The 120451-nt window shown below is 37.4% G+C and overlaps 2 protein-coding genes across 7 annotated transcripts; both read right to left on the bottom strand.

Annotated features, from left to right (window-relative positions):
• Positions 1–14781: 14781 nt before the first annotated feature.
• Positions 14782–113065, bottom strand: LOC105185916 (CBP80/20-dependent translation initiation factor). 6 transcript variants are annotated; one of them, XM_025301774.1, is made up of 10 exons: positions 112979–113065; positions 112311–112367; positions 105232–105316; positions 105037–105136; positions 57767–57998; positions 57407–57638; positions 56430–56548; positions 50045–50188; positions 49539–49667; positions 14782–15162 (listed from the first exon to the last, which is right to left on the bottom strand). In XM_025301774.1, exons 1-10 carry the CDS (start codon positions 113048–113050, stop codon positions 14929–14931), a joined length of 1404 nt encoding a protein of 467 aa, XP_025157559.1. In that variant the 5' UTR covers positions 113051–113065; the 3' UTR covers positions 14782–14928. The 6 variants fall into 6 exon arrangements, with proteins under 6 accessions (XP_025157559.1, XP_025157563.1, XP_025157561.1 ...); XM_025301778.1 differs by lacking the exons at positions 112311–112367; positions 112979–113065 and adding an exon at positions 110045–110258 and having other exon boundaries at positions 14929–15162; XM_025301776.1 differs by lacking the exons at positions 112311–112367; positions 112979–113065 and adding an exon at positions 109937–110258 and having other exon boundaries at positions 14929–15162.
• LOC112589252 (uncharacterized) lies at positions 39074–43490 on the bottom strand. Its single transcript, XM_025301780.1, has 2 exons — positions 42339–43490; positions 39074–42244 (listed from the first exon to the last, which is right to left on the bottom strand). Exon 2 carries the CDS (start codon positions 42204–42206, stop codon positions 41568–41570), a length of 639 nt encoding a protein of 212 aa, XP_025157565.1. The 5' UTR covers positions 42207–42244; positions 42339–43490; the 3' UTR covers positions 39074–41567.
• Positions 113066–120451: the final 7386 nt, after the last annotated feature.

A 120451-nucleotide genomic window follows, 5' to 3' on the forward strand; every position in this document is an offset into this window, starting at 1 on the left:
TTTGATAGAAGTATTTTTTAAAGAAATGTTTCAGATAAAGTTTATTTGTATCTTTCCGTAGAATCTAAATATATAACATTTTGTAGGTCTCATTTGAAATTACGAAATTACCCTCCACTCCTTTTCAGAGGAAAGCGGGGGCGGATTTTTGTTTATATAGTTAGAAAGACCTCTTGGATACATAAAACTTTGTCATGAGCAATTTTTTATACAACAAATATTTTTAGAGTTTCTGGGTTATCCCGCTTTACATGGGCTACTTTGTATGTCATCACGATATAATTGGAACATATATACAGAGCGTCATAGACCACCCATATCACCCACTTTTTTTATAAACGCGATATTTTAGGGAAAAATGTTTCAGATAGAATTTGTATGGTTTCAAAGAGGACATATAACAACTATATCATGTTGTTTACATATGGGACCACTTTCGAGATATTCACTGATCGTTACTTTTCTTAAATAGAAATTCTAATTTTTTATTATATCATTTTTTTCTACGAATTAATTTTAACAACTTTTGCCTGAAACTTTTCTATTTGCCTAATATTTTTTTAGATATTTAAGAAAAACTCCGTAACTTTTTCAATATTTAACTTATGATATCTCGCTAACTGTTTGTCGGGAGAAAAAATAGTACTAGACTTTTTTATTCTATTTGGTCTCAAGAATATATTGTTACAATAATGCCCTAACTTTTGTTAATTTATGGGATACTTTTGAGAATTTCAAAGTCATCAAATTAACAAAAGTCAGGGCGCTATTATAACAATACCCAGCAAATACAATATTACATGTAACGTGCATGTTAGTTGTAATTTCCTACTCAACAATATAACTGTTATACAAGGTGCACGATTTATCTGAAGACATTGAAATATCTCGAGAACTATGCATTGGATAAAAAAAAGTGTTTAATGAAAGTTGTTAGTCTCGAAGGGGGACATCCAATGATACCAAACTCGACCTCCCACCCCACCCCCTGGGGGTGGGGGTTGGGGGCAACTTTGAAATCTGAAATGGAAACCTCCATTTTTTATTACAGATACGGATTCTACGCCACAAAATACGTAAATTTTGTCCGAAACTTTTTTTTTTATTTGTGATAGATGGCGCTGTAACCGCAAAAAATTATATTTTCCGCAATTCTCCAGAAATGATCATTGGATTGAGAAATAAAAAATACCTGTTCAATATTTTTAAAGAACATAATAAAAGTTATCCCCCCCATCCTCTCGGGGTAGGGTGGGTGATAACGTTCAAATCTCAAGTTGGGACTCACATTTTTCATTACAGAATTAGATTGTACGTGAAATTTTTATTGAAACAATTTTTTTCATTCGTGATAGATAGCGTTGAATTTTTCCGAGAAACTACTTTTAATATTACACAGGAACAACGACGAGGACGTAGTAGTTTTATGTTCCCTTCGGGTGCTTATTTAATGTGAGTCCCCTTGCCTCTCACTGTTCAATTAATTATAGAGTAAGTGTTCGAAATTTTTACCTTCAACTTCAATACACTTATTGATCCTTTTTTCAAATGACTGTACACAGGATAGAAGCATGTCTGCGGGAGTTTCAGCGCAAGCGTTTCTTATGCGTTCTACCATGTTTTCACGAGTTGTTGGCACTTGTTGATAAACCTTATCTTTTAGGTAACCCCACAGAAAGAAATCCGGCGATGTCAAATCAGGCGATCTAGCAGGCCAATTAATCGGGCCACCTCTACCGATCCAACGTTACCACCCACCCTACACCGAGAGGATGGGGGAGGGAATAACTTTTATTGTGTTCTTTAAAAATATTGAACAGGTATTTTTTATTTCTCAATCCAATGATCATTTCTGGAGAATTGCGGAAAATATAATTTTTTGCGATTACAGCGCCATCTATCACGAATAAAAAAAAAGTTTCGGACAAAATTTACGTATTTTGTGGCATAGAATCCGTATCTGCAATAAAAAATGGGGGTTTTCATTTAAGATTTCAAAGTTACCCCCAACCCCCACCTCCAGGGGGTGGGGTGGGAGGTCGAGTTTGGTATCATTGGATATCCCCCTTCGAGACCAACAACTTTCATTAACCACTTTTTTTTATCCAATGCATAGTTCTCGAGATATTTCAATGGCTTCAGATAAATCGTGCACCCTGTATACATAGATATATAGTGTATACAGTGCCTATCAAAGGTTCCTGGTCATCTAAATAATTTTTGAGTAGTTTGAAATGTAGGATTCAAATTTATATGGATACAATGGGAGCACAATGTCTATTATTTAAACACAAAAACACCCACCTCACACCCCCGGGGTCGGGGGCAGGAGGGAGCCAAAAAATCTTAAATGGCATGTGGGCTTGAGTGAGGACCCGTTCGAAACGGCTTTCCGAGACGAAAACAACGCGAGGTCATCGAGATCTCTACGATTTTTTTTCGCAGAGTTATGATCATTTGAACATTTCTATTAAGATTTTGCGATAGCGAGGGCCCATGGAGACAACAGAAGAAAGATAAGGCTTCACGCCGGCACACGTGTTCCTGAGTGTGTGTGTGTGTGTGTGTGTGTGTGTGTCAACAAAGATAAGGACCCCATGATCCGTGAGTCTCGTAGTATTTAACGACTCCAAACCCTCTTTGTTGTGTGTGTGTGTGTGTGTGTGTGCGCGTGCGTGCGTGCGTGCGTGCGTGCGTGCGTGCGTGCGTGCGTGCGTGTATATGCGAGTCCGGCCAATCAAGGCAAGACCGCTTGCGTGTCTGGCCAACTAAGGAAAGACCGAGATGGGAACACTGGTATATGTGAAGGAATAGAAACACTAATTATTTTACCAAATGTTCAAATTGATGTCCTTCGACAACTTGGCAGTGTCCTAAGCGAACATAAAACGTATCGATAACGTTAGTTAAGAAATCGGGTGTGATTGAATTTGAAACGTTCACACACACTCACACACACACATGCACGCAACAAAGAGAGTTTAGAGTCGTTAAATACTACGAGACTGACAAATCGTGGGGTCCTTATCTTTGTTGACACACATACACACATACCCACACTCACGCACGCACACACACACACACAGGAACGTGCGTGCATGCGTGAAGTTTTATCTTTTTTCTGTTGTTGCCATGGGCCCTCGCTATCGCAAAATCTCAATAGAAATGTTCAAATAATCATACCTCTGCGAGAAAAGTCGTAGAGACCTCGGCGAGCTCGCGTTATTTTCGTCTCGGAAAGCCCTTTCGAACGAGCCCTCACTCAACCCCACATGCCATTTAAGATTTTTGGCTCCCCCTCCGCCCGTCCCCCGGGGGTGTGAAGGTGGGTGTGTTTGTGGTTAAATAATAAACTTTGTGATCCCATTGTATCCCTATAAATTTGAATCCTACATTTCAAACCATTCAAAAATTATTTAGATGGCCCGGAACTTTTGGTAGGCACCGTATATACATATACATAGATATATAGATATATTTATACATATATATATATATATAAATTTCTGTCTCAAACTTTATAGCATTAATTTTTTTAATTAAAAGCTGTGTCAATTTTTAAATTAACTAATTGTATCGATCAAATAAAAAGATATTGATATATGCATTTATTTATAAGTATCTTCTATCGATTATTTCTAAAATTCCATCCAAGATATTGATTAAGAGCCGACGACAATATAATCGAAGATTACAGATTGCGTGAAAAGTTCGCGGAGCGAAACTGAAATAAAGAATACCTAATTCTAAAAATGATTTTATTCTTCAATATAGTCTCCATTAACTTCAATACACTTGGCTCAATGGCTCTCCAATAATTTTATTCCATCGCGGAAGTGTGTTTCTGGAAGGTCTGCGAAATAAGCCTCTACGGCTGCTATAGCTTCTTCATTCAACAAAAAATGCTTTACACGGAGAAATTGTTTCAGGTTTCGGAACAGATAGAAGTCGCTGGGTGCCAAATCTGGCGAATACGTTGGATGATCAAGCAATTTGTACTTCAATTCATTGATTTTAGACATTGACAAAACACTTTTGTAAGCAGGTGCGTTGTCTTAGTGAAAAATGATTTGTTTGTGCTGCAAACCAGATCTTTTCTCACGAATTTTTGCGTCCAATTGATCCAAAAGGTTACAATAATATTCAGAGTTAATTGTTTTACCATTTTCCAGATAGTCAATTAACAAAATCCCTTTAGCATCCCAAAAAACTGATGCCAAAATCTTTTTTACCGATCTTTCATGCTTTGTTTGCTTTGCAGCTGAACATCCAGCTTCAGTCCACTGTAAACGTTCCTGTTTCAATTTAGGATCATGGTGATAGATTCAAGTCTCATCCATAGTTATAAAACGACGCACAAAATCGGTTTTATTCTTCTTAAAACGATCCAAATGACGCTGAGAAATTTGCTTTGGAGCGAGTTTTTGTAGAATTGTTAACGTATGCAGCACCACTTTTCCAAACACCCTTTTCATTTGTAATCTTTTATGTAAAATATACCATACCCGTTCATCTGAAATGCTTATGGTATGAGCAATTTCACGCGTAGTCACACTTGGATCTTCAAAAACAATAACATGTATTTGCTCAATGATTTCTGGTGTTGATCCGCTTTTTGGACGTCTACTGCGTGGATCATTTTCAATGCTTGTAGGACCACGTTGAAACTCAAGTGCTCATTTACAAACCGTTGTTTTTGAAGCAGCAGTTTTCCCTAACACATTTACCATCTCGGAATGAATTTCCATTGCCTTTAAACCTTCTTTAACAAAGAACTCAATCACTGCACGCTGTTTCAAATTTTTCATTGCAAACAAATATACTGACACGTCAATTTCAATTGGCTTGTAAACACAGAAAGAATTGACAGTTGGAAATGAAACCTAACCTAGGTTCATGTGAAGAGTGATTCTATATAACCGACTACAATTTATAATTCTACTGTTTACTTATAGATGCCGCTCAGTGAACTTTTCACGCAACCTGTATATATACACCCCGCAACAAAATTAGCGCAACAAAAATTTATATCAAAATTTCACTCAATTTGAAATAATCGTAACTTTGCGAAAACTTATCGTATTTGGAAAATTCTTTTTTAATTTTAAAGGGTAAAGCCTCTATTTTAAGGAACTTTCATCAGATTATGATTCTGCCCTCCTCCCCTCCTGCCATCTCTTCAAAAGTAAGGACGTGTTTTGTTTCCAAAAATTTGCATAGTTTGACGCGCTTGACGGGGTGCAATGATTTTTTCTCGCAAACTTGATTAAATTTATCATAAAATATGAACTGTTCTCTAGAAATTAAAAAAAAATTGAAGTCTCTACGATTTTTTTTTTGGCAAAGTTACGACGTATCAAAGTTACCTATGCATTTATTCCTGTTACCGCCAGCATTAGCATCACCCAATGCACACGAGGAAGTTGCTGGTCGGATTTTGTGCATCGTGTGTATGTGTACGTGTGTGTGCGTGCATGTGCGCGCGCGCGCATGTGTGTGTGTGTGTAGGTGGGTGACGTGTTTGACGGAAAAAATGAAACAATATTGCACGAAGAAATGGAGGTTTGCACTTAATAGTGTGTATTACGTCCTCGACTTCTAATTACTTCCTGAAGACGCTCGTTCATATTGATGCAGGATCTGGTTGCATCCTAAGGAATTTCGTGCCATATGCGTGTAATGCTATTTCCAGTTGTTGAAGAATAGTTGGCGGTCTCTCTAAGTTTTGCAGCCTTCTTCCCATCATATCCCACACATGTTCGATGGTACTTAAATCCGGACTTATTGCTGGATGTGATAGCACCTCGAGGTTGTTTTCCTCCAGAAAGTCAAGTATAATTCTGGCAGTGTGTGGGCGAGCATTAAGATGAAATTGCGCCCCATTTCATGACGCATCGGAATGACATGAGGACGCAAAATTTCCTTCACCTAGCGTTCCGCTGTCATTCCAGGAGGTGGTATGGTGACAAGATTTGTGCGTCCATGCATCGATATTCCACCCGATACCATGATGGAGCTACCACCAAACGCTTGAACAGGCTGAATGCAATTCTGTTCAAAACGGTGTCCATTACGACGCCAAACACGAATCCTTCTATCGCAATTGAATATTCAAAATCGTGATTCATCAGTGAATAACACGTTATTCCATTGTCTCGCAGTCCAATTCAAATGATTGCATGCATATTGTAAACGAGCACGTCTATGAGCCACAGTTAACACTCGAGCACGAGCCCGTGATCTCAGGTTTGCATCGTGCAAACGCCTCCTGACTGTTTGCACACTAATTCGTCTATGCGGGAGAACTTCAATTGCAATTTGTCGCGCTGATCTTGACGGATTTCGGATTGTTTCATTGACGAGGAGATGATCTTCTCTAGCTGATGTTACTCGTCTTCGACCTTGTCCTCTCCTCCGACGAAAATTGCCAGACTCGTGTTCAGTTGTAATGTTTTTTGACACATTGATCTTGTCTTGTTGTAGATGATAACAGTTCAAAACCACATATCACAACGTTTCTTTGAGCTAATACTGTTTACATTTTCAAGACAAGCACTACAACTCTGTGTAAACTTATTCCAGTTTCATTCAGAAAACAGTAGAATAAAGTCATAACAATGCCTTTTCTGAATGAAAATCAAGTTGCGCAAGTTATTGCACTTTTGGAAGAAGGATTGAGCCAAAGTCATATTGCAAGGAAAATAGGTGTTAATCGGTTTTCCTTTTCTCGAGTTTGGGCTCGTCATCAAGAGACTGGCAAACAGTCAAGAGGCGTTTGCACGATGCAAACCTGAGATCACGGGCTCGTGCTCGAGTGCCAATGTTAACTGTGGCTCATAGACGTGCTCGTTTACAATATGCACGCAATCATTTGAATTGGACTGCGAGACAATGGAATAACGTGTTATTCACTGATGAATCATGATTTTGAGTATTCAATTGCGATAGAAGGATTCGTGTTTGGCGTCGTAATGGACACCGTTTTGAACGGAATTGCATTCAACCTGTTCGAGCGTTTGGTGGTAGCTCCATCATGGTATGGGGTGGAATATCGACGCATGGACGTACAAATCTTGTCACCATACCACCTCCTGGAATGACAGCGGAACGCTAGGTGAAGGAAATTTTGCGTCCTCATGTCATTCCGATGCGTCGTGAAATGGGGCGCAATATCATCTTAATGACAATGCTCGCCCACACACTGCCAGAATTATACTTGACTTTTTGGAGGAAAACAACCTCGAGGTGCTATCACACCCAGCAATAAGTTCGGATTTAAATCCCATCGAACATGTGTGGGATATGATGGGAAGAAGGCTGCAAAATTTAGAGAGACCGCCAACTACTCTTCAACAACTGGAAATAGCATTACAACGCATATGGCACGAAATTCCTTAGGATGCAACCAGATCCTGCATCAATATGAACGAGCGTCTTCAGGAAGTAATTAGAAGTCGAGGACGTAATACACACTATTAAGTGCAAACCTCCATTTCTTCGTGCAATATTGTTTCATTTTTTCCGTCAAACGCGTCACCCACCTACACACACACACACATGCGCGCGCGCGCGCGCACACGCACGCACACACACGTACACATATACACGATGCACAAAATCCGACCAGCAACCTCCTCGTGTGTATTGGGTGATGCTAATGCTGGCGGTAACAGGAATAAATGCATAGGTAACTTTGATACGTCGTAACTTTGCCAAAAAAAAACGTAGAGACTTCAATTTTTTTAATTTGTAGAGAACAGTTCATATTTTATGATAAATTTAATCAAGTTTGCGAGAAAGAATCATTGCACCCCGTCAAGCGCGTCAAACTATGCAAATTTTTGGAAACAAAACACGTCCTTACTTTTGAAGAAATGGCGGAAGGGGAGGAGGGCAGAATCAAAATTTAATGAAAGTTCCTTAAAATAGAGACTTTACCCTTTAAAATTAAAAAAGAATTTTCCAATACGAATTTTCCAAATACGATAAGTTTTCGCAAAGTTACGATTATTTCAAATTGAGTGAAATTTTGATATAAATTTTTGTTGCGCTAATTTTGTTGCGAAGTGTATATATAGTTTCTTTTCTAGTTTTCGACATAATTAGCTGGAAAGTTTCCAAATGAATACCCTATATATCAACCTATATATCAACCTATATATCAACTACTAATATATATATTAGGTGTACAAATGAATAATCCAAATTATTTTAAGCAGTTATGAAATCAATTTAAATTGAATAGATTTTCCCGCTCTTTTGTGGTTATGCAATGTTGACATATAGCTATTAAAAAGAACATATAGTTTGGCGAAAGGCCCAACATAACCTTCAAAAGTATTCAGTTCAGTACAGTCGAAAATGGCAACGAATAAGATGCATATCCGACACTGCATTCTTTATGAATTTCAACAAGGAAAAAATGCTGCAAGAGCGTGCGAATCGATTTGTTCCTTTCTCGGCGAAGGTGTTATATCATACGATGTGTGCGCATTTTGGTTTAAACGGTTTAAAAGCGGTAATTTCAGTCTAATCGACAAACAATGCCCTGGTGGCCCTCCGAAATGCAATAATGATGATTTGGAACAACTGCTCGCTGAGAATTCGGCACAAACACAAAAAGAGCTTGCAGAACAGTTGGGAGTAACGCAGCAAACGATTTCCAAACGCCTACATGAGACGGGAAAGATCCAGAAAGAAGGAAAATGGGTTCCGCATGAACTCACTGAAACCAACAAAAATCAACAAGTGGCAGTGTGTCTTTCTTTTCTCAATAAGCAGCGTCGAAAGCAGCTTTCTTGTGGAAAATCGTTACGGGCGGAAGAAATGGATACTCTGTGACAATCCGAAACGCATAAAGTCATAGGTAAATCCCGGCGAATCATCAAAATCGATCGCAAAACCCGAGTCGCTTCGGAAAGAAGGTTCTTCTCTGCATTTAATGGGATATCAAGGGCGTGCTTTATTATGAGTTGTTGGAACCGGGTGAAACAGTTACTGCGGACTACTACCAACGTCAATTAATCTGCTTGAGTCAAGAATTGGAATGAAAACGCCCGTATACTGGCAAAGGAGAACGTCCAGTGAAATTGTTGCATGACAACGCCAGGCCACACATTGCTTCCAATACAAAAGACACCATAATGAGTCTTGGTTGGGACGTCTTGCAGCACCCGGCGTATTCACCAGACATTGCTCCATCCGATTATCACTTGTTCCGGTCGATGCAACATGCCTTGTCCGATATGCACTTCCAATCAGTGGATGAGATCCGAAAATGGCTTAACGACTTTATCGTGTCCAAAGACGTAACATTCATCAGCTGCCTGAAAGATGACTTAAAGTTATAGAAAGCAACGGCGAATACTTTGATTGAACAATTTAATTTACTTTCTTTTAAAATAAACCTTGAATATAGCTGAAAAAATTGAATTATTCATTTGTACACCTAATATATATGGTATGTATATACACATAGACAACATATGGTATGTATATACACATACACATAGAGATAATTGTATTAAAATTAAAAAAATATTTGTTCGAATACGACTATGATTACATTTATTCAAATTAAGCAGCTAACTTCTAATGAAATACAGAGGTTCTGAATGTAAACTTTTTTCTTGAATTTAGAAAATATCGCTTAAGCAATAATTGCTTAATTTAAGTAAATGTATTCACAGTCGTATTCGAAGAAATATTTGTTTAATTTTAATATAATTTTTCTCAGTGTATATATAATTATATTATGTAAAAATAATATACAGAGTGTTTGATAGCTGATCATGCAGATGAAAGTTGGAGATAGATTGGGTGTAGCCGAGAAGAAAAGTCATGTACCATAATGTCAAATTGGCAATAGTTATCGAGTTATTAATTAAAACATGTGAGCCAACGAGCGCGTAGAGAGCGGAGGGCGACCGCAGTAAGCACATAGACATTTGATACAGGCGGAGTCAGCGAGTGACGGTAGGCGAGCGCGCGCGGCGAGGGGCAATGTAAACAACAAGAGGCGAACGCGCGCTCGTTGGCTCACATGTTTTAATTAATAACTCGATAACTATTGCCAATTTGACATTATGGTACATGACTTTTCTTCTCGGCTACACCCAATCTATCTCCAACTTTCGTCTGCATGATCAGCTATCAAACACCCTGTATATACAGTGTGTCTCAGAACTTTGGGACACGAGCTCCGTAGGGACATAGAACTAAGTGAGAGGAACAAGAAAGTCTTCTATCATAATGTGAAAATCGTAATAGTTTTTTAATTATAACAGCGCAAAGTTAGGCATTTTCCACGCCCAGCGCGGCCTATAGACGCTCCGCGGCAAACTATGTGCGTATTACTGAGTAATAACGCGTTCCGCGCTGACTGTCGCAATAGCGTTTTGGCGCTTTGACGCCGCGCGACGGTTAGCGCGAGCCGCGTTATCGCTCAGTCCCTACGCACACAGCTTGCCGCGGAGCGTCTGTAGGCCACGCTGGGCGTCGAAAACGCCTAACTTTGCGCTGCTATAATTAAATACTATTATGATTTTCACATTATGGCTGAAGACCTTTTTGTTCCTCTCACTTAGCTCTATATCTCTACTGAGCCTATGTGTCAAAGTTCTGAGACACTCTGTATACAGCGTGAAGAAAAAACTACGGGACCCCTGAAAATTTCGAAAAATATACACTTTATAAAAAAATGTTTCAGACAAAAGTTGTAGCGTTGAAAAGGATCTATTTACCGATCTTAACAAACTGACATTCGATGGCATCATCAAGGTCAGGACAAGGTCATCACGGATTTTTTAAATGGAACTCCCAATTTTTTATTACATATTCTTATAGCCCCTCTTCAGGCCTTTCCAAAGCACTGTAGTTTTATAAAATTTGAATAAGCTGTTCCGAAATTATCGAGTTTTTTAAGTAAGATATGTAGCCAACTAAGGCAAAATCGGAGGATGATCCGGCCAACTAAGGCAAGGTCGTAGGATCATCCAACTAAGGCAAGATCGGAGGATGATCCAGCCAACTCGTAAAAATAATTGCGCGACTAACTTCCAGGCGTTGGCTCCTATTGGTTTGTCTTAATTTCGTTTATTGATTTATTTCAGTTATTTATTTATTTGAACTATTCTGCTGTTCGATGTTTATTTCTTCCATTTATTCATTTAATACTCATTACAGTGAATCGCAACCTCGACTGAAATTCCTCTATTTTTTTGAAAATTATTAAGTAACAGTTTGAAGCTAGTTGTAAGCTGACTTAATTGCACTTCATTCCGTGCTCATTATTATTCTTCAGCACTGTCTTTAGAATAACTTTGAATTGATCCAAATATTAATTTAGTCGATTAGACTAAATCTTACCACTTCTGCTTGTCAATATGGCAAGTCTTTCAGAACGAGAACGCATATCTCTTTTGATGATGAGAGGATGGGATGATCGACTAAAGTCGTACAATGATGTGAGGCGGCTTTTTAATGAAACTTTTCGTAATCAGGGTAATGCCATTTCAAAATCTACCATTGAAAGAACGATAAGGCGTTTTTAGGAAACTGGAAGTGTGAAAAATCATGCAATACCAGGTAGGCCAATATCAGCAACAAGTGTAGAGAAATCATTAGATGTTCCACAATCCTTTATCGAAAATCCGCATGATTCGACCCGCAAAGTAGGACAGCAACATGAAATAGATCAAATGTCTGTGCTTAAAATATTGAAAATGAATAAATTTCATCCTTATAAGGTCCATCTTGTACAAGAGCTAAATGAAGATGATTTTGATAGGCGCATTGAATTTTGTGATTTGATAATGGAAAAAATAGCCGAAGATCCTAACTATCTATCAAATGTGTTTTCAGATGAGGCAACATTTCAGTTAAATGGCCACGTTAATCGACACAGTTGTAGATTTTGGTCAGATACAAATCTTCACTGGATTGAAGAAACACACACGCAGTATCTACAAAAAGTGAATGTTAGCGTAGGCATTTTGAATAATATTCTTATAGGTTCACTCTTTATTGACGGAAATCTAACAGCGATAAAATATGAGAATATGCTAAGAAACGAAATAGTTCCAGCGATACAAGCAATGGATACAATCATGGATGACAACTTCGAGCATACATGGTTCCAACAAGATGGTGCCCCCCCACATTACGGAAGGGACGTCCGTAATTATCTGGACACAGTGTTTCCTCATCGATGGATAAGTAGAAGAGGACCTATAGAATGGCCTCCTCGATCACCCGATTTATCACCTAACGATTACTTCCTGTGGGACCATTTAAAAGATAGTTTACAAAACGAAACCACAAAATATGGATGACTTACGAAATCGAATTCTTGATGAAGCTGCTCTCATCCCTGCTGACTACATTCAAAAAGCCGTTTCATCTTCTTACGATAGATTAGCTTATTGTCAAACTGTTGATGGCGGACGTTTTGAACAATTACTTTAAACCTTTCCAGTATTGCCTTAGTTGGCCGGACATCTCCCGACCTTGCCTTAGTTGGCCGGATCATCCTACGATCTTGCCTTAGTTGGCTGGATTATCCTCCGATCTTGTCTTAGTTGGCCGGATCATCCTACGATCTTGCTTTAGTTGGCCGGATCATCCTACGATCTTGCCTTAGTTGGCCGGATCATCCTCCGATCTTGCCTTAGTTGGCTGGATCATCCTCCGATCTTGCCTTAGTTGGCCGGATCATCCTACGATCTTGCCTTAGTTGCCCGGATCATCTTACGATCTTGCCTTAGTTGGCTGGATCATCCTCCGATCTTACCTCAGTTGGGCGGATCATCCTACGATTTTGCCTTAATTGGCTGGATCATCCTCCGATCTTGCCTTAGTTGGCTAGATATCTTACTATAAAAAACTCGATAACTTCGGAACAGCTTATTCAAAGTGGATAAAGTCATAGTGCTTTGAAAAGGTCTGAAGAAGGGCTATAAGAATAGGTAATAAAAAATTGGGGGTTCGATTTAAAAAATCCGAGGTGACTTTGTCCTGACCTTGATGACGCCACCCTAGACCAAATTGTTAAGATCGGTAAATAGATCTTTTTCAACGCTGTAACTTTTGTCTGAAACATTTTTTTATAAAGTGTACATTTTTCGAAATTTTCAGGGGTCCCTGTATTTTTTCTTCACCCTGTATATAATATAATTTTTTTTTATTTTGTTAATCTTAGTTTATTTTAATATTATTTCAGGAAATTATAGAATTCATTCGCTTCTAAATATTTTTTGCATGTAAGAAAATTAAGAATTTAAAAGCTTATATATAATATGCTATATATAACAGATATAAACGATTATCTTCTTTAGTCTTCTATTGGTAAATGTACGAAGTTCTTGAGAAATAGCCGCGGTGCATTATAGTTTTACGATGCGTCAATTAAAAATTTTCCACAACGGACGTGTATATAAGAAATATACAATGCGATGTATCGACGTCATTGTGGGTGCAGGCCTAGTTTTCGAGTTCGCAGCACCGATTACTCAAGGTAAATCCTCTCTTGAGCCTTCGCTGATTGAATGATGGTTCCAAGGTCGTCGGTGGGTGGGCTGCTCTGTCTGCTAATAAAGCGGACTTTATTATTCCATGTTGATGCACATATTAAAAGCCAGACGATGAGTGTGCAATTGACATAACCGTCTTGCGGCATTTCCCGATATCATTTCCTATCGATTTCTTCTTTTTCAAACGTAGATATTTTTTAATTGAACGAAGACAAACGAAAATCCTTAACATGTTCTATCAAAATCTGTTACATTTAATTCAGTGAACAATAATAGGTAACAAATAGAAAGAAATTAATATACCTAACACACTCGAAACAAATAGTACTCGATCAATATACGAGTCTAAAAAATGTTGAAATAAACGTGAAAAGTATGCTTGAGCAAAGTAGAATTTATTTTAACGGTTGTATTATTTGATATATTTATTATTCATAATTATATTATAATTACTTAGGCAGCACAAAATATTATGAAATCCTAAATATGCTTAGAATATTTTAGGCATGTACAAAATGATTCTAGAACATCTTGTTTTATCTAGATATTCCAATACATATATTTACTATTTATTTTAAGATTGAGATCAGTGTTTTAATTTCTTGACGTAATTTTACAGATATTTTCGTAACTTAATATGTATGCGTCTTAATCAGACATGACGATAAATCAGTTTAGACGATAAATCGAGATTCAAGAATCGATGTTATATAATTTCGTAAGCGAGTAACAAAGGTGTGCGCGTGACGACCAACGACGTGAATTTGTGTTATGACTCAGAGAGAAATCACATTTACCATTCGGTCACTGGGCAGTCTTTTCTCGCCCTTGACACAATTCGGCAGAAGTGGTTTTTGGAAAAGGCAATCTTACGTGTTGTTTTGCGTCACTTTTATTCGTATAACTATATATTTATTTCAGAAATATGAAATTTTTTTATCTTGTCTCCATGATAAATCCATGAAACTTGACTTGTTGACATTAACAGATTATTTTTGTCAAAATTCCTTGATTTCAACATTTATCGCAAATTCTTTCGATTTATATAAAAGGAACTTGTTTATTTTTACTGCATACATAATTTTTGAATAAAAATTTCGTTAAGAAAAACAAGATCATCCCAAACTTATATGCTCAAATTATTCATGATTAATAAAAAAAAGTGAATAACACAAAACAATCACTATTTTTGTACTTTTGCATCGTATTTTATATGTTATTATTATATTAGTATTAAAACGATTTCAGAGTATTGATTCGTTCAGTAAACTGTATTTTTGTCGAAGAAACATTAAATCCTGTACAAAGAGCCAAAATACATGTATATTCTCGCGTAAATCCACTTACATGTTCTTTGGGAAAGACGGACGGAAAAACCGCAAGTATTAGATATTTGCAGTTATTTAGAATTTGAGTTGGGGTAATAGTAAACCACCGCTGGTGCCGGTAGTTGCCAATGAGCAGCATGGAGTTCAATCAGTTGCAGAAGCGTCTTTTTAACCGAAGGCAGTATTGTCGTTTCTTCTGCTAAAAAAGCATCGCGCACACTCCCAAGCAGTTGCTGTAGTTGTACTGGCAACTCTGCATCCAAGTCCTTACCGATACACATGAGGATGAAGAATAAGCAATTCGTCTACGGGACACAAATATCCATTAAAATTATAAACAAGTTTTAATAGAAAAAAAATAAAAATACAAAAATAATAAAAATAGATAAAATAAAATTATTTACGAAAAGTTACACCTTATATATAGAAGCTGGAGTCACATCTGTCTTGATCACATAAGGTCGCATGTAGTTCTTAAGATATATCGCTTTAAAATGTTGCATTTTGTAATTGATTATATTCATTTGTTTATCATTATTATCAAACATATCCTTATTATTTTTTTTGTTTGTATTTCTTATGCTTACATGAGCTAGTTTTTGTGAGTATGTTATATAATGAACAGATTAGAATACCAAAAAAAAATATAATCTCCAATAAATTCTCTAGTATCTTTAATAGAGAGATCTCTAATATCTCTAATATCTCTAATAAATTTGATTTTGTAACGATTATCTTTCTGAATAATATTTAAAAAATTTTTGTAGTTGCTCATTGTTTCTTAAAAACTGATTAACAAATAAATCATGTTATTATGTAAAAAAGTGATTTGATCTCTGTTCTACCAAAAGGTTTTATATATTATGTATTATGTATTGTCAATTAATTGTGTAAAAATTACATACTATCAAAATATTCTTCGAATTTTTTATCATACTAAATTAATAAATATATTAAAATAATAAATTCTGTAAAAATTAATAAGGCCCCTATATAAAATTTAAGTTTAAATATATGTAACGAAATTAGTAAAGAAATATTTCAATAATAAAAATTATTTAAATTTAAACCTTACGTAAGGATTTTTGTTTGTTTTCTCAGAATCTTTACATGATAGATGATTTTACTAAGGCAAAAGATTCGAATATTTTTTGATAGGTTATTTGTATAGGTTGTTTGTAAATTGAATATTAGTAGTAACATATTTGAAGAAACTAGCGCATATAAATAAAAAGAAATATAAATGAAAAAGAATAGCATGCAATATATTTGCAGTGACAGTAGCGAAGAATAATTAATAATACTAATTCAAAATAGTTTTCAATATCATTTAATGTAAAATTATATAACTTTAATATAATATATCTCAGGAATTGCATGTTACTTCCATGTAATTCAAAGTATAGATGATTTTTGATTCTATTCTATACAATATATATCAAAATCGAAATAATTCGTTAGTTATAAGTTCTATAAATAATTACCGAAGAACGAAAACAAAAGGCAATGCCTAAAATATTATAAGAATAGTACTTTGATTTTGATTTAATTTTGACTATGGAATATTGGTTTACTGATGTACTGATATACTGATTATACAGGGTGTTTCTAAAGTCCGACCCCACCCCTGGATTTCAGAAACGGCTTTAAATATGGAAAAATGTTTCAGACAAAAGTTGTATGGTTTCAAAGAGGACATATACATACAACAACTATATCATTTTGTTTACAGATGGCACCGCTTTCAAGATATTCACTGATCATTAATTTTTTTAACCCATTAACGCCCAAAAGTCCTAAAATATTAGCCTTACTTTGCAATTGTATTTTATGTAGAGAAACATATTATATAAGGTTGGAATAGCATTTCCTTATGTTTTCGGGGTCGTTCTATAAGATTCCGGCATCAGAATTTTTTTAGATTCACAATAAAATCCAATATGGTGGAATTTTTGGAGAAAGGTCGTGAAAAATCAACAATTTTACTTCTTATAAGTTTGATTTCGTATCAAAAACGTTACTTTGATACAGATACAAGTGTCACATGTTGTCTCAAAAATGTTGAACTTTCAAAATATGCATTGGTGAAAATATGAAATCAAGATGGCTGCCTCAAAATGGCGGTTTGAGCGAAAAAACTTAAAAATAATGTATTTTTAGAATAACTTCGCAGAATCCTAGTATTTAGCATCAATTTAGTATCCAGGGTACTGATTTTAGATTATTTGCTGACAACTAATTCATATTAGAGAATTTCAAAATGGCGGATCCAAGATGGCGATTAAAAAGCAGGAATAATCGTGAAAATTTCCAGATTTTCATGAATTTTCTTCTATTATTTTCATATTCATAAATTCGAGATGTACACACGCACATATACAGGGTGGGTAATTATAAACTTACAAACTTTATAAAATACATAAAAAACATCGAGATAAGTACAACGGGCAAAAAGAAATAGAAATCGACTACGTAAAGTTTTGAAAAAAATATGCTAAATGAATGAGCGAATAAACGCTCAGTGGGCATGCGTTGTGGGCATCGCAGGTATGCTACTCCGTACTGCTTGGGCCGGATTGGCAGGTAACAACAGCGGACCGGCGCGCGCTGTTCTTGCCTGTCAATCCGATTCGGCGGTTGAGTAGCAGGCCCGCGATATCCGACCACTGCGCATTTATTCGCTCATTTATTTAATAATTGTTCTCAAAACTTTATGTAGTCAATTCCAATTTTTTCCCGTCCGTTGTATTTATCTCGATGTTTTTGTAAAGTTTATAAGTTTATAATTACCCACCTTGTATATGTGCGTATGTACGTCTCGGAAATAATTTATGAATATGAAAATAATAGAAGAAAATTCATGAAAATCTGGAAATTTTCATAATTATTCGTGTCTTTTAGTCGCCATCTTGGATCCGCCATTTTGAAATTCTCTAATATGAATTAATAGTCAGCAAATAATCTAAAATCAGTATCCTGGATATTAAATTGATGCTAAATACTAGGATTTTGCGAAGTTATTCTAAAAATACATAATTTTCTAAGATTTTTTGCTCAAACCGCCACTTTGAGGCAGCCATCCTGAATTCACATTTTCACCAATGCATACCTTGAAAGTTCAACATTTTTGAGACAATATGTGATACTTGTATCTGTATCAAAGTAACGTTTTTGATACGAAATCAAACTTATAAGAAATAAAATTGTCGATTTTTCACGACTTTTTCTCAAAAATTCCGCCATATTGGATTTTATTGTGAATCTAAACGAATACTGATGTCGGAATCTTGTAGAACGACTCCGAAAACATAAGGAAATGCTATTCCAACCTTATATAATATATTTCTCTACATAAAATACAGTTGCAAAGTAAGGCTAATATTTTAGGACTTTTGGACGTTAATGGATTAAATGGAAACCCCAATTTTTTATTATATCATCTCTTTCTACCAATTAGCTTTGATAATCTTTGTTTGAAACATTTTTTTGTTTGCCTAATATTTTTTGAAATATTTATGCAAAACTTGATAAATTTTTATAATAATTAACTTACTATATCTCGCTATTTGTTGGAAGAGAAAATAGTACTAGATTCTTTTACTTTATTTGATTTCAAAAATATATTATTACAATAGTGCCCTGACTTTTGTTAATTTGATAATTTTGAAATTTTCAAAAATCGATGAGTTAACAAAAGTTAGGCACTATTGTAACAATATATTCTTGAGACGAAATAGAATAAAAAAGTCTTGTAATATTTTTTCTTCCGACAAATACCGATATATCGTAAGTTAAATCCCATACAGCACCGGACATCCAATGGATGTACGTTTCACGTCCAATTTATGTCCGTATGTCTGATTTACGTCTGTGGACATAAATTGGACGTAACAAGGATGTCCTTATTGGACATGGGACCTGTAGGATGTCCGATGTACGTCCATCGGACGTCCATGTCCGAAGTTGTGAGAAACATATGTCCTATGGACATCTTTTGTAAAATAATGGACATATAACGGACGTCCAATAGACGTCCGTGTGCTATCTGGGATATATATACTACACAAATATATATAATATACAAATATATATAAAATACAGTAACACTTCCAAAAAATCGATTTTTTAAATATTTTTCAAAAGATTGATATTTTAGAAGTATGCTTCTAAAAGGGTTTCATGAAATTCAAAGTATTTCTCGAGATATATGAAGTTTAATTAAAGCGAACGCATGGCGTTGAAACGCGTACTTAGCCGGCCGCCCGTTGGCAGCCCGAAATGATCATTATTATTCCTCTTAGACCTTTTAGCTGCATGTGTTTGGTTATATAATATAAATTCCCAGCAAATACTGATAAATAAAAGTTAGATTGCCGTGATATAACAAATGTAACATGTAATATAACGTTGATATTGCAAGCACATACTTGTTAGTTGTAATTTCCTACTCATAAAAGTTGCAATTGTATAACAGAAATATAACGTTATATAACATAGATATATAACATATACAGTCGTGGACAAAATTAAGTGGATATCATAAATAACGAAAGGTTAATTTAATTTAACTATCCAGATAACCAAACCTGTGCGAGCAGATTTCGAGCAAAGCCTGTTATCATAGTTTGATGGCAAATAGGCAACAAATTTAACACAGAATCTGTTATATTAAATTATGCCACCAATCTGCGGTCAAATATGCGCCAGATTCTACTGTCGGATATTTAACAGCAAATTTGTAGCAAAAACCGCGCAAGACTTGCAGTAATTTGACGGCAGATTGGCGGTAGAAACCGAGCAAACTCTGCGCACAGACTATGCGCGTAGTTTGGCAGCAGGACCTGCGCGGTTTCTGCCAAAAATCTGCTCGCACGGCCTATCACGTAGGTCTTGTCGACAAAACACGAGCCTAATGAGGACACAGATGGCTATGGTTTTGATGTGGGGATCTGATCGAAATTGGCGTCAATCTGCGCGCATTCTGCTAGTATTTTGCTTACCGGGTAATAATGTCAAAAAATCAAACTTTTATTGCTTATTTAAATTAACGAAGTATAATTTGACAAAATATAAAGAAAAACCAATTGTAACAAATAATATATTAGGTGTACAACTTTGCTTCCGCCGTTTTTTTCCGAAATTCGAGGCTTTATTGTAAAAAACTGGTTATACTGTTGTATCCGACCCACAAGGTTTGTGGCAGCGTCCGTTGTCCGCGAGCCTTAGGCATCTGATGCTGATTTTGACATCTGAGCGAGGATTGTCCTGACGACGGAAAATCGATAAGAAGTAAACACCAAGAACAGCTGACAGAGAGTCTCTGGCAAGCTGTCATCAAAGACAGACACGAGAATTCAGAATTATTAAAATAGAGAATTATTCTTGTTTAAAGCGTGAGCGAGTTATGCTGTAAATATTAAAGCTTCTTAATCGTTACGCGGGTGTTTTCATTTACTCGAGTGCAAACGCGAGTGCGAGAGTGAGCGCAACATTTTCAAAATGTTGAAACTTTAATATTTACAGCACAACTCGCTCACGCTTTAAACAAGAATAATTCTCTATTTTAATAATTCTGAATTCTCGCGTCTGTCTTCGATGACAGCTTGCCAGAGACTCTCTGTCAGTTGTTCTTGTTGTTTACTTCTTATCGATTTTCCGTCGTCAGGACAATCCTCGCTCAGATGTCAAAATCAGTATCAGATGCCTAAGGCTCGCGGACAACGGACGCTGCCACAAACCTTGTGGGTCGGATACAACAATACATTTATGATTCAAAATATTGTCCATCGCTGGCCACTACTTCTCCCACCTTTCGGGTAGCGTACGAATCCCGCATTGAAAAAACTGGTCATCTTTTGAAGCGATCCACGAATCGATCCAATTTCTTAGTTCTTCATAAGACCGGAAGTGCTGGTCAACCACGCCGTGTACCATTGATCGAAACAAGTGATAGTCAGAGGGAGCAACGTCTGGAGAATACGGCGGGTGGGGTAGGACTTCCCATTTCAACGTTTCCAAGTATGTCTTGACTACTTTCGCAACATGGGCTCGAGCATTGACATGCTGCAAAATCACTTTATCGTGTCTCTCGTTGTATTGCGGCCGTTTGTCTTTCAATGCTTGGCTCAAACGCATTAATTCCATTCGATAACGTTCGCCTGTGATTATTTCAGTCGGTTTTAACAGCTCATAATACACTATGCCGAGCTGATCCTACCAAATACAGAGCATGACATTGGAGCTGTGAATATTCGGTTTGGCCGTCGACGTGGAAGCATAGCCGGGATATGCCCATGATTTTCTGCGCTTGGGGTTATCATAATGAACCCATTTTTCGTCCCCAATCACAATGCGATGCAGAAATCCCTTCTGTCTTTGCCTTTCAAGCAACTGTTCACTAGCAAACAAACGCCGTTCAACATCTCTCGGTTTCAACTCGTACGGCACCCAATTTCCTTGCTTCTGAATCATTTCCATGCCTTTGAGGCGTTTTGAAATTGCTTGTTGAGTCACTCCCAATGATCGTGCCAATTCTTCTTGACTTTGACACGAGTCTTCATTAAGTAATGCCTCCAATTCTACATCTTCGAAAACCTTCTCTCTTCCACCGCTATATCAGTCTTCGAGGTGAAAATCACCGTTCTTGAAACGTTGAAACCACTCATGACACGTTCTTTCACTAATAGCGGCCTCACCATAAGTATTTGAGAGCATTCGATGAGCCTCAGCCGCAGATTTCTTCATATTGAAGCAGAAAATTAAAACCTCCCACAAATGACGAGAATTTGGCTCGTAAACTGACATTTTCAATCGAGAATTACTTTATGATTCAGACACAAATCGATTAATGTTTCTATGGGGTTATGTTGACAGATGCCCAAGTTTATTGCATGACGTCTATGATCTATTTATTTCAACCACTACTTACCGCTAAAGCCATCTATAGGAAAACGGCGGAAGCAAAGTTGTACACCTAATATTAGAATTTTTATTGATTAATGATAATAACATAAAACTGCACATGGTCAAAATTAAGTGGATACTATACAAAGTAAGCATTAATACTTCATATTGTAGCTTTTTGCTTTCATTACTGCTTGTAATACGTCGTAGCATATTTTCAACAAGTTTTTCCAAATAATGTTTATCAATTCTTTGAAATTTTAGTTGCAATTCATTTAGAAACTCTTCTTTATTACTGCGTTTTTCTAATGGAATCTCTGCATCCAGTAAACTCCATAAATTTTCGATTAGGTTAAGGTCCGGACTTTGTGGAGGCCATTCAAGAACTTCTATTTTACAATTCTGGAAAAATTGTTTCGTTTTCTTTGCTGTGTACATTTACTGTGTACTGTTTACGTTTTCTTTACTGTGTGCTTTGGTTCAACAATGTTTAATGACGTTGTCGATAGGTTACGTTAAGTTTCTCTCACAATTATTCTGTCATTGTATGCATTTGTGTTACGTCTCCGTCCCCGACCATGTACATTTTTGACAGTATTATGTTATAAATATTTTGTATAAATTTTATGAACTACGCTTTTCGAAACTATATATTTTTCTGCTATTTACGATAACTTAGCTTATTTTTACAGTCTGAAATAATCAGATTTTGCAGATGAACAGAAAACTTTTCTTTGCTTAAACATGTCTGTTTATTAACTTTGATCATACTGGTACAAAGATCAACGTACACCGAGGACGCAATAACATAACATATTAGGTAAAGCTCAACGTTTGTTTATATTGTTCCACTTTGAATATAAAATTTTCTGTTTGTCCACTTAATTTTGTCCAAGGTCTAAATGCTAATCATATGAATAAATATATGTAAACAGTTACAGAAACACTGTTTTTACAATTACGAGTATACATACTAAATTAATATTCTTTCATGTCAACAAGAATATTTTACGTTCAAAATTTAAAATTTATTTACAAGATTGGAATTAAATAGAGGATTTGCCAAAATTTATGCAGTGTCCACTTAATTTTGTCGACGACTGTATATATATGTATATAATTCAAATATAATATTTGTTACATGACGGTGCTCAGAAGCTACGCGCGAAGGAAGAATGCAATGCAGATTAAAAAGTGATGAAGGAGATGATGCTGCAATTGCTATGGGAGAATCAAGTTACGGCCCTGGAATAGATTCCCTATGCTAAGCTAAAATATTCGATTGATTTCTGTTAAATAATTCATACTAAAACTTTAAATGCGTTTTTTTCGAAATTACTCTTTCTCAACTGGCGGCATCCATAACTAGAACAATTTTCGACCGATTGACTTCCGATTTTAACAGTAGCTTCACAAAATGAATAGTTTCTGTTATACGCAAAGGTTTTTGGTTATTCTTCTCAATTTCGGAGAACAAAATATTTAAGAAGCCAAATTTTAGGAAAATTTTGAATTTGTGCCTTCAAACCGCTGCTAATAGTTAAACAAGCGGGCTTCTATCCCACTTTTTAAAATGAATTTTCAAAAACCGGACCTTTTTTACTGAAATCTTTTTGAACCTGACCTTTTTAATGAAATCTTTTTGAACCTGACCTTTTTAATGAAATCTTTTGGAACCTAACCTTTTTAATGAAATTTTTTTGCACCTGACCTTTTTAATGAAATCTTTTCGAACCTGACCTTTTTAATGAAATATTATAATTAATAACTCCCCCCGATTTATTGATACCCCCTATTGATATACCCACTCTTTATCGATACCCTCCCTCCTCCCCAGAATTGTTTGATTCTATAGGCAAGATGGCGGGCGACCGTGACGTCACGCACATGTCCGGAGAAAAACGTGCCGGGATGTAGGTAGGCTCGAACCTGGGGGCCCGGCGGTTGCTATCCGAATGCTCGAAACCTTCTAGACCACCGTTCGCCTATTGCTAGTAGACGTTACGTTTACGGGTAAGATGGCGGCCGTGACGTCACGCACATGTCCAGAGAAAAACGGGCCGGGTGTGTTGCTGGACTCGAACCTGGGTCCTGCGGCTACTATCGAACGCTCCAACCTCCTAGACCACCGTCGCCTATTGTTAATAGACGTCACGTTTACGGGTAAGATGACGACCGTGACGTCACGCATACGTCAAAAAAACAAACGGCGGCGGTGTAGGTAGGGTCGAACCTGGGCTCCGCGATTACTATCGAACGTCTATCGGACGTCTCTCGAACGTCTCTCGAACGTCTATCGGACGTCTCTCGAACGTCTCTCGAACGTCTATCGGACGTCTATCGAACGTCTAATAATCATCATACTGCAAATAAAGAACTGTATTTTTATCAAACACAATTATCATATAAAATCCTAAGAGGTGAAAGGGGATAAGCGTGTTGGAAGAAACATCTGAAATTACATTTGAAATAATGTTTTATTGAGCGTCGTACAATTCTCTCCAAGACCATCAATTGAAAATGTTTAGTACGTTCTGTAAGGCACAATTTTTCATATGATTATTACATCGAAAAGTATTATTCAATTCTTGCAGAGAAGGCATGTCATCGTAATCGGTGTCCACGGTCCTAATGATCACGTTGCTTCTCACATTGTCATCCAGAAGATGTAACAACCATTCCCGCTTCTCATGCCCCTTTACATACATAAGTTGAGATGCGACATGTTCAAGCTCGCCATAAATATCACCCACCACAGCTGTAGTAATCAAATGTTCAGCTCTGCAGTATTTGACGGTTCCATCTTCCCATCGTAATCCATGATGATTAGCCGTTAACCAGTGGGCTCTCGATTTGTCTGATCTTGTGAGCAGATGCCATGGCATACTCGTGAAGATGTAGTGTGAAAAAATAGTTCTATTATTCAGTATCGCCGCTTCTTTTACAATAAATCTCTTTCCAACCATGTACCCTTGTAGATCCACAAAAGTCGGCACATCCATGGTGAAATATTCTTCGACACGTCCGGGAGAGAAATGTTGTTTATAGCACTTTGTTGCATGTATTATTCTTTTCTCGTACATACTTTCTGATGTTAGTTAAGTTTGCGCACCATGTTGGTTAGCGGGCTGTATTCAATTACACGATCATGCAGGATGAGACAATATGCGGTAGTATTCGCCGATATATTCTCCTTACACTCAAATTCTATACGCACATCAACAGTTGCACTCTTGGTGGAGTCATTTTTACACGAGCAATCAATGACATCGAAAGAACCTAGCCGCCGAAAGTCGGTAATTTCTAACCATACCTCAGCACTGTCGCATCCATAATATGATTTACGAAAACGTCTATACATATCGTAAAGTACGGTGTATTTATTTTTTCAAAGTCCAAATTCATGTCGTCGTACGGATAACACTCTAAATTCAGATAGAGCTTCACGTTGATCAATTTGCAATCATCGAAACGAGTTATATTTTCCGACATGACATTCTTCCGACCAGTCTGCAGCGCAAAGATAACGTATCGAGGTTTCCCCCTAACTAGTAGCAGTTTTGACGGTCCACAGGTGTTTGGTCGTGCTTTACAACAGAGGAAATTCATACAGATCCCACGAACGGAAACTCAAACTTAAGTATCGTCCGTTCTCCAAAGTTTTCATGGAAATTTTATTGATATCATTCAAGATTACGTGAGGCATTGTATCTTGAATAGCTCGATCTTAGGATCCAACGCTGAAGTTCCTAGTAGACTGTTATTGTCGCTGCGCGATCGTAATAGAATCAATTCGTGACGCGCGTTGATCACTATAGGCTTCTAGTCTTCACAGAATCCTAGCAACACGCTGAGTGTTGCACGCAAAAGTTGAAGTATCCGGGGAAATAGTGCTAGTCGTCTCTCACGCGGCATTTTTCATGATAATAATTTTGTCTGAAGATATCAATACATAGTTTTTGAGCGTTGAAGTTATTCCCACGTTTCTGTTACGATCAATCTCCACACCATCTAGTTCATAACGGATTCCATCAAACATGAATGCAACGCAATTATATCCTAACGTTACAGTCGCACCATCGACTGCAACTTGTTTCGTCACCTTCCCTCGACATAGAGATAACTCTCGCATGGCAATATGTATAAATCCTGCTGCTGTAAGGGTATTCGTATCTCGTCGCTATATCCAAACGTTGTGTTAGCGTATGGATTGTACGTATGTGTCTCAATCTTGACGATGCGCTCGTCAAAGACCGGTTCACTTCCAATGTTCAAAATGTCAATCATCTTTCTCAATCGTTTCGTACGATGAATCCTAGAGATTTCAAAAATTCAACGTTCAACGCGCTGAGTTATTTTCGAGCGAGGGATTTTGTACTGTTAATCGCGCGTCTCGTAAAAAGTATATTTCCAGCTTGTTTCACCTGTTCCACTTGATTCACTACAAGCATTTCATAGATTACGTTTATTATCGTCGCCATCGTACGTGCAATCTAACGGTAATCTCTTCCTCTCGAAAATCGAGCGATTGTCCTTCTTGATCAATTACACGCACCGTTAAATCTGTAATGCTCCGTGCGATGATTGGAAGGTAAATGACATGTGTCGGTGTTTCCGATATCTTATATCCTAGTGGCACCTTAGGCGAGAATTCATGTATCGTATGTATACGCATACTATTACTGTACGCACCACTGACAACGCTGCATTCTATACGAATGATATTCACATTGATAATCTTAATCGGTGCGTCCTATTCGTACCATCGGTGCAGTTCTAATATACGACTCGATGAGAATCCCAAAAGCGAGCCAATGTTGTTTGGTTTGTTAAAATTTATTCTATAATCACATTTTATTTCACTCTTCATCGTATTATTATTGGCACGAATTATTATAGGATATTCATTCTCGTCATCTCTATATGGATTATTTTTAGAACGCACTGCTTTTGGAGAATGTGAAATTGCACGTTTTAGATATTCGTATATGGCACGCAATTCGTACGATCCTTCAGGAATCGTAATTTCTTCATCGTTAGCACCATAGTAAAATTTATTATTCGACGAATTTACGTTTGGTATTGTATTGTATGCTTCGAAATCCGTTAAACCAAGCTCGTAATCACCATCGCTCAAATATATAGCGGGAAAGTAGCTCACCGTAAGAGTGCTACTATTGCCAGTCAACGTAAGCGTTAGCGACATGTTTGCAAACTTCCGAACAAATACTGACTGCTGTTAGTGGAATGTCATCATCATCATATAATTGATCATCTACTGTTTGGAAAAACTGCAAGCACAATTGTCCGCAAATGCTCTGGTTGTAATGTTGATAAGACGTGCGATTGTACACAATTTTCACTACATCTCTCTCAAGATATCGAATCAATTCCTTGGGCAGTTGAAGATTACCAAAACTATAAAAATATACTGCGCGATTTCCCCTTTTCGCATACGCCACCCAGTGAGTACCTGGTCCCTCTGTGTCGTTTAAATTTACAATACCACTCTCGTTTTGACGTACTCCATCTATCGGTAAGGCGTCACGGCATGAAAACACCTCGAAATAAAGATATACGCACACGCCTCGCTAGTCTTTCCGACTGTACATTAGTCAATACACCCGTGGGTAATTTTAGCATCTCTTTGACGTTTTTTTTTCTGCAGCGCCTTTCCCGCGCTTGTACGGAGCAAGATAAATTCCGCGACCTTTCATAGCGCGACCTTCCATAGCGCGATGATGACGTTTTAATTCTTCGTTGCGTGGCGTTGCGTGGCTTTGCCATCATTCATCGCTTTTGCGACACCCGCCGCTCCACCGACTAGTGAACCGAGAACTCCCAGTAATGGTAGAACTGGTAAAATACCACCCCGTTTTGCTACTGGAAGTGCTCGTTTTCGGATTTCTTTCTTGGACGACTTCTTTTTCTTCGTGCCCATGCCCATGCCGATTTTCGTTTTGGTTTTCATAGCAGCCCAAACGACTGCAGCAGCAGCTTTCTCGCCTAGAGTTGATTCTTTCGAAGTTATGCGTTTCCGCGCTTTCACAGCGAGAATCTCATCCGCCACGTGCCGATCGGTGAGATTGTTGCTACGCGAATAGGCTATATCGTGCTCACGACACGCTGCGTCCAATGAATTAATGCCTTGGTCACCTCTGGCCAATCGTTTTACCAAGCGAGTTCCAGGACCACAAAATTGATATACGGAAATGTGTAGTTCGATAGGAAGTGCATTTATCGCGCGATTCAATAGACCATTGCTGACTTTGACTTTTGTCGACGACATTCACTACAGTCCCTGATCAGCGGTGCTAGACCGTCGATATGCGTTTGCTGCCACGGACGATTGTAATGTTCCAAACACCGACGATACTGCTGAACCTCTGGATCGACTCTTAAATGTTCCGGGAGTCTATCCTGCAAATCGTCAATATACTTTGCAAATTCGCGTAACAGAACAATCTTCGGTATATATTTCAGTTGTTCGGAAATTAGCTCTGGAATATCATGAGTATCTGTTAACAGGAGCAACATTTTCAAACCATGAAAGAAGGAGGGAGTACTAGGTGGCGACGGGACGCCGTGCGTTCGGGACCTGCATCTCATTTTTCGTTCCGAGGAGAGAAAAATATCGAGAGCGCGGTAGTCGCTAGACCGGGAATCGAACCCGGGTGTTTCCAAGATCGACACGCTTATATATATAATTAAATCAGCGTCACATTTAAATTAAATGGCAACAATCTGTTAACGAAATCAATTTTGCGACTCACGGGAGAAACATGCGGTTCGTGAAGCAACCGATGTCGATATGCATGACAAATTTTGACAATAGAACGGAATCAATGCTTGAGCAAGAGGCGCGTAGGCATGGAACATGCTTCCGAACACCATACGCGGCATCATATGCGGTCCCTCGAATTGCGGCAAGACAAACATTCTCATCAGCTTGTTGGAAAGTCCGCACGGACTTCTACGTTTCGAGAACTTGTACGTGTACTCGAAATCATTGCAACAACCTAAATATCGCTACTTGGAAAATCTGCTGAAATCGATAGATGAAATTGGATACTTTATATTCTCCAATAACAGCGATGTGATTCCAAGCGCCCAAAAATTCCATTTTTATCTTTGATGACGTTGCATGTGACAAACAAGATACGATAAGAAAATACTTTGCAATAAGTCGTCATTCGAGCGTTGACTGTTTCTATCTCTGTCAGACGTACGCAAAAATACTCAAGCATCTTATACGGGACAATACAAATTTTCTGATTCTCTTTAAACAGGATGGTACCAACTTGAAACATGTGTACAACGATCATGTGAACACTGACATGTCATATGAGGATTTCAGTGCATTGTGTTGCAAATGTTGGGATGATAAATGTGGTTTCACAGTGATTGATAAGGACAGCTCAATGACCGACGGACGATACAGGAAAGGATTTAACGACTTTGCTGTGCTGTGAGATGCACAATCGTCATTGTAACCTCAACGTGGTAACATCTTCAACATCCACAAGACAAACATATCAATGATGAATAGTAGCGTGAAGATCATGGATCGTGAAAAGGTAGCGGAAAAGATTGCGAAAACGAGCGAATCAACCCGCAAGAAGTATCGCTTTGAAAACCGGTAGAATGGTGGAAAATGCTGCATTGGAAAGACACTTTAAACCTATTATTGAACCTCTCAAGCAAATCGCGGGAAGCAGCGCTAATGTGGAAAGTAATGTTGATGTTAAAACTGAGCCACTATCAATGAGTACAAGCGAAGAAACAAAGAGTGTAATATTGAAACCCGAAAAAAAGATAAAGCGTAAGGCAAAACTTTCACCAGTCGCATTGACTACATCGAAACGGAAACTATTAAACGATCCTCTGATAGTTCCTACATCGACGGGAGCTCTACAATATGAGGAACTACATGGAATGTCACATAAACCTTCACCGATCGACAATCTACTCACTGATGATGATGATGATGATGAGAATGTTTCCGAAACCTCCGATAAACCGGTAATGACATCCGTTAGACGTCAGTTGCGAACGTACAAAGGACAACAAACTTCACGTGACCATTTTGGTCCGTTGGGTCAAAAATATATAGGAGCTGTGCTAAGTAGTGGAAAAGATAACACTATAGATTATGTTTACAGCGTACGTCTTAGTAACGATGGAGCGATGCTCGGTGATAAACGTATCGATGTGGACAGAGACGATAATATAATCATAGGCGAAACAGAATACATTGGAACACCCGGTCTTTAAGAGCTAATATTCAAAAGAATCCCCGACGATTCTGTGTACGTCGAAGCTGATATGCAAAAATACAAAAATATACTATTGGCGACAAATACTCACAGACGAGGGTACCTCCCGCAAAATCCTATACTCGGTAACAAGGGACACAAATATAAACATATAATCGCGCCCTTAGTATCAGATACGTCGAGCAATAAAGTGGGAGGAAAAGGTTTATATGCATCGCAAACTATGATGACCTTAAATGACAGCAATATCGATTACGTGCATTGGGATGATCCCAACGAGCTGGTGGATCGTCTGCGATTGCTTGACGCTTCGCGCCAAGCTGGCAACAACTCGCACGAGCACGAAATTTTATCGATTATCGAAGAATTCCGCGAAGCTGGTCTCATTATAAATTAAGCAGCGTAGCATTGATACAAGTCTGTCAGTCGGTACAACTTACTCCGAAATGTCGTTGAATAAGTTTGGAGTGTCGCGAGAAAACAATGGTGCGAAAACTGATCGAGCGCATCAATGGAATGAACATGTTGAAAATTACATACATGAAAATGCCCTTTGTTTAAACGCTGCCAAAGTTTTTGACGTAAAGTCGCGCAAGATAAAACATGTAGCGCAACCTGAAGCCGACAGTGATGTTGCAACTAAACGATACGTGGAAGAATGTGTTGAAGGTGTGAGATATCATTTAAACAACGTTACAACCAAACGATATGTACATGAAAATGCCCTTTGTCTAATCGCCAATAGTAAAGGTTTTGATGGCAAATATTTCGATACAAAAATGCACGCGATACATAATGTACCGCGGCCGGAAGCCTTCAATGACGCTGCGCACAAATATTATGCGGATGAGAATATAAAGTCTGTAAAACTTCTGTTGCATGAGAGTAACGTTGAGAAGAAGCAGTATATTGATGACCCAGATAGCACATAGATATCCATTGAGCATCCATCGAACGTACGTTTATGGACATTGGAATGTCCGATGGACGTTCGATTAAAGTTCATCAGACATTCGATGGATGTCCATTCGAAGTAGGTTTATAACTCCGCTGTATGTCCATAGAATGTCCATCTTGGACGTACCTTGAACGTTCCATGGACATGAAATGGACGTACATAAGACATTCCAATTTCCATAAGCGAACATCCACGGAATGTCCAAATCATGTTCCATGATTAAAATTTTAATTAGTTTTATAGGCTTAATATACTTATTGGTACTTATTAAAAATATTTTGAGACGTAAGTTAATTTATAAAATTAACTTTATATTTATTAATTAATTGAAATAAGTTGAATAATGATGGAAACATATAAAAATGCTGAAAATGACCGGCATATATATATCGTATATAATTATCGGCATATAATTATCGTATATATACTTGAAGTATTTTTTAAGTGTATATGTGCATAAAGTGTGATATAAGATTAAAAATACAATGAAATAAAATACTAAATAAAACTTTTTCCGTATAATTATGATTTCGTAAATATACGTACATATTCTAATTCTTAATTGTAGCTTATTTACGATGTATCTTAATGTATTATAATATTTTAATATATTATAACAGTAAATATAATATTAATATGCTATACACGAAACAAACATATTCTTATAAAACTTTTAATTTGGTATCAGTACGCGTGAAGACGTCAAAAATAATGGATGTACTATTTATTAATATTTAACTCAAAAAACAACCAAGTTAAACTCAATAAGAACTGGAACGTAAAACAAGAGCTTAAAAATTTCACAGATTTTTCGATTCTTACAGTTGTCTTTGAACATTCAATCTTTTTTGTTCCGCATCACACCTTTCTTTCGCCCTTTTCAGCCAGTTTTGTATTGCCTCTTCGATATCTTTTTCGTGAAGGTAGCGTTTACCTTTTCGCTTGCAGCTATAACAGAAATCGATATATATTTATCTACTTAACATTAATTTTAAACAGGTTTGAAAGACAAGTATATAATAATTATTAAAAACGTACCGATTAATAACTGTGATAGCTTTAATATTTGGAATATACGTTTATTTTTTTACCCAGCCAACTATATTTAGCAGCTAGTTCATTGGTAAGAATTTGACTCAAGACGCGTTTCACAAATTCGTAAGCACTCTTTCCTTCAACTTTTGAAGCGTGTAAAACATTTTTGAATTATAAAGCAGCAGTCTAGAATTATTTATGAAATAAATGAAATAAATATAACAGCTGTACATATACATTATATTTACCGATGTATTAAAATTTTCATCAATTTTCAAGAAATTTTCCACGTCTTCCTCCAATTGCTTCTCATTTTTAAGCTAATAGAATATGAATTATAGAACTACCTACAGAATTTTATGTTCGTTTACACATGTAAAGCATTTAATACTATAAAATACATATAATTACATCATAGAAATAATGAGCAAGAAAAATGTGCTTAGTTCATAACCTAAAAAGAAATCTAAAACCTATCAAAAGAAATGTACTTACGGTATCTGATTTTTTGTTTCTAGATATTTTCCATATCACACACAACATTCAGAAGAATATCATTTGCACTAATTAATTTATGTGTGTAAAGAACACACTATGTCAGCGGAAAAGTTGTAAGCGCTTAACGCCGGCCGGCACTAGATAAGGCTTGGAGGCTATCGAAAACAAATGAACCATCGTATGTTCTTGCTTAAAGCGGGAAGCACAAACTCTTGCACTCTTGCACTCGGTCTTCACAGTCAGTAGCCTGCTACGAGCTTTACAGAAAAAACCAAGCATACGCAGAGGTGCTTCCCGGTGAATGTGCACAACTTAACAGTTTTAAATGAAACAACAGCAAAAAATTATTAATTTTTTATTAATTTCTCGTAATTACTGTTATAAAAAATCCCACTTTTCATTCATGAAAGTTGTTAAGTGGCATATTGAAACGAATATAACGGTTTTTGAAATATTCAGTTTGAAATGTTCAATTCAAGATGATTTTTTACGGATTTATAGCATTCCGAAATTAAAAAATTAACAAACTGATGTTCTAACAGATCAGTCAAAAAAAAATTCGAATTAAAATTTTCAAAAATTTTTGTATTCGTCGTATCATATAAGTATTATGAAGATACAATTAATGGATAAATATATGAGGATTTGTGCTGAAGAACATATAAAAATTGAACATCCTCTGTTTAGGATATATTTCAATATACAGGGTGCCCCATTTAAACTGACAAATTGTAATATCTCGAAAATACATGTCGGATCAAAAAAAGTGGGTAACGAAATTTGTTCGTTTCGAAGGGGGACATTCAATGATATCAAACTCGACCTCCCACACCACTCCCGGGGAGTAGGGGTGGGGGGCAACTTTGAAATCTTAAATAGGAACCCCCATTTTTTATTGCAGATTCGGATTCTGCGCCACAAAATACGTAAGTTTCGTTCGAAACTCTTTTTTTATTCGTGATAGATGGCGCTGTAATCGCAAAAGATTAGATTTTCTGCAATTCTCCAGAAATGATCATTGGATTGAAAAATAAAAAAATACCTGTTCAATATTTTTAAAAATACTTTTAAAAAACATAATAACAGTTATTCCCCCCCATCCCCTCGGGGTAGGGTGTGTGGTAACGTTCAAATCTCAAATGAGAATCCACATTTTTCATTGCAGAATTAGATTTTACGTGAAGTTTTTATGGAAACAATTTTTTTCATTCGTGATAGCGTTGAATTTTTCCGAGAAACTACTTTTAGAGTTACCCAGGAACAACGACAAGGACGTAGTAGCTTTCAATTTTTTCTTGCACAGTTACATAATCCATGATGCAAAGAATGAAGAAGAGAATGATAGTGGCATGGAACACTCTTCAAAAATTGATTAAGTACCTCTCCTGATTAGAAAGGTAAGTGTCTAATAATGATCGTCTCTTAAGTTCTATTGGCGCGGACGATGGAGAGATGCCACTAACAAGTTAATTATGCAAAATCACCCCGATGGTGAGAAGCGAGGGAACTCACCTAAAACAAACACCCCGAAGGGAACAGAAAGCTACTACGTCCTCGTCGTTGTTCCTGGGTAACGCTAAAAGTAGTTTCTCGGAAAAATTCAACGCTATCTATCACAAATGAAAAAAATTGTTTCCATAAAAACTTCACGTAAAATCTAATTCTGCAATGAAAAATGTGGGTTCTCATTTGAGATTTGAACGTTACCATCCACCCTACCCCGAGGGGATGGGGGGGAGGAATAACTGTTATTATGTTTTTTAAAAGTATTTTTAAAAATATTGAACAGGTATTTTTTTATTTTTCAATCCAATGATCATTTCTGGAGAATTGCAGAAAATCTAATTTTTTGCGATTACAGCGCCATCTATCACGAATAAAAAAAGAGTTTCGAACGAAACTTACGTATTTTGTGGCGCAGAATCCGAATCTGCAATAAAAAATGGGGGTTCCCATTTAATATTTCAAAGTTGCCCCCTACCCCCACCCCCCGGGAGTGGGGTGGGAGGTCGAGTTTGATATCATTGAATGTCCCCCTTCGAAACGAACAAATTTCATTACCCACTTTTTTGATCCAACATGTATTTTCGAGGTATTACGATTTGTCAGGTTAAATGGGACACCCTGTATATCTAAGAATGGATGTCCATGTGATGTCCAGTTCAGGATATCCTTTTTATATCCAGTAATTGATATTCGATGTATGTCCATTTTTAGTCCATGGACATATGGACCTAAAATGGTCATCCCAAGGACATTCTGTGCTATCTGGGGAGAATATAAATGCTGTAAAGCTTCTACTGCATGAGAGTAACGTTGAGACGAAGCAGTATGTAGATGAGAATGTTAAAAAATTGAAGGATTGGCTGGAAGACTACCGGAATAAAAACATACAGAGCATAAATAGCATTCATGAGAACATAGAACAAATTTTAGACTGGACACGTTCAGAGATAAAGCAAACAAGGAAAATATAAAAGTAGAATATTAGTTAAATTGACATATAGTATCGACATAAACAGGAGATGGATTATCACGAGCTGCAATGGTGAAGCAATCGTCAAAATTTAACAAAAAGAAGAAAAGTTCAGGGAAGCAACTCATCGATACTATTTTTGCCGGTGTAAAGCGACAAAGCCTCACGCATGATAGGAAAACGACTCGGCGAGTAACAAGGAAAAATGAGAAGAAACATTCCGAAAAACAACAACTAATGAAAGAATTACACACTCCAGCGAGACGAAATTTTCCTCGTAGACGCGTCATAGTGCGTGGATACGATGATCTTTAGCAGGCCGATATGGTGGAAATGCGTCCTTACTCGCGATTCAATGGAGGCCACCATTACATACTCACCATTATCGATGTACTGAGCAAGCACGCATGGGCCGTGCCGTTAAAGAACAAAAGCGGAAAGGAGATAGCTGAGGCATTCGCAAAGATAATTCGAGCGGATGGAAGATGCCCGAAGAACTTGCAAACTGATCAGGGAAAGGAGATTTACAATACAGAGTTGCAGAGACTTGTGAAGAAACACGGTGTCAATCATTATTCGACTTATTCAGTAATGAAGGCATCTGTTGTGGAGCGATTCAACCGTACATTAAAGAACGATATGTGGAAAATGTTTACGTTCAACGGAACTTACAAATGGATTGACTCATTACCGCGTCTCGTCGCTGAATACAACACGCGAAAATATCGAACTATCGGCATGCGTCCTATCGATGTGACTTCTGCGAATGCTAATAAGCTCTTAAACACAGTCTACAGTAACATAAAGATTGCAGCGCCTGCGAAATTCAAAGTGGGTGATTTGGTACGTGTCAGCAAATTCAAAACTATCTTTGAAAAAGTCTATACACCGAATTGGACAACCGAAGTGTTTAAAATCGTCAAAGTGCAGACAACTAATCCTGCAACTTACCTACTCGCAGACTCGCGCGGAAAATCTATCGCCGGGGGTTTCTACGAACACGAACTACATAATGTCGCCAATCCAGATGTACACAGTCTGTCCCAGATACGATGAGACTGGTTCCATCAAAGTTCTTAGCGCAGCGACATCTATGAGTGAATGATGGTAGGTGAATGTTCTACCCTTCATCTATTTAACCTCAAAATTTGAGCGAATTAGGTTGATATTTCACTGTGGTTTGACATTTTATGTAAAGTCACTTTGTGTACGTCGGTCGAAAAACCAACATGGAACAAAGAGCAAATCTTAAATTCTATTTTAAATTGGGTAAAAGTGGTGCAGAAACGTACGAAACGCTAAAAAATGTGTACGCGGATGAATGCATGTCCCGTGCACAGGTTTTCTGTTGGTTTGGCCGATTCCGTGACGGTCGTGAGGACCTTGCAGATGATGACCGAGCACCGCCTCCAAAAACCACTCGCAATGAAGAAAACATCGAGAAAGTCAAAGAAATTCTTCGAAGCGACCGCTGTGTGTCTGCGAGACTCATCGAAGAGAAAACTAGGATACCGAAAAGCACAGTCTATCGAATTTTGACCGAAGATTTAGGCAAACAGAAGGTCTGTGCGCGCTTCGTGCCACACACTCTGACAGACGACCAAAAAGATTGGAGAGTTCAGCATTGCAAAGACATGTTAAAAATATCTCGAAGGAATCCGGCAAGCATGTCAGCCATTGTAACTGGTGATGAAACATGGTGTTTTCAATACGAGCCAAAAACAAAACGTCAGAGTGCGGCATGGAAGCCAGAAGAGCCAAAAGAGAAAAAATTACGCTTTCAGAAGAGCAAAATCAAGACAATGCTGACCGTTTTCTTCGATTCAAAGGGAATTGTTCACAGTGAATTCGTCCCAGAAGGTCAGACGCTGAACGCAGAATATTATCTGGGAGTTCTACAACGATTGTGGGCCAGAATTCGACGAGTTCGACCGGAATATCGAGAGCCAGGCAGTTGGTTTTTGTTGCACGATAATGTACCATCGCACAAAGCCATCATGGTACGTGAATTCTTGATCAAAAAGGCATCATTGTTATCGATCATCCACCGTATTCACCTGATTTGGCTCCGTGCGACTTCTGGCTATTTCCCAAACTTTGGCGATGAAAGGAAATCGTTTCGATACCATCCCGGTTATCCAAAAGACTTCGACCGCCATACTAAAGGTCATTACAGCCGATGAGTATAAAAAATGTTTCGAAAAATTTGTTGAACGTTTCCAGCGCTGTATTGACTCAGAAGTAGACTATTTTGAATAAACAAGAATAAAAAATCAAAATAATAAACGCGTATTTTTTTTAGACCAGTCTCATTGGATCTGGGACAGACTGTGTATACTTAGTAGAAAAGGTGTTGCGCAGGCAAGGTGACAAAGTAAAAGGTTTTTCAATAAGGGCGGGTCGATGTTGCAATGGAATAAAACAAGCTGTGTGTGAGGTATTAACGAAATTCTTTTTTTATTGGAAAGGCCCATGTATGCCATTATGTGTGGAATATAACATCGTTCAAATGTCCGCCGCGGCTTCTCACAGTGGCACGGATCCGAGTGGTCCAATTTTCAATGATTCTACCGCATAGATCCGGCTGAATTTGAGCGATGGCCTGGGTTATGTTGACTTTAAGGGCATCGGTCGATTGCGGCTTATTGGCATAGACCTGCGACTTCAAAAAACCTCACAAGAAAAAGTCTAGCGGGGTCAAATCGCACGATCTTGGTGACCAATTCACATCACCTCTGCGAGAGATAACCATACCCTCAAATCGTTCATGCAGAATGTCCATCGTGGCGTCCGCTGTGTGGCACGTAGCGCCGTCCTGCTGGATCCGCATGTCGTCCACGTCCATATCTTTCAATTTGGGCCAAAAGAAATTGGTTATCTTCGTTCTGTAGCGCTCGCCATTGACGGTGATGGCCTCACCAACGTCGTTTTCGAAAAAGTACGGACTAATGACGCCGCCGGCCCAAAATCCGCACCAAACAGTAACTTTTTATGGATGTATTGCTACCTGTTGAACCTCGTATGGGTTGGCGCCGTGCCATATACGGCAATTATGCTTGTTAACATCGCCATTCATCCAAAAATGCGCCTCGTCGCTAAAGATGATTTTTCGGCCAAAATTGGGGTCCTCTTCCAAATGCTTCGAAGCCCAGTCAGCGAACAAACGGCGTTGTCTATGGTCATTAACTTTGAGCTCCTGGGCCAGTTGGATCTTGTACGGGTGCAGGCCCAAGTCTCGACGCAAAATTCGCCAAGTTGAAGTCTGCGAAAGGCAGAGTTCTTGTGCACGGCGAGGAATTGACTGCTTCGGGTTCTCCTGCACATTTTCACTTACAGCGGCGATGTTCTCGGCCGATCTGGCGTTCCTTTGACGTACGGGTATTGGTTGATCGTTTACCGAATCGGTTGTCTCGAATTTGGCGACCAAACGTTGGAGAGTCGACTTTGAAGGACCACCGCGTCTGCCGTAAAATGGGCGCAACGCGCGCAACGTTTGCACTAACGAACACTCATTTTGATAATAAAGTTTTATCATTTGGACGTGCTGCTCAATCGTGTAACTTGTCATGGTGATTTGGCATCAGTGATTGAATAATAAACAACAGGTTAGACAGACGCCGCCAAAACAACGTGGCCACCACAGGCTGCCAACATCGACCCGCACTAATTGAGAAATCCTATATATGTAAAATGGTTGGGATTCGACAATTCGCATAATTCATGGATACAAAAGGATAATGTATTGTAAAAAATGAATACAGTTTTATTAGAACATTTGATGACATACTTTATTATAAAATAGCTAATAAAACAAATAAACGTTATAATGGTATACTATAATGTCCCCATGGTAATGTATTTATTGAGTCAGACACGATATATCGCTTATCATCGTATGGACTGAGAGCAGTTTTCGTTTCGAATACTGTGTATACCTCATGCAACTTGGATTTTATGTACGATTGACGCCGACTCGTTTCAATTTCCTCTCTCAAACAATACGTGTAATCGTCAAAATTTATTGTTCGCTCTATAATATTCCTCTTAACACCCTTCGCCCTTTTAGTATCTTTTTTACCTTCTACTTTCAGCACATACATTTTTGCTCTGAGCCCGACGAATTCTGTCATTATAGCTCCGTTATTTTTATTTTTCATAAGCCCTGGAATTTTTTTGTTCTTAAGCGGCATACCGTATATATTATTTTGAGAATAATCGCTCGTATCAAACCTAGCAATGTCACGTTTCATTAGCTCATACACATCGTCAGACATTATGTGGTAAATTAAACTATCTGTATCCGTATATAGTACTTTACATTTCTCGCGATACAGAAGTGACATGTACTCATGGTGAAATTCATACAAGCAGGTCTTAGATATGTCGAGAATACACATACCCACATAGATCGGCTTGTTGAACTTCACTTCGAGTTTTCACAATTCAACGGCAATTAAATTTTCTGAAAAGATGCTCCTGCTATGAAAATTTGACATTGCGACCATTGCCTCTGCACCGTATCGTCCATCCCATTTTGTCAAAAGTTTTACATCGACGTGATTGCGAACATTTTCCATTGTTTTGCCGAATACCGCGTTGTTCATCAATTTGTATAAATTTTTCTCAAAATCGTTTGTTGCATGCGTTCGAAACTGCGTATTTAATTCTATGTAGTTGCATAGCCATGGAGATTGCACGAATTGGAGTATGCGATGAATCTTTCCGATACGAAGACCATGGCGTGTTCACTGCTGCAGGTTGCGATAATGAATAACATAACGCTGCTTATTATATAAAGTCGCAAGGAGTTTTTCTTGGCTTTTCTTCGGGGGCTTCATTCGCGGCGGACAGAACGGTAGATCTACGTGTGCATCATACAAGTGTTGGGGATACTCCAAATCAACCTCGAGAATATAACCTATGAGCGAATCTATATGTGAGCGAATAGCGGGATTGATGAAACATCCAAATTCGACGTATCATCAACCCACTTAAATTCAGCGTATGGTAACGGTTGACACATTGCCCATACAAATTATTTATATCAAAGTACATGAGGTATGAGGATGGCTTCGATGGGTCGTAAGATTGCATGTATTGGTTATTGGCTTTTGCGTACCTACCGGAACACTGACTCAGACTACTACGTATACCGCGTTCGATAAACATTACCATATCAATATCTGTGAGTAATTCAAAATTAATTTTTGTATGTTTTAACATCGCGTCCCATGTGAAACCTGGCAATGTGTAATAATGCGCGGGATCTAGACCGTAACTTTTGATACAACTATCGCGGAAATTTTCGAAAATATCAGCCAATAACAAAACATCAGTCTTCAGGTACAAATCGCTATATTCGCCTAAGGTTTGAATAGAAAACCGTTCCCATACGTTCACGGCGTGTGTGTAATCGCTCTCAGATACTGTATCACTTGTCAGCGAACTGTAGAATAACTCGCGCGGTGGCAAACAATGATCCTGCAGCTTGTCATTGCAATCCACATATTCGTACGGAAAGACACCTTTTCGCGTTAATAAATTAAAATTTTTGTTGGATAAGTTTTTAAATTCGGATTGAAGAATTTTTAATTTGCCTCCAGTGAGAGACGATGCTAATTTATCGAGACTGGTACTGAGAAATTTGTACGAATCGATGAACCGCAATTTAATATGATTTCGCCAGTCTGATGTTTTACTTGTTGTATCTTTAATATGTTTGGTAAGTGAAATATATTTTTCTTTCGTTATTGGTAGTACATCGACGTGGCCTTCCTTGATAATAACGGTGGCTACTTCCTTGATAATAAAATGAGCGTTATAACCTGATAAGTTATGAAAAACTATCGGAATATAATAGGAATCTGTATAATTTAAATTACAATTGGAATGTGCAGACCCTTGTATTGCTCGGTTAAATGGCAATGATCACGTACGCGTATATCCCCCACCGCGAATGATTTTTCGCATATATGACAGTGCGTTGCATTATAAAATGCTGCACACTGTTTTTGTGATAAAATTTCCATAGGGACATTATTACGCAGAATAATTTTTATACGACGCGCCAATTGTTTAAGTTCCTTGACGAACCACGAAATGCAATTCGGATCACGATGACACTGATACGCGGATAATGATTCATCGTAGGAATATTGTACGTAATAAGCTATATTATATACTTTATGATGCTGATATACATATGCTTTTTTCTTCGTTTGGAGTCTTCTCTAGAATGCATTCCAGGTCAGCGTATATCACGAATGGAATTCGTTCCCTTCTGCTGTAATTGGTAAAATTGAGCCACTTGTTGGCCTCTGTTGGCAGGATGACTGCACAGTCATTCAACTTGGTGCAATTTATGATATGATTCTCCAGTTTTTCGTTAGAATAAAAATAATGCAAGCAACTGAAACGAAAAAGAAATGGATATTGCGAGTTTTTCTTTTATATCATATTTGTTATATTGTATTTATGGTGAATATCTCCTTACCGATCGCATATATATTTCTTGCATTTTTTCTTACTTAGTTGCATGTCCACAAGACGTGACAAATTCTTAATTCACACGAAATGTCCTATCTTGTACTCTCGTAGATCTTGCACATATAACAAATTTACATGCTTTTCCTTCTTACTGGCGAGACGTATTGGAACGATCGTACATGCTTCTTTCTGCTTCTTTTTATCTTGAATGACGTTGATGGATATGTTGTTTAGCTGTTTAAACTTGGTGATTTGTTTAATCGTCATTGGAAATTCAATATCCTGAAGATTGAATATTTTGGTATAATGTGGGTACGAAGATTTCCGGTCTCCATGTCTTTCAGCTGGATATAATACCGCGACTACAGACCATGCAAAACATGCGTTGTCTTTAGTTCGTACGTTTATCACTGCTTTCTTTAATTTTATTTCGCGCGGCAACTCAATGTTGCACCCTGCATACAGTGGATTGTATTTGTTCACATTGACTGTGAGATCAAGTATGCGCAGCAATGCCCATCCACTATCACGTTCTTGAAATTCCTCCAAAGATGCCAAGGTAGGCTCGATGACGCGTTGCTCGTACCATTTTTCCAAATCCAAAGCAGAAAAGTGTTCACTGTTTCTCGTGTTAATGTTTTTGAACACGTGATTGTCATCCGCGATAAACTCGCCATTGAACACAGTGTTCACCTTAAGATTGTTGTGTCTTTCCATAGCTCTTCGCACGTGCTCGAGCACCGTACTCTTCGCATCTTGGAGAAATCGAAGAGGTTCGATATAATTCACGTTAATAACTGCGCCGGTTGATATGCGGCTTTCGAACGCCGTATCAATTTCTTTCCATACCAATTCTGTATCTCCTGATGCGTGTCCAGCACCCACATGTATGAAGCGTTGTTGCACAGAAATTTTCAGTCCCTCAAGTCGTGCAATACGAGCCACCACTGATTGCGCGGCGCCAATCAACAATCGCGGTCATTTTGCTCGACTTTGTTCCTTCAAACATCTGATTGTCACACTTTTTTGCACCCACGCGTCGTATGACAATCGCGAATTCAAACGAGTGGATTACGCCAACAGTTCCCGTTCGGTTTGAGCGAAGTCTTCCATGTCTTCATGAACTGCTGAGAATAGCTCTGCACTCTAGAATGCTTTACCTTATATTATTTCCATTAGAAAAGGTTTGGATAGATTAGAACAGGTTTGGACACGCCTAAGTCAAATGGGGTGGGGTCTAAAACTAAGATAGCCACATCTCGTTTCTCGGTTTGAAGAATGTATCTGCTCATGCGCTACAACTCTGAAGAGTAAGAGGAGGGGGTGCCCTATAGTAGCTATAATATTAGGCTTCGGAAAAAAACTTCTGTCTCTCAGTTGCTCTGTGAACACGAGATTCATCGGTTGTGTGTCTACATAGTAAAGTTTGGGTGTGTCTACATAGTAAAAATGTATGCTGCCGGTGCTGAAATGAACGCTAAACAAGCAAATTATTACATGCCTGCTCAACATGAGGACGAGGCTCCACCAAGCAAAAAAATGTGCGAGAGGTGAGTGTCATAACACTGTTTCTTTCAGTTTATCCGTAGTAATTTTTCCGAGATTCAGACATGTAAATTTTCTATATCTTTTCAGCGTTCCATGACTTCCTATGCATATCTTAGGACGCCGATACGCTTTGACTGTAACTGCTTATAAATATTTGAATATCGGAATCAGCGTATGAGCTGAGCCAATCAAAGACATAGTCATTGATGATAATCGTAGCTAACAACTGCTATTGCCGATCAAAACTTGGAATGCACTAATGGGGCATCGTGCTGACATCCATAGATTCCTCTAGGCCGATTTTTATAAGTCATCGTCTCCCCCGATGCGTATAGAAGAATTAACAATAACGTCATGTAAGATGTACAACTCACAAATTGTGAAACTCACAATTTTTAATAATTGCTTATATGTAACACCAGATACGTTAAATGTATTATTTACATTTGAAAATTGCATCAATCACATGTATGAATGGTTATCAGAAAATATCTATATTTAGTGTAAAATTCAAAAGTTTTGTAAATATTCTTCGTGAAAAGAAGAATTATATTACTAATATACATACTGCAACAAAAGTAATACAAGAAAGCAGCGACTTTGACCGCGAGTCGCTCATTGATTGTGAATTGTTAGCGTGCGCGATAAAAAATATAATGTATGAAGCCATGAACAAATAAATGATATTCTGGAGAACAAAATTATGTATAAATTAACTAACATCAGAAAGTATGTACGAGAAAAGAATAATACGTGCAACAAAGTGCTATAAACAACATTTCTCGCCCGGACGTGTCGAAGAATATTTCACCATGGATGTGCCGACTTTTGTGGATCTACAAGGGTACATGGTTGGAAAGAGATTTATTGTAAAAGAAGCGGCGATACTGAAGAATGGAACTATCTTTTCACACTACATCTTCACGAGTCCGATGCCATGGCATCTGCTCACAAGATCAGACAAATCGAGAGCCCACTGGTTAACGGCTAATCATCATGGATTACGATGGGAAGATGGAACCGTCAAATACTGCAGAGCTGAACATTTGATTACTACAGCTGTGGTGGGTGATATTTATGGCGAGCTTGAACATGTCGCATCTCAACTTGTGTATGTAAAGGGGCATGAGAAGCGGGAATGGTTGTTACATCTTCTGGATGACAATGTGAGAAGCAACGTGATCATTAGGACTGTGGACACCGATTACGATGACATGCCTTCTCTGCAAGAATAGAATAATACTTTTCGATGTAATAATCATATGAAAAATTGTGCCTTACAGAACGTACTAAACATTTTCAATTGGTGGTCTTGGAGAGAATTGTACGACGCTCAATAAAACATTATTTCAAATGTACAGATGTTTCTTCCAACATACTTATCCCCTTTCACCTCTTAAGATTTTATATGATAATTGTGTTTGATAAAAATACAGTTCTTTATTTGCGATATGATGATTATTAGACGTCCGATAGACGTTCGAGAGACGTTCGAGAGACGTCCGACAGACGTTCGATAGTAATCGCGGAGCCCAGGTTCGACCCTACCTACACCGCCGCCATGTTTGTTTTTTTGACGTATGCGTGACGTCACGGTCGTCATCTTACCCGTAAACGTGACGTCTACTAACAATAGGCGACGGTGGTCTAGGAGGTTGGAGCGTTCGATAGTAGCCGCAGGACCCAGGTTCGAGTCTAGCAACACACCGGCCCGTTTTTCTCTGGACATGTGCGTGACGTCACGGCCGCCATCTTACCCGTAAACGTAACGTCTACTAGCAATAGGCGACGGTGGTCTTAGAAGGTTTCGAGCGTTCGGATATCAACCGCCGGGCCCAGGTTCGAGCCTATCTACATCCCGGCACGTTTTTCTCCGGACATGTGCGTGACGTCATGGTCGCCCGCCATCTTGCCTATAGAATCAAACAATTCTGGGGAGGAGGGAGGGTATCGATAAGGAGGGGATATCAATAAATCGGGGGGGGGGGATATTAATTATAATATTTCATTAAAAAGGTCAGGTTCGAAAAGATTTCATTAAAAAGGTCAGGTGCAAAAAAATTTCATTAAAAAGGTTAGGTTCCAAAAGATTTCATTAAAAAGGTCAGGTTCAAAAAGATTTCATTAAAAAGGTCAGGTTCAAAAAGATTTCAGTAAAAAATGTCCGGTTTTTGAAAATTCATTTTAAAAAGTGAGTTTGAATCCCCCTTGTTTAACTACGGCTACTATTTCATGAAAACATTTATATTATTTTAAAATATTTTTACGTACAACGGAAAGTATACTCATGTAGTTTCGAAATTTTCAAACCGATTTCATCTCTGATAATTGTAACTTAAGTTCTCGATGCCGTCGATTGATCACGTTTTTTAGATCACAATGGTCTACAATGCTGTGCAACAGCAGCATATGTTATTAGGAGTACAAATAAGTTTCCGCCGTTTGACAAAAGATGGCCCCACCAGAAGGTTATGTTGAAGTTGTCAGACGTAAAACGTAATATCGTAAGTTTGGACATCTGGTAACAACATAACCTTGAAGTATTAGTGACTCCGTATCAGCATCACATAATTTTTTCGTGCGAAAATGTCAAGTTTTGTGCCGAATAAGCGTCATTTGCGGGAACTTTTGATTTACTTCTTTAATTTGAAGAAATCTGCAGCTGAGGCGCATCGATTGCTTGTAGAAGCATATGGTGAGACTGTTTTAAGTGAGAGAAGTTGTCGTAAGTGGTTTCAAAAGTTTAAAAACGGTGAGTTTGATGTAGAAGAAAAAGAACGTAGTGGAAGGCCGAAAGTGTACGAAGACACGGAATTGGAAGCATTATTGGAGGAAGATTCATGCCAAACGCAAGAAGAACTTGCACTTACATTAGAAGTGACTCAACAAGCAATTTCACATCGTTTAAAATCGTTGGGAATGATTAAAAAACGAGGAAATTGAGTTCCATATGAACTGAAGCTGAGAGACGTTGAACGCCGATTTTGCACGTGTGAAATGCTGCTTGCCAGGCATAAAAGAAAGGGTTTTTTGCATTGTATATTCACTGGTGATGAAAAATGGATCCACTACAATAACCCAAAGAAGAGAAAATCATGGGGACCACCTGGCCATGTTTCAACATCGACAGCCAAACCGAAAATTCATGGAAAAAAACTCATGCTGTGTATTTGGTAGGATCAGCTTGGTGTCGTGTATTATGAGTTGCTCAAACCGAGCGAAACCATTACTGGAGCTTTCTGCCGAATACAATTAATGAAATTGAGCCGAGCACTCAAGGAAAAACGCGCCCATTACTACCCCAAACACGACAAAATTATTCTCCTACATGACAACGCTCGGCCACATGTTGCAAAACCGGTCGAAACCTATTTGGAAACACTTAATTGGGAAGTCCTACCCCACCCGCCGTATTCACCAGACATTGTCCCTTCCGATTATCACTTGTTCCGGTCGATGGCACATGGCCTGTCTAAGCAGCGCTTTACATTATATGAAGATACTAAAAATTGGGTCGATTCGTGGATAGCCTCAAAAGATGAAGAATTCTTCCGACGTGGTATCCGAATGCTGCCAGAAAGATGGGAAAAAGTAGTGGCTAGTGATGGACAATACTTTGAATAAAACGTAATGTACCGTTCTTTCACAATAAATTCCTAATTTTTGATAGAAGACGGCGGAAACTTATTTGTACTCCTAATAATATATTAATTCACCGACATAATAAAAATATTTTTAAAGTGTACTCTGTCAATCTATCAAATCGTATTTTTTCTACGGTTCATAAGCTTTCCTTCTAACGCTCCTGAAAAAGAGGTATTTTTTCGTGCCTTTACTGTAGTGTACACCCTTAAAGAAGTTACCAAGTTCATAAATATCTAAAAGAATATTAAGTAAATAAAAAATGTTTCAAACAAAAATTGTTAAATTAATTAATAGAAAAAGATGACATAATAAAAAATTAAGGTTTCTGTTTAAGAAAATTTATGATCAGTGAATATCTCGAAAGTCGCGCCATTTGTAAACAAAATGATATAGTTTTTATGTCCCCTTTAAAACCATATAATTTTTGTCTGAAACATTTTTCCATATTTAAAACCGTTTCTGAGATCTAGCAATGGGGTCGGACTTTAGAGATATCCTGTATACAGGGTGAAGAAAAAACCACGAGACCCCTGAAAATTTCGAAAATTATATACTTTATAAAAAAATGTTTCAGACAAAAGTTGTAGCGTTGAAAAATATCTATTTACCGATCTTAACAATTTGACCTTGGGTGGCGTCATCAAGGTCAGCACAAAGTCACCGCGGATTTTTTTAAATGGAACTCCTAACTTTTTATTGCATATTCGTATAGCCCTTCTTCAGACCTTTACAAGGTACTATAGTTTCATTCAAATTGAATAAGCTGTTCCGAAGTTATCGAGTTTTTTAAAGTAAGATATCTAGCCAACTAAGGTAAGATCGGAGGATGATCCAGCCAACTAAGGCAAGATCGGAGGATGATCCAGCCAACTAAGGCAAGATCGTAGGATGATCTGACCAACTAAGGCAATACTGGAAAGCTTTAAAGTAATTGTTCGAAACGTTCGCCATCAACAGTTTGACAATAAGCTAATCTATCGTAAAAAGATGAAACGGCTTTTTTAATGTAATCAGCAGGGATGAGAGCAGCTTCATCAAGAATTCGATTTTGTAAGTCATCCAAATTTTGTGGTTTCGTTTTGTAAACTCTATCTTTTAAATGGCCCCACAGAAAGTAATCGTTAGGTGATAAATCGGGTGATCGAGGAGGCCATTCTATAGGTTCTCTTCTACTTATCCATCGATGAGGAAACACTGTGTCCAGATAATTACGGACGTCCCTTCCGTAATGTGGGGGGGCACCATCTTGTTGGAACCATGTATGCTCGAAGTTGTCATCCATGATTGTATCCATTGCTTGTATCGCTGGAACTATTTCGTTTCTTAGCATATTCTCATATTTTATCGCTGTTAGATTTCCGTCAATAAAGAGTGAACCTATAAGAATATTATTCAAAATGCCTACGCTAACATTCACTTTTTGTAGATACTGCGTGTGTGTTTCTTCAATCCAGTGAAGATTTGTATCTGACCAAAATCTACAACTGTATCGATTAACGTGGCCATTTAACTGAAATGTTGCCTCATCTGAAAACACATTTGATAGATAGTTAGGATCTTCGGCTATTTTTTCCATTATCAAATCACAAAATTCAATGCGCCTATCAAAATCATCTTCATTTAGCTCTTGTACAAGATGGACCTTATAAGGATGAAATTTATTCATTTTCAATATTTTAAGCACAGACATTTGATCTATTTCATGTTGCTGTCCTACTTTGCGGGTCGAATCATGCGGATTTTCGATAAAGGATTGTGGAACATCTAATGATTTCTCTACACTTGTTGCTGATATTGGCCTACCTGGTATTGCATGATTTTTCACACTTCCAGTTTCCTAAAAACGCCTTATCGTTCTTTCAATGGTAGATTTTGAAATGGCATTACCCTGATTACGAAAAGTTTCATTAAAAAGCCGCCTCACATCATTGTACGACTTTAGTCGATCATCCCATCCTCTCATCATCAAAAGAGATATGCGTTCTCGTTCTGAAAGACTTGCCATATTGACAAGCAGAAGTGGTAAGATTTAGTCTAATCGACTAAATTAATATTTGGATCAATTCAAAGTTATTCTAAAGACAGTGCTGAAGAATAATAATGAGCACGGAATGAAGTGCAATTAAGTCAGCTTACAACTAGCTTCAAACTGTTACTTAATAATTTTCAAAAAAATAGAGGAATTTCAGTCGAGGTTGCGATTCACTAAACTGTAATGAGTATTAAATGAATAAATGGAAGAAATAAACATCGAACAGCAGAATAGTTCAAATAAATAAATAACTGAAATAAATCAATAAACGAAATTAAGACAAGCCAATAGGAGCCAACGCCTGGAAGTTAGTCGCGCAATTATTTTTACGAGTTGGCTGGATCATCCTCCGATCTTGTCTTAGTTGGCACGATCACTCCGATTTTGCCTTAGTTGGCCGGATCATCTTCCGATCTTGCCTTAGTTGGATGATCCTAAGACCTTGCCTTAGTTGGCCAGATCATCCTCCGATCTTGCCTTAGTTGGCTAGATATCTTACTTTAAAAAACTCGATAATTTCGGAACAGCTTATTCAAATTGGATAAAACCATAGTGCTTTGAAAAGGTCTTAAGAAGGGCTATAAGAATATGCAATAAAAAATTGGGAGTTCCATTTAAAAAATTTGAGGTGACTTTTTGTCCTGACCTTGACGACGCCACTCAAAGTCAAATTGTTAAGATCGGTAAATATATCTTTTTCAATGCTACAACTTTTGTTTGAAACATTTTTTCATAACGTGTATATTTTTCGAAATTTTCAGGCTCCCGGGGTTTTTTCTTCACCCTGTATGTGCGACATCTCTACTTCAATTTCTCTCTCTTACTTCAGCAAGTGAATTGATGACAGACGGTTGTAAACAATCCTGACAACATTTCCATAGTAGTGTGAGGAGCATGCGTCCTGGTGGAACTCCTTCTTGTTGCGTCTTAAGTTGCAACTGCCGTCGCTTTAGCTATAATTATACGATTTCGTATGTTACATGGACGCATTGAAACGCTCAGCATTACCATAATATATAGCATTACTGTAATATATAGCAAGATAAAAGAACAAGTTTACAAATCAATTATTGAAACAACTGTCATGCTGAATTATACATTGGATTAAAAACCGCATAATTGCTTTCCTTCTTTATTAATTAATGGAATCATTGAGCTTCTAACGATAAATGTTTTACATAAATTTGCATGATTTTTCTTTGCACATTCCTTATGGTCACACTTAAAAAATTCACACATCTTTTATTTTTACTTTACCTAATTTATTTAAGTACTTCACTCATATTAAATATTTTACTCAATCATAATTAATCAACTATAAACCTCATACCTGGCAATACATTTCATTGAGAAAGGTCATAAAAGCTGAATATCGTTGACAGCTCATGTCGTCGTGTAATTTTCTAGCGCGATCCTGATACCATTGTTGGCATGTGTTTAGCAAGGATTCCAGAAATGTTTCTTTTGTTTCTTTCTAGCATATAAAATATATTCAAGTTAAATATATAAGGTATCACAGAAATATTTAGCCAAATCTTAACATTATATTTTAGAAACGAAGTCAAACAAAAAATTTAATAAACATGAATTCGAATACCAAGCATTAATGAGTTACATTAATTTAAACTTATACAGAGTATCTCATAACTAATGTTGCAGAGCTCGTAGAAACATAGAGTTAAGACAGACATAAAAGTCCCATACTGTTTTATGAGATTCGCCATAATTATCGAGTTATTAGCGTCAAAAATCTGAAGTGTGGGAGCACGTCGACATAGATAATTGGAGAAGCGTTACAGCTGCTCAGACCGCAGCGCGGGCCAGTCGATCCAGAAACTATTGCCGGTGCGCGGTGAGGGGAAGGACAATACGCTGCTTTTCGTTGTTTTATTTTGCTGCACCTACGTCTCGCCGCACACCGTCAACAGTTGCTAGGTCGATTGGGTTGTACTATGGCCTGAAAGGCTACGACGCTCCTACAACCATCCATCTCAATGCGCGCTCATTTGTCAGATTTTTGTAATTAATAACTCGATAATTGTTGTGATTCTTGCAAAATTGTATTTTACTTTTCTTTTTAGCTTAACTCAACCTATCCTCACACTTCGAGTTGGCAGATAATTATTAGACACCCTGTATAATCCAACAGTTGCAAATAAATTAACATCGAATTCACATAAAAATGTCTACAAATGTCTACACATCAAAATAACTACCTTCAACAGCAATATATGCTTCAATACACTTTCTCAGGGATTACCAAATTTAGTCGAAAATAATAGCAGAGTTTTATATGATATTATTAGGTGTGTGAATTAATTCGGTCCATCTGGCGGTCAATTGCTGTACTATGTAATTTTCTAACCTCTAGTTTCTGCAGAAGGCTTTATTTTTTAGTTTTGATATCTGCCAATAATATTTAGTTGATAAACGTTTGGATTTGTAACAATAACATCGTGTTTATCTAATTCGAAAATGTCGAAATTCGAGCCAAAAAAGCATCATTTCCGGGAAGTTCTCATTTTCTGTTTTCATTTGAAGAAAACAGCCGCTGAAGCTCATTAAATGCTCGTAGAAGCTTATGTGAAAGTGCTCCCACCGATAAATCATGCAGAAAATGATTTCGACGTTTCAAAAGTGATGATTTCAGTGTCGATGACAAACCTCGTCCAGGTCAGCCGAAGAAGTTCGAGGACGAGGAATTGCAGGCGCTGATCCGTGCTAATCCGATGAAGGTCCATGTCAATCGTAAGATGAGCTCGCGAAATTGTTGAATGTTGATCGATCAACAATTTCTGTGCGTTTGGCAGCCATGGGAAAGATTTACAAAGAAGGAAGATGGGTGCCATACGAAAGAACTAAAAGAAAAAGACATTGAGAGGCGAAAAGTCATGTCTGAAATCTTGCTTGCCAGACAAAAAAGAAAAGGTTTTTTACATCGTATTGTGACTGGAGACGAAAAGTAGATATATTTCGATAATTCCAAATGAAGGAAATCCATTAGTGACCCAGGAAAACCATCCATATCGATACCAAAGCGGAATATTCACGGCAAGAAAGTAATGCTCTGTATATGGTGGGACCAGAAGAGTGTAGTGTATCATGAACTATTCAAACAGAGCCAAACCATCACTGCCGAACTTTACCAACAATTGATCCCTTTAAACAACGACAAAGTGATCTTCCAGCACAATAACGCTCGGCCACATGTTGGAAAGATTGTGAAGGCCACCTTGGAAGCACTTGGCTGGGACGTTTTACCTCACCCGCCTTATTCACCAGACATTGCTCCATTCGATTATCACTTGTTCAGATCGATGGCACACGGGCTTTCGGACCAGCACTTCAACAATTATGATTAAGAAATAAAGAAATGGCTCAATGAATGGCTTCGAAGGACGAGTCGTTTTCCTGTCACGGAATGCAACAACTGCCAGACAGATATGAAAAAATAATATCAAGCGATGGCAAATACTTTGATTAGTGTATTGGGAACTTGAATAAGTTCTCGCTGCTTCCCGACAGATAGTGTTATCATAGCCTTTTTGCATCGGGCAATAATACAGCCAACTTCACCTTAAAACTCCACCATTAGACTCGAAGTGACAGTATATGTTACTTCGCCGAAGCGTAAACAACATATTTTTTCATAGCGTTAAACATGTCGAATTTCGTGCCAAAAAAAGAGTATTTGCGGGGAATTTTACTGCATTACTTTTTCAAAAAAAATTTGCAGCTGAAGCACATAGAATTCTTGTGGAGACTTACGGCGACCATGCTCTGTCGGAAACAACATGCAGAGATTGGTTTAGACGCTTTAAAAATAATTATTTTGATGTTGAAGATAAGGAACGCTCTGGCGCACCGAAAAAGTTTGAAGACGAAGAATTGGAAGCATTACTCGATGAAGACCCATGTCAGACGCAAAATGAACTTGCAGAATCATTAGGAGTTGATCACACAACAGTTGCCAAACGTTTAAAAGCATTAGGAATGAGTCAAAAGCAAGGAAATTGGATGCCGTACGAATTGAAGCCGAGAGACATCGAACGGCGTTTTTTCACATGTGAACACAGTTACTCCAACGGCAGGAAAGGAAAGGTTTTTTGCATCGTATCGTGACTGGTGATGAAAAGTGGATACACTACAATAACCCGAAACGTAGAAAATCGTGGGGTAAGCCCGGCCATGCATCAACATCGACGGCAAAGCTGAATATCCATGGTTCCAAGCTCATGCTCTATATTTGGTGGGATCAGCTGGGTGTAATATATTATGAGCTCCTCAAACCCAACGAAACCATCGCAGAAGATCGCTATCGATTACAATTGATGCGTTTGAGCCGAGCATTGAAGGAAAAATGGCTGCAATACGAGGAGAGACACGACAAAGTAATTTTGCAGTATGACAACACTCGACCACATGTTGCAAAACCGGTCAAAACCTACTTGGAAACGCTCAAATGGGAAGTCTACCCCACCCGCCGTATTCACCGGACATTACTCCTTCCGATTACTACTTGTTCCGATCGATGACTCATGGCCTAGCTCAGCAACACTTCTATTCTTATGAAGATGCCAAAAAATGGGTAGATTCATAGATAACCTCAAAAGATGAGTCGTTCTTTCGACATGGTATTCGTATACTGCCAGAAAGATGGGAGAAAGTAATGGCTAGCGATGGACAATACTTTCAATGACATGTTCTTTATTAATTTTTTAAATAAAACATTCATTTTCACGAAAAAACAGCGAGAATTTATTCAAGTCCCCAATACTTTTTCATATTTTTTCATACTAAAGTCTTTTTTTGGAAGAAAAACGGACCGAACTAATTCACACACCTAATAAGTAAATTTACGAAACGTTCTCGCAGTTTATTGGTATTTGGAATAGATCTTGCGGCATAAACTAATGTTTTAAGATAATCACATAGATAAAAATTAATAAAATTGATATCCAGTAAGGAAGAGAGTTAAAAAGTTGGAATCGCCTGTATCAATTTAGCATTACGAGATGTTTAAGGAACGTGGCAAGCAGTTAAAGAAAAATATATCAGATTATTTTAAATCGGCGAATAAAGTTTGTCTTCAATATTTTCAACCAATATTGGTAACTCAGATCTTTTTCTACATATTTTGGAAAATATTTTAGGTACCTTGAAACTGAAAAAAATTTATTAATAGTAAGTTTTTATTCGGTTCTGTTTATTAAACTTTATTTGTTTTGGTCTTAAAATATAATGCTAACGTTTAGTCAAATATTTTTAGGATATCTTGCATATTTCCTCTTGAATCGTATGTTAAAATCATTATCACATCGATATATTACAGATTGTACAATTTATACGAAGTGTCTTAAAAATACCGAAACCACCGGATAACTTTACAAGATCAAGTTTTCATGAAAAACTTTACATACAGAAGTTGTAGAAAATCGAGTAACGAACTTAATGATGACCTTGAACTTGATCTTGGCCATGACCTTTAAGGACATTTGGAGGTCAACTTGCGTTTTTTAAATGGGAACCCTTATTTTTTATTACACTCTTTTTTCTACCAATTAATTTGAACAACTTTTGTCTAAAACATTTTTTTATTTGCTTAATATTTTTTTATATATTTGAGGAAATCTTGATAACTTTTTCGATATTTCTTACGATAACTTACGATATCTCGCTAACTATTTGTCAGAAGAAAAAGTCATACTAGACTTTCTTGCTTTATGTAGTCTCAAGAATATATTGTTACAATAACGCCCTAACTTTTGTTAACTTACTGACTTTTGGAAATTTCAAAATCATCATATTAATAAAAATCAGGGCGCTATTGTAACAATATATTTTTGAGACTGAATAAAGCAAGAAAGTCTAGTACCACTTTTCCTTCCGATAAATAGTTAGCGAGATATCGTAAGTTAAATATTGAAAAAGTTATCAAGTTTTCTTCAAATATCTAAAAAAATATTAGACAAATAAAAAAATGTTTTAGACAAAAGTTGTTCCAATTAATTGATAGAAAAAAACAGTGTAGTAAAAAATAAGGGTTCCTATTTAAAAGACGCAAGTTGATCTCCAAATGACTTTGAAGATCATGGCCAAAATCAAATTCGAGGTCATCATCAAGTTCGTTACTCGATTTTCTACAACCTTTGTATCTAATGTTTTTCATGAAAATTTGATCCTGCAAAGGGAGTTATCCGGAGATTCCAGTACTTTTAAGACACCTCGTATATATTCATATGTAAAATAAAATCCAATATAAAATAAAAACTATATGCATCAATAACAATATACAGGGTGTCTCAGAACTTTGGGACACGGGCTCCGTAGAGACATAGAATTAAGTGAGAAGAACAAAAAAGTCTTCTACCATAATGTGAAAATCGTAATAGCTTTTTAGTAATAACCGTGTAAAGTTTGGCGTTTTCCACGCCCAGCGCGGCTAATAGACGCTCCGCGGCAAGCTGTATGCGTAGGGGCTAAGCGATAACGCGGCTCGCGCTGACCGTCGCGATGGCGTCTTGACGCTTTGACGCCACGCGACGGTCAGCGCGAGCCGCGTTATCGCTTAGCCCCTACGCATACAGCTTGCCGCGGAGCGTCTATTGGCCGCGCTGGGCGTGGAAAACGCCAAACTTTACACGGTTATTACTAAAAAGCTATTACGATTTTCACATTATGGTAGAAGACTTTTTTGTTCTTCTCACTTAATTCTATGTCTCTACAGAGCCCGTGTCCCAAAGTTCTGAGACACCCTGTATATAAATTCTAATATGTTCATATTACAGAAAATTGTAAAATTAATATTTATTAAATATTAGGTTGGCCAATAATTTTGTGCGGTCTTTGCCAATAGATGGCTTTAGGTGCTTTGAAAAGTTTTATCTTCAATCAAAATCTTGGAAATGCATAGCCATTAACAGATAACATTTCACGATACATTTATAAACAAACAACATAAAAATTGATTCTGTTTTATGTGCTTTATGTGTTTGAAAAATCGTCATTTGAAACGTCATTTGAAAAATAAATAACTAAAACGAGCATTTTTGGCATATTATACTCTTTTAAAAAAGGCAAAATTATGATGTAAACATGTAAAAAGCTATGTGCTGTGTATGGCAAGGATGTTGTGAAAGAATACGTATGCTAAAAGTGATTTGTGAAATTTCATTCTGGGAATTTTTTTGTCCAAGGCATACCAGCTCGACTAGTTAGCTCGAGCTAATTTGTCGAAATCGACGGCGACAAAGTGAAAATGTTAATCGACATTATTCCACACGGTATAACGCGGGAGATTGCAAACGTTCTACAAATATCGAAATTGAGTGTGGGAAACTATCTATAATACATTACAACTATCTATAATACATTAACTTGGCTAGGTCAGCCGGTTCGATGTTTGAGTTCTATACCAACTGAGTAAAGATAATCTAATCAAACGTATTTCTATCAGCGATTCACTGAGAAAATGCGAGAAAAGCAATCCATTTTTTAAACGAATGGTAACAGACAATGAAAAATGGATCGTCTACAAAATAGTGAATCATAACCGCGAATACATTATTAATTAAAATATCGTTGCTTTCTATAAAAAAAAATCTTTTATTTACAGGTAAAGAACTGAATGGGATTATTAACCAACCCAATATTTTGGTATCTAAATGTTTCGAAATTATAAAAAAGAGAAAGTAAGGAAAAAAGACCATAGTAACCTCTATAATTGTGATGCAAATTTTAGCTGCTGGCTCGGCGTATTTGCGATTTTCAACTACTCTTTCCACTATATGTCGTACTAGTTCCATTAATGTCCTTGTATTTAAAAAATTTGGATCTATTAAAAAGCATAGATTAGCTTCATTAATAATTTCTAGTCGTCGATTATTATCGAAAAATCTATCTAATCATAAACTTATTTTCTTACTACATGTATGGTAAATATACAATTGTATTTAGTTACTGAAAATATATACTATAATGTACTATTTGCTCAGAACATTAAATATATTCAAATTTATAGTTATTTAATATACAGGGTGTTTGATAGCTGATCATGCAGACGAAAGTTAGAGATAGATTGGATGTAGCCGAGAAGAAAAGTCATGTACCATAATGTCAAATTGGCAATAGTTATCGAGTTATTAATTAAAACATGTGAGCCAACGAGCGCGTAGAGAGCGGAGGGCGACCGCAGTAAGCACATAGACATTTGATACAGGCGGAGTCAGCGAGTGACGGTAGGCGAGCACGCGCGGCGAGGGGCAACATAAACAACAAGAGGCGAGCGCGAACGACGAGGAGCGAGCGAGCGCAAGCGACAAGAGGCGAGCGAGCGCGACGAAGAGCGAGCGAGCGCGAACGACGAGGAGCGAGCGAGCTATAAGGAAAAAGCTATAAAGAAAAAGCTCGCTCGCTCCTCGCCGCGCGCGCTTGCCTACCGTCACTCGCTGACTCCGCCTGTATCAAATGTCTATGTGCTTACTGCGGTCGCCCTCCGCTCTCTACGCGCTCGTTGGCTCACATATTTTAATTAATAACTCGATAACTATTGCCAATTTGATATTATGGTACATGACTTTTCTTCTCGGCTACATCCAATCTATCTCCAACTTTCGTCTGCATGATCAGCTATCAAACACCCTGTATATAGTTCAATACATTTTCTTAATTAATAACAAATAAATCATTTTACCTTCTAAGGCTCGCAAAAGTATATCTTGAACAGGTGTAGGAAATTTTCCAAGTTCGGAGGCATCAGAGATACTAAGAGCCTTTGCGGCTAATACATCCGCCGAATTTAAACTTTTAGAGCGCTTTAGACCATAAGTAGATACGAATGATAAGGACTTGGTGAGTTTACCCGGTTTTATAGAATTAGTCTTGATCGCGTTTTTATCAACGTTGAAGTGTACTCGACCTGCAGTCTGATAGATAAAACTTTCAAATATTTCTTTTTTTACTTTAATAATGGTAATATTTTAAAATTGTTTACTTTGTTAAAATTGTATCGATTTTCTGTATGTGAAATTCGTATTTTTGTCATTTTACTTACATGCAAAATGTTTCCACTGGACGCAGACGTTTCTAAATGATAAGGTTGACGTAATGTGGAATTTATTGTAGAGTGATGATTACTTTGAGAATGACGAGACAGTTGATGTTGCTGCTGCTGCTGCTGTTGTTGTTGCTGCTGTTGTTGAGTATAAATATATCTGTGGACGTTGCCACTTGACTTACTATGCTGTAGATAATACGGAGAGCGGTCGAATGTATTAATCCGAGACCTGGTTAAGGGATATAATTATTTAGATTATTTCTTTAAAAAAATTTATCTTATATATATTTTTATATTAAATAAATTGCAGATTGTGTTAAGATTTAAGCGATGATTGTGTTAAGATCTAAACGATTTCAATGAAAAATAAAGTAATATCGTAATATGATAAACTGATTTTGATACATTGTATCAATTAAGACTCTTATTTTCTCGCTATAGCCATCTTAATTTATAATGTCCAAACGAAAAAATATATAAAACTTCTTGAAAAATATGATAAAATAAAAATATGTGTTCATAAAATAACGCTTGCAATTATTCATAATAATTCAAAATAACATTTGCAATCTAGCAAAAGAGGAGGGCCAATAAGGTTAATTTTGGCCAGAGCATCGCACTTTCTTGATTGCATATTTGTATAGTTGAAGTCAAGAGCTTTCTAAAACACCATATGAAAAGCTTTTTACGTTGAGGAAAATGAAAGTTATAAGTCCTCAAAGTTTCAGTCGATAATAATCCTCATCAAACAGTTAACAGTTGGTATAGAACGTAAGCGATTGTCTTACATACTACTTCTTCATGCAAATCGGTATGTTAAGACTAGCAATTTTAAAAAGAAGTGACTTTGAAAAATTGAACTTAAATATTGTTTTACTATTTTGCATTACTCTGTTGATGTTTGCAGTGTGAAAGTTATTTAAAAATGCCAAAACAATTATTATGCCCTTCTTGTAAAGTGCATCTTAAATCAGGACATCGTTTATCGTCTATTAAAGATAATAAAATGTTGACTACATTAAAACAAAAGCTGTGTATAATAGTTCAATCACACTTAACTCAAAAATGTGTGACATTTGTCGCTTATTAAGTAAAAGTCAAGAAACAAAGAGAGAAACCAAGGGGCCAAGTGATCCAAAGAAATTGAAGTTGCCAACTCCAAGGTGTATTGTAAGTAAGTCAAAATGTATTGTATGTAAAAATCTAAATGGCCGTTGTAGAATTGCCCCTAACGCTAGACTAAAAGTGTTCATTGATACTGGTATACTTATACCACCGAACTCAAGGTCTTGTAGTGTGCATTTACAAGAATCTCTATTGACAGAGAATACAGTGAATACAATAGAAACATCACCATTTTCTGATATTGGTGCTAATGAGATAACACAGCTTCTTAATAGTTTGCGAGAACAAGTAAGAAAAAAAGGGTTAGATTTTGAAGACAGTAGTGCTATGACTGATGAGGATTATCATCGACTGACTAAAAACCAATTTGACCGTGTGGTTGGACTTATACAAGGAAAAATATGCAAAACTACAAATCGTTGCCTGCGTATGTGTGTGCCACTATGTTTAATTAAATTGCATAATGGTCCTATCCTACTCGATTTTATCTACCCTTTTGCAATGGATTAAAGAATAGTTGGAAAAACCATTGCAACTGCAAGGAAAGCTCTAAGCACATATTTTGTTCCACAATATCTTGGGATTGGTCATATTTCTCGTGATGAAGTTATAACGAAACACACAACAAAAATGGCTAAAACCTTATTTGCAAACGACCAAGACGCAGCTATTCTGGTAGCCGATGGAACTTACATAAATATTCAAAACAGCTCTAATTATTCGTTTCAAAGGAAGACGTTTTCTGTACATAAAAATCTGCCCTTAGTTAAACCAATGATGATAGTTACGACTACCGGATACATTATAGATGTTTTAGGTCCATATTTTGCTAATGGGAAAAATAATGACGCTAATATTTTCACTGCATTGCTTCGACCTGATTCTACAAAATTGCGCTAGTAGTTAGAAGATAGTGACATTTTTATCGTTGATCGCAGTTTTAGAGATTTTCTTGGTTTACTTGAAGACCTTAAACTTATTTCTAAGATGCCACACTTTTTAGAAAAAGGCGCGCAACACAGTAGTCTTGAAACAAATGAATCGAGACTAGTCATTAAAATACGGTGGGTTGTTAAAGCAGGCTTAATAAAGACTTGGACCCTTGACCAAGTCTTTCCAAGTAGTCAAATACCGTATATTGGTGACTATGTCCGAATTGTTTGCGCTTTGTGTAACGCCTTCCGACCTCCGCGTGTCAAGGATAAGCCAGAAGATGAAACAATTGCTAATCGTATGCTACAATTAGCATCACAGCCAAATCATTTACAAGAGCTTATCAAACGTGAGGGTTCGGCAAGAAAGCGAGTCATCTGGGAAGCATTATCGGGTGATATTCTAAGCGACTTTCCAAAACTCACTTTAGAAGAATTGATATCACTGACACTGGGTGTGTACCAAATTAAGCAGGCCAAGTCATACACTGACGAACATTTATCACGATAGATTGTACTCAATTTTTATCCATCGACAGGAAAGATCCATAATTCGAGTACAAATCCAATCTCGCCATATGTCATCAAAAGTTTACAATTTATGGATTTAGTTTAACGTTGGAATAAATCCAGTTGGCGGTTGGTATTGTCAGTGCAAGGTTGGTGCAAGGGTCATGGGATGCTGTGCTCATGTAGCCAGTGTCTTATGGTATCTTGGATATGCACGACACAATCGAATCAGCACACACAAACCTTCTCAACAGTTTAATAGTTCTGTCTTGGATGTTTCTTCATGTTGGACAGAAGGAGAATCATCAAACATTGACTCCTCTTAACTGCCGTCGAATTCCAACACGTGCAAAAAATACATTTTATGACGAAAGAAACAACAAAACATAAAAAATATAAATAAAAAACAAAAAGAAGTAACTCTGTTATAGACAGTCCCAAACCCGTATTTAAAAAGAGGAAGGTAAAATAACAAACACATGTACCATGGTATATATTTTCAACCTGTCGCACGCACGCACGCACGCACGCACGCACGCACGCACGCACGCACGCACTCACGCACGCACGCACACGCACACAATTAAGGCAGCTTAGCACAAAAAATCATAAATCAGATCTTCATAATTCTTCATAATTCTCATGCTTCCTATATACCTATGTTTCTTAATCTTTGAGGACTTATAACTTTCACTTTCCCCAACGTAAAAGGTTTTTCATAGGGTGTTTTGGAAAGCTCTCAGCCTCAACTACATAAATATGCAATAGAAAAATGTGACGCTCTGGCCCAAAAGTCAATCTTATTGGCCCTCCTCTTTTGTAATAATAATCCAAAGAATTCAAACACTTCTCCTGTTGCTACAACAATTAACAAATAAAATATACGTGTCAGAGAATTATGAGAAAATGTATTCACATAATAAGCATACAACAGATAGATGTCTGATAGACGTCTGATTTCTGACATTTTTAAAACGTAACTGATAGATGTTTTATAAACGTCTTGAAGACTGTATAAAAATATATCTATTACAAGGAATTTTTTGGAATATATGTAATTGTCCACATTATATCGGTTATATCAAATGGATTTACATATACGTTGCTAAAATAACTAATATGATAATATCCTACTAATTTTGTGAACGTACAAAATAAATAGGTATATCAAAACTTTAGAGAACTTATTAAACTATGAATTTTTGCTGATGATTTGGCCATTTTTTTTTAATTTGAATTGCTGTGTCGAATAACTCTCTTTCTTCCACGCATACAATTTTTCAGATTTATGATTAGATTGTGGATTTCTTCATCTGTCGTGCTTATCCTTATGAAAAATAGACAATACCAAAATTTTTGTTATTGACAAAAATAATTGGTGTCATTGAATGTCAGTTGAAGGTTTACCATCAATTTTAGGATCATTGTAGGTATTACCATCAAATAGTTAGGTATGACGTTTATTTTATGTATTATGTTCGGTGTTGCCCTCAAACAATTGAGTGTCCGCTGAATGTAACTGTCAATCTGTGTGTATATGGATATGATTTATGGTGTTATATTTACAAATAGTTGGGTATAAACTTTATTTGGGCTGGAAATAACTGTCAATGTTTGGTGTCTTTATGATTTGTGGTGTTGCTTTCAAATAATTGGATGTAATCTCTTACGAAAAAAACACAAAAACACACTCAAAATAACACTCAATTTGAGTATAATATGCAAATTCGAACACTCAACTGAATATAATACTCAACTTAAGTGTAAACCTTATACTTGAATGTTGATGTGTTATCTTCAACTTGAGAATTATGTCGATGTCATTCTCAACTTGAGAGTTAATTTGAGCGTTACTCTACAGTTGAGAGTAACACTCAAATGAGTGCTCAAGAATCATCATTTGAGAATAACCCCAGAATTAAGTCTCAAGTTGAGAGTAACATACTTGTGTTTAAACCTGCAGCAGTTATTACACCAAAGCTTAGTACAGCAATAAGCTAGATATGCAGTTTGATGAATAAATTAAGGACTTGACAGGCTACATTCTGAAAGAAAATATTCGTCTAAAATACTCATTAATATTAACAATGAGTAATACAATGAAAAACAAGTTATTACCGAATAACATTTGGTTAAAAATTTTGTTAATAAATCGTTTATTATGGCTATTAGGTAGATTAAAATAATATAATGTGTATACACTAAAAGTATACAATAAATGAGAATGAAACAAGCGAATGATTGTATAAAAAGAATTAGTCGTTTTATGTAATAAAATTTGCTTTATTTAACAAAATATAGCCATTTCCGTTTTATAAATTATTAATCAAATTAAAGCTTCTTTGACTTTAATAATGAAAATAATATCTAATACATATTTTATGTAAAACATTTTAATTCAAAATAAACGATGTAATTGATGAAAACATAACATATAAGATAAAAGTATTAATTCCTGGACATGCTAACTTTGGACGTTCGTATTATTTTGGCATTTACAAAAAATATTTGAAATATCAAAATCAAGCAATATTGCAGCAAATTTGCAAATCATACTTGAGATTGCAAACAGTGAAATCCACATGTTTTTTCTAAAGTAAATTGTAGTACAAAAGTTAAAAATTTATATTTACAAGGAAACGGTCGGAAGTGTCCCTCACCGATTTGGATGGGCTTCAGACATGTTATAAAGCATAAAAAAATATTAGATCCATATTTTTTTATGTGCTTATCTCGAGGTTTAGGGAGTGAAACAATCCCTCGAAGAAAAGGGAGGTTTACGTTTTTAGCGAATATGTCGAAAAGTATGAGGCACATGAAAAAATGGTTTATATAAAAATTGTAGAGAATTTTATACTTTTTGCAACTGTGTACTCAGATTTTGCAAAATTGCAAAATTTTGTTTACCCCCTCCCCCTCTTCCGTACCCTCGCAAATTTTTAAATTTTTGTTAAGATGAATGTGAAGAATATCAAATACCAAATTTATTCATGTATAACAATAAAAAATGGAAGTCATTAATTTGGTTAATATAGAGATGATAACATGGAGCTATAGACGCTGCACTATAGGCAGGCGCCCCTTATTTACTCTGTACTCGATATCTCTGTATTTTCTTTTGTACAAGCTGATAAAAACTCCTAATGATATACACAACGTATTAAATATAATGTGAACGTGAGTTCGTATGCAGTTATTTCGTATCCAATAAAACAAGTACCAAATCAGTGGATAAACTCAAGAGCGGCTTAAAAGTCAAGACATATCTATCAATTTTGTCCATAAACAGAATTGGTACAGCCTCCCAGGGCGATAAACGTTATCGTGTACTTTGGTTATTAACGCACATCATTTAATATTAGTTGACCTCACTCTTTACACTTTGTAGGACATACGTTTAAAACGCACTCGGCCTTGCGCTGCGACCGTGGTGCTTGATAACAGTATGATCTTATCTACAAGTGAATAAAAACTTAATTCTAATGATACCCGCATCGTTTTACATATGATATAAACGTAAGCAGATACAACTTTGTATATACAGGGTGTTATAAAAGTCCCGGAAGAGCAGAATAACTCGAAAAATATAAGTCCTAGAAAAAATGCGAAGTACTGGGTTTTTATGATTTTTTCCTGGATATCTGACGGTGACCTTGGATTTTACTTTGACAATGACCTTTAAGGTCATTTCAAGGTCAGGTCAATTTTTTTAAATGGGACCCCATACTTTTGACCCCAGAAATTAAGAGAGAGAAAAATTTTACGTTCGGATATAACTTTGAACACTGCCAAATTTGACTTCTGAAGGTCACATAAAGGTCTAAGCTTGTTTTAGGCTGAAAACGCGAATATCTTCGAAAATGCACCTGCTAGGGAGCAATGTTACGCATAAGAATAAGAATGTAGAGGTCAACGAGGGACATTCAGCCGTGACCTTGCCCTTATTCTCAAGGTTATGAGTTAAGATTATTATTAAGGTCAAACCGGACTTTTTTAGGATTGAAAATCCATACTTTTGACCTAAAAGTGTCAAGATTGAAAAATTTTACGTTCGGATATGATGTTTTCAACCTTGACCTTGTTATTAAGGTTATGTGTCAGACATATCAAGGTCAATTAATTTTTTTAGCCTGGAAACACATACTTTTACCCCCCCCATTATGTGAAGAGTTAGATTTTACGTTACATACGAGGTCACACTCCGATTGTTGGTAATTTCTCAATATCGGGCGTCATTTTGGATCGGTCATCTTGAATTTGTAAAATCCAACGTCGGATTCGATTTCAGAAACGACTTCAAAAACTCCTTAAAGGAGATCCAATTTTTGTTATTCTTAAATATCGACCGCTATCTTGAATCGACCATCTTCAATTTGCAAAATCCGACGTCGGACTCGGTTTTAGCGAGCTCAAAAATCCCAGGATTGGTATCCGAAAAATTTATTCGCCATCGATAAAGTGTATGCTTCAAGGTTTTTATTTGTCTCGATTCTATCAGTGTCAAACAGATAATAGATTGTTTTTGAGTTTTCATCGATTTAACAAGTTTTGATGTCATTTTAGTCTGTTTTGAATTATTATCATATTATTATTAACGATCAATTATACATTACTTATTATTTTTATTTAAAGGTAAAGAAATCGAATTTTTTATACTAAATTTTTGCAAATCTTTTGTTTTAAATTTCAAATGGCTTCTCTTATAGAACATGAGAAAGTTTCGCTATTGATGATGAGAGGATGGGGGGATAGACAAAGGTCATACAGTGAAGTGAGATTGCTGTTCAATGAAAACTTTCGTAATGAAGGCAAAGGTATTTCAATATCGACTGTATCTCGCACCATCAGACGATTTGTAGAAACTGGGAGTAATAACAACCAAAAATCTGGGAGGCCAAGGTCCCAAACGACAGAAGAGCGACAATTTGAAGTAGCTCAATCATTTGTTGAAAATCCCAGATTGTCAATTAGAAAAGCATCTCAACAGCTTCAAATGAGTTTGTCCTCTGTGGATCCTTTGTGGATCAAATTTTTCTGGCAAAAAATGAATTTTATAAAATTATAAATTATATATTACTTCACTGCACTGCTCACACGCGATGTATAAATCGAAATGATGACAGAAGTGGGTAATAATGTAGCGGAATAGCGAAAACAAGTGACAATGGCTCCCACATACACACAAATATTGTATGTGAGGAATGCCAAATGAGAAAAGAAACAAATCACGTGCGACTTGACTGTTGCCCAGGCCTGATAGGACCAATAAATTTCATGTTATGCGATTAACTGTTAAACCATTCTATGAGTCAAATTGGCTCACAACCGTGAAAATAGGTATACCACATTCGATAATGCGAAATGAAGGGGTCTGCGGGGAAGAGGAATGAACGTTTACATATATTTCATTACTTAACTAAAAACCAACGTATGTTTTTAAAAAGTAATATTAAAGTTTTATATATATATAGTGATCAAATTTTTAATGAGTCAAATTGGCTCGGTCCGTAAATCTAGTGTTAAATTCCACCACTACAAAATTCATCTCCACCATGAGTTGAATGAGGATGATTTTAACCGCAGGATGCAATTTTCAGAAGTTATGATGCAAAGAATTGATCAGCAACCGAACTTTTTGCATAATATCGTTTTTCAGACGAAGCGTCTTTTGAAATTACTGGTAAGGTAAACTGTCATAATTTTAGATATTGGGACAACGATAATCCTCAATGAAAGCTTGAAGCACATATGCAGCGACCTCAAAAATTGAATATTTGGGCAGGTCTTTATGATAATCAAGTGGTTGGGCCTTTTTTTATAAATGGGAATTTGAACTCAGAAACCTATCTGCAGCTTCTAACAGACTAAATTGTTCCATTAATACAGGAGATTGTTGATCAATACAGGTGATAATTTTGATGATGTTTGGTTCCAGCAAGATGGGGCACCGCCACATTATTCGGACGCATTGTTCGGAACTATTTAAACGATATTTTCCCTAATCGATGGATAGGTAAAAGAGGAACAATCGAATGGCCACCGAGATCGCCCGACATTGCACCACTTCATTTCTTCCTTTGGGACTACATAAAAAATAAAGTTTATTTCACTAAACCTCATAACCTAGATGAACTTCAACAACGGATCATAGACGAATGTGCTGCAATACCTCCAGAAATGATAAGGAGTGCGACTGACAATTTGTACGTCCGCTTAGCACACTATCAAACGGTCAATGGGGAACATTTTGAACATCTCTTGTAATCTCAGGCCGAGTTACAAGATGCTTTACCTTCAGCGGCCGGGACTAACTGAACCTTGCCTTCAGTGGTCGGGTTTGAGGCACCTTGCCCCAGTGGTCGGGTTCCGAGACGCTTTACTTTCAGTAGACTTCACGATCAGTGAAGTAACGTAAAACGCATAATTTTGAGAACAAGGTCAAGGTTGAAAACATCATATCCGAACGTAAAATTTTTCAATCTTGACACTTTTAGGTCAAAAGTATGGATTTTCAATCCTAAAAAAGTCCGGTTTGACCTTAATAATAATCTTAACTCATAACCTTGAGAATAAGGGCAAGGTCACGGCTGAATGTCCCTCGTTGACCTCTACATTCTTATTCTTATGCGTAACATTGCTCCCTAGCAGGTGCATTTTCGAAGATATTCGCGTTTTCAGCCTAAAACAAGCTTAGACCTTTATGTGACCTTCAGAGGTCAAATTTGGCAGTGTTCAAAGTTATATCCGAACGTAAAATTTTCCGCTCTCTTCATTTCTGGGGTCAAAAGTATGGGGTCCTATTTTTAAAAATTGACCTGACCTTAAAATGACCTTCAAGGTCATTGTCAAAGTAAAATCCAAGGTCACCGTCAGATATCCAGGAAAATATCATAAAAACCCAGTACTTCGCATTTTTTCTAGGACTCATATTTTCCGAGTTATTCTGCTCTTCCGGGACTTTTATAACACCCTGTATAGCAACGGTGTCACGTATGTACGACTTTGCTGTTTACCGATGCTTTCGCAATGTACGGGTTTTCTAAAATACACATATATGTTATAAGTAATTAGATTTATTTAAGGATACAATATGTATAAACGAGTAACAAACGACGTAAAAACGTCTAAAAGAACTGTAATATCTCACAAGTCAGTTTTGGACACTGTACTGTCTGGGTAGTACATACATATTATAATTATGCTACATATTCATCACAAATGTGTTCATGGAAAAAAATGTGTCATACAGAGCGATTTTTTATACCAAGTACAAATAATTACGGCAGTTTAGCCAAAAATTTCGCATTTTACTTTTGAATTCGTTTGGAAACGAAATTCGACTAGCGTTTGAAATTCTGCCGGTTTATTCTGTACATATCCACTTTTAAACCACGCATATTTAAATAAATTTTGAAATCTGGGCGATTAAAATTGGTAGTGCGTTAATGATTGCAATTTTAATAAATTATCTCTAGTATGGAGATCAATTGCCAGACCTAACAACAGAACAACGTCAGAAAAATGTTTAATTTTTAATGTAAAATTTTTCCATAATCTAAAGCCATATATAACTAGTGGTTATATTTTTCCCGTTGTACCAGCTGGAATGGTTAGGAATATGATATCTGTTGTAGAATCTTGTCTAATATCTGCAATTATATTAAAACAATGTTCAGTCCATGAATCTAATAGCAATACAGACTGTGGCCCAACATTCGGATAAAATACTTCTTTTAACCACGTTTTTACATGATATGATGTTAGTTTGCCCGATAATGAAGCCATAACAAAAATATTAGGTTGGGGAAAAAGAAATCCATTATTTTCCCGCTAGATGGCTTTAGTGGTATATATCACGTGATGTATTAATCGCATAGGTTAATATTTATACTCGTTGGAAAAGTGACATCCGTACGAAAAACAATTCTTTAACGGTTTTATGATTTATCGATTAAGTTGTGAATTATAGCACGTAAAAGATGTACGTCAACAAAGAGAAAATTCGGTATATTTTGCTTCGGTACAATTTTGCTTCGATACAGGCGAGAATGCAAGCTAGGCGGCTGAAATTGTAAATGGTGTTTATGGTCCCGATACTGTTACAGCCAATCACGCGCAATTTTGGTTTCGTCGATTCCGTTCCGGTAATTTTGATGTTAAAAATGCATCTCGCACAGGTAGGCCCGTCGTCGAAAATGTCAATAAAATTATGGAAATGATCAAAGTAGACCGGCATGTTAGCAGTCGTAGTATCGCCCAAGAGCTGAAGATCGACCACAAAACAGTTTTAAACCATTTGCATAAAGCTGGATTAAAAAAAACTCCATGTTTGGGTACCACACGAATTGACGCAAAAGAACATGATGGGCCGAATTTCAATCTGCGAAGCCTTGACCAAACGGAACGAAATCGAGCCATTTCTGAAACGGATGGTGACTGGGGATAAGAAGTAGATTACATACGACAATATTGTGCGAAAACGATCGTGGTCAAATCGCAGCGAAACGGCTCAAACGGTGGCCAAACCAGAATTAACGGCCAGGAAGGTTTTGCTGAGTGTTTGGTGGGACTATAGGGGAATCATCCACCAAGAGCTGCTTTCATATGGCTCAAACACTAAATTTGGATCTCTATTGTCAACAATTAAGTCGTTTGAAGCTAGCGATTGACCAGAAGCGGCCAGAATTGGTCAATAGAAAAGGAATTGTTTTTCATCAGGACAATGCCAGGCCACATACGTCTATAGTGACTCATCAGAAACTCCGGAAGCTTGCTTGGGAAATTTTGATGCATCCACCTTACAGTCCGGACCTGACACCAAGCGATTACCATCTGTTTTTGTCATTGCAAAACTTCCTTGATGGTAAGAAATTGACCTCAAGAAAAGACTGAAAATCGCTTAGTCGAGTTTTTTGCAAATAAGGACCAGGGCTTCTATGAAAGAGAGATCATGAAATTACCTTTAAAATAGCGACAAATTGTAGAACAAAACGGTGCTTATTTGACCAAAATCGAACAATCCTAACTATGTTAAATAAGCCTTGAAATAAACGAAAAAATAATGGATTTCTTTTTCCCCAACCTAATATTAGGTGCTCTGAACATTGTTTCTTGTACTCTCAGACCAAACGTTCCTTTTGTGGCGAATGCAATAACACGCCATGAGAGAGACAGCCGCCCGGCAATGTAAGCCACGCGCCGTGGTAGTTCGCCGCGTGCCGCTAGGTGGCGACGCGTAAGCCCGAGCCTCACTCGCAGTTAAGAATAGGCAAAGGGAGGCATATTAAGACCGTACCGAGGGCGATCTACAGCATTCGCTAGCATTCTATAGCTGACCCTCGTTAGCACTTGCTAGCATTCTATAGCTCACGCTCACCCTCGTTAGCATTAGCTAACACCTGCTAAGCATTCGCTTACACTTCGGTGATATAGCTGAGTCCCTCAGCCGAGTATATAAGACTCGCTATATCCTCAAACAGCTGGGGTTCTGACACGCAAGAGCACCGCTCAAGAACGACACCATCCTGTCGTCTAACTCGATTCCTTCGAGCGAGGAATCCGGTAGAGTCCACGCTCTGCTGGCGATCTCGGGAAACTCCTACAGAAGCCGCATCGGCACTGCCACCGTAAGAGGCAAGGCTCTATTAGGAGTACAAATAAGTTTCCGCCGTTTGACAAAAGATGGCCCCACCAGAAGGTTATGTTGAAGTTGTCAGTTGTAAAACATAATATCGTAAGTTTGGACATCTGGTAACAAGATAACCTTGAGGTATTAGTGACTCCGTATCAGCATCACATAATATTTTTCGTGCGAAAATGTCAAGTTTTGTGCCGAATACGCGTCATTTGCGGGGACTTTTGATTTACTTCTTTAATTTGAAGAAATCTGCAGCTGAGGCGCATCGATTGCTTGTAGAAGCATATGGTGAGACTGTTTTAAGTGAGAGAAGTTGTCGTGAGTGGTTTCAAAAGTTTAAAAACGGTGAGTTTGACGTAGAAGGAAAAGAACGTAGTGGAAGGCCGAAAGTGTACGAAGACACGGAATTGGAAGCATTATTGGAGGAAGATTCGTGCCAAACGCAAGAAGAACTTGCACTTACATTAGAAGTGACTCAACAAGCAATTTCACATCGTTTAAAATCGTTGGGAATGATTAAAAAACGAGGAAATTGAGTTCCATATGAACTGAAGCCGAGAGACGTTGAACGCCGATTTTGCACGTGTGAAATGCTGCTTGCCAGGCATAAAAGAAAGGGTTTTTTGCATTGCATAGTCACTGGTGATGAAAAATGGATCGACTACGATAACCCAAAGAAGAGAAAATAGGGACTACCTGGCCATGCTTCAACATCGACAGCCAAACCGAATATTCATGGAAAAAAACTCATGCTGTGTATTTGGTGAGATCAGCTTAGTGTCGTATATGAGTTGCTCAAACCGAGCGAAATCATTACTGGAGCTTTCTACCGAATACAATTAATGAGATTGAGCCGAGCACTCAAGGAAAAACGCGCCCATTACTACTCCAAACACGACAAAATTATTCTCCTACATGACAACGTTCGGCCACATGTTGCAAAACCGGTCGACACCTATTTGGAAACACTTAATTGGGAAGTCCTATCCCACCCACCGTATTCACCAGACATTGGCCCTTCCGATTATCACTTGTTCCGGTCGATGGCATATGGCCTGTCTAAGCAACGCTTTAGATCATATGAAGATACTAAAAATTGGGTCGATTCGTGGATAGCTTCAAAAGATGAAGAGTTCTTCCGACGTGGTATTCGAATGCTGCCAGAAGGATGGGAAAAAGTAGTGACTAGTGATGGACAATACTTTGAATAAAACGTAATGTACTGTTCTTTCACAATAAATTCCTAATTTTTGATAGAAAACGGCGTAAACTTATTTGTACTCCTAATAGCTCGAAGGCTAAGCAACCGAAGCCTCAGGTGAAGAAGGAGCCCTCAGAGAGAAAGAGAGAGAGAGAGAGAGTTTCTCCTTCCCCGGAAGCTAGTCCAATGGAGTCTCTCTCTAATAAAACGCACCGCACCGCCGGTGTGTTTCGAGACACTCTGGGCCATCAAGGTCAAACAACCCCGAACCTCACCGACAACCAGGAACATCGGGACCCAGACTTCGCCAAGAGGCGAGTCAGGCCGATCTGGCCAATCTTCAGGAAGTCGACCAGATCAGCCCGACAGCTAGCAGGAAGCAACCATCGCCCCGCACCAGCTCGCCTTCAAACTGGCGAAGCTACCTGTTCCGTAGAACACGATATACTCTCATCACATGTATATAACATAAATATAAGTTAAAAAGAACAAACTTCTCGTTACTTTCCTCCCCAAGGATCTCAAAATACAAAAAGCGAAACGTTTCCTTGCATCATAAAAATATACACCGCCGAATAAGCACAACACTAAACGCTCGCCCAAACTTTTATTTCTTTTAATATTATGAAAAGCGGCAGCAATAATCTACCTTCTGCGGAAATAGTCGGCTGTATAGTGTAACTATGTATAGTTGCTGATATACGAGGGTAGTCCCAGAAGCACCTGACCTAACAAAGAAAGCACAAGAAATTTGGGAAAATATATCTTTATTTCTCTACATAGTGCCCTTTTAGCTCAATACACTTTTCCCAACGATGTTCAATAGCTTCGATACTCTGTTTATAGTGGGAATCGTCGAGCTCCTCAAAATAGCCATCAACCGCAGACTTCACCTCTTCATTGTTGGCAAATCTTTTACCACCAAGCCATTTTTTCAAGTTTGGAAACAGAAAATAATATGAGGGGCCTAAATCTGGCGAACAGGGTGTGTGAGGAAGCAATTCGAACTTTAACTCATTGATTTTGACCATCGCGATAACGGATGTGTGAACTGGTGCATTGTCTTGATGAAACAAAACTTTTTTTTTCGCCAAATGCGGCCGTTTTTCCCTGATTTTATCACTCAAACGCTGCAATAAGTTCGCATAATACTCGCCGTTGATTGTTTTTCCTTTCTGAAGATAATCAATGAAAATTATTCCACGCGCATCCCAAAAAACTGACGCCATGGCCTTGCCTGCAGATGGAACTGTCTTCGCCTCCTTTGAAGCCGATTCTCCTCTTTCAGTCTATTGTTTTGACTGTTCTTTCGTCTCAGATGTGAAGTGATGGACCTATGTTTCATCCATAGTTATAAATTGACGCAAAACCTCGGCTTCATTGCTGTGAAACTTCGCCAAACACTCGATTAAAACATCTTCACGACGCTGTTTTTGTTCCATTGTGAATAATCGCGGCACCCATCTTGTGCACAGCTTTCTCATGTCCAAATTTTCAGTCAATATCCGATGTACAGTACTTTTTGAAATGCCTACCATGTCTGCTAACTCGCACACTTTTAGTCGACGGTCATCCAATGCCATTTTGTGGATTTTCTTCACCATTTCTGGCGTGGTCACCTCATTTGGTCGACCACTGCGATATTCGTCTTGGCAGCTCGTACGGCCTCATTTAAACTCTGCCATCCAATATTTTACTGTTGTAAACGAAGGAGCAGACTCCCCCAGAGTAGAATCTAGCTCCGTTTTGATATTGGTTAGACTGAGGCCTTTCAAATGAAATTATTGTATCACATAACGATGACCAATTTTTTCCATGTTTACAAATTCACTGAGAGCGTTCACTATTGATGGCTGCCAAACAAATACTAAACAACGTAGCGTCCTCAAACTTCAAACTTAAGCTTTATAAGGTTGATACATTCTACCATAGTCATTTATTTTAAATAACAACCATCATCTATACGTCAGGTCAGGTACTTCTGGGACTACCCTCGTAGAATGTACAACAGATTCTACTCTTTTTACACCTTTATATGCTAAAGTACGACCGGAATAAAATTCTAATTGTAATCCACTTTGATCAGAATTGTGAATATTTTTTACTCCATATCGACCAATATAATATAACATTTTCAATAAATGCATTGCATTTATTTTCTAAATCTTCTTTTGGTAGCAGCGATATTTTTGTTTCAAATTTAGTTATTTTATGAGATACAATATCATATGCCATTTTAAATCGTTTTACCCATGTGTCTGAAGCTATAATTCCTGCTACATTTTCCTTCTTTTGTGAGCGAGTAGCCCATCGTGCAATATGGACGTCATGAATGATTACACCTCTTTCAAATGTTTCGTTGAATCGAGCCAATGTATTAGGTTGTTCGGAAAGTTCGTTTCAAATTTCGCGCGCTCCACATTTCTATGTAATCAGTAAGAACGAGAGCGCTCTAAACGATTTTATGTTTGTCAACAAACATTCCGGGATCTATGAGCCCGCTAAGGAAACTTCGCAGATCTTCCTAAGTGCAACTATTTCGTCAGAAATCAGTTTGAAAAATGGAGAACCAAAAAGTCCATTTTCGTCATGTGATGCTATATTGCTCTAAACGTGGCTTCACGGCTTCGCAGACCCTGAATGAGATGTTCTCAGTATATGGAGATGCCTGCGTCACTCACCAGACAGTTCGAAAATGGTATCGAAGATTCGAAGCTGGCGATTCAACATGGAAGATCAAACTCGCTCAGGCCGGCCTCAGGAGGTTGATGAAACGCTTCTTATGGATCTCGTTTTCGTAGACTGAAATTACCGCTTTTAAACCGCTTAAACCAAAATGCGCACACATCGTACGATACAACACGTTCGCGGAGAAAGGAACAAATCGATTCGCACGCTCTTGCAGCATGTTTTCTTTGTTGGAATTCGTAAAGAATGCAGTGTCAGATATGCACCTTATCTGTTGCCATTTTCGACTGTACTGAACTGAATACTTTTGAAGGTTATGTTGGGCCTTTCGCCAAACTATATGTTCTTTTTAATAGCTATATGTCAACATTGCATAACCACAAAAGAGCGGGAAAATCTATTCAATTTAAAATTGATTTCATAACTGCTTAAAATAATTTGAATTATTCATTTGTACACCTAATATATTTATTAGAATAGAATAGAAATGGTAAAATTACATCCTTAACTCTTGTTGAAAAGTTACCGATTTAGGCGCTTGTAATGGAAAATATTTACAACTATGCCGTATGTTGTGAAAGATTGATTTATAACAACATTTCATATCATTCAAGTACATACACCCTCTGTCCTAAAAATAACCGGAATGACTCTATTTTATCGAAATTAGTGGCGCCTTCTGTTAGTGGGAGATTGAATTAAGAAGTGTCAACCCTTCTTAATAACCTAAAATAGTAAAAATTTCATCACATTTCGTTCACTAGAAGCCAAGATACGTGGCTTTTAATTGATAGTAGTTTAATACCTCGGTCGAAGTTAGCGATTGTTGCACGATAATGCATCTTCTCATCGTCCGTCAATTGTCACTGATTTTTGACCAGAAAACAAATTTCATTGTTTCAGCATTCCCCGTATTTACCCGATTTGACAAGATGCGACTATTTTCTATTCCCTAAGTTGCATTTGACGATGAAAGGAAACCGTTTTGCATGAATTGAAGACATTCAACAGTCAATAACGAGCAATCCCTTGTGAAAAAAAATCCTCAATTTTCGGTGTTAACACTCAAAAAACACTTAACTTTGGGTGTTAAACACTGATAAAAAACGCTCAACTTTGAAGTTTATACATCGAATAAACACTCAATTTTGGGTGTTATACACCGAAAAAACACTCAAACTGGATGTCATTTCGGATCGTCAATTGAAGGTTACACCCAAATGAGGGTTAACGCTCAACGAAAACCTTCAAAACACCCAAGAAAACTCTCAAAATAACACCCAAATATTAAAAACCCTAGAAAGGAAACCCTGAAATTAAATGCACCCAAATTTTGCAATAGATGGCAATACATACAAATGAAAGCATATGTTCGTGAAATATTTGGTTATTTGTTGTTTTCACTTAAGAACATAAAAATAAGCCATTGATCGAAAAAATAAATAGGCTAAATATATTTTCATTTAACTGTATCATATTCATTTTGATGGTGTTCGTTTTCAGTGTAATTGTAGAGTTAACCACCAACTGTAATACTCGAATGAGGGTATATACTGTGCAAATAGTAAACATTAGGTATTAAATACATATGTTTAATATCCTACTCAGAAACTATTACGACATTAAACATATATGTTATGTATTTAATACCTACTAACGTTTATACTATTTGCATAGTGAGTATATACAGTCTGTAAAGTAAGAGCGTGTACGGGTTAATGTGTAGAAAAATCTAGTTTTAATGATTTTTAAGTACATGGATTTGTTGTACTCCATGAGAAGAAAAATGCTATACCATTAATAATGAGTCCAGTCACCACCGGCATTGATAATTGCCTGGCATCTCCGAGGCATACTTTCCACTAAGTTGACTGCGTATTCGTTCGGTAAAGACCTCCAAGTGAGACGAATTTGTCGTGTCAGCTGCTTCAAAGTGCACACTCTTTTTCCTCGAAGCTTGTGCTTGAGATATGCCCACACATTTTTAATGGGATTTGCATCTGGCGACTGCGATGGTCAATCAAGTGTGACAATGCCAGACTGCTCTTTCCACTCGGTGTAAAGCTTACTCCGGTGTTTTGGGTCGTTGTCTTCCTGTAAGATCCAATCCTCGTTTTTTTTTTATGAAGCATCGTTCAGCAGTCGGCAACAAACACTTCTCATAAATTTTAAGCATTAAGGTCGGGTTTCGCTTAAACAAATTCATAATTTTTTTTCCATATTCGGAGTCACTTTGTCTATTGAGCCACGTTCTGGCAAGTCATCGACATTTTTGATTTTCTTATATTGCTGAACCTACTTAGCGACGAACGATTTTGACTTTCCCATGTATTTAGCAGCCACTGCATATGACATTTTTGGTCCTTTAAGGTGGGAACAAAGGAACACAGTCTCGTAGCGCGATGCGTATGCGGCACTCATGGCGGTTAACGTGTTTCTCAGGTTAGAGTTAGACGCTAACTGAATCTTTTGTGACAAAGCATTCACGACAAAGATTTCATCTATCGGCTCATAAAAAAACTAGGACGATATTTGAAGCCAACTGCCATTTATGCCGTGCACGCTCTTATTTTACAGGACTATACAGGATGGGGGGTTATAAGTTTACAACCCGAAGTGTGAATGTAGATTGGGTTAAGACAAACATAAAAGACCCATACCGTTTTGCGAGATTCGCAATAATTATCGAGTTATTAATGACAGAAATCTGAGGAATGGGAACGCGCCGACATAGATGATTGGAGAAGCATTGCAGCTATTCAGGCCACAGCGCGGCCCACTCGACCAAGCAACTGTTAGCAGCGTGCGGCGAGACGTAGGTCCGGCGAGATAAAACAACGAATAGCGGCGCATTGTCTTTCCCCTCGGCATGTGTGTGTGTGTGTGCGCGCGCGCGCGTGTGTGTGTGTGTGTGTGTGTGTGTGTGTGTAGGGAACATTTTTCAAGCTGTTGTTTTTTACTTTTTACAATTAATGAAATGTTCAAAATATTTTCCTTCTACTGTTTGGCAATAAGCTAAACGTTCATAGAAACTATTGTTCACATGGCTTATTCGTTCTAAAGTGATCAGAGATGCTTCCTACATTATTTGATTCTTCAGGTTTTCCACATTACATGGTTTCGTCGCATAAACCTTACTTTCGATATGTCCCCAAAAAAAGAAATCAAGAGGAGATAGATCAAATGATCTAGCACAGAGCTCGGCAAAGTGTGCACGCGACGGCCAATTTTTTACTATCTCCGCCCACCGCTATTCCCTTTACCTCGCTGCTCCGCGTGCTGCCTACAAGCCGCTCGAGTCTCAGGAGCGTGTTTCCAATATTTTTCCACGTTACCCATGAAGTACTGTTATTGACGCGTTTTTTTTTAAGTGGTATCCCCAGTAAGCCTAATCCACTGATGACTGTAACAATCTATAACTAATTGACCAGAAGCGAAATAAAATATGTTAAATGAAGAATATTTAATTCGATTTTCGGCTTTTATTGATAAGAGTGAAAACGTCAATTTGGATATTGCATGTAGCGAGCTACGTAAGACGTGGTAAGGAATCGTCGCTTAAAGAAGAATACTTCTAATTTTTTATAAATCATTTCTTCATTTTTCAAAAATGAAGAGGCCTCCAGGGGATACCACTTAAAAAGAACGCGTCAACAATAGTAGCTCATGGGTGACGTGAAAACTATTGGAAACACGCTCTTAAGGCTCGAGCGGCTTGTAAGCAGCGCGCGGAGCGGCGAGGTAGAGGGAATAGCAGTGGGCGGAGGTAGTCGAAAATCGACCGTTGCGTGCACATTTTGCCGAGCTCTGATCTAGCAGACCATTCAATGGCACCTCTCCTACCTATCCATCGATTAGAAAAAGAACGGTTTCAAAATTCTCAAACTCGTACCGCAAAATGAGATCCTGCTTCATCTTGCTAGAACCAAACGTTTTGCATGTTTGCGTCAAATAAATTTTCAATTTTAGGAATGATATGATCTCGCAATAAATTTTCATATTTTTCAGCATTTAAATCACCATCTATGAAAAATGTGCCTATATATATACCGACTACAGATCCCTGTCCAAATATTCAATTTTTATGGATATTGTGTGCGAAGAGCACTCATCCAATATGGATTTTTATCAGTCCAATATCTACAATTGTGGCAATTAACAGCACCATTTATTTGAAATGTGGTTTCATCAGAAAAAATAACAAAATTAAAAAAGTTAGCATTATCATCACATCGATGCATCAGTTCCTCACAAAACTGAATTTTTCTATCAAAATCATCTTCCATAAGTTCTTGAGCGATAATAATTTTATACGGATAATATTTATACTTTTTTAAAATGTTAGAAAAGCTGCCTCCACTGATATCATGGGCTTGTGCTGTTTTTGATACGGACAAATGAGGATTTTCCTGAAATGACTGGAGAACATTCAAAGTCTTATCATCATTAGTTGCGGATGTTGGCCTTCCGCTGCGAGATCGGTTCTTAACCGTTCCTGTTTCAAAAAAACGAGTCACTGTTCTGCAAACGATGAATTTAGAAATAGGATTGAGATCAAGATGTGTAACATAGAATAGATCAGCTACTTCTTGATATCATCTAATACGGTCACCAAATCCTCGATAAATAAGTAGCAATATTCTTTCCTTTTCGGTCAACATTTTTTAGAGAAAAATGTGATATTATAATCGGAAAAAGAAACAAAAGAGACAAAGAGCGAGATATGAGCAAGCGCAACTCGTTTTTAGAATATGTGAACCGAGAAGCATCTCTGATCGCACCTCCGCGCGGTACACTTAGGGTAATGCTAATGCCGGCGGTACTGTAACTTTCAAGCGTCATAACTCGGAAAAAACTTAATAAAAAATGACATCATTATAGTACTTTGAAAAGTTTTCGAGATAAGCTACAAGAATTTTCAATATAAATAGTTCTATTTAAAAAAACAAAGCTGACCCTCATATGACCTTAGCAATATCATCTATGGTCAAACTGATATGACTACTAAATGTATCTTTTTAAGCTCTACAACTTTTGTATCAAACATTTTCTCGTATCTTTCATATTTTTCGAAATATTTTAGCATTCCCGGACTTTTTGAGGACCCTGTATACAGTGCCTACCAAAAGTTCGAGGCCACCTAAATAATTTTTGAACGGTTTGAAATATAGGATTGAAATTCATAAGGATTCAATGGGATCACAAAGTCTATTATTTAACCACAAAAACATCCACCTCCACACCCCCGGGGGTCGGGGGAGGGGGAGCCAAAAAATCTCAAATGACATGTTGGGTTGAGTGAGGGCTCGTTCGAAAGGGCTTTCCGAGACGAAAACAACGCGAGGTCGCTACGATTTCTTTTCGCAGAGTTATGATCATTTGAACATTGAGATTTTGCGAGGGCCCACAGTGACAACAGAAAAAAGGTCAGGCTTCACGCGGGCACGCGCGTTCCTGTGTGTGCGTGCGTGCGTGCATGCGTGCGTGTGTATGTGTGTGTGTGTGTGTGTGTGCGTGTTCGGCCAACTAAGGCAAGACCGCTAGCGTGTCCGGCCAACTAAAGCAAGGCCGAGATAGGAACACTGGCGTATGTGAAGGAATAAAAACACTAATTATTTAATCAATTGTTCAAATTGATGTCCTTCGACAACTTGGCAGTGTCCTAAACGAACGTAAAACGTTTCATTTACGTTAGTTAAAAAATCGGGTGTGATTGAATTTGAAACGTTCACTATTTTTTCCCACAGCTCTTCTAAATTTTCGGACCTAGTCTCATAGACCTTTGTTTTCAAAATTATTGCAATTTGCTAAGAAACCAAGTGATACCGGCTATTCAAGATATTGCTGGAGGAGCTTTCCACAATGCTTGGTTTCAACAGGATGGGGCTACAGCTCATTTTTCTCTGCAAACTCGAAATATTCTAAACGATGTTTTCACTGATTGATGGATTGGTAGAAGAGGCACAATAGAATGGCCATCGAGATCACTAGATCTGACCCCATTAGACTTCTTTTACTGGGGGTATTTGAAAACAAAGGTCTATGAGACTAGGTCCGAAAATTTAGAAGAGCTGCGGGAAAAAATAGTGAACGTTGCAAATTCAATCACACCCGATTTTTTAACTAACGTAATTGAAACGTTTTACGTTACATTCGTTTAAGACACTGCCAAGTTGTCGAAGGACATCAATTTGAACATTTGATTAAATAATTAGTGTTTTTATTCCTTCACATACGCTAGTGTTCCTATCTCGGTCTTGCCTTAGTTGGCCGGACACGCTAGCGGTCTTGCCTTTGTTGGCCGAACACGCACACACATACACATACACACACGCACGCACGCACGCACGCACGCACGCACGCATGCACGCACGCAAGCACGCACAGGAACGCGCGTGCCCGCGTGAAGCCTGACCTTTCTTCTGTTGTCACTGTGGGCCCTCGCAAAATCTCAATGTTCAAATGATCATAACTCTGCGAAAAAATCGTAGCGACCTCGCGTTGTTCTCGTCTCGGAAAGCCCTTTCGAACGAGCCCTCACTCAACCCAACATGTCATTTGAGATTTTTTGGCTCCCCCCTCCCCTCGGCCCCCGGGGGTGTGGAGGTGGATGTTTTTGTGGTTAAATAATAGACTTTGTGATCCTATTGAATCCTTGTAAATTTCAATCCTATATTTCAAACCGTTTAAAAATTATTTAGGTGGCTCCGAACTTTTGGTAGGCACTGTATACAGGTTGCGTGAAAAGTTCGCGGAGCGAAACTGAAATAAATAATATCAAATTCTAAAAATGATTTTATTCTTCAATATAGCCTCCATTAACTTCAATATACTTGGCCCAATGGCTCTCCAATAATTTTATTCCATCGCGGAAGTGTGTTTCTGGAAGGTCTGCGAAATATGCCTCTACGGCTGGTATAGCTTCTTCATTCGACAAAAAATGCTTTCTACGGAGGAATTATTTCAGATTTCGGAACAGACAGAAGTCGCTGGGTGCCAAATCTGGCGAATACGGTGGATGATCAACCAATTTGTACTTCAATTCATTGAATTTAGACATTGATAAAACACTTTTGTAAGCAGGTGCGTTGTCTTGGTGAAAAATGATTTGTTTGTGCTGCAAACCAGGCCTTTCTTACGAATTTTTGCGTGCAATTGATCCAAAAGGTTACAATAATTTTCAGAGTTAATTGTTTTACCATTTTCCAGATAGTCAATTAACAAAATCCCTTTAGCATCCCAAAAAACTGATGCCAAAATCTTTTTTGCCGATCTTTCATGCTTTGTTTGCTTTGGAGCTGAACATCCAGCTTCAGTCCACTGTAAATGTTTCTGTTTCAATTTAGGATCATGGTGATAGATCCAAGTCTCATCCATAGTTATAAAAAACGCACAGAATCGGTTTTATTCTTCTTAAAACGACCTAAATGACGCTTAGACATTTGCTTTTGAGCGAGTTTTTGTTGAATTGTTAACGTATACGGCACCACTTTTCCAAACACCTTTTTCATTTGTAATTCTTTATGCAAAATATGCCGTACCCGTTCATCTGAAATGCCTGTGGTATGAGCAATTTCACGCGTAGTCACACTTGGATCTTCAGAAACAATAACATGTATTTGCTCAATGATTTCTGGTGTTGATGCGCTTTTTGGACGTCCACTGCGTGGATTATCTTCAATGCTTGTACGACCACGTTGAAACTCAAGTGCCCATTTACAAACCATTGTTTTTGAAGGAGCAGATTCCCCTAACACATTTACCATCTCGGAATGAATTTCCATTGCCTTTAAACCTTTTTTGACAAAGAACTCAATCACTGCACGCTGTTTCAAATTTTCCATTGCAAACAAATATGCTGACACGTCAACTTCAATTGGCTTGTAAACGCAAAAAGAATTGACAGATGGAAATGAAACCTAACCTAGGTTCATGTGAAGAGTGATTCTATATAACCGACTACAATTTATAATTCTACCGTTTATTTATAGATGCCGCTCCGCGAACTTTTCACGCAACCTGTATATCTTTATTCGGGTGTTATATCCAGTTGATGGAACAGCATCAAAATGAAAGTGTAACAATCAAATGAAAATATATTTAGCCTATTTAGTTATTCGATTAATATCTCATTTATAAGTTATTAAATGAGAATACAATAAATAAACAAAGGTTCCACGAAAACATACTTTCATTTGTGTATATTGTTGTCCACTGCAAACTTGAAATATTCTGAAAAATGAAGAATAAAAGATTAATTACTCAACATTATATTTTATTCAAAATATGAAAATGTTATATAAAAACAAAAAATATAAAAGTTCTCATTAATTTCAATTTTCACCAAATAATTACCTTTCACACTATTTGGTCTCTAGAATCACCAAAAAGTTGGCATTCCGATTCTCGATGTACTGGATGTAATGTCCTCTTGTAGGTATATAAACTTATTGTGAAACTAAAAAAGTGTACAATAAATAATGTAGTATTTCTATATAAAATGTATATTGTACATTACTATTAGGTTTCTTAACCACTGGCACGCGCGCACTATTGCACCATTGACGCTTTAACCGACACTCACTATTAAATATCTACATCAAGCTAACACTGAATATTAATGGTCATACTTAACTAACACCCAACACTGATACCCAATGCTTAACCACTCAATATTCAGTATCTACACCAATAATATACTGAATATTGATGGTTACACCCAACCGACACCCAATATTGAGTGTCTACACCAAGATAATAACGAATATTAATGGTCACACCCAACTGACACTCAATATTGAAAGTCTATATCAAAGTTACACCGAAAATTTGATAGTCACACCCAACCGACACTCAACATTGATGCTTAACACTCAATTAACACCGAATGTTGACGCTTAACACTCAACTTTCATGGTAAACACCCAAATTTCAGTGTTTACATCCAAAATTGAGTTTTTTTCATAAGGGATCTTAACACTATTCTAATCAGTGATATAAGAAAGTCATTTGATGCACTTCTTGAACGTGCAAATCGTTGTATTTCTGCTAAGGGAGAATATTTCGAATAAATAAAATGAGTTTTGCAAAAATTTCTTAACTATTTTTGGATTTTTTAAAGCCATTCCGGTTATTTTTAGGACAGAGGGTGTATGAAAAGTTACATAAGCGAAATAATATTGTTGAGATAACTTTGGACAAATTTGGAACCTTTATAAAAATTACGGGTCTTGTTTGTGTTACAACATTGAACAACATAGAAAAATACATAATTGTTGAAAAATCTTTTGAAGTATTGAATGACATTTTGTGTACCATATTTCGCCCTCCAATTTCTCTCACTTGACTAGAAAAACGAAAAACGTTATGATTTGTTTACCACAAAATATTCGTAATAAATATATATTTTTATCCTGTAACGCTAAGTCCTGTGTAATGACATTAGTTAATAAAATGGAAACTGATTAATATGCATGCATATTTATTAATTAATGTAATATAGAAAAATTAATATTTACACTTTTGATACATGTATATTTATACAGGGTGTTTGAAAGTTTATCATGCAGACGGAAGTTGAAGATAGATTGAGTGTAGCCGAGAAGAAAAGTCATGTACCATAATGTCAAATTGGCAATAGTTACCGAGTTATTAATTAAAATATATGAGCCAACGAGCGCGTAGAGAGTGGAGGACGACCGCAGTAAGCACGAAGACATTTGATACAGGCGGAGTCAGAGAGTGACGGTAGGCGAGCGCGCGCGGCGAGGGGCAACGTAAACGACAAGAGGGGAGCGCGCGCGACGAGGAGCGAATGAGCGAGCGCGAACGACGAGGAGCGAGCGAGCTATAAGGAAAAAGCTATAAGGAAAAAGCTCGCTCGCTCCTCGTCGTTCGCGCTCGCTCGCTCCTCGTCGCGCTCGCTCACCTCTTGTCGTTTGCACTCGTTCGCTCCTCGTCGCGCGCGCTCGCCCCTTGTCGTTTACGTTGCCCCTCGCCGCGCGCGTTCGCCTACCGTCACTCGCTGACTTCGCCTCTATCAAATGTCTACGTGCTACTGCGACCGCCCTCCGCTCTCTACGCGCTTGTTGGCTCACATGTTTTAATTAATAACTCGGTAACTATTGTTAATTTGACATTATGGTACATGACTTTTCTTCTCGGCTACACCCAATCTATCTCCAACTTTCGTCTGCATGATAAGCTTTCAAACACCCTGTATATGATATATCTCTAACATCACAGATGTCCAGAGGATGTTCAGAATACGTCTTGAGGACGTCCTGGGTACGTTTCTTTATTCTCAGGACGTCCACAGAACGTCCTCAGGACATCTCCAGGAGAATATATGCTGTTTGGGATGTATAGGCATATTTATTATTCCCCCCCTACACACCAGTAAGGAAGGGGAGGAAAGGGGCGAGGAGGGAGGGCATATGTCCCCTCTCTCCTAAATTAAACCGAAAGGCCAACCCGGCTGGGTAACCGGCTGGGGCACCGCGCCCATTACTCCCAATGGGAGGGGCGCGGTACATGGGCGTGGGGCTCCGTGAGAACCCTGGAGCCGGGGTGTCGGGGAAGGAATACAGGCGTAGTTCCCCTGACTCCCTCCCACCACGGTCCGAACGGTAGGCACCCCGCAGGGGTTTTAGTCGGTAAAAGTCCGGCATAACTCCCGACCCCCCCCCCCCCAAGGGGTCGGAGGTATCCATGAGGATTTCCCCTGCGTGACCAAAAAAAACAAGCATATTTATTATTTATATCACTATTATTCATATAATTCTGTAGTTTTATCTGTATTTTATCAATAAGTTTTGTTTTAGCATACTTTAATTTTTTTTCTATTAGTATAAATAATTATTGTAGAGCATTGTATTGAATATATTGTTACGCAATTATTTTTCAGTTTATTTAAAAAACAATATTTACAATATATTAAATTTAAAAATATATTATATAAAAAGAGAGTTTATTATATAAATTACAATCATAATATCCTAAGTTGACTGTATTTACTCATAAAATTTAAACAATCATGTTTAAGTTTTTAAATTTGCGGACATTCACATTTAACATTTCAGCGTTAATACAAAATCACTAGAGTGGACATTTAGGCGACTCTTGAGAATATTTAATGTAGAGAATAACACTCAGAAGTTTAGGGTTTATACTTATCTATTTAGTGTCATACTCAAGTGTTCAGAGTAACCTTTTAAATGTTCGGTGTTTATACTCAAACTCGAAAGCAAATACTCAGTTATTGAATGTACACATTTTCCGTATTTTAAGGTGTGCACTTAATTGAATATTAATACTTAATCGTTAGAGGGAAATACTCAATGTTTGAGTATAAACACTCCATGTTCAATGTAAATACTCAATGTTTAGTGTAGATACTTAAAATATAAATGTACATATATACCCAAATTTGAGAGTAAACTCTCAAAATCGAGTGTAAACGCTCAATATTCGAGTGTCTTTTTCGTAAGGGATTTTTATTTCGGTTGAGTGTAACTGTCAACTTGAGTATGATTTTTGTTACTCTCAAATAGTTGGGCATTACTTTTATTTCAATTGTCATTTGCAGTATTACCACCAAATAATTGAGTTCGTTACATGTTATATAAAACTCTCAACTTGAATATTATTTTCGGTTTTATCTTCAGTAGTTCAGATTGGATATGATACAGTCTGTATGTAGTTATATAAAAAATCCAGCGTAAAGTAAGAAGCACAGACTTCTACATAAGATATAATATTGAACATATAGTGGACAAATCAGAGTCCTTTATTTCTGTTGTGAGAATAGTAATGGAAGAATTTGATCAGTGCATTTATTGACTTAGACATTTTAATTAACAACTCAATAGCTATAATGATTTGTGCAAAACCGTAATATAATATATTCCATTCGAGGGTATTTTAGTTTAGGGATTATAGGGTTTGTCAAAAGTGTGGAAACCCTTAAATAATTTTTGTAAGAATGAGATTATCAAAAAACGGTAAAACACGTATTTTGATTTTTCAAAAATACTACCCTATGATATGGATACCGATCAATCCCCACCCCCTGGTACGCGAGAATAAAAGGGGGTTTGAAAATTTTAAATTGGACTAAGGGTCGAATGGGGGCTCATTTGAAAGGTCTTTTCACAGCAAACAGACCCTTAAAATTTTAAGTCGCTACGACGCCCCCATTAAAAACGGCGGCCGTTTAAATTTAGAAATTTCATGCACTTAGTGTAGTCCAGGATCAACTGCGTGGAAGTGGCATGAATCTAATCCCTTGTGTGTGTGTGTGTGTGTGTGTATGTGCGTGTGTGTGTGTGCGTGCGTATATGTGTGCGTGCGTGTGGCTAAACAAATGTGAATGTGTTGTATGTTTAGTCGTGATAAGTTGCAAAACAGATGATTGAAAACTGTCATCTCTCTTTAATGATTCAACCTTTCACTCCGTGTTTTAAAATAAATTTTACTCAGTTTGTTAAAGTAAATGCTGGAAGTGGCTGCCATTTACTTCCTGACAATATGCCAATCTTTGATAGAATGCAGAAACGGCTCTACGATTCGTCTCAAAAGGTATCAACTCTACTAGGTGCGCAACTAAGTTTCCGGGTTTTTTTGATCAATGAAAAATGGAAAATTTCAAGAGAAATACAAAATGGTTTATTCTAAGTATCGTCCCTCGCTAGCTACACATCTTTGCTATCTTTCTGGCAATATATGAATACCGCGACGATAAAACAACGCGTCTTTGGACCGAAACCATTCATCCAACCAATTTTGCACTTCGTCGAAATTGGCCAAGTGTTGCCCAGCCAAGCCATGTGCCATCGACCGGAACAAGTGATAATCGGAAGGGGCTAGGTCTGGCGAATACGGCGGGTGCGGTAGCAAATCCCATTTCAGCGTTTTGATGGTGTCCTGGACGATGGAAGTGCGATGGCACCGAGCGTTGTCGTGCTGCAATATCACTTGTTCGTGTCTCCTGTCCCATTCTGGCCATTTTTCGAGCAATGCATAGTTCAAATTGATCAGGTGTTGTCGGTAGCGATGCCCATTGACAGTTTCGCCCAGTTTCAGCAGCTCATAGTACACGATTCCTTTCTGGTCCCACCAAACGCAGATCATTGTCTTCTTTCCGAAGCGATTTGGCTGTGCCATCAATGTTGATGCTTCGCTAGGTGAAAGCCACGATTTTTTGCGTTTGGGATTCTCGAAATATATCCACTTCTCATCGCCAGTAACAATTCGATGCAGGAAACTCTTTCTTTCATGCCGCAAAAGCAAAATTTCGGAAGTGGCTCTTCGATTTTCCATCTGTCTCTCAGTCAACTCATGCGGCACCCATTTTCTTTCCTTTTGAATTTTTTTCCATGGCATGTAAACGTTTGGAAGTACCTTGGCGAGTCATGTTTAATGCCTCCGCAAGTTGATCTTGTGTTTGCGTATTATCTTCATCCAATAACGCTTGCAGATCGGCGTCCTTAATTGTTTTTGGTCTTTCGGAGCGCTCCTTGTCCTCAGTGTCGAAATCGCCACTTCTGAAGCGTTTAAACCAATCTTCACAGGTAGTTTTCGATGGTGCATGTTCGTCGTAGGCCTCCTCAAGCAAACGACGTGCTTCAGCTGCAATTTTTTTCAAGTTAAAGCAGAAAAGCAAAGCTTCCCGCAAATGCTGTTTATTTGGCACAAAACTCGACATCTTCGTTGTCAGAAAAAATATTTTTGCGTTGCGATATGTGTTGGTATTACGACTGGTTATTGTTAACAAATGTCCAAACTATAAAAAAACACAACTTCAGACATGTATATCGACTACATATGTCGTTAGCGCCATCCATATATGAAACCCGGAAACTTAGTTGCGCACCTAGTATTTCATCTCTTATTCGCTGTATCAATTTTTGGATGCTTTCAGGTTTTGTTTTGTAAACCTTACTCTTCAGGTATCCCCATAGATAATAATCAAGAGGAGTTAGATCTGGTGACCGAGGTGGCCAATCCTCCCCTCTCTCATTTCTGTTCCTTCTTCCTATCCATCGTAATGGAAAAGTCTCATTTAAAATTTGACGTGGCCCTAAACCAAAATGAGCAGGAGTTCCATCATGCTGAAACCATATTTCTACGAAATGATTTGGAAAAATATTTCGTATAGCTGGAATTATTTGATCTACAAGTAATCTGTCATACCTTTGAGTGTTCAGATTTTCTTAAAAAAAAATCGGTCCTATTAAGTAGCCATCTATTATTCCACATCATACATTTATTTTTTGTGGGTATTGTGTGTGAGTTTCCCGCACCCAATTGGGATTCTCATCTGATCAGAAACGAAAATTTTGATTATTAACTTCTCCCGTTAACGTGAAAGTTGCCTCGTCTGTAAAAACAATTTGATAAGGGAACCTGGGCTGGACATCTATTAGTGCCATCATTCTTTCACAGAAACCTATACGACGCTCCATATTTCCGTCTTGCAATTCTTGAACATATTGTAATTTGTATGGATGGAACTTGTTTTTCTTTAAAATTCTCCAAACAGACTTGGGAGCAATACCGCGAGTTTGAGCGGCTTTATTAATAGTAGAATTGGGACCTTCAATAAATGTCTGCAGAACATCAAGTTGTTTTTCTTCCTTAATGGCAGGTCTCCCTGATTTAGGACGATTGTTTACGCTACCAGTTTCTCTGAAACGTTCCATTGTTTTTAAGACAGTGGACTTATTAATTCGACGATTCGGATACGTCTCATTAAATAATTGAGCGACAGCAGCGTACGATCGCTCGTTATCACCCCATCCATGCATCATGAGGATAGTGATACTTTCACGTTCCGACAATTCGCCAGCCATTTTTAAAACGTTTAATTTTTAATCTGCCTAAGATCTGTGAGAACTGATTTTAAGTAGCCGTGAGAACAACTGATTTTAAGTAGCCGTGAAAACAATTGATTTTAAGTAGCAGTGAGAACAACTGATTTTAAGTAGCCGTGAGAACAACTGATTTTAAGTAGCAGTGAGAACAACTGAGTTTAAGTAGCCGTGAGAACAACTGATTTTAAGTTGCAGTGAGAACAATTGATTTTAAGTAGCCGGTTGATCTTGGATAACACTAAGTGCATGAAATTTCGAAATTTGGACGGCCGCCGTTTTTTAATGGGGGGGGTCGTAGCGACTTAAAATTTTTAGGGTGTATTTGTTATGAAAAGACCTTTCAAATGAGCCACCATTCAACCCTTAGTCTAATTTAAAATTTTCAACTCCCCTTTTACCCCCGCGTACCAGGGAGTGAGGAATGATCGGTATCCATGTCATAGGGTAGCTTTCTTGAAAAATCAAAATACGTATTTTACCGTTTTCTGATATTTTCATTTTTACAAAAATTATTTAAGGGTTTCCACACTTTTGACAAACCCTGTATAGTTCTAAGCTTACTTTTATTTGTTTGAGAATTTTTTTCTGGGTTGACCTTCATTTCGATATTAATCACAAATTGAAGACTTAAATTTATACAATATTAATAAAAGTTTTTTGATGATATTTTTACACCTATAAGTGGGTGTATGGTGTGGTGGGTGTATGGTTATGGTAGATGTGAATGGGTTTTCTTTGGATAGAGCTAGGATTAAGTATTGAACTTTAAAGTTTGAAGTTTATTCAATTTAGCCACACCTATGTAAACAAATTCTGAGCAAAGCTTGCTACAAATTGTAATGCCAAAAAAGCAATAAATCTAACACAAGATTTATTCTATCAAATTATGTTGTCAAATTGCTGCTAGAAATATGACAGAGCTTGCTGACAAATAATGCAAACAGATTGGCGACAGAAACTATACAGGACTTGTAACAATTTGATGGCAGACTGGCAACAGAAATGGAGCAGATCTTGCTGCAAAGACATAATGAAATTCTAAAAACTTCATAAGACCTCTTTAGAATTTTAGAATGTTCTTAAGATGTCATAATGTTATATAAGTAAGCTAAAAAGATACATTACACACATACAACATACATGCACACATACAATACATGTTTTACAGCTGTTTACTCTTTGTTACAAGAAAAAAAATTTAAACAAATTTATAAGTTTGTTCAATCGATTGCAATTCTTTTTTCCATTATTTTGTAAAAAAATTTTCTTAATTTTTACCTATTTAAATAATATTGGCAAATACTACTGTGACCAAAAAGTATCCGAACTTTATGTTTTAAAAATCGTGAGTAAACTGTAATCAAATCCGTTTGCTTTCTTAAGTTGGTACACACCCATACAGCACAGCACCGTTGTAGCAACATTGCAGCAACGTTGTTTTGCAAAATTGCAACATTGCAGAAACTATGCGAAATGTTGCTGCAATGTTGCTGCAATCTTGCAGCAAAGGTAAAATGTCCGCTTGCAGCAATATTGCAATGAAATATTGCAGTAACATTGCAGTGTAACATTGCAGCAACATTTGTAATATAATTTGTATGCAATAATGTTTTATATATATATACAGGATGTCCGGAATGTGATCATTAATATTTTGTGTACTGGTAGAACTCGTTAAAACAATTAAAAAAGTCCTGTGCCATTTTACAATTTTTTCAACATTTATTCCGTAATTAATTAAAATGTGTAAACGAATGAGCGCACGAGAAAGCGACAGGACGGGCTCTGTATACAGGGTGTCCCATTTAACCTGACAAATCGTAATATCTGGAAAATTACATGTCGGATCAAAAAAAGTGGGTAATGAAATTTGTTCGTCTCGAAGGGGAACATCCAATGATATCAAACTCGACCTCCCACCCCACTCCCGGGAGATGGGGGTGGGGGCAACTTTGAAATCTTAAATGGGAACCCCCATTTTTTATTGCAGATTCGGATTCTACGCCACAAAATACGTAAGTTTCGTCCGAAACTTTTTTTTTTATTCGTGATAGATGGCGCTGTAATCGCAAAAGATTAGATTTTCTGCAATTCTCCAGAAATGATCATTGGATTGAAAAATAAAAAAATAACTGTTCAATATTTTTAAAAACATTTTTAAAAAACATAATAACAGTTATTCCCCCACATCCCCTCGGGGTAGGGTGGGTGGTAACGTTCAAATCTCAAATAAGAACCCACATTTTTCATTGCAGAATTAGATTTTACGTGAAGTTTTTCTATTCATATATTTGATGCTTCACAAATTTTATAAGGTAACTTCATTGAAATATAATTTGAATGGAGAAATAATAAATTTGGGATTGTATTACAAGTGATCGACCTTTGGACTTATCGTGCTTTGGAAATTTCAAAATTATTAAATTAACAAAAGTTAGGGTACTATTATAGTAATATATTCTTGATAGTGAATAAAATAAAAAAGTCTAATACTATTTTTTCTTTCGACAAATAGTTAGCGAGATATCATAAGTTAAATGTTGAAAAAGTTACCAAGTTTTCCTTAAATATTTCAAAAAATATTAAGCAAATAAAAAAAGGTTTTAGACAAAATATTATTCAAATTAGTTGGTAGAAAAAGATGATATAATAAGAGATTGGGATTTCTATTTAAGAAAATTGATGATCATTGAATATCTCAAAAGTGACGCCATTTATAAACAAAATGTTGTCGCTGTCTTATGTCCCCCTTCAAGCCAAACAATTTTTTTCAAACAACTTTTTTCTGAAACATTTTTCGATTTAACGCAGTGTTTTTGAGATATTTGAGTAAGTCTTTTAAAATGGGACACCCCGTATATATTGAGTCTCCTGGAAAGTTTTTATTTAATGACGGTAGAAACGAAGGATCGTATGCCAAAAATTGTTTTTGTTATATAGATACATTCCAGAGGATGATATTTGTGATCGATCTAAAAATTTATAAAATATTCTGGACACACTTTCCTGTTATTGTGACAATCAATAATTTTCCATAAAAGTTCTGTAACAATAATCATGAGAGATAATATGTTCAACTCAACATTTGTATAAATTTCACTAATTATTTACAGTTAATGATTATCATACAGCAAAAGAAAAGTATTCAGAACATTTTACAAATTTGTATCGATCATAAGTGTCGTTTTATAGAAATCTCTTATTTTAACGTACATGAAAGAAAAAGATTAATATACCATTATTTTTATTTCTGACATCAAATAAGAATAGTCACAGAAAGTTCCCAAGATTTGTAATATTTCAAAGAATAAAATGATATCTTAAAAAGACGCCGTTTTATTGACTCAATAGAACGTCAATAGATACCACCTTGCTATTTGAAATAATACAGGTCTTAAATACTTGTAGTAACTATTCTTGAATTAATAAGACGTCTAAGTTTGGGATATAAAACTAAATCATTGTAAAACCAAAAATCGTAGTGATTAAATATAATTGGTGATTAAATATGAGAATTAGAGCAATATACAAAGTGTCCCATAATTGCAACATACTAACTCCATAGGGGTGTAGAGCTAAGCGAGAGGAACGAAAAAGTGCTCTTCCATTTAGCGATATTTTGTATAATTTTTTAATAATAACGGCAATTTGAAATGTTGCTACAACATTGCAGATATAATAATGCAAAATATTGTTTTTGCAATATCTCTGCAATATTGCACTGCAATGTGCAATGTCGCAACATTGCAGCAATATTGCTGCAATTATGTGTGCTGTATGGGCATGTTCTTTACATTTGGTGAAAAAATCATGGCGTTCCTTCAAACCGTTTGAAAGTGGCAGTTGTTTATATCAGTAAAGATTATTATGCACGGTGAACGAAATTTCGTTCGCAAACGCATTCAAAATATTGCAAAATATTTATGGCGATGATTATTTATCGAAAACAAGTACGTTTGAGTGGTTTAAGAAGTTTCAAGAAGGACGAGAATCCGTTGAAGACGACCCACGCTCTGGAAGACCATCAACGTCAACGGATGACGCTCACATTGAGAAAATGAAAAAATTGGTGCTCCAAAATCGTCGATTGACTGTGCGTGACATAGCAGATAAAGTTGGAATATAATTTGGATCGTGCCAGCATATTCCAATGTACTGAACATGAAACAGGTCGCATCATGCTTAACTCCGATAAACCTGAATTTTTTCCTAAATTTTCTCCAAAACTAAACGAATATCGCTCCGCAAGCACCGTATTCACTAGACTTTGCCCCCTGCGACTTTCTCCTGTTCCCCCTATTGAAAAAACCACTTCGCAGACAGCGTTTCGAATCGATTGAGGACATAAAAAAAAAATCGCTGCGTGAATTGAAGGATATACCGTCTGCCGTATATGAGCGATGTTTCCAGGATTTTATCAAACGTTGGCATATGTGCGTTGCAAGCAATGGGGCTACTTTGAAGAAGACTATAAGAGTTTTGATGATTGAATTGTAATTTTGATTTTTAAAAATAAAGTTCGGATATTTTTTGATCACAGTAATATTTACTTTAACGAAGCCTTCGCCAATGACTTTGACATATGTTATCAAGAACATCCTTTTGAGTAACATTTAAGAGGTTTTAACTGTCGCTCGTCATTTGTTAAAGTTATTAACGACAGAAGTTTCATTAATCAAACGTAATGTGTCGAAAGACACAGTGTACATTTAGGTACAGTAAATTTTACACATATGAGGGTAGTCCCAGAAGTACCTGACCTAATAAAGAAAACACAAAAAATTTAGGAAAAATATATTTATTTCTCTATATTATATATTCTCCTTTTAGCTTAATACACTTTTCCCAGCGATGTTCAATAGCTTCGATACCCTGTTTATAGTGGGAATCGTCGAGCTCTTCAAAATAGCCATCAACCGCAGACTCCACCTCTTCATTGTTGGCAAATCTTTTACTACCGAGCCATTTTTTCAAGTTTGGAAACAGAAAATAATCCGAGGGGCTAAATCTGGTGAATAGGGAGCGTGAAGAAGTAATTCGAACTTTAACTCATTGATTTTGGCCATCGCGATAACGGATGTGTGAACTGGTGCACTGTCATCGTGGTTGTTGTTTGAAAAGAATAACTATGGTAAACAGTACTAACCTTATAAAGCTTAAGTTTTAAGTTTGAGGACGCTACGTTGTTTAGTATTTGTTTGGTAGCCATCAATAGTGAACGCTCTCAGTGAATTTGTAAACATGGAAAAAATTGGTCATCTTTATATGATACAATACTTTCATTTGAAAGGCCTCAGTACAACCAATATCAAAGCGGAGCTAAATTCTATTCTGGGGGAGTCTACTCCTTCGTTTACAACAGTAAAATATTGGATGGCAGAGTATAAATGAGGCCGTACGAGCTACCAAGACGAATATCGCAGTGGTCGACCAAATGAGGTGACCACGCCAGAAATGGTGAAGAAAATTCACAAAATGGTATTGGAAGACCGTCGACTAAAAGTGCGCGAGTTAGCAGACATGGTAGGCATTTCAAAAAGTGCTGTACATCGCATATTGACTGAAAATTTGGACATGAGAAAGCTGTGTGCAAGATGGTTGCCGCGATTACTCACAATGGAACAAAAACGGTGAGGATGTTTCAATCGAGTGTTTGGCGAAGTTTCACAGCAATAAAGCCGAGTTTTTGCGTCGATTCATAGCCATGGATGAAACATAGGTCCATCACTTTACACCTGAGACGAAGGAACAGTCGAAACAATAGACTGAAAGGGGTGAATCGGCTCCAAAGAAGGCGAAGATAGTTCCATCTGCAGGCAAGGACATGGCGTCAGTTTTTTGGGATGCGCATGGTATAATTTTCATTGATTATCTTCAGAAAGGAAAAACAATCAACGACGAGTATTATGCGAACCTATTGCGGCGTTTGAGTGATGAAATCAAAGAAAAACGGCCGCATTTGGCGAAAAAGGAAGTTTTGTTTTATCAAGAAAATGCACCAGTTCACACATCCGTTATCGCGATGGCCAAAATCAATGAGTTAAAGTTCGAATTGCTTCCTCACGCACCCTATTCGCCAGATTTAGCCCCCTCGGATTATTTTCTGTTTCCAAACTTGAAAAAATAGCTCGGTGGTAAAAGATTTGCCAACAATGAAGAGGTGAAGTCTGCGGTTGATGGCTATTTTGAAGAGCTCGACGATTCCCACTGAATAGCTTCGATACCACTGTAAACGTGGTATCGAAGCTATTGAACATCGCTGGGAAAAGTGTATTGAGCTAAATGGAGACTATATAGAGAAATAAAGATACTTTTTCCCAAATTTTTTATGTTTCCTTTGTTAGGTCATGTACTTCTAGGACTACCCTCGTACAATCAAGATCGACTATTAAAATATTTATGTAACCATAACGTGATCCGTTAAAAAATAATATACCTTCGGTATAAAACAGAACTTGATGTAAAACAGAATTTTTTATACAACGTGAAACAATTACGCTTATATTTCATTATATAAATATTGGGTGAGTGCAAAAGTTCGTGCAGAGTTTGTGAGTAAAATTCACACAGTGATTAGGCAAACAAAAATCTTTATTCAATCAATGATATATTCTCCATCGTTTTCTATAATCTTTTCCCAACGTTCTGGCAGCATACGGATGCCTTGATCATAAAAACTGCGCGGTTTAGATTCGAAGAACGAAGAGACGCCGTTTTTTAAGGCCTCCAAAGAGTCAAAGTTTTTTCCATTTAAATAATTTTTCAATGACCGGAACAAGTGATAGTCAGATGGTGCGATATCAAGAAAATACGGTGGATGCGTTAAGACATCCCATTTCAGGCTCTTCAGTTTGCGCAGCGTCTTTTTCGAAACGTGTGGTCTGGCGTTGTCGTAATGAAAGACGACTCCCTTGCGATTTGACAAAATCGGACGTTTCTCTTTTATTTATCGATTCAGATTGGTTAATTGGCGACAGTACTTGTCCGAATCAATCGTTTCGCCAGCGGGGAGAAGCTCGAAATAGATTATGCCCTTGCAATCCCACCAAACAGAGAGCATCACCTTCATCGGGTGCAAACTGGCCTTTGGCATTGCGTCACCATACTCACCTGATTGTTTCCATGTCCGTTTGCGCTGAACATTGTTGTAGAGGACCCATTTCTCATCGCCCGTCACTAGTCGATCCAAAAACGACTCGTTATTGAGCCGCCCGAGTAAAGAAACGGCTGCAGAAATTCGCTTGATTTTGTTCTTCTCGGTCAGCAAATGGGGCACCCATATATCGAGCTTCAAATCGAATCCCATCTTTTTTAAACGACGAAAAGCGGTTGATCGGTCAACGTTTAGTGCTGTAGCAACTTCTTCTGTTGAAATTCGCGGATTATTGAGCACTAAAGTACGCAAAACATCGTCATCAATGTCAGAAGGTCGACCAGAGCGTGGCTCGTCTTCAAGGTTAAATTCTCCGCGCCGAAATTTAGCAAACCATTTTTCCACAGTTCGTTTAGCTGGTGCTTCATCCTGATAAACATCCTGAATGTTTTTTACGGCTGCGGCAACGTTTATTCCCTTCCGAAACTCGTAAAGTATAACATGCCGTAAATGCACCTTATCGATACTCATTTTTAAAGTGATATTTCTCGAAGCAGTTTGTATGAAAACAAATGATTTTTTTTTTAATAATAGCTGAAGACGTCACCTTTCCAACGTTATATAATATGTAAATGGAAGTATTAATGACAACACTTTACGACGCTTATAACTCCATCTATTGAAACTCCGCACGAACTTTTGCACTCACCCAATAACTATTATAAAATTATTCGTAGTCAATAGAAGAAAAAATGGAATGCAACTTCTTGTATACTCACAACGAGATGCTACATCCTATAAAATCGATTTCCAAACGAGTCATATCTCATTCGATAGTTTGTATGAAGAGAATGAAAACTCTGAAGGAATTTGGGTAAATGGATCTTCCTTTAGGAAAAATTGCGAAGCAAAGTTAGACTGACGGAGCTGTATCGTTTAAGAGCGGAAAATGTACAGATAAAAGCACTGAGGCGGCATAACTGAGAGGACTAATGCTCCCGTCCGGCGCTTTTTACGTTGGTGGCGAACATTCAAATTCTGTCGATGATATTTTGTTTTTTTTTTTACCTTGCACATGCAATTAATGCTTTTAACTTATAATTAATATATTATTTATATTGTTCCATTTTTATGCAGATAAGTAGGGAAGTTTCAGACTATTTTAACGTACAATATAAAACAGGAACATAATTTGCAATTCTTAAAACGGAATATATTTTTCTTAGATATCAAAAAATTGTATACATCTTACAAGATAAAAATGTTTCGCAAAATCTATACGTCATAAAATTTTGTCATTTTGTCACAATGTTGAAAATGAAAAGCTGTGTAAAATCATAAATATTTAGAACTTTGGAAATTTGGAAACATAAATATTTTTTGCACCAGGTACATATAATAAAAGAATTATGTTGTCCACAACCGCACTTGTGATTATGGACGTTGCTTGGAAAACATTGTTGATTAATGTTATAAGAAATGTCTCGACTTTCTGCTAATTTGGATGCATATCAAGCATATTGCAACATACATTTGAATCCTGGTACTGATAATAAGTACGTAATAATAAGCGATTGCATGCGAATCGTATCAGCTCGAGTGTTCAAATATATACTTTTGTCACCAGTAAATAAATCTGGACAGTTCTGAATTTTTCTTATAAATTTATAATTTATAATTTTAACCTTTATAATTTTAACCTGCCTATTAAAATAAACATCAGAAGGCTAGCAGATTGGTGTACATTTCGGTGATATAATTTGCAAGTCACACGTTGGCTTATTATTCTCGTCGAAATAGCTTCGGAGATACAAGATGAGAAATGATGAAAGTAGTAAATATGAAAATTCATTTAAAGTAATGAATCACCGAAGCATACACATATATACACACCGAAGGGGGGTGCGGGGGGCCTTCGGCCCCCCCACCCGCACCTCCCCTCGTCTGTTCGAACTTGCGTCACGTGGAAAATCGCAAACTCATGTGACACAGAACAATACGATTTTCCATATGAAGCGAGTTTCATCCATCAAGGAGGGTGCAGGTGGGGGGCCTGTTTGTTTATGTTTTCAAAAGGACTCTATTGATTTGTTTATGTTTGAATTTCTTCATATGTTTTCATATATTTTCGACGAAAAACATTCAGCATTCACTTAGAGACCGTCTCATCGTACAGTTTTCGGAACGTGAAGAATAATGAAACTACACGAATTTCTATCCTTTCTCAACCTGTATCTCCGAAGCTATTTGCGTCCGACCCTTATACAGGGTGGACCATTTTAACCTTTAATGGAGAATAACTCGACCGGTGAGCGAAATAATGAAAAAAGTTTCATACAAAAGTTGTTGGACAAGGAGGGGGACGTATGACCATATCCTTGAATTTGACCTTGACTTTGACCTTAGGGGTTATTTGAAGGTCAAATAACATTTTTTAAATAGAATTGCCTATTTTCGACCCCGGATTTGGAAAGAGCGGGAAATTTTAGAATAGGATATGGTATGATCGATAAGAACAAATGTCATGTTTTGAGATCATTTCAAAGTCAAAAGGAACTTGTACGTGTATTCATGCAAAAATCGTATCTGTATACGGGGATTTCTAAATTATCTTCTACACTTAGCATTACTCAGAGACAACGACGTGGACGTGGTAGAATTCTGCCTCTTTCGGGATGCTTGTTTAGAGTGAGTCCCCTTGCCTCTCACTATGCATACTTTGTTATTGTTAATCTAGCTATTCAAAAGGTTTTCGAAAGTTGCACCGTTAGCATTTATGCAATAATTGAGCCTTCTTTGGAAATGGGCCACTGTGCTGAGCAAGACATTTCGTGGAATCGCTTCACAAGCTCGTCTTATGCGATTTTCCATATCTTCTCTTGTTGTTGGTTCTTCTTTGAAAACAACTTCTTTCAAATAGCCCCAGAGATAAAAATCGAGTGACGTCAAATCAGGAGAACGAGGAGGCCATGCAATCGGACCCTCTCAACCAATCCATCGGTTCGGGTACCTTTCATCTAAAAACCTCCTGACTATACGTGCAAAGTGCGGTGGTGCACCATCCTGTTGGAAGAACATCCTTCGCCTGGTTTCCAAGTCTACGTTCTCCAACAAATGAGGCAATTGGTCTGTGAGCAAATCGAGGTACGTATTTGCATTCACAGTACGTTCGAAAAAGAATGGACCGACCAAGTATCCATTAACAATCCCGCACCAGACATTGAGGCTCCAGCGGTGTTGATTGTCAATCGCTCTATGCCAGTGCGGATTGGTATCGGACCAATAATGGCAATTATGCCGGTTCAACTCCCCTGTGTTCTTGAACGTCGCTTCATCGGAAAACATCACAAATCTAAAAAAATTAGGGCCCCGATCGATCTGCTGTAAGGCCCACCGGCAGAAGTCGAGGCGTCGATCAAAATCGGCAGGTAATAATGTTTGGGTCAAAGTGATATGATAAGCATGGTACTTCCGAGTCTTCAAAATCCTCAAGATTGTGGACTTCGGTATTCCTGTGGATACCTCCAGTCTACGGCTCGAAATATGAGAATCGAGATAGACCGATGCCAAAATAGTCAGCACTCGAACGTCATTCTCGTCATATTCGTGATGACGACGTTGACGTGTCATTTGCCCAGTACGTGCCCTCGTGGTCAAATTTCTGATCGTCACGTTACACGGATGTCGTCTCCTCGGAAAGCGCTGAGCGTAAAGTGCTGCGGCATTCACATGTGGCTGGTAGGAGCACGCAGAGAAAGACAATATGTCCACGTCGCTTCCGAGTAATGCTCACATTTTTCACTCGTAAGGAATTATTCGCTGAGAATACAAAATAGTGTTATCATTGTTATTATTATCATTATCCGCCCAAAAATAATATTGATAATAATAATTATAACAATAATTATTATAAAGCTAGTATAATAAATATTGTTCATTGAGATAAAACTCAATTATTATCATACAGCTTGTCTCTTAGTATTAATAAGCAGAGATCTGGTGTGATTAAAATGGGAGATTATACACTCAATGAGATCGTTGATATGATTTATATTTTAGGAGAATGTCGAGGTGTCTATGTGAATGCCGCAGCACTTTACGCTCAGCGCTTTCCGAGGAGACGACATCCGTGTAACGTGACGATCAGAAATTTGACCACGAGGGCACGTACTGGGCAAATGACACGTCAACGTCGTCATCACGAATATGACGAGAATGACGTTCGAGTGCTGACTATTTTGGCATCGGTCTATCTCGATTCTCATATTTCGAGCCGTAGACTGGAGGTATCCACAGGAATACCGAAGTCCACAATCTTGAGGATTTTGAAGACTCGGAAGTACCATGCTTATCATATCACTTTGACCCAAACATTATTACCTGCCGATTTTGATCGACGCCTCGACTTCTGCCGGTGGGCCTTACAGCAGATCGATCGGGCCCTAATTTTTTTAGATTTGTGATGTTTTCCGATGAAGCGACGTTCAAGAACACAGGGGAGTTGAACCGGCATAATTGCCATTATTGGTCCGATACCAATCCGCACTGGCATAGAGCGATTGACAATCAACACCGCTGGAGCCTCAATGTCTGGTGCGGGATTGTTAATGGATACTTGGTCGGTCCATTCTTTTTCGAACGTACTGTGAATGCAAATACGTACCTCGATTTGCTCACAGACCAATTGCCTCATTTGTTGGAGAACGTAGACTTGGAAACCAGGCGAAGGATGTTCTTCCAACAGGATGGTGCACCACCGCACTTTGCACGTATAGTCAGGAGGTTTTTAGATGAAAGGTACCCGAACCGATGGATTGGTTGAGAGGGTCCGATTGCATGGCCTCCTCGTTCTCCTGATTTGACGTCACTCGATTTTTATCTCTGGGGCTATTTGAAAGAAGTTGTTTTCAAAGAAGAACCAACAACAAGAGAAGATATGGAAAATCGCATAAGACGAGCTTGTGAAGCGATTCCACGAAATGTCTTGCTCAGCACAGTGGCCCATTTCCAAAGAAGGCTCAATTATTGCATAAATGCTAACGGTGCAACTTTCGAAAACCTTTTGAATAGCTAGATTAACAATAGCAAAGTATGCATAGTGAGAGGCAAGGGGACTCACTCTAAACAAGCACCCCGAAAGAGGCAGAATTCTACCACGTTCACGTCGTTGTCTCTGAGTAATGCTAAGTGTAGAAGATAATTTAGAAATCCCCGTATACAGATACGATTTTCACATGAATACACGTACAAGTTCCTTTTGACTTTGAAATGACCTCAAAACATGACATTTGATCTTATCGATCATACCATATCCTATTCTAAAATTTCCCGCTCTTTCCAAATCCGGGGTCGAAAATAGGCAATTCCATTTAAAAAATGTTATTTGACCTTCAAATAACCCCTAAGGTCAAAGTCAAGGTCAAATTCAAGGATATGGTCATACGTCCCCCTCCTTGTCCAACAACTTTTGTATGAAACTTTTTTCATTATTTCGCTCACCGGTCGAGTTATTCTCCATTAAAGGTTAAAATGGTCTACCCTGTATATATTGGGTGAGTGCAAAAGTTCGTGCGGAGTTTCAATAGATGGATTTATAAGCGTCGTAAAGTGTTGTCATTAATACTTCCATCTACATATTATATAACGTTGGAAAGGTGACGTCTTCAGCTGTTATTAAAAAAAAAATCATTTGTTTTCATACAAACTGCTTCGAGAAATATCACTTTAAAAATGAGTATTGATAAGGTGCATTTACGGCATGTTATGCTTTACGAGTTTCGGAAGGGAATAAACGTTGCCGCAGCCGTAAAAAACATTCAGGATGTTTATCAGGATGAAGCACCAGCTAAACGAACTGTGGAAAAATGGTTTGCTAAATTTCGGCACGGAGAATTTAACCTTGAAGACGAGCCACGCTCTGGTCGACCTTCTGACATTGATGACGATGTTTTGCGTACTTTAGTGCTCAATAATCCGCGAATTTCAACAGAAGAAGTTGCTACAGCACTAAACGTTGACCGATCAACCGCTTTTCGTCGTTTAAAAAAGATGGGATTCGATTTGAAGCTCGATATATGGGTGCCCCATTTGCTGACCGAGAAGAACAAAATCAAGCGAATTTCTGCAGCCGTTTCTTTACTCGGGCGGCTCAATAACGAGTCGTTTTTGGATCGACTAGTGATGGGCGATGAGAAATGGGTCCTCTACAACGATGTTCAGCGCAAACGGACATGGAAACAATCAGGTGAGCATGGTGACGCAATGCCAAAGGTCAGTTTGCACCCGATGAAGGTGATGCTCTCTGTTTGGTGGGATTACAAGGGCATAATCTATTTCGAGCTTCTCCCCGCTGGCGAAACGATTGATTCGGACAAGTACTGTCGCCAATTAACCAATCTGAATCGAGAAATAAAAGAGAAACGTCCGATTTTGTCAAATCGCAAGGGAGTCGTCTTTCATCACGACAACGCCAGATCACACGTTTCGAAAAAGACGCTGCGCAAACTGAAGAGCCTGAAATGGGATGTCTTAACGCATCCACCGATATTCTCCTGATATCGCACCATCTGTTCCGGTCACTTGTTCCGGTCATTGCAAAATTATTTAAATGGAAAAAACTTTGACTCTTTGGAGGCCTTAAAAAACGGCGTCTCTTCGTTCTTCGAATCTAAACCGCGCAGTTTTTATGATCGAGGCATCCGTATGCTGCCAGATCGTTGGGAAAAGATTATAGAAAACGATGGAGAATATATCATTGATTGAATAAAGATTTTTGTTTGCCTAATCACTGTGTGACTTTTACTCACAAACTCCGCACGAACTTTTGCACTCACCCAATACAATAATATCTGTCTTATTATATAAAAAATAACAAGAATAAATTAATTTTTTTAATAACAAGAATAAATTTAATTATTTATTATAAAATTGAATTTTATGAGTTTATAATATTATACATAATATTATAAAAAAAAATTGGCATTGTAAGGACTCGAACCTTCCTCGAACGTAGACGACAAGATACTAGCGCACGCCTTAGCCGTCGCGGATACCGCGCTTCACGCTTATTAGTTCCAAATTACTATATTTAATATGCAGCTATTTTTTTAATTGCAAATTTCTCGCAAACCAAGATCCATGCACGCAAATTCTTTTAGGGTTTTTATGTACTCAATCCACCCATTCAAATGAAATATGACTTATTCAATTATCGATTTTACATGTCTTATCATCTCCTTGTTAGATTGAATGAAAATAAGAATATATTTGGCTAAATGCTGGTGTACACTGTGTGTATACAGAATAAGCATGTGACTTATTGCTGCTAATTTCATAGGCTTTTCTTTAACATTTTATGCAACCGCTCGCTACTTCGACTCTCTCTTTCTCTACTGTTACATTCCGCTCCCTCCTTACTCTCCTCGACCTATCCATCTGATGCCCTCTATCGGCAATAAATGCTCAGACAAATGTTAATCCTAGCGTGCATAAAGCCCGTATCAGATTATGAATTGGGATTGAGATTGGATTGAAATTTGACTAATTGGAAAAGAGAAAATAATCTCAAATATGGTAAATTACACCTTGATTGATTAAATTTTAATCCAATATTCAATCCCAATTCGTAGTCTGATACAGGCTTTAGACAATGTAATAAATGGGGACGTAATAGAATTACAACATAAGAGAAATACACTACATACAGATAGAACCTCTGCTCATAATTCCTACATTGATTATAAGTTAAAACTATTAATTATATGTGCAAGGTAAGAAAAAAAATATGATAATCAATAAATCATATAATAATATGATAAAAAATAAATCATTAGCGGGACTCGAACTCTCGTTGCCGGTGCAAAAAGTGCCGGACTGGAGACTTAGTCCTCTCAATTACGTCGCCTCAGTGCCGTCTGTATACTTTCTGTTCTTGAACGATTCAGCTCTGTCAGCCTAACTTTGCTCTCGCAATTTCTCCTAAACGAAGGCCCATTTACCTGAATCTCTTTCAAAACTTTATTCTCTCCATACAAGCTATCGGACGAAATATGACTCGTTTGGAAATGGATTTTACAGATTGTATCTCTTTGTCAGTATAATACATCTCAAACATACATTACATCTCGAATGTACATTAAAAAATGTTAAATAATACGTATAAACGGGGAAGGGGCTTCGCCTTTTCCCCGCACTCAAGAAAATACTGATCTAACCTAACCTAATTTATTGCATCTTTATATCTTGTTGAGCGTGCGTTTTAGAAGTTTTAATCTTCAACAATGCTCAACAATATACAGGATATCCCAAAACTGTCGAATTTCCTCTTAGGAGGTGAAAGGAGATGCAATTTGGAATCAAAAGTTCCTCTACCACTTTTGGATCATAGCATTAGTTTATGAGTTATTAACTGATGAATCTGATCAGATTATTCGGTGGGCGAGCACACAGTGGAGTAAAATTCAAGTTTTAATTTTAATCTATTGAACTGAAAATTTTCAAATTCAGAAAGGAAAAAGGAAAAAGAAGGATGGCTGCAGAGGGGGAGGAGAGGGGGCAGGAGGAGGAGGGAAAAGATAAAAGGGGTGACATAAATATGTGTTCGAAAGATGCCTGTTTAGCAGCGGACGGTGGACATTTCGAATAAAAAGAGATGAATTTCTACGTCGGTGGAAAAATCGGTCACCATAAATACACAATAAAATAATAAAAAATAAAATAATAATAATAATAAAATACATAATACGTGGAAGACTGTTTTTCGTTTTCTGTGTCTCAATAGATCTTATAGGAAATCCGGCAATTATAGGACACCTTGTATAAAGATGCGATAAGTTAGATTAGGTTAGGATTTTCTTGGGAAGGGGGTACGGAAAAGGGATTTCCCCCATATGTACTATGTTCCAAAGTAACTTCCTGCAAGTTTTAGGTGTTAAATATACGCTGTGTCGAAAAATTACATTCGATTAATAAAACTTCTTTTGTTAATAACTTTAACAAATGACAAACGACGATTAAAATCTCTTGAATATTATTCAAGTTGTCCTTTATAATATATGTCAAGGTTAAGGTCATTGGAGGAGAATTTGTTAAAGTAAATATTTACCAAAAAATTTTTAGCATATATTTCTCGTGCTTCTGACATCATCAATTATGTGTTCCACAGCTAAAGATCAACAGCTTTAATCATAATTCGCTTATTCATACTTACTTAGAAGAATGCGAGTCGTTCTGTTTCATGGTGAATTCTTTGGCGTGCACGTTTAGTCGGAGGGTAGAAGCGTTTGCCGTGGTACCATCCGCTCTACCACCTAAGGATAAATATAAAATTAAACAACAACGTCCATATATAATGACACATTAAAGATTTGCAAAATATATCTCATTTAAGGGACAAAATACAAACCTGGGGGGCGATATATCTCTAAGGACGGTTTGGACTTGGGACTGACTACGTTATTATTTCCTTTCCGTAACACTGCATCCCTCATCTAAAAATTGGAAATACCATAGAAAATGAATGAGTCCATTTGCTAAAAACAAAGAAGGAGGAGAGAGGAAGAGGGAGAAGGAAAAATAGAAGAGAAAGCAAATGAAGAAGATGAGAGAGAAGAAGAGGGGGAGGAAAAGGAAATATGAGAAGAAATGACGAAATGCAAAGATAACGAGATACGATAAGAATGGGAAGGGAAAAGTTGAGAAGTTGGAGAAGAAAAGTGAGAGTGAGAGAGAGAGAGAGAGAGAGAGAGAGAGAGAGAGAGAGAGGAGGTAAGGCGAAAGAAAAATTGTCCTCAGCTGTTAAATCATGTTGCAGTATTATAGACACATAATTAAAATCTCATCTCGCGCCGGCGCGAAATATATATTCCTATATCGCGCCGGCAACAGTTGCTGGACCGATCAATCGTTATAGCATAATGGGCTATAATCCTCCAATACTATCTCGGCGTGCTCATTCCTTAGATTTCTATAATTAATGACTCGATGGTTATTGCGAATATCGCAAAACGGTATGAGACTTTTATATTTATCTTAATCCGTTCTATGTTTTCACGAATTCCTTGTGTAAGTCATAGGACCTTGTTAAGGTGCATATGCGCGCGCGCGCGTGTATTACGCGTATGCATGTGCGTGTGCGTGCGTGCGTGCGTGCGTGCGTGCATGTGCGTGCGCGCGTGTGTGTGTGTATAAGTTATTATAAGAATTTTACATTATTGATAATTATATACAGGGTGTCCCAAAAGTAACGGATCATCCTAATAACTGTTCAGTATTGATATTTCAAGGAAAATAATTTGAATAAAAGTTGTAGGTATTTAAGTGAGCTACCTTATGATGACCTTGACTTTGACCTCGATCTCTATTTTCAAGGTCATTTGAAAGTCAACTTGCGTTTTATAAATAGGAACCCTTATTTTTTATTACACTTTTTTTTCTACTAGTTAATTTGAACAATTTTTGTCTAAAACATTTTTTTATTTGTCTAATATTTTTTTAGATATTTGAGGAAAACTTGATAAATTTTTCAATATTTAACTTACGATATCTCGCTAACTATTTGTCGGAAGAAAAAGTGGTACTAGACTTTCTTGCTTTATTCAGTCTCAAAAATATATTGTTGTAATAGCGCCCTGATGTTTGTTAATTTGATGATTTTGAAATTTCCAAAAGTCAGTAAGTTAATAAAAGTCAAGGTGCTATTGTAACAATATGAGACTAAATTGAGACTAAATAAAGCAAGAAAGTCTAATATCACTTTTTTTCCGACAAATAGGTAGCGAGATATCGTAAATTAAATATAGAAAAAGTTATCAAGTTTTCCTCAAATATCTAAAAAAATATTAGACAAATAAAAAATGTTTTAGGCAAAAGTTATTCAAATTAACCAGTAGAAGAAAACAGTGTAATAAGAAATAAGGGTTCCCATTTAAAATACGCAAGTCGACCTTCAAATGACCTTGAAAGAGAGGTCAAAGTCTAAATCGAAATCACCATAAGGTAGCTCACTTAAATCCCTACAACTTTTATTCAAATCATTTTCCTTGAAACTTCAATACTGAAGAGTTTTTTGAGATGGGACATTAAAATGGGACACCCTGTGCATTTTTAATTTTTTGCAGAAATGTAAAATGCACCAACAATCTCATTATGAATCAAAACCTTTTAGTTTTTTCAGTAACAAAATTAAATAATTAGATAAGTAACAAAAACTGATAGCAGCAAAAAATGTTGGACAATAATGAAAATATATTTTGATAATTAAAAGATTATAATAATTTTTTTATAAATGTTTAATGTTCATACAAAGTTGTAAATTAATTTACATATCTAATAATAATTTTTCTATAAATATTTAATGTTCATATAAAATTGCGAGTTAATTTATATACATATCTAATATATTCTTATATCGTTCAAAAGACATTCTAATAATATATTCGCTAGTAAATGTTAGAGAATGTAATAATAATTAAAATATGACGGATATTGATATAATGTATATTAGTAAATCAGCAACATAAGAATGTTAGACGCATGTATACACACCACACAAATACATAATCATATTTATTTGCATTATTTGCATAATGATTTTGAAATATTAATATAACATTTCTAAAATTATATTGCGAATTCATGTATTTACGATATATTTGTAGCATTATATTTATAAATTATAAACATTAAATTACTCAAGTTTATTATAATATACAATATTAAAATGTTGCTGCAATGCTGCAAACTTCTATGCTGCATGGGATAACATCACTTATATTAGTAAAAATTAATATTAACCTTACAGACTTGGCTGCTACTTATGCATATGTAAAACGTGAAAATGATGATTCATTGAATGAAGAACGCAGAAATGAGTGGACGAGCCAATAATATTTTGCTTCAATTTTATCAACGTATATTGATGATGAACAATTTATTAAATATATTAAGTACATATAAACATATATATATATATATATATATATATATATATAATGTATAAAATATAATATATATATATATAATATATATCATATTACAAAATTATTTCATCATTTAATTATCAATCGTAATAATTAAATAATAAAGTAATTTTATAATACAATCTATAATACGTAATATTTCAATTTTAATAAAACTTATTAGTTAAAAGCAATCACATTTTATTCCTTAACAATACAAGGAAGGACAAGCAACAGATTTTGAAAATAATTTTTGAGTATTATTTAATGTTTTATAAAATCAACTTGAAAATGAATAGGACAATGACATTAAGTAAGATAATAAGATATCTATTTGTTGTAAATAATTTCTAATGACTTTATATTTAATTTACTCAAGAAAGTATTCTTTATTCTTATTATATATAATATAATTCTTATTTGTTAATGTAATCCCACGATTATTAAAAGCAGTTCGAAAATAGTTTCTCTTTTTAAATCTTTCTTCGCATTCTCTCTTCGTATTGTTTATCATGTATATATTGTTGACGTGTATTATCATAACATATAGAAGAATATATATTACATTCAATTAAATGTTACTTGTTCTGAATATTTCTTAAATTTATATTTCCACAAATCTATTGTAAGTTTATTATAAACATTAAATTACTCAAAATATATTCCAATCCCTAATGAGTTCAATCAAGAATATTAAATTAAAATATTAAATTATATTAAAAGTTATATTAAATATTTAATATTAAATATTAAATTAAATCAGATATTAAATTAATTCGGAGATTAAATTATAAGATATTAAATAATAAGATATTAAATATTAAATTAAGTCAGAAATTCTGTTTATTCCCCATGTAGAATATAAGTTTTATAATATTCTTGAAAAGAAAATAATTCTTTTTAGTACATAATTTTAGTACATAATAATGTACCTCTTTTAAAATTTAAGATAAATATATTTTAACACTATTATCAAAAAGATATTCTTCAATGAAGACAAACATTACTTGAAAGAAAGAAAGTACATCGAATAATCGCTTTTCTTAGCAATAGAATAATATTTTTCTTTATATATTTATATAGCATATATTTTTATTGCATAACATATCTCACTGTGCAAAAAACATATACATGCACACATTCCTCCTATTATTGTATCTATTCCTCCTATTGCGTAATAAGTATCGTGATAAATGCAATAAGTACACTATTTAAACACAAGCCTGTTATAGTACGTAATATGGCGCGGAGCACGCGAGACATTAAACAGTATATATCACAGATTCGACATAAGTATGATAAGTATGATGTACATTTAATAGACATACGGACATCAAACTTTTATCACGTACAATTATCACGTTTAATTTCATATGGTACAAAACTATAATTGAAAATAAAAATGAATAACATTATTTAATTATTATTTTACTATACATTCTATATTTAATTTTCAACACTTTATATCAATTTTTTATTAAAAAATTTGATTGGTCGAATCGTTCAATGCATGTAGATAATGTAGCTTATATCGCCGCTTTGTCATGTTATCTTGCGTTTGCGATAAACACCCAGAAATTATATTATTATTGCGCAAATCTTAGATATTTTGTACTGCGCTTAGTAACAATTATACTATTAATCAAAGACAGAAAAAATATAAGACAGAAAAAATATAACAAATACGAAATACCATTAACGATTCAACAAAAAACATATGACTGGTCGATGGATCAAAAGCAGATACTGAAACCCATATAATATCGATCAGCTCAAATTTGGATGTTGTGGACTCACCAAACAATCTACGTGTTCTTCCTCGAAGTTAGTCAAAGTTAATTAAAATTCTAAAAACCAAGATAGAAAGAAAGAGAGAAAGAGAGAGAGAGAGAGAGAGAGAGAGAGGGAGAGAAGGAAAGAAAGAATTAGTCGAAGTTCACTTAATCAATCTTTGTAACAACACGATCTATATTTGTTCATAAAAGCGGCATGCGGCATAAAATATATTATTTCACATCGGAAAACACCAGAATTTAGTATATCGATTTCACTTCTCGTACAAAAAAACGCGCGAAGGCCACAAGTAACTGCGGAATAGTAATGAAAGGCGAAGGCGGAAACGAAGGTAGAGCAGCGAGACGACCGACTCACAATGAAGAATGTGAGAGAATCATCCTTCCTGAGGTTTAGTGAACAGATGTTCCAACCAAAATCCTTCCTCTTACGTAGTCACCAAACACAACTAAACACAATAGTAACCTGAGAATTCCTAACACGTGTACGATGATGAATTTACGAAGTGTGACAATTTTATAATTTGATAACTTTTTTCTTCGAGAAGATATGACTTTTCCGCGTCAAACGTCGATACTTGCATGCGTGCGTGCGTACGTGCGTCGTCGTGTCGTTGCGTTACTTGCATACATAGAAACTCCTCTCCGATGACCGAGGACTAATAATAGACAACGAAGCTATGAGCGAACAAGCGAGCGAGCAAACGAAAGAGCGAGTACGTAATACGTATGTGTGTATATATACATGTATATGTATGTATATCTATATGCGACACGCCTGGCTACGTGCACATATTAATGTATTGCTTTGCTGCACTGTACAAAAAGCGGACTGAAATACCCGATGGAACTCATGCCGACAGAAATGCATATCGCATATGATTCTTGAAATTATTTTTGCTGCAATCGGGATTATAAATCACACTTTTCATTATATCTGCATCTATTTGTTCAACGTTAAGCAAAAAATAATGATTAATTTGATGTTATGACGTATTAAAAATTTAAGTCCTGTAATTTATGACATTTTACGTTATATACCACAAAGTTTTATTGTAGATTGTTATGCAAATTGTCACCGGCAAAATCGTTTTAGGAGAAAACATGAAAATGATATTTCATAGATTTACGAAGGACTTGTCCCTTCTGAATCGAAAATATAAAATATATAATTATATATATATATATATAAAATTATATATATATATAATATATATAAAGTTTATATACAGAACAATTTATAAAGTTATATACAATAAAAGTTTTAATAGATATAATGTTTAAATCGTTTATTTAAAAAGTTAATGTCGAGTTAAGATAAAAAAAATTTCGGTGTTAACGTAATACATATAATAATATTTTCATCGCATCTTTATAAATCATTATCTGTACAAATTACTTTATTCAATAACAACTTGATAATCTTTTTATTAATTCGTTTTTATTAATCTTTTTTATTAATAACGGTAATGGTAATTATATCCCTTATTTATATTTCTTATTTTAAATTATTTATGAATAAATAAAATAACAAGCAGAATTTTATATCGAGTCTGTGATATGTACATCTTAACGTAACTACATTTCTTAGGCAACAATAATAAATATAATTTTACTTTTACCATTACTTAGGATATTAAAATATATATCGCAATAAATATTAATTAATTTTGCATTAATTAATATCACAATAAACATTAATAAACAATTAATTGTGATGTTATTACATAAATGTTATAATTTCCTCATTTAATGATGTAACTGATATATACAGCATACGTTATAGTTATGTTAAACTGTTGGACAAGAAAATATAACATTGCTATAAAGTCATTATATTGTTAATTGATGTCTGCTAAGATATATTAAATGAAAATTTACTGTCAATTGGTATTTATTGGTATACATTAAATGAATAATATTATACCCTAAAACAAGGTTTTCAATATTAAATAGAAAAATATAATGAAGATTATAATTATATTTATCGTTATTTTTTAAGTAATAATAATTAATTAGATATTTTCTGAATTAATTACAATAATGGTAACAAATTATTTTTCTTAATGGCTAATGAGTAATGGTAACGAATAATTTTTCAAAAGTAATTTTCCTAAGACTGAATATTATACACACAGATACATATATACATATATGGGGAGAGAGAGATCTTTACATAGATATCTTTATACTTGTTGAATGTCTTTATGTTTGCTTTATTCGACTGCTATACTCATTGTATATATATATATATATATATATATACATATATATATACTCTATATACATATACTCTATATATACATACTCTATATAGATATATATATAGATATATAGATATATAGATAGATAGATAGATATATAGATATATAGATATATATAGAGAGATATATATCTATATATATATATATATACACACATATACTATATATATATATATAGAGTACATATAACAATTCTTTCGGTCTGGTATTTTATATCAGATCTCTGATGTATACATGTTAACGTAATATTTTTACATTAGTTAAAAGTAGGGAGTGTTCTATAAAAATGTAATGAATACAAAATAATTTTTGCTGTTAACAGTTTACTATTTAATAGTGTATTTATATATCGCAACAAATTTTCGAATATGTGATAAAACGTCATCAATCAAATGTATATTATACATACAGAAAGTTTAATTTTAATTATATTCGTAAAAATTAACATAATAACGTTAATTGCCTTACCTTCGTTATTCCGTCTACGCGAGTTGCACGTACCATTATCGTAATATTTGTCATCAACTATTAAATGAAAACGATTCAATAACACACTACTACTTGTAACTCCCTAGTACAAAATATGTAACACTACAATTAATTATTATTTACAGCAGTATTATACTATGAACAATTTCTATGTAATTATAATTCTATGTAATTACAATGTAATAATAATCTATGTAATTATAATAATGTTTCTTTGATATTCGACATCGTTTCTATTATAATAATTATACAATAGAATCTTAATTATCAACAAATATTCTGTTGCAAATAATCATATTATTTTGAAACAAAAGTTTTATCTTATTTTATATTTATTATTTTACTTGCTTTTAACTTTGTATTTAAGATGATATATATTGGAAATTTATTTTATATTAAATCAGTAATTTCTTATCATCTATTCCAATAAAAAAGCTGTTGTTTGACAATTTTTAAGTAACCATGCAATATCGATTTTTAATAATAATTCATTACACATTCGTTTACAATATTAGGAACTGATATCGTGCGGTAACATCAAACTTGAAAGTTTCCTCAAATTTGTTTGCAAAAATGAATTTTTAAAAAAATTCTTGATTTATAAAATCAATTTGTAATTCTTTAGAGATGCTCCAATGCGAATTTACCATCACAACCACAACGTTTGGTATCGATGCTGTCACGCGAGTAACTGAAAAGGATTGGAAATGAGAATGCATCCAAAGATTATATCCACGTAGTAAGTAGCCACACCTGCCACACCGACGAAAGGAATACATATATATTCCGTGTAGAGATCAGTTTGACACTGAAAGCTTGTTTTCATAACTACAAACACTCAGTTGCTTAGTTGCATAGATTCATTATAACTCCTCTTAAATATGTAAGTAACTCTATATATTTCTCTTAATAGTATTCTGAAAATATATTACGTATTAGAAAAAAAGTTACAAATATATCCTAATTTTTCTAATTTAATTCTAATTTAAAAATTTCACTATACATAAAATAAAAAGAAAAACAATCAGGATGTAAGATAAATATAAATATATAATACAAGCCTATAATTAATAACTAAATGTATATACACAGAACTTCACGACAATAACTTAAAAAGTAGGAAATATATACAAGAATATATATAAAATATACAGAGTGAATAAAAAAAATGGGTACTCCTGAATATCTCAAACGGGTTACGTTCTTGAAAGAAATGTTATAAACAAAAGTTGTAGGGTTTCAAGAGGTCTATCTATTAGCCTTATCAGTTTGATCTTGAGTGGCATTGCCAAAGTGAGAAAAGGTTAACATAATTTTTAAATAGAAATTCTCACTTTTTATTATATCATCTTTTTCTACCAATTAATTTGAATAACTTTTGTCTAAAAATTTTCTAATTTGCCTAATATTTTTTGAAATATTTAAGAAAAACTAAGTAACTTTTTTAATATTTAACTTATGATATCTCGCTATTTATCGGAAAAAAGTGGTACTAGTTTTTTTTACTCTATTTGGTCTGAAAAATATATTGTTACAATAGTGTCCTGACTTATGTTAATTTGATAATGTGGAAATTTCCAAAGGTCAATAAGTTAACAAAAGGTAGGGCATTATTGTAACAATATATTCATGAGATCAAATGGAGTAAAAAAGTTTAGTACCATTTTTCTTCCGACAAATAGTTAACGTGATATCGTAAATTAAAAAATTGTTGAAAAATTATCGAAAAAATTAGTTTTACTTAAATATCTAAAAAATATTAAAAATATGAAGAAATGTTTTAGACAAAAGTTGTTAAAATTAATTGGTAGAAATAGATGATATAATAAAAATAGGGTATTTCCATTTTAAAAACTTAAGTCGACCTTGAACTTTTTTTTTTCTTTTTTTTTGACGAGGAGGAAATCCATCATGGATACCTTGACCCTCGGGGAAGGGTCAGGGTTATGCCGGACTCCTACCGGCTAAAACCTCCCCGGGTGACGCTGCGAAGGGACTTGGGTCGGGGCCCCGGTGCCATGTAACTGCAATCGGGGCCCCGAGTCCGGGTGTTGCACCTTCTGTCCCTGAGGGGTGGGGTGGGGGAGGGGGGAAGCCAACCCGAAGGTCCGCTTCAACCACCGCTCCCCCTGGGGAAGGGGGAAGCCGGCCCGAGGGCCCGCTTCGACCACCGTTCCCCTTTCCCACCCGTCACGTCTCGTCTCTTCGGTCAGGAAGGGGGAAGCCGGCCGAAGCCCGCTTCAACCACCGTTCCTGACCAGACGAGCCGCCGCCAATGCATGTTGTATGGCTGACTGACCCACCATATCAGCCAGCCACCTTACGTTGGGAGGGCTGGTTGGGGCACCGGGTGTCCCCGCCCGGTGCCCTACCCTCCCGCCCGGCGGTTACGGGGAGATATACTCCCCTAGCCGCCGGGCTCACCCCACCTCCGCAGAGGAATGGGGTGGGGGATCCTAATGACCCCCCTCCCGCATATCCGACTAAAATGTCGGATCTACGGTCAGGGGGGGAGAGGTGTTTTGTTTTGTTCGATGATAAATCATCATCAACACCTTCTCCCCCCCTTATTCCTATCCGACTCCCTTTTTTTGGGGAGTCGGTGGTTTATGGGTGTGGGGCCTCGGCCTGAGCCGCGCTCCCCACCCGCCTCCATCTCCTGTTGCTGCTGTCATAGAAAGGGCATCAGGGAGTGGCGGTGGCGGTATCACCGCTATCGCTACCGCGAGGGAGGCGGTCAGCAACGCCGCCGCCAAAATCGACCTTGAACTAACCTTAGTAACGTCGCTCAAAGTCAAACTGATAAGGCTAATAGATAGATCTCTTGAAACTCTATTGTTTATAACATTTTGTTTAGAACATTTCTTTCAAAAGTGTAACCTCTCTAAAATATTCAGGGGACCCATCTTTTTTACTCACCCTGTATATGAACAACAATGAGATAACTGTTTTCGTTTACAACAAAAATTACGAAACATATTCTTTTTGTTCACGAGGAGGAAATCCTCATAGATACCCCCGTCCCTTTGGCGACGGGTGAGGTTGAACTCTTATCAACTAAACACGCCCTCCGGAGCCTTTCAGACGGGTCGGAATCAGAGGGAGCTGAAGGAACCGCGCCAACATTCCCTCCCCTGCATCCCGACCCTAGGGCTTGAATCGAGCTCCTCGCCCAAGTGCCGGCCTCCTGCCGCATTACGCAGGAAAGAGGAGCGCGGCGCCCCGACCGGGTTGGCCATCCTGGTTGTTTCGTGTAAAGGAGAGAAGGGATACTCGCCCTCTCCCCTTCCCCTTCGATGACGTTGAAGGGGACGGAGAGTGGAACCCAGTCCCAACCGGGTCCCTCCTCTTTTCCATCCGATCCGATGCGCAAGGGGCCTCATCAGAGGAGGAGGGGCGACCCTTCACCTCCCCATACGGCGGCCGATTCCTCCCTGTCGCCAGACGAAGGTGAGCCCTGGACGACCGGAGGCGTCCCCGATTACGGAAACCCCCGAGTCCGCCTCCGGCAGCCAGTCAGGATCGCTGTTTCGGAGCGGCCCGCCAATGCCGAAACGGTCGGTGAGCATGCTCCGCGGTCTCGTTTTAGGACATTACTGACCCCGCAAAAGAAATCGCCGCACTTCTTTTCTGTCGACTATGGCCCTGAAAATGGGCGGTAGGGAGAGGTCTGGATCGTACCCACTGCCCGGATGAGGACACGGTGCTCCTGTTTCCATACTGGATATGCTTCCAGGATATGTTGCGCCGTGTCCTCCAGAGCCAGACAGTGGTGGCATCTCTCTGTGAGCTTCTTCCGGTACAGGTACCGCCCAAAACATCCATGGCCTGTTAGCACCTGCACCAGGTGGAAAGTTAACCCGCGTCCGCACCTGCTCGTCCACTCGGCAAGATAGGGCTAGACGGCCTGGGCCAGAACTCAACACCGCGGAGATCCAACATGTTAGACTACCGCTCAATAATCCGGGGTCTGGCCTAGGACTTCAGGGCCACAATATCCCTGGCCGTGATCGTCTCGCCCTCCCCACGAAGCTCCTTAATGTGCCAATAAACTACTGATTGTTCGTACGCTAAGAGTTCCAGTGGGAGAAGGCCGACCAGGGTGGTCGCCGACATGTAGAAGGTGGTCCTATAACATCTGGTCGCCCTCACGACTACCGATCGTATTGTCCATAGATATATAAGATAGATCGCACGTGCCATATATATTCTCAGTAGCTAAAGTAAGTTTGGCAGAACAGAGGGAGAGGCAAATCATCGGTGAATTTCTGTCCCGCTTTATCCTTGTTGCGCGTGCATTATTGACAGTAATGGCCGTCAATTGTTGCTACTAATCTAAAAGTAGTGTCGGATATCGCGCATAATTTTATTTTTAAAGTGTCAAATATGAAGATATGCAACGTATATAGTTATTGAAAGAAAAATAATGAAAAAGAAAATATAACTTTTCACGTGTAAGTAAAACATTTTATTTCTTCTTATAATTACTAAAACGTATTTAAGTTATATAATTTTGTATGTATATACATTACAACATATTAATATATGTACTTATTTACAAAAAATATGCTATTTGTGGAGTTATAGATTTCAATTAATTTGTAGATTTATAGATGTCCAAAGAAAGAAAACATCCGACAAGAATGGATAAAGGCATTAAACAAACTTAATTTTATTCTCATCAGAACTAGTATTTTATGCAGCCAGCACTTTCCAAGTGACTGTTTTTATTATCCTAGTGGCAGAACAAAACAGCGCGTATATTTAAAACCAGGCTCTGTAACAACTATATTTGATGTATGTTTTTCCAGGTATGAATGGATTAATGATCATTTTATTTATTGGGTGAGTGCAAAAGTTCGTGCGGAGTTTGTGAGTAAAAGTCACACAGTGATTAGGCAAACAAAAATCTTTATTCAATCAATGATATATTCTCCATCGTTTTCTATAATCTTTTCCCAACGTTCTGGCAGCATACGGATGCCTCGATCATAAAAACTGCGCGGTTTAGATTCGAAGAACGAAGAGACGCCGTTTTTTAAGGCCTCCAAAGAGTCAAAGTTTTTTCCATTTAAATAATTTTGCAATGACCGGAACAAGTGACCGGAACAGATGGTGCGATATCAGGAGAATATCGGTGGATGCGTTAAGACATCCCATTTCAGGCTCTTCAGTTTGCGCAGCGTCTTTTTCGAAACGTGTGATCTGGCGTTGTCGTGATGAAAGACGACTCCCTTGCGATTTGACAAAATCGGACGTTTCTCTTTTATTTCTCGATTCAGATTGGTTAATTGGCGACAGTACTTGTCCGAATCAATCGTTTCGCCAGCGGGGAGAAGCTCGAAATAGATTATGCCCTTGCAATCCCACCAAACAGAGAGCATCACCTTCATCGGGTGCAAACTGGCCTTTGGCATTGCGTCACCATGCTGACCTGATTGTTTCCATGTCCGTTTGCGCTGAACATTGTTGTAGAGGACCCATTTCTCATCGCCCGTCACTAGTCGATCCAAAAACGACTCGTTATTGAGCCGCCCGAGTAAAGAAACGGCTGCAGAAATTCGCTTGATTTTGTTCTTCTCGGTCAGCAAATGGGGCACCCATATATCGAGCTTCAAATCGAATCCCATCTTTTTTAAACGCCGAAAAGCGGTTGATCGGTCAACGTTTAGTGCTGTAGCAACTTCTTCTGTTGAAATTCGCGGATTATTGAGCACTAAAGTTCGCAAAACATCGTCATCAATGTCAGAAGGTCGACCAGAGCGTGGCTCGTCTTCAAGGTTAAATTCTCCGCGCCGAAATTTAGCAAACCATTTTTCCACAGTTCGTTTAGCTGGTGCTTCATCCTGATAAACATCCTGAATGTTTTTTACGGCTGCGGCAACGTTTATTCCCTTCCGAAACTCGTAAAGTATAACATGCCGTAAATGCACTTTATCGATACTCATTTTTAAAGTGATATTTCTCGAAGCAGTTTGTATGAAAACAAATGATTTTTTTTTTAATAACAGCTGAAGACGTCACCTTTCCAACGTTATATAATATGTAGATGGAAGTATTAATGACAACACTTTACGACGCTTATAACTCCATCTATTGAAACTCCGCACGAACTTTTGCACTCACCCAATATATTCATAACATTGTTTACAGATAAAGCGTAAATTGTACATATGTAATTAAGAATAAATATCTTTTCTTTATTTTTTCTAACGGTACTAATTATTTCAAAATCACAAACAGGAAGTTAAAAATACCCTTTAAGAAAAAATATTGATACCAATTATCCAAATCACAATACCGAAGATAGCAATACGATGGTATAGTTTGGGAATAAGTGTCAAGGCCAGCAAGAAGCTCGGGGCCAAGGGCAAAGCACCTGGCCCCGATGATATTCCTGGTCGCGCCTGGGCTCTTGCCCTCGGCGAAAGGAACTTGTCCGCGGCCACGCGGGAAGTGCTCAATGGGTGCCTCAGGAAGGGGGTCTTCCCCCCAGAGTGGAGGAGGGCCAAATTGGTCCTCCTCCTGAAGGAGAGCAAAGCACCCGGAGGGGCGCCGGCTGATATGCCTGCTGGACGAGGCGGGCAAGATGCTGGAACGTATCGTTGCCGACCGCCTCGTCCAGCATTTGTCCTCGGAGGGGCCGAATCTCCACAACCGGCAATATGGACTCAGGCCCGGACGTTCCACTCTGAATGCAATTCAGTACGTCCAGGACCTGACCCGCACAGTCGTGGAGGAGGGGGGTAGGGTGTTGCTTGCGGTGTCCTTAGATATCACGAACAGGTTCAACACTCTGCCCTGACCAGAGATTGGACGGGCCCTCGAATATCACGGGGTGCCCGTCTACCTCCGGCGTATCCTCGCGGCCTACTTAGAGAACAGCGACCTCGCCTACTCGGGGAGAGGCGGGGTCCAGGGCCGGCGCATGATGGAACGCGGTGTCCCACAAGGGTCGGTCTTCGGCCCCCTGCTATGGGACATCGCGTTCGACAGAGTGCTTCGCTCTCACCTTCCCCCTGGCTGCCACGTCATTTGCTATGCAGATGACACCCTAGTGGTAGCCGGGGGGAGAGAACTGATGGGAGGCCCGCCTCCTAGCTGACGCGGCACTCGTATCGGTGATGGGCGTTATCAAGGACCTGAGACTAAAAGTGGCGCCCCAGAAGACGGAGGTCGTCTTTTTCCACGACGGCAACCGTGGGGCGCCACCGAAGTCACGAGTCCTGGTGGATGGAGTCCCCGTCCACGTCGGGCCGACGATCAAATATCTCAGCCTGACGTTGGACGGTCGTTGGAACTTCGGGCCGCACTTCAGGCATCTGGCCCCCCGGGTCCGCAAAACAGGTCTGGCTTTGGCCAACCTGATGGGAACCTAGGGGAGCCCGGGATGGAGGGCTCGCCACCTGTACGTTGGTGTCGTGCCCTCCATCGCCCTCTATGGGGCGCTCATATGGGCGCCCCAGCTCCTAGCCAGCTGCAGCAACAAATGTCTGCTGCGGCAGGCTATGCGAGCCGTAGTAATGAGGGCGATTCGGGAGTACGGCACCGTGTCGTATATGGCGGCGACTACCCTGGCCGGCTCCCCCCCCTCCCGTAGAGCTCCTGGCTAAGGAGAGACACGTTGTCTAATGGAGAGTCAAGGAGCTTCGCGAGGGAGGGGAGGCACCAACGGTCAGGAGCCTGATGGCCCTGAAGTCTCAGGCCAGAGCGCGGGTACTTGAATGGTGGTCGGCCATGTTGGCCCCCGAGAATCCGGGCTCCGAACGGCCGAGGCCATCCATCCCTGTCTGCCCGAGATGGAGGACAGGAGGGGAAGGGGACTTATCTTCCATCTGGCGCAGGTGCTAGCCGGGCATGGGTGCTTTGGAAAATACCTGCGCCAGATAGGAAAGGAGCCCACCGCCGGCTGTCATCACTGCCCGGAGCCTGTGGACACGGCGCATCACACGCTAGCTCTATGCCCCACATGGAGCCAGTAGCGCCGTGACCTGACCCGGGCGGTGGAGTGCCGCGCGGAGGACCTCTCGCTTCCGCGCATGGTTCGCGCCATGTGCGGGAGCGAGGAGGCATGGGGAGCAGTGGCCTCCTTCTGCCGAGACGTAATGACGCAGGAGGCC

Source organism: Harpegnathos saltator, unplaced genomic scaffold, assembly GCF_003227715.2.
Source record: "Harpegnathos saltator strain DR-91 unplaced genomic scaffold, Hsal_v8.6 scaffold45, whole genome shotgun sequence".
Classification (NCBI taxonomy): Eukaryota; Metazoa; Arthropoda; class Insecta; order Hymenoptera; family Formicidae; genus Harpegnathos; species Harpegnathos saltator.

What these genes read in the sequence shown, in the direction of transcription:
- LOC112589252 (XM_025301780.1), bottom strand. Translation starts at nt 42,206, where the DNA reads ATGGAAAGACACAACAATCTTAAGGTGAACACTGTGTTCAATGGCGAG.
- LOC105185916 (XM_025301774.1), bottom strand. Translation starts at nt 113,050, where the DNA reads ATGCATTCTCATTTCCAATCCTTTTCAGTTACTCGCGTGACAGCATCG. An exon ending in AGAGATATATCGCCCCCCAG is followed by an intron (nt 105,137 to 105,231) that starts GTTTGTATTTTG and finishes ATTTATCCTTAG; the next exon opens with GTGGTAGAGCGGATGGTACC. An exon ending in AACGACTCGCATTCTTCTAA is followed by an intron (nt 57,999 to 105,036) that starts GTAAGTATGAAT and finishes TCCCTTAACCAG; the next exon opens with GTCTCGGATTAATACATTCG.